This window comes from Dreissena polymorpha, chromosome 15 (genome assembly GCF_020536995.1).
Source record: "Dreissena polymorpha isolate Duluth1 chromosome 15, UMN_Dpol_1.0, whole genome shotgun sequence".
Lineage (NCBI taxonomy): Eukaryota > Metazoa > Mollusca > Bivalvia > Myida > Dreissenidae > Dreissena > Dreissena polymorpha.
Window position 1 is genome coordinate 4,733,655 of NC_068369.1, and position 144,179 is coordinate 4,877,833.

The 144,179-nt window shown below is 35.9% G+C and overlaps 11 protein-coding genes across 17 annotated transcripts; 5 read left to right on the top strand and 6 right to left on the bottom strand.

The window, feature by feature from the left end:
* Positions 1 to 4,964: 4,964 nt before the first annotated feature.
* LOC127860519 (cytochrome P450 2U1-like) lies at positions 4,965 to 14,232 on the top strand. The gene is made up of 6 exons (XM_052398633.1): positions 4,965 to 5,711; positions 6,033 to 6,318; positions 6,902 to 7,131; positions 7,359 to 7,578; positions 12,728 to 12,948; positions 13,197 to 14,232. The coding sequence occupies exons 1-6, from the start codon at positions 5,372 to 5,374 to the stop codon at positions 13,385 to 13,387; spliced, it is 1,488 nt and encodes a 495-aa protein (XP_052254593.1). The 5' UTR covers positions 4,965 to 5,371; the 3' UTR covers positions 13,388 to 14,232.
* A 9,788-nt stretch (positions 14,233 to 24,020) lies between these two features.
* LOC127861267 (M-phase inducer phosphatase 1-like) lies at positions 24,021 to 38,641 on the bottom strand. Its single transcript, XM_052399703.1, has 4 exons — positions 38,576 to 38,641; positions 25,646 to 25,781; positions 24,778 to 25,419; positions 24,021 to 24,591 (listed from the first exon to the last, which is right to left on the bottom strand). Exons 1-4 carry the CDS (start codon positions 38,593 to 38,595, stop codon positions 24,412 to 24,414), a joined length of 978 nt encoding a protein of 325 aa, XP_052255663.1. The 5' UTR covers positions 38,596 to 38,641; the 3' UTR covers positions 24,021 to 24,411.
* On the top strand, positions 38,626 to 39,286 carry LOC127860785 (M-phase inducer phosphatase 1-B-like). The gene is made up of 2 exons (XM_052399064.1): positions 38,626 to 38,964; positions 39,215 to 39,286. Exons 1-2 carry the CDS (start codon positions 38,626 to 38,628, stop codon positions 39,284 to 39,286), a joined length of 411 nt encoding a protein of 136 aa, XP_052255024.1.
* A 1,980-nt stretch (positions 39,287 to 41,266) lies between these two features.
* On the bottom strand, positions 41,267 to 43,323 carry LOC127860786 (M-phase inducer phosphatase 1-like). The gene is made up of 4 exons (XM_052399065.1): positions 43,319 to 43,323; positions 42,998 to 43,133; positions 42,120 to 42,761; positions 41,267 to 41,933 (listed from the first exon to the last, which is right to left on the bottom strand). The coding sequence occupies exons 1-4, from the start codon at positions 43,321 to 43,323 to the stop codon at positions 41,754 to 41,756; spliced, it is 963 nt and encodes a 320-aa protein (XP_052255025.1). The 3' UTR covers positions 41,267 to 41,753.
* Positions 43,324 to 45,383: 2,060 nt separating this feature from the next.
* On the top strand, positions 45,384 to 48,021 carry LOC127861268 (M-phase inducer phosphatase-like). Its single transcript, XM_052399705.1, has 3 exons — positions 45,384 to 46,138; positions 46,616 to 47,257; positions 47,498 to 48,021. Exons 1-3 carry the CDS (start codon positions 46,004 to 46,006, stop codon positions 47,675 to 47,677), a joined length of 957 nt encoding a protein of 318 aa, XP_052255665.1. The 5' UTR covers positions 45,384 to 46,003; the 3' UTR covers positions 47,678 to 48,021.
* Positions 48,004 to 59,269, bottom strand: LOC127861252 (tRNA modification GTPase GTPBP3, mitochondrial-like). 5 transcript variants are annotated; one of them, XM_052399681.1, is made up of 9 exons: positions 59,143 to 59,269; positions 58,024 to 58,479; positions 57,608 to 57,743; positions 56,883 to 57,036; positions 55,778 to 55,850; positions 53,900 to 54,043; positions 50,518 to 50,683; positions 49,494 to 49,952; positions 48,004 to 48,613 (listed from the first exon to the last, which is right to left on the bottom strand). In XM_052399681.1, the coding sequence occupies exons 2-9, from the start codon at positions 58,463 to 58,465 to the stop codon at positions 48,379 to 48,381; spliced, it is 1,809 nt and encodes a 602-aa protein (XP_052255641.1). In that variant the 5' UTR covers positions 58,466 to 58,479; positions 59,143 to 59,269; the 3' UTR covers positions 48,004 to 48,378. The 5 variants fall into 5 exon arrangements, with proteins under 5 accessions (XP_052255641.1, XP_052255639.1, XP_052255642.1 ...); XM_052399679.1 differs by lacking the exon at positions 59,143 to 59,269 and adding an exon at positions 58,862 to 58,900; XM_052399682.1 differs by lacking the exon at positions 59,143 to 59,269 and adding an exon at positions 58,823 to 58,892 and having other exon boundaries at positions 57,608 to 57,644.
* LOC127861260 (alanyl-tRNA editing protein Aarsd1-B-like) lies at positions 58,896 to 80,981 on the top strand. Its single transcript, XM_052399696.1, has 11 exons — positions 58,896 to 59,034; positions 61,599 to 61,727; positions 62,564 to 62,581; positions 63,461 to 63,660; positions 72,879 to 73,155; positions 73,914 to 74,047; positions 74,495 to 74,561; positions 74,950 to 75,041; positions 76,989 to 77,043; positions 78,478 to 78,572; positions 80,487 to 80,981. Exons 1-11 carry the CDS (start codon positions 58,996 to 58,998, stop codon positions 80,653 to 80,655), a joined length of 1,275 nt encoding a protein of 424 aa, XP_052255656.1. The 5' UTR covers positions 58,896 to 58,995; the 3' UTR covers positions 80,656 to 80,981.
* Positions 80,982 to 81,549: 568 nt separating this feature from the next.
* Positions 81,550 to 94,403, bottom strand: LOC127861251 (uncharacterized). 2 transcript variants are annotated; one of them, XM_052399677.1, is made up of 5 exons: positions 94,299 to 94,403; positions 91,190 to 91,289; positions 89,764 to 90,406; positions 85,866 to 86,046; positions 81,550 to 83,140 (listed from the first exon to the last, which is right to left on the bottom strand). In XM_052399677.1, coding segments are annotated over exons 1-5 (1,857 nt in total). In that variant the 5' UTR covers positions 94,301 to 94,403; the 3' UTR covers positions 81,550 to 82,209. The 2 variants fall into 2 exon arrangements, with proteins under 2 accessions (XP_052255637.1, XP_052255636.1); XM_052399676.1 differs by having other exon boundaries at positions 91,190 to 91,291; positions 94,269 to 94,403.
* Positions 94,404 to 94,560: 157 nt separating this feature from the next.
* On the top strand, positions 94,561 to 98,203 carry LOC127861266 (archaemetzincin-2-like). Of its 2 annotated transcripts, none has more exons than XM_052399701.1 (5): positions 94,561 to 94,703; positions 95,348 to 95,432; positions 95,716 to 95,811; positions 96,014 to 96,428; positions 97,161 to 98,203. In XM_052399701.1, the coding sequence occupies exons 1-5, from the start codon at positions 94,620 to 94,622 to the stop codon at positions 97,456 to 97,458; spliced, it is 978 nt and encodes a 325-aa protein (XP_052255661.1). In that variant the 5' UTR covers positions 94,561 to 94,619; the 3' UTR covers positions 97,459 to 98,203. The 2 variants fall into 2 exon arrangements, with proteins under 2 accessions (XP_052255661.1, XP_052255662.1); XM_052399702.1 differs by having other exon boundaries at positions 97,184 to 97,427.
* Positions 98,204 to 98,338: 135 nt separating this feature from the next.
* Positions 98,339 to 104,009, bottom strand: LOC127861261 (equistatin-like). Its single transcript, XM_052399697.1, has 9 exons — positions 103,717 to 104,009; positions 103,117 to 103,245; positions 102,241 to 102,370; positions 101,428 to 101,507; positions 99,859 to 100,029; positions 99,386 to 99,497; positions 99,194 to 99,273; positions 98,764 to 98,978; positions 98,339 to 98,488 (listed from the first exon to the last, which is right to left on the bottom strand). Exons 1-8 carry the CDS (start codon positions 103,889 to 103,891, stop codon positions 98,791 to 98,793), a joined length of 1,065 nt encoding a protein of 354 aa, XP_052255657.1. The 5' UTR covers positions 103,892 to 104,009; the 3' UTR covers positions 98,339 to 98,488; positions 98,764 to 98,790.
* A 3,821-nt stretch (positions 104,010 to 107,830) lies between these two features.
* LOC127861256 (uncharacterized) lies at positions 107,831 to 119,374 on the bottom strand. Its single transcript, XM_052399693.1, has 6 exons — positions 118,564 to 119,374; positions 116,152 to 116,422; positions 112,476 to 112,596; positions 111,998 to 112,158; positions 111,510 to 111,703; positions 107,831 to 108,779 (listed from the first exon to the last, which is right to left on the bottom strand). The coding sequence occupies exons 1-6, from the start codon at positions 119,200 to 119,202 to the stop codon at positions 108,543 to 108,545; spliced, it is 1,623 nt and encodes a 540-aa protein (XP_052255653.1). The 5' UTR covers positions 119,203 to 119,374; the 3' UTR covers positions 107,831 to 108,542.
* Positions 119,375 to 144,179: the final 24,805 nt, after the last annotated feature.

Below are 144,179 nucleotides of genomic sequence, written 5' to 3' on the forward strand. Positions count from 1 at the left end.
ATGAATTTGCACATTTGCTTGATTCAAAATAAAATGTATTAATAAGGGTTTCAGTTGTTAGTTTTAACCCATTTTTAGTTCGATTAAATTTAAAGTACTAACTACGTACATGTATGTGAAATGCTCTTGAGTTCGTTTCCTGGGCCTAGAACCAGTACTTGGGTGTCTCTTGGAGATTTCTTAAGAATGCTCCCACACTGGGGATCACACCAGTGACCTCCAGAGCATTATACAATTGAGGATGCATCAAGATGAAAAAATGGTACATGTATAAATTAATAAAGAATCAATAACAATCAGAAACTGTGCATTTTTTTCAGTATTGTGTGAAAGGATTTGAAGTAATTATGTGTTTTTGAAATATGATTTATGTGAATTTGAATAAATATATAAAATTTAGTGATTTTCTCAGACAAAACTGTTTATTACATACTAAAGTATTCAGAATGTATTATTGTAATATTCATTCAAATTTTTTAGTACAAAAAGCACTTTTCCCTGGCATTTGTATTTATAGTACTTACATATTTTATAATTCTGACAGCATTTATAAACTGTGTTCATGCAAGCATGAAACCGGTTTCATTTTTTGAGTATTTAAACAAGAGGGCCATGATGGCCCTGTATCGCTCCACTGCTGAAAAAAGGCTGAAACAAATTTCTCTGCATGTGCAAATACTTAAATATAGGCCCTATTTAAGCACATGTACACTTTTGTGACCTTCTGGGCTGGGTCAAATTTAACCCCAGGGGCATAATTTGAGAAAACTTTGTAGAGGACTACTATATCTCACTACATACAAAATGTGGTAGCCCTAGGTCCTAGAGTTAAGGACAAGAATATTTTTTAAGTTTTCACAAAATAAGCAAGATATAAGCGTATATAATGTTCAATTTTGTGACATGCGGTTCAGGATCAAATTTGACCCAAAAGGCATAATTTGAACAAACTTGGTAGAGGACTATAAGATGTTACTGCATACCAAATTTGGTAGCCATAGTCCAAATGGTTTTCGACAAGAAGATTTTTAAAGATTTCACAAAATAGGCACTTTAAAAGCGTTTATTCAATTTTGTGACCCCCCCCCGGGCAGGGTCAAAGTTGACCCCAGAGGCATTATTTGAACAAATTTGGTAGAGGTTTATAAGATGTCACTACATACCAAATTTGGTAGCCCTAGGCCCAATGGTTATGGACAACAAGATTTTTAAAGTTTTCACAAAATAGGCCCCATCTAAGTGTATGTTCAGTTTTGTGACCCCGGGCAGGGTCAAATTTGACCCAAGGGGCATAATTTGAACAAACTTGGTAGAGAACTATAACATGTCACTACATACCAAATTTGGTAGCCCTATGCCTTATGGTTAAGGACAAGAAGAGTTTTAAAATTTTCACAAATTAGGCACTATATAAGCATATAATTGATTTTGTGGCCCCCGGGGCAGGGTCAAATTTGACCCCTGGGGCATAATTTGAACAAACTAAGTAGAGGACTATACAATGTCTCTACATACCAAATTGTGGTGCCCTAGGCCTTATGGTTATGGACAAGATTTTTTTAAAGTTATCACAATAGGCATTATATAAGCATATGTTCAATTTTGTGACCCCCGGGGCAGGGTAAAATTTGACCCTAGGGATTAATTTTGAACAAATTTGGTAGAGGACTATTAGATGTCACTATATACCAAATTTGATAGCCCTAGGCCGGATTGTTATGGACAAGAATTTTTTTGAAGTTTTCACAAAATAGGCCTTATATAAGCATATGTTCAATTTTGTGACCCTCGGGGCAGGGTCAAACTTGACCCCAGGGGCATAATTTGAACAAACTTGGTAGAGGATTATAAGATGCCACTACATACCAAATTTGGTAGCCCTAGGCCCAATGGTTATGGACGAGAAGATTTGTAAAGTTTTCACAAAATATACCCTATATAAGCATATGTTCAATTTTGTGACCCCCGGGGCAGGGTCAAATTTGACCCCAGGGGTATAATTTGAACAAATTTGGTAGAGGACTATTAGATGTCTCTACATACCAAATTTGATAGCCCTAGGCCCAATGGTTATGGACGGGAGATTTTGAAAGTTTTCACAAAATAGGCCTTATTTAAGCAAATTTTCAATTTTGTGACCCCCAGGGCAGAGTCAAATTTGACCCCAGGGGCATAATTTGAACAAATTTGAAAGAGGTTCACCCCAGGAACATTCCTAAGAAATTGGACCAGTAGTTTAGGAGAAGATGTTTAAAGGAAAAGTTTATGCATGGATGCACGATGGACACATGAGCTTTGGCCAGTGGAGCTAAAAATCAAATTAAACATTTAGTTTTGATGTAAAATCAGTTTTTATATGCAAGTGTCTATTTCACTTATAAATTGAAACAGCATATTATTCATTATTGAAAAGATTATTCCAAGCTTGATGTCATATTTCAACTTTGCATAGTGTAGTTAATTGAACATTGTATTGAACTGTATGGGCAGCTATATTTTTTAATTTATGTATGTTGTATTATACAAAATGCATTATTTCTACCACAAGTAGACCATATAAGGCCTACTGCTACTAAATAGGCACTGGTATGAATTTGACACTGTGTTTGATGCTCATACAAAACTTTAAGTATTACAACACTTTAGTATATTAAATATTTTCAAGTTTTTGTTCAACATTTTTTGCAAAAGAAAAGAGTGTCTTAATGCATTTGAAAATATACTTAAAACAAACTAAAAATGCATTTTAACATACCTTTTTCCTGGTAAAGTGTATTTGGGATGATAAAAAATACACTTGAAGAGTATTAATGCTGGAAAAATGCAGACAAAAATACATTTGTTTCTGTTAGAAGTGTGTCTTGTCTGCATTTTTAAGTGTATTAAATACATCAAATGCAGATAAATACAATGCCAATACTGTTACATGTATTGTAATGGACATAAAATGCACTTGTTCTTGTAATTAAATGCTTTAGTGAATTGAAATAACCTTTTATAACGTTTTAACAATTAATAATACCTTTTTATATAAATTTTCTTTTGAAATGTGACACTTAATAGATTTTTGCACCACTAGTAAGAGATATAATTTGTGCTCATAATGCTTTATCATTACACTATATAATATCATTTGTTGTATGAAAATTGCCCGTAAAATTCATGTGAAAGCTCAAGAGATCAATAGCAGCGTGCTATACCCTGCTCCTTTTTACATGACTTGATGGTATTTAGTCCCCAATTCTACATGGCTAAGGGAAAATCAATGTGCAGATTTGACAAATAAGTCTTAACTGGGATCCAATAGGCAGACTTTCATATTACTTGTATTTAATTTAAATCATGATCTGAATTGCTCTTTGGCAAATCTTTGTTGGTCACAGTAGTCAACTGAATTTTGTTCACTTTGTAGTGATTATATTTTCTATATTTATCAGACAACATCTTTCTTCAAAAGTTTAACATGATTGCTTGGTTAATTTAGAAACAAGATCAATGCATCATAACATAAAATGAAAATATGTGTAATAGTAAAAATGGCAGCAAAAAAGCACTAGATTATCTGCCTTAAATCTGAGACGATGTGTTGATGTATTGGAATTTCTCATAAATAATGTGTTCCATAGTTGTATAATTGTATAGTCGCATGCATGAGTGGTGTCAATGTCACAATACCAAGTAAAGCCTATAATTTACTAAAACAATTTGAAGTTTGATGTGTGTTTTTTTCAAGATCTGTTATATATAATTATATATACATGTATGTATATATTGTTGAAAAGTTAACATGCAATAAGTTTACTGTAATTAAGTGACAAATAGTTTTACTGATTTGGTTGGATGCATATATGCAGTTATATCATGGTTTGTGCAGAGGACAGTAGCAAAAACAAGTGCTGTCTCCGTAGGATGACATACGCCCCCGATAAACGCTTTAATAGAAGTTATGAGCATTTTTCAAAACCTAAACGCCGACCCTAAGTTCAAGGTCAAAGGGGTCAAAATTTGTGTGTGTATGGGAAGGCCTTGTCCATATACACATGCATACCAAATATGAATGTTACATCTGAAGCGACATAGAAGTTATGAGCATTTTTTTGAAACCTAAATGCAAAGTGTGACGGATAGACAGATGGACAGTGCGATCACTATATGCCCTCCTATGGGGGCATAAAAATGTGTTTCACATTGTTTTGGTAAATTAGTAATGTAGTTAAATGAGCAGAATCATCAATTATAAAGTTATTGATTATAAAGTGTTGCTGGCATATTTGATGCATTCATCTAGCTATAAGAAGGTCCCTGTTTTATCCCCACTGGCACCGAGTGAGGGTTCTCAAAATCTGTAAACAATATGAATAACTTCATATAGGGTCAAGAGCCTTGTTGATATGGGGGCTAAACACCTGAAATCAAAGCGACCCAGGTTAAAGGCCGAGGCAAAATAAATAAAAAAGAGGCCGCATGAGCCTGCTATACTCTGAACAAGTATTGTTTCTTCTCAGAAAACTGGCTTAAGTGTTTTACTAAGCTTTAGACTTTGAGTTTCAGTGCACTCAATCTAAAATAAATTGGTCAAATTAAATAATAATTTGTAAAAAATAAACATTCTGCACAAATTCAATTATTTACTTTACCTGTGTGCATGAATCATTTCAGTCTTGATGGTTAGTGAACTATGTCAAAAGCACCATATCTATGAAACACTTGTATTTTGAATAGTGCAATGTTCCACAGAAATGATGCTGATGATAATTCTACACGATGATGAATTATTAGATATATTTCTAAATTCCATTTCCACCAACAATTCGGTTATTTCACTACCAGTTCACATGCTTCATACACAGTTGAAAATAACACTATTTCACTCAACAACCGTGACACATGTACTAAATTTTTCAACTTTTCGCAATTAAACATGTCTTCTACTGTTATTGTTGTTGTTGTTCTTTTGAAAGTAGTTCGAAAGATGGCGACCATTAACCCAGAGATTGATTTATGAAATAAATCGTCTGCTGATCCAGAGTGAGATAGTTTAAGCAAATCGCTTGCACGATGTTAACATTACGTTTACATGTATGTGAGAGCATGGAACGACAACTCTGGTGGGAGATTGAATTTAGCTTTATGAGAAAATTAAGTGAAATTACCAAGGGCATTTCATATAGTGAATGTCATATACTTGTGATAGTTTAAGTCTAACATTGAAATGGAATCAAATGATGTAACATCTAAACAAAGAGTACATATTAGTATATAAAGCTCGTCCATGTCTTTCGAAACAAACTGTGATTAAATAAACAAGTCCAAATTCAATTACGCAAGCTATAATCATAATCAGTGGACGGTATACATACAGTGCGTAGCTATGTTGGAAGGATTTTCCGTAACGTCTGTCGGACTGATTATCTTGGTATGCTTCCTGGTTCACCGGGTTCTGTTCAGCAGAAACGCCGGAAACCTGCCGCCGTCTCCCGGCATCTGCCTTCCCTTCATCGGGCATAGCTACCTTATGCGAGCGGATATGAGGCCGACATTGGCGCGACTCCGGAAGCAATGCGGCGATGTGTATTACATGAAGTGGGGGAGCGTACCGGTCGTGATCCTCAGCGGATATGACGTCATTGTGGACGCCTTCAAGAAGCAAGCCGATCCTTTCGCATCAAGACCGAAGTTGTTCGTTTTGGAAAAGGTCACCCGAGGAAAAGGTAAGCGTATTCATTGGCTTGCATTGTATACAACATGGCGTAAAAAACATAACAGTTTTACGATAAATAATACATTTTGGTCTGTTACAGAAATAAATACATAATTATATACATATATATATATATATATATATATATATATATATATATATATATATATATATATATATATATATATATATATATAGATATAGATATATACATATATATATTCAGGAGTATTTACAATGCCTACGTAACAGTTTTGTTAAAATCACACCCGAAAGCACACTAGGTATGAATTTCTTGCACTTGAGTCTGATTGGTTAACCGTTGATTCAGGCATAGTTATGGCTAGCGGGGAACCATGGCGTGAGCACAGAAGATTCACACTTGGCACACTGAAGGACTTTGGTATGGGCAAGACCAGGCTAGACGCTACCATACAGGAACAAGCTGCGTTGATGGTCGAGGAGATAGGAAAGCACAATAGTGAACCTTTCGATCCCAAAGATGTGATTAGTGCCCACGTCGCTAACGTGATTTGCTCGATGGTGTTCCGAAAACAGTTCAAACATGACGACCCGCGATTTAAAGGAATAATACAAAAGTTCGATGAAAATATAAAGTAAGTTTATTGTGAATTGTATACAAAATATTGAATTTCCAATAATCTATTTGTGAACGATTACATAAATAAGCGAATAAGTCATTAGACTCGGGTTCCAGCGTATTATATACTGTATGGGCCCGTGTTTCATCTTATCCCACCATCAAAGTACATTGTTGACATTAACCCCCAACTTGTGTCAGCTTTGCCGGGATTGATGTCCTTAGACATGGGTTGCGCCTTTTTTCATTTTTCTTTTCTATGGTTAACATGAACAAACAGAATGACTAAATAAATAGAATACCAAGAAAGTCTCGAAGAAAGAAGCGCTCGTTTGCTCGGCACGAAAACATGAACAACTGGTCAAATGTTCGTGATTAAGAACTTATAATAAGGCATCAGTAACCAAAGCTAACCCAGCCTCTCACTGGTAAGGCTACACACCTGAGCTCAGTCTAAACAAAAGTGATCCCGTTAACAAAACGAACATGTTACACTAAAATAGCGCAGAGTAATATTCTCTAAAGTAATGACCTGTTAATAAATGGCTTGTCGCAGTATCAAATCACCTTCTGGTCACGAAACAATAATTTCGCTTCAGCTCCGCGGGCGGCATCGCCAACTTCTTCCCGTGGGCAGCCCGCCTGCCCGGGGATCCCTTGGGGGTCGGACGTATGATCGCCAACTCGGACGCCGTGCACGCCTACTGCGCGGACATAGTACGGGAGCACGTGGAGACGTTCGACGAGAACTGCATTGACGACCTGGTCAGCGCCTACATCAGAGAGTTGAAGAAGCACGAGCAGACGAACGAGCAGACGACTATGAGCTGTGAGTATTATACTGTTTGTTAGGTCAGCTTTGAGTGACTTTCATTCTTTATGACGGTTCATGATTCATTTATGGCAACAAACTTGTGCGTATGGCAATTACGAAGAGAATTGCAACAGTATATATTTTATATACATACCTTGTTCTTAACAATGGCCGCAACTCCTAAATTGTCCAGTTAAATAGTTACTGGTATGTTACTGGGTGCGTTAATCTTTTTATTTCAGACGAGTATCTCGAGACACTAATCGGGGACTTGTTCATGGCCGGCTCGGAAACGACGACGACCGCGCTCCGATGGAGTCTCGTTTGCCTAACGGAATATCCAGAGATTCAAGAACGCTTGTATCGGGAAATTACAAGCAGCATCGGCATTTTCCGCCCTCCTTCCGTCATGGACCGGTCATCCTTAGTGCATGTGGAGGCCTTCTACATGGAGGTGTTAAGGTAAGGTGCATGTTGATTTTATCAATATGGATGCGTACAAATAGAAGCTATTTATTGTTCGGGTGTTCATTCTCTACTGATTGGTATTTATAGTCTACCCATGGGTGTTCGTACTGGACCCAAGTTTGTTTATACTTGACCTATGGCTGTTTATACCTTGCCCACGGGTGTTTATATTTTACCCATGGGTGTTTCTTCTTTACTCATATGTATTTATACTTGACCCATAAGTGTTTATACTTAGACTTTGGATGTTCATTATTTACCCATGATTATGTATACTCTTTTATTCTTGGCCAATGAGTGTTTATTCTTGTCTATTGACTCATGAGTGTTTATACATGACCTATGATTATTTATTCTTGACTCATGAGTGTTTAAACATGACCTATGAGTATTTATTCTTGACCCATGAGTGTTTATACATGACCTATGAGTATTTATTCTTAACCCATGAGTGTTTATACATGACCAATGGGTATTTATTCTTAACCCATGAGTGTTAATACATGACCTATGAGTATTTATTCTTAACCCATGAGTGTTTATACATGACCTATGATTATTTATTCTTGACCCATGAGTGTTTATACATTAACTATGAGTATTTATTCTTGACCCATTAGTGTTTATACATGAACTATGAGTATTTATTCTTTACCCATGAGTGTTTATACATGAACTATGAGTATTTATTCTTGACCCATGAGTGTTTATGCATGAATGATTATTGTTTCTTTACCCATGGGTATTTATTCTTGACCCATGAGTGTTTATACATGAAATATGAGTATTTATTATTGACCCATGGAGTGTTTAAACATGAACTATGAGTATATATTCATGACCCATTAGTGTTTATACATGAACTGTGATTAATGTTTCTTGAATCATGGGTATTTATTCTTGACCCATGAGTGTTTATACTTTACCCACGGGTATTTATTCTTGACCCACGGAGTGTTTATACTTTACCCATGGGTATTTATTCTTGACACATGAGTAGTATACACGATCTATGAGTGGTAACACTTGATACATGAGTGTTTATAATTGACCTTTGGTTGTTTATACTTTACCCATGGGTGTATAATCGTGAACAGTGGGTGTTTATTTTTTCCCATGGGTGTTTATACTTGACCCATGGGCGATTGTAATTGCTAATGTACATGTAGATGGAGTTTTATGTTTCTCCATGTTGCTCCATCATTATACGTATTTAGTTCACGCACGGACTCTAGATTACACGGATATGAAACGGGACCGTTACGCCAAATATCTTGTTGTGTCTAAGTCACGTGACCGTGTCGTATCTGTCGATCTTTTATCGAAGCGCCGATGTTATACATTTGATGTACCCACTCACGTATTTTGTTAAATTATAGTTTCATTTCTAGGCCGATTTTGACAAATTATATATCATTAGAAAGCTTACGTAATGTAGTTTTCAGATATATAAATATATATTAAGTTTTTCTTCTGATTTTGGCAGCCCGGCGAGTTATAACTTTAACTTTTGCAAATAACATACCGTTTTGGAGTTTTAGAATCTAGATTTACGGTTGACATGTTCGTACTTTATACCGATTTGTAGCGTTTATATTTGGAGTTCAGTTTTAAAAATAACATCTTGCTTAGGAGAATAGAATTCTGTATACGATAGAAAAAAAAATTGTTTAAAAACGAAAGTAATTAAGGAATGAAGGCGGGAAAATGTAGCGCGCGTTCCTAACGCACTGAACTGATGCTACGGTCTTGGCGATTATGCTTTTGTTTAGATACCGGCCATTGAATTTCCTTTGCCATGATTATTATATTTTTTATGAAATATATTGAGATATTTTGTTCTAGAGACTTATCCATAAAGCTAAGTATTAATGAAGCTTAATAAATTTACGATTTCAGCTCTTGATTATAACACAGAAAGGGTGTTAATTTTATGATGAAACAGCGTATACAAATGTATAGCGGACCCTCTTGATATTTTTCGGCTTTGCATACTTCAAATATAATGGGTGTCAAAACATTTATCGTTTGTTGTTTATTATCAAAAAGGTAATTATGTAAAATTATATGAATGGTTATTAACCATAAATTATCAATTAATTAAAATTATTTAAAGATTCTTGAAAATCACGGTCAACTGTCTATGCATGTATATTGAAATATCTTTATAAGTTAACAGAGTTATAAATATATAGAATTCTAAATTAAAACTCTGTATTATTTGTATTCTTCGGAAAGATTATTTAACCCCGTTGTGGTCAAATGAGAATGCTGTTTTTAATTAAGTTGTTCCGTACACTACCATACACTCTTTATAGGACTACGAAATGACGGAGTTTTTTTACCGGTACCCGCTAAATACGTTAAATGTTAAGTATTAGATTTTTTAAATGTTTAAAATGTTCATGTATAGGTATTAAGCACTTATAATTATTGTGATTTAGCTGGCTGACATCTATACAGTATTTAGTTTATGGCAATCTGTATGGGCAGATGACCATAAATGTTTACAATACGCTACATATCTTATAAACGCAAAATTGAGTATTTGGCGTTACATTACTCCAAGAAATGACCACTAATACCACGAGAAGACATGGAGGTATCATAAAAAGTGTAATCTGACCAGACATTGCCACCTGTGGTTAGGGACCAATATACAAGTATAGGTCCCTGCTGTGGCGTAAGACACCATAGTGTTATTTAGTATTGGTCGGCACAGTATCTGATCATAACGAGATAATTGGTTTGTGCTGAACACAGGGGCTATAAAACCACAGATCTATCAATAAACAAGATTATTGAGATATCTTTTTTTGAACACCGCGATAAAAATGCTCAAACTATGGACTCTAGATTACACGGATAAGAAACATGGCAACATTCTCAGAATCATAACTGCTATATGTGTAATCACCTAACAATTCGTCTAAAAATAATTTATATATTTGAGTTGAAGACGATGTACTGTTGTTTAAGTCTGAATAAACTATCTGTCTGCCTGTCTTAATCCAAGCCGTCATCGTCCCGGTGAAAAAAAATCTGATTTTCAATAGTTGGACATGATGCCCTGATGTCAAAATACGAAATGACCCGCGTAACACGGACCGATATTTTCAAGAATCTTTAATAAATTGATAATTTAAGGTAAATAACATTTCAAATAATTATACATAATTACCTTGTTGATAATAAACAGCAAACGATGAATGTTTTTGACACCCATTTTATTTCAAGTATGCATGCAAAGCCGAATAATATCGAGAGGGTCCGCTATATACGCTGTTTCATCATAAATTTTACACCCTTTCTGTGTTATAAACAAGAGCTGAAATCGTTAATTTATTAAGATTCATTTATAATAAGCTTTATTGATATGTTTCGTGAATAAAATACTACAATATATTCCATAAAAAATATAATAAGATGGCAAAAGAAATTCAATGGCCGGTTTCTAAACAAAAGCATAATCGCCAAGACCGTAGCATCAGTTCAGTGCGTTAGGAACGCGCGCTACATTTTCCCGCCTTCATTCCTTAATTACTTTCGTTTTTAAACAAATTTTTTTTCTATCGTATACAGAATTCTATTCTCCTAAGCAAGATGTAATTTTTAAAACTGAACTCCAAATATAAACGCTACAAATTGGTATTAAGTACGAACATGTCAACCGTAAATCTAGATTCTAAAACTCCAAAACGGAATGATATTTGCAAAAGTTAAAGTTATAACTCGCCGGGCTGTCGAAATCAGAAGAAAAACTTAATATATATTGATATATCTGTAACGTAACGTAAGCTTTCTAATGATATATAATTTGTCAAAATCGGCCGAGAAATGAAACTATAATTTAACAAAAGACGTGAGTGGGTACATCAAAATGTATAACCTCGGCGCTTCGCTGTACGCTAATCGTAAAAGATCGATGGCCACAACACGTTAAAACGCGCGGTGGTAAAACATAAAATGTGTATTTATTGTGTTTAACTCGCTATAAATCCATTAATAACAACGGGAATATAATAAAAGTTATATTTTTTTGAAAGAGGAATTAAGAAGCAACAAGACAACGTATAAACCAATAAAATCGGATGAATAGTTTTTGCATAAGATTGAATTTACTACAGTAAGGGTCAAATACTCGATTCATCTCCTGTTAATATACACTCCGTGGTTCACGTTGTCAGAAATGTAGGAATGCAAAAGAACGATATACACTATTGAATGATACAAGTATATTTTTATTGTTACTTAAGTATAGTTCATAATGAAGGGCTATAATACGGATTTAATTATCAGTCCAAGAAACCTGTCCGTGGAGGCGGCACTCTGACACTACCGCCGAAAGACTTGCCTTTGGCAAGGCCAATTTAAGATCAATTCATAGCAACGTTCATTTGTTGTCGCTTGTTTTCGATATTTTTACAGTGCTTTTACTCAGCCTTTTAGACACTTTACGACTTTTTGTCTATGCTGTTTTGACAAACAATATGTATAATTTTGTACAATACATGTTATAAACACCACAGCTTAAATATATAAATACTTATATAAATATTTTAATTTAAAGCGAGATTATACGATTTTTATATGTGTTGAATTGTAATATATTGAAACAAATATGTTATAATAACACACAATATGCAAGAAAAATGATACATTTAAGACGAGTTCCATAAAATTCAGCAAATAGTCAAATACAAATTAGCGCTCCGAGCCGATTGTGACGAAGATAATTCGTACATATTTTCCTACAATAACCGATGCATTCGTCTTTTTAGTAAGTGTTCGTGTGTCGTATGAATCGATATCGCTGCATGAATTTCAAATGAACCGTTAAACTAAATTTAGATTCACATCGTACATGCATGATATACATGCTGGCGAATTCGACTGTTCAGCCTTTTTCGATTTCAGAATTAAATATCTGACTTATTTAGCATTTTTCGACACATGTTATTTTTAACTTTTATTTTAGTTTATATTGAAAAATATGTATAATAAGTTTTTTTACACATTTTATATTAATTACTAAGTATTTGACAAGATCGTATATAGCCGCTTAAAGGGTTTATATGGCATTATTTGATAAAAGTTTCATTTTTTAAGTTTTTTCAATAGATTGAATACATTTGAATTTCAGATTCTGCAACTTAACAATCATCGCCGGAATGCACAGTACATCTGAAACTGTGACGCTCAGAGGTTACACTATACCACCAGACGCAGTTATTATTCCCGATATTGGATCCGTATTCAGGGATCCCGAAATATGGGGCGACCCGCTCGTGTTTCGACCCGACAGGTTCATTGACGAGCACGGAAAGCTAATCAAACGGGATGAATTTATTGCATTTTTCATTGGTAGGATTTGTGTAAGATTTTTTAAGATGCGTTTAATGTTAAAGTTTCAAAAGTTTGTTCAATATCGACCCACTCAAGTACGTGATATCACAGATCTATTCACTGACATGTATTGATATATCTTTGGGGACAGTGACGCAACGTTATGTTGTTTCTAAAATCCCTCAGCGAGTGCAATATTATTTGTATTTCGATAAAGTATACCTTTGCCAATGTTTATATAACTTTAAATCCACCGTTGCTTACAGGAAAACGCAGTTGTGTCGGGGAGTCTCTCGCACGGACCGAGCTTCTGTTGTTCCTTAGCAGCCTCGTGCAGAGGTTTCGTTTTGAAAGTCCGGCTGGGGAAGAAGTCTCCATGGCGACCACGGACGGGGTGTTCGGAATGGTGCATGCGCCGAAGCCTTACAGGATTGTAGCAGTACCTCGGGGCGGCTGACCGGCAGTGCACGTGATTCGCACATAATGACAATATAAAGATTTTGTATAATTCCTTTATACACATATTATGTAATTCAATTAAAATAATTTTAGTCAAATTTAGCAAAAAAAAATTAAAAAAGCGCAATCTTTAATACTTAAAAGTCTTTGGGTCGGCGCAAACATTTATGATTGGTAGGGTTAATTGAAAATAACTACCTTTTCTCTCTTTAGCTGATAGTTGTTATATTATATTCAATGTGAAACTTAATGTTATTGAGTCTCATAAAAGGGGTTCAATAAATACTTTAAAATTGTTTGAATTCGATAGTTTCGCAAATATCACGTATATAGTAATGCTTCCATGCACATGTGTCAGCGTTTTAGCTATTGTGAGGATTGATTAAGCATTGAAATAAAGACATTTTATGAGGCAAAGGCATCTACCGTCCATGTAAAGCCGCATCTGGCTTTTGTTGGTGTTTTTTGGTGTAGCTGTATAACACAGGTTTTTACCTTAACTTATTTTTTCCAAGAGCCCATAAAATATTGGAATCTCCGCCAGTAGGCCCGAATGAATAACTGGAAGTTTCGCACTGGTTAAAATACCTAAACTAAGCAAAATTGTATGTATTATGTATATATGTCTTCAAAGAAACATTTTAAATACGGAGAACTGTTCATCTAAATTTATTTTGATCATTTGCTCGATATTCTAATCAGCTCGACGATGCGGACTGGACCGCCAATCAGTTTTTTGTTGATATTAACATTATATTGCTATAATTTATCAAAAAGAACTTTATCATGACTATTCCTTATGTGTTTTGTGAGTTTATAATGAATAAATGCTAAAATATCTTGCTTCGTGTTCGAATTAGTGAACAATCTTGTGGCTGCAATGTTACCGAACTGCACCTTTATGAAAACGTAATCAAAATTGATGAGTGTGATTTGTTAAGCATATGGTAAGTTACCCAGAATTTGGTCATTTTTATTCCGGGCCGTTCTGGCGAGTGTAGTTGTTTAAAGGTTTAAATCGATATGCCGAAGTTCTGGAATCTATAGTTGTTAATGTATTGATCTAAATTGATATGAGTACTAGTATATAATGAATAAATTAGTAAGTAAAACAGAAGACAAGAAAAGCAACATATGATGTGTAGCAACATGTTTAAGTTATAGTTATATTACCACAAGATAATAGGACTCACGACACGTCATAATCAAGTCTCGTTACACAATATTAATAATAGCACTCCTGATAATAGAATACATGGTTATTTATTTTGCTAAATAATTAAACGCTTATTATAACGTGCATGCAATTCTAATAATCATAGCAAATGAGAAAATCAAATATATTTTAAAGAGTAGTGTTTATCTTTATAAATGCTTTATTCAACAAATTCCGTTATCACGGCCCTTTGCAGTTATTTTTCAATACATAAAGAAGGAAACACAATTTAATACATTCATTATGTACTAAAACTATCTTTTGTACGCCTGTTACATTTATGAGAGAGCATGACATGACAACTTTGTTATGAGATAGTCAACAACATAGATATTCATGAAATATACATAACGCCGATACAGAACAACTTTGGTGAACTGTGGCGCATAGATCAAGTCCTGTGTCGTTTGCTTCTTGGTACCGTGGTCTCTATTTTTCTGTATGCTGTCTACACAGATGATCTACCTCACTCACGGCTTTCTACTCCTGTCGACAATTTCATCTCCGGTGTGACCTTTATCACTTGACAATCGACGTCGACATCGTCTGCATCACACTTTCCTGAATTATGAACAGCGTTGCAAAGCAACATTTCATTGTTCAAGACGGCAGCTTTACACAGAAACTCAACTGACGACCCAGGCGACACCGATGTCGTCTGCTAGACACGTGTTGGTTTTCTCCCGCGGTCCAGGATTTAGACTTGACCCGGAAGTGACGAAGATCTGCCGAGTGATCTTTGTGCAGCATGGGATTATAGGAATCCGGATCAAATAAATTCTGAAAATCAAAACACAATGGAGTGGTAAGGCCTTTGTTTAATGTATCGTTTTCTTGGAAAACAAACCTCGCATTTGAGATATTTAAATTCACAAGAAATTTCACAGAAACATGAATAACGAACAAAAGCTACGACTTCATTTAAAGTATTATAAAATGAACGAGAAAAATAATTGGGCAGAGAAAATATAGATTTATATTTACATTGAACTTGTTGAAGAATGCCTTGTAACCGCCATGGAGCAGGTACACCTCGGGGAACAGTAGGGCGGGGTACTGGGCCTTGTGAAACTCACGGTGCTGACTGCGCACGAAACGGTATATCTTAGGTCCCCTTTCAGAGGAGAACTCGCAGTGGAATATGAGCACGTGACGTTTGTCTCTCTTGACGGGTTTCTGAAGAAGAGAAATGACGTCATCTTTAGTGAAGAGTTTGGCTGCCCCCTTTGATGTGACCGCCTTCAAACTCGTATGGCAAGCGCAGTCGACAATCGTGACGTCACTGAACACGTCATTGTAACCACAGGAGGGAATCCCGTATTTATATATATGCTATAATAGAATCTATATAAGCATATATAAAATAAATACAAAAAATACGGGATTCCCTTCTGTGATTGTAACGTCCGCTGACGACATCCGCCATAACTTCTGATGATATCGACCTCAAATCTAGGTGCTGACCAGGAATCGTTCATAATCCGTAATCACGGGACCCGTCTGCGATCTTTTCATCTAACTAAAATGTTTCCACTGTGTGCACATTGTCGTTAGAGATTCTTAAAAGAAGATATTGGACCTTTCTCGTGGCAATCTTGCTTTCGTTAACGCTTGGATTGGTGAACTGTTTACGTCCGTTTCAGCGGTGCGTTTGCCCGGAAACAACCTCTTCCTGACATCCTTGGCAGAGCCCATCGAGACATCTGGTCTGGCGGTCGTTGTCACTTGTGGCGCTACAGGCAGCCCAGATAAGGGAAAAAAACTGATTTTATTTTACTTGTTCGGCTAACCAGAGGTTGCTGGTAAGTTCACTGTGGTATTTGTTTTATGGCATTTAAAATAAAATGCCCAATTACAACACGACATAGTGTTCTGTTATTGTTTCTTTCCCTTACATAGTGAAACTGTTGGTAGAGATCTAAAAGCAAATAAGGAACATAAATGTATTTAATGATTTCATAAAAGTTTTTTTGTGGATGTTTTGCGAGTTGAATTAAGTGTTCGCTGACCTTAATAAAGTAGTCGGGAAAGGCACAGCCAATCAATGACAGGAAATTCGTCACATGACGGTTTTTAACCAATCGGAGCACAGCATCAGCCTCAATGTTGGAAAAATTATGGAGGAGAGTCACGCTTATTGTTTACTAAAAAACCCACCGCCACCATCCTCCTCCCCTGTCACTGGTTGGCTTTGTTTTTTCATACTCTTATTGCGGGCGCTACAGGCAGCCCAGATAAGGGAAAATAACTGATTTTATTTTACTTGTTCGGCTAACCAGAGGTTCCTGGTTAGTTCACTGTGGTATTTGTTTTATGGCATTTAAAATAAAATTCCCAATTACAACACGACATAGTGTTCTGTTATTGTTTATTCCCTTACATAGTGAACTGTTGGTAGAGATCTAAAAGCAAATAATGAACATAGTGATATCCATCTGAAGTTATATAAGGTCTATTTGTAAAAATTAGTTACCTAATGCAGAAAGTTGAGCAAAAATAAGCGATCGATTACTATGTGAACTCCAACGTGCTATATTTAAATGATAACAATTCGAAAAATAAGACAATTCACATATATGTGAAATGAAATTTTCGCAATTAATGATAATTAATACGGCCATATTTACGAACGCTACGACAACACTTGCCATTCGTAAATTTTGCACGGCAAGGTACGAAGGTTGCTGCGTAAGATTTAAACAAATAAAACACTTGTATTTTTTTCCAACGTTTTGTAAGTATTCTAACATACGAAATCGTTCGTAAAAACTTTTATGAAACGGGCCCAATGACCCTTTCCGAATTAGGCGTTTCTGTTGTGTCCTTGACCGCCATGCGATGTTAGTCGCTTCACGCCTTGCTGACAAGGGTCATCATGTCCTCGAGATCCCCGTGGGAGATCTTGTCACACGTGACGTCATCGAATAATCTCAGTCTGAAACAAAGAGATTACTATTATTATTATTATTATTATTATTATTATTATCATTATTAGTAGTATTATTATAATTGTTGTTGTTATTATTGTTGTTGTTATTATTATTATTATTATTATTATTATTATTATTATTATTATTATTATTATTATTATTATTATTATTATTATAATTGCATTATTATTATTATTATCATTATTGTTATTATTATTATGATTATTATTACTACTTTTATTACTTTTTCATTGATACTTTTAAGATACATAATACTGTTTTATTGTTATTTCAGTTACTTATTTTTTATATCCGGTGCATTCCTCATTTTCATTTTTTGTCCGAAAAGTCAGGCACTTTACGATATTTTCGTAGGTTCTTGTTGTATTACCAGAACTGTAGGTACAGTATGAATGATGGAAACTTGTTTAACGCTTCTGTATAAGTTAGGCACTTTTATTAATTAAGGATATTGTCAATGCAAATTATCGAGTTATGGAGAAATTACTGAGACGTTAATATTTCACAAGCTACAGTGTCTATGACCAGGAGATGGTCTCACAATGGTCAGACATTGTGGAAGAAATCAGCTTTATAACAGTTCTACTCAATTAACGGAGATAATAATCGGAAGAATAGGCCTTTTAAATTGGCTTTCACACCTGGGCAAGGCGACTCGATTTCAATTATATTGACTAAAATATCGGAAAAGTTACTCACGGATATTTAGAAACAATACCCCGATGAAGCTTTTCTTTGATATATAAATCGTAACAAAACGAACATGCATCAAGACTTTCATCAGACAAAGTATATGCAAGATAAGGAACTTTCCGTACACGTTAAACATGTCAATATTTATCTTGTATTGGACAGATCTAAAGATTAAAAGATAACCTTGTTCGAAAAAATGTTACCTACCTCAGTAGTAAAAAGGTCATCTCAGTAAAATCTAGGTTATGATTGTCCCATTTCGAATATACTGCATTCCCGAATATAATAATTCAGCTTTTAAACAACCATTTCTTTAATAACGCAAAATCTACAACAACAACACAAAAAAGTACATAAAACCGATAATAAACAACCGTTTACGGCCCAATGTCGTCATAATTAATTAAAGCGCTGAGGGTACTGCAGTTTTTCGCTCTCTGAATGTATTTATTATTGATTACAATCACAGGACATGAAGTTCGACTTTTAAACGTAGGCCAGTCGAACATACGAGAAATGCAAAAAACTAATTAAATTTACTTTTAATTGTCTGCAGTGGTGAGATTTTGCAAAAACATCAAGGACGAAAATGACATTGATTTACAATCCCCATTTTATACAGGATTCACACAAACTCCACTTACGGTTAAAAAGATTAAAACAGATATTCAACGTATATGTAAGTTGGCGCTAAGGAAAAATCGTTTCCAAAGAATGAACCACATAGTAATTATGCTAATACATGTATTGGTATCAACGAAGATTTAATTCTCAATCAAACCACATTATTATTTTATTTTTTTTTGTGTGTCGACTGATTCGCTTCATTTAATTTATTTCCATTTCATTTTTATTCATTTTTATGTACTGACATACACGTTTAACTCCTATACTCACAAATTTTGTTTACGAACGAACCATCTACTGTAATGTACAAGTCGTAAATTGGCGTATTTTGTCTATAGTTTCAATGGGTCGATACTTCTCATTATGTGCATTAAATCCCATTATAATTGTTCATTTTAACAAACTACATGTACTCAGTTGCACGTCTATATTTAGTTACAGCACCAGGTTTGTTGCAACACGCACGCTTTTCATGCGTGGAACTTGACAGACGACAGCATCAATTTCGCGCTCTTATTAAATGGGCCGTCCAACACACAGGTGGTTAGCGTGTGGCTATGATATTAATTAGTGAAAACATCATTTTGAATGATAAATAATCATATTATAACGAAAAATTAACTTTTCTGAAAAAAAAAATATTTCACTATCAAATATATATATATATGAAAAAAAAAATATTTCACTATCAAATATATATATATATTTGATAGTGAAATATTTTTTTTCAGAAAAGTTAATTTTTCGTTATAATATGATTATTTATCATTCAAAATGATGTTTTCACTAATTAATATCATAGCCACACGCTAACCACCTGTGGTCCAACAGATAAAGCGTCGTATTGACGCGAAACGATATTTTGGGAAACTACGAGGATTGCTTATATAGCTATAAAATACATCCGCTCAAAACATGAGCGTGGATGGTCGAGTGGTTTAGAGGGGAGGCTCTTAACTCCAGGACTCCAGGAATACAGGGGTCAGTGGTTCGAGCCCTGTTGAGGTTTACTTTTTTTCTTTTTTAAAATTGTATTCTTTTTTACAGGAGATTTTTAGTTCAAATGTTTTAATTTATCAGTATAAAGCATTTAAAGCATTTAATGACAAGCTTCAATACATGCCAAAATCTGTTGGACGGCCCCTTTAAAACACGAGTGTTACATGGCGTTTATGAATATAGAATGCTTACGACGGGACTTAAAGCAGCAAATATTAACATGTGGCTATAGAGAAACGCGTCAATTGCTTAAAGGTTATTATTTTCACAACTCACAAATCACTCGGCATAAGGATTCAATTGCTCACCATTTGCTTTAATTTTTTATAAGTAACATTATATTATATTATATTATATTATATTATATTATATTATATTATATTATATTATATTATATTATATTATATTATATTATATTATATTATATTATCATTGATACAGTTTATACTTGTGTCAATATGCATAACTCGTTTTAATTTCTTGTCCGAAAATATCAGGCACTTCAGGATATTTTCGTAGAGTCTTTTGTATAACCAAAACTGTAGGTACAGTGTTAATGATGGACACTTGTTCAACGGTGCTATATTATTTTCCACTCTGACCAATTAAGGATATAGTCCATGTAAATTATCGAATAATTTAACAATTATTGGGACGCTAATAAATCCAAGACATAGAGTCATAGACAATGTCGGACAGTGTGTAAGAAATCAGCTTTATAACAGTTCTACTCAATAAACGGTAATAATAAAAGGGCTGATAAATTGGCCCTCACACCTGGGCAAGGGTACGCGATTTCACTTTCTAGTATGTAGATTAACCCATTTATGCCTAGCGTCTAGAAAAAAGGCCTTGGCAAACAGCGAAGGCCCAGATCTACAGGGTCTGCGCTGTTTGCTTAAAGGAATTTCTGTAAGAAATATTCTAAATATACAAAATAAACATACTAGACATCCCTAATTTTGGAAATAAATTGTTCTAATGTAGAAGGATGGGAGAGTCCACTAGGCATAAATGGGTTAAAATCACGGAATTGTCACCCACGGGCCTATTAAAAAAAATACTGCTTTTAACCTTTTGCATGCTGAGAAATTTGTCGTCTGCTAAAATGTCGTCTGCTGAATTTCTAAAATTAGCATTTTCTTCGATTATTTTCAAAGAATACTATCAGAATAGCAAACAGTTTGGATCCTGATGAGACGCCACGTTCTGTGGCGTCTCATCTGGATCCAAACTGTTTGCAAAGGCCTTCAAAATTCGGTTCCAGCACTGAAAGAGTAAAATCCGATGTAGCTTTCCAGTTATCACAGATGTAAATCGTAAAAAAACGAACATGCATCTAGACTTACATCTGACAAAGTGTATGCAAGATAAGGAACTTTCCTTACACGTTAAACATGTCAATATTTATCTTGTATTGGACAGATCTAAAGATTAAAAGATAAAAAAAACGTGTTCGACAAATGTCACTCATGCCTTATTAAAAAAACATCTTGGACCCTAGCTTCGTCAAACAGAACCCTGGGCGAGCTCAGAACAAATTGTGAAACAAACCAGACAATTGAAGCCTTGTTTTTGCTAATATAGATCTCTAAGTGAGCATGTTTATTGATAGATCTTTGATTGTAATTTATAGAGCGCTTCTATCGGCTAAATTATTTTATGCTTACACCATTTTGTTTATTACACTCAATGACTTAAATGTTAAATATTATTGGTACTTCTAGAGTTTTTTGTCGAAAATGTAATCATAGCTATGTTTTGTACAGCTAATGTAAATTAGTATTTAAATTTAAACCCCAGCGATATGCAACAGTTACTGGTGGACATTAAAGCATTGCTGTAAGTTTGAGTTCCCAACAATTAGAAAACTGAGGACTTTTATTGGGCATCGAATTCTCTCACCGTATAATTGCCTTAATAAATGTAGGTCAAAGTGATCTTGTCACCTACGCTGAATATATTCAGGAGTAAATAGTTAAGTTGGGTTGCACATTTTGGTGCATACGGTATTGTTTGTCCATCTGTAAAAAAACCCATTAAATAAGTTAATATGTTTATAATACATCGCTGCTTCAGGGAATGGGTTCAGAGACCTAAAGTGTATCACCTCGACAAAAAAATAATACTCTATACTACCATTACATTCAGACAGAATTAAACAAGAAACCGTCGGAGACGGGTGATGCTCCCCAAAGTTGTTTTTTTTTGTCATAATCTTGCACTATATATTCAGATAAAAGGAAACGTCTTGAGGGCACAGTAGTTGGGGGGACAAGATTTTTTTTATAGAAAATTTCAAATGGCCATAACTCTGTGAAAAATCATCCGACCAGAACCCGCTGATAATATGCACATCTCCTCTTGGTAGTGAAGCTTCCCATAAAGTTTCATTGAATTCCGGTCATTAGTTGCTGAGAATTAGCCCGGACAAAAATTGTGCACGGACGGACGGACACACGGACGGAAAGACGAAGCGGCGACTATATGCGACTATATAAATTTTGGGGGAGCATAAAAACTAGTAGATCTACATAGAACATTATTGGAAAAGTGCTTAGTGTAAGAACTATTTGCTCTTGGTAATGTTTGTGCAGTGTCCAATATCATGGTGCAATTCTATTGTGCCGATCATAACGAAACAAGTATTACATGGTTTAAAATAAAACTTTATATCACGAAAGAACGCGTTTAAAAACATGAATACTACAGGAACCAGAAATATGTGTATAATAAAAATTGTATTAAAGGGGACTTTTCACGTTTAAGTAAATTGACAAAATAAAAAAAAATGTTCCAGATTCGCAAATTTTCGTTTTAGCTATGATATTTGTGATGAAACAGTAATACTGAACATTTACCATGCTCTAAAATAGCCAGTATATGCATCTGTTGACGATTTAAAAAACTGAAAAGTATAAAGCGTTGCAACGCGAAACGATTGAATAATTTGGAGAGTGCTGTTGTTGTCGTTATATTTTGTGAAACTACGAGGATTGCTTATATAAAGTATAAAATACATCCACATTGTATGAGCACGGATTGCCGAGTGGTCTAAGTGGCAGACTTTTACTCCAGGACTCCAGGGGACAATGATTCGAGCCCTGTTGAGGGTTACAATTTTCGTTTATTTGGTTTAAATTTTTCTTGATTTTTTACTGGAGCTTTTTAAAGATCCAATATTTACATTTATCAATATAAAGCATTTAATTACAAACATGCATGCCAAAATCTGTGAAAAGGCCCCGTTAAGTTATTGCATTTTCTTTAGCAAAGCATAGGCGTATAAAATTGATTGTAATGAAAAGTCATAAATCAATTCAGAACATTGATACGTTTGGTTTTTCAATAAATAAATACAATCATTGTGTGTTTCACGATTTTGAAGATCAAAATCCCTCTTTTGGGTCAAAACAATTATTCAGGGCAATAAGTCAATTACAGCGATAGCACTGGTTTGTTTTCAATTACCTTTATCTAACAGCAGCATTTTGAGCATAAGTTTTTGATTCTCTGTTTGCAGAATATAAATACTGGCCAAAGAAAACAACATTATCATCGCAAATTGTTTTCGATTTTGAGGTACAGTTTTCTTGTTGTTTAGGTAGACATCGGTCAGGATGCAAATGCAAATCTATTGAACACAGATAAGTGCGTATGCAAATAGAATGTGCGGCGTCGATATTGGAGCACGGAGCATCCATTTTCAAATCTCCTTTAGAATTATACATCAAAATCAGCATTGCTGTATTTCCGTGATCCATACGCACTCAATATTTTTGTTAAGAAATAAACCAAAATCTGCAATATAAATAAGATAAACGCGTAAACAATACTTCGAATGTTGCTTATAATGATCGTACATTAAATGTGAAAATGCTTTTGCAGCATATCAATGTCTGAGCATAATTTCTCCCATTTTTATATTTGCAATCTGTGATGATAATATTCGTAGCTTAAACCAGCCAACTTGGAAACCGGTATGACCAAGGACACAATATGCTATAGCTATTTTCTTTTCTTGGCATAACAAAATCTTGTATAAGTGTTCTTCTTTCTTTTTTTAGGTGTAAAAGGCAAAATATACACGTTATTATAAAATCATTTATAACTAACTAACACAATCTGCTGTGCGACGGCTGCTCGCATGTGAGAGCACGGGACGACAACTCTGCAACGAGGTTATCAACAACATAGATATTAATATATAAAAAAAAACACATACATAACGCCGTTACATAACAAAAGTGCATAGAACAAGGCCTGTGTTGGTTGTAACTTTGCTCCTTAATATCAAGGCCCCCGTTCTGTTGTTGTTGTTTTTTCGTGCTGTCTACACGGATGATCTGCCTGTCTGACTCCCGGCTTTCTATTCCTGTCGACTATGTCATCTCCGGTGTGACATTTATCACGTGACTATTGGCGTCGACATCGTCTGCATCATGGAAAATGCTTGTTGACTATGCAATTCAATGATGACATCACACATTCCTGAATGATGAACAGCGTTGCAAAGCAAACTTGTTCGCTCTTGGTTCAGGATGGCAGTTTGTCATAGAAACTCAGCTGACGACCCGGACGACTCCGATGTCGTCTGCTGGACTCGTCCTGCTTTTCTCCCGCGGTCCAAGATTTAGACTTGACCCGGAAGTGACGTAGATCTGCAGAGTGATCTTCGTGCAGCATGGGCTTGTAGGAATCCGGAACACACAAATTCTGAAGAGCAAACCAAATAAAGTGGTTAGGGCTATTTGTTTTCAATATGTTATTTTCTTGGCAAATAAACATCGCATTTGCGATTCCTAAATCACAAGAGATATACCAAGAAAATATATATGAACAGCTGCTAGTTCATAAAAGAAGAATATAAAAGGAAAAGAAAAATTGTACGTTGATATTAACCTTGAACTTGTTGAAGAATGCCTTGTATCCGCCATGGAGCAGGTACATCTCGGGGAACAGTAGGGCGGGGTACTGGTCCTTGTGAAGCTCGCGGTCCTGACTGCGCAGGAAACGGTACATGTTAGGTCCCCTCTCAGATGAGAACTCGCAGTGGAATATCAGCACGTGACGTTTGTCTCCACTGACGGGTCTATGAAGAAGAGCACTGACGTCATCTTTAGTGAAGAGATTAACCGCCCCTTTGATGTGACCGCCTTCAAACTCATACGGATAGCGGCAGTCGACAATCGTGACGTCACTGAACAAGTATTTGTAGCGTCCGCTAACAACATCAGCCATTACTTCGGGTGATATCGACCTCAAATCACGATGCTGACCAGGAATTGAGGGTAATGTATAATCACGTGACCCGTCTGCGACTTTGTCAGCTAACTCGAGAGTTTCCACTGCCTGCATAATGTCGTTAGAGAGAGTGTTAAGTGTATATATCGGGGCTGAATCGCTGCAATTTCTTGCTTTCTTGGACGCTTGGATTGGCGAACTGTTCACGTCCGTGTCAGCAGAACGTTTACCCGGAAACAAGCTTTTCCTGACGTCATTGGCAGAGCCCCGTCGAGAAAGACTTTTTCGAGGAAAATCTATCTGAAATTATATAATTCCAATGTAATAAGTTTCATGATATAGGTAGTTGAGCAAAAATAACGAACAAATGGCATTTTTTAAAATATTATTGTTTTAATAAAAGCAACTTGTTATGATGTACACGACAGCAATTAGAAAAATCAGTCCTTCAAGTTCATGCGAGATTAAATGGCGCACAGCGTTTGGGTTCAATAATTTTTAATTTATACAACATATAAATCCTTACCGATTCTGGCGTTTCTTTAATGTCCTTGAACGCCGTGCACTGTGAGTCAGTGCATGCCTTTCTGCCAGGGGTCATCATGTCCTCGAGATCCTCGTGGGAGATCTCGTCACACGTGACGTCATCGAACAATCTCAATCTGAAACAAAGAAATAATTATTATTGTCAGAATAATAATATAAAAAATATTAATATGAATATTCTTTTTATTATTTGAATGGTTATTATTATTTATAATCTTATTTGTATTGTTATATAGTTTTATATATACATCATATATTTAAAATACTTATTTATATACTCGTGCCAATATACATACCTCATTTTGATATTGTATCCGAAATCAAATCAGGCACTTAGCGATATTTATGTATATTCTAACTGTATTATCAAAGCTTGTTGGTACAATATGAATGATGGACACAAGTTCAACGCTAATATATGCGTTGTGTACTTTTGCTAATTAAGGATATTGTCCATGTAAATTATCGAGTAATTGAATTATTGTTGAGACGCTAATATATCACAAGCTGCAATGTCTGTGGATAGAAGATGTTCCTACAATGAGACATTATTTAAGAAATCAGTTTTATAACAGTTCTACTCAATTAACGGTGATAATGATCGGAAGAATAGGGAACGTTTAATTGGCCCTCACACCTGTGCAACGGGCGCGATTTCACTTACAGAGACTGAAACAGAGGAATTGTGACCTACGGGCATTAGAGAAACAATACTGCTTTAACCAAGATATAGCTTTCAATTGATATAAATCTTAACAAAATGAACATGAATCTAGATGTAAATCTGTAAAAAGGTCTCATTGTGAACTCTATGAACATTTTTGGTCGTGTCAATATTTATCTTGTATCAGGACAGATTTAAAGAATAAAAGATAAACATGTCACATTTATCTTAAGTAAGAAGCAAAAGCATATTTTCATATAGATTAAAAATTCACATACATACAAAATTCGGATGTAAATGTATCTTTTAATATCTTGAACTCCTACATAAATACTCTTGCAATTATTGTTTATTTAAAAAAAGATTAGGCTATTGTTAATAATAATTTTCATTATTTTTTTACTTATTTTGTACAGAAAAAAACAGCAGGACGAACTGATCGTATAACATATAGTGCGCACCATTTCAATGGTTCTATAGATGTTTGGTAAACTGATTTGAATATGTTATTGTCATTGAGCCGCGTTCTGAGAAAATGGGCATAATGCATGTGCGTAAAGTGTCGTCCCAGATTAGCCTGTGCAGTCCGCACAGGCTAATCAGGGACGACACTTTCCGCTTTTATGATATTTTTGCTTAAATTTTCTTCTTAGCAAAAATCCCTTTTTGGGCGGAAAGTGTCCATGATTAGCCTGTGCGGACTGCACATGCTAATCTGGGACAACACTAAACGCACATGCATTATGCCCAGTTTTCTCAAAACGCGACTCCATTGATCGTCCCTCTGCTTTAAACAAGTTCTTTGATTAAGATGCACAGATGCTTTCCGCAAATTTGTATGAAGATTATGAAGATCAAAGACCATAGCCGGTTTAGTACATGATTGACCGAAATATATCTTGAACGATCTTATATTTAAGTAATAGTAAGTAATAATTGTCCATGTTCACAGCTCGAGAAAGCTATGTCGCCATTCCGGAATATATATAATTTCGAACGTATTTATCAGTATGCAGTACTTCCGTTATTTGAGCATCATAGTGAATGCAGTGCATAAATTATTGAATAAACAATAGACAAAACAAAAATCAATATGTAAAGTGTAGAATCACGTGTTCGAAATGCGTTATATAATCACCAGAAAATGCGACACAAACGTGAAAATAAGGGAAGGTCTCGTACATTTTTTAAAATCTCCCTTCATGATAATGCTTTTTTAAATAGTTAAACATGTATGTAATTGCAATACTTATATTATATAAGAAAATCAACTAAATACTTTTCATAGTCGTGTTTACCTTTACGAATTCAAAAGTAAAATTACTGGTTTTTGTTGTTTGTGTATTTTTCTACTAGATACAAACCCGGGCTTTAATGATATACAGGTAATCTTAGCGTGTAACCTTTGAAAACGAGCTAGAGCGTTAATACTGGTCTATACTGTACAAATGCTTTAGAATAAATGTTCGTGATTTAAGATTTTACAAAACAAACAACATTTAAGTTAAACATGTGCTTCTGATTATTTGAGTTAAATTAAGAATTGTGTGTCAATATGTGTTGCGGTAAAAATATTGTGCCGTATATTATATATTATTTCGAAAAGAAAACTAGCATTTTCTTGGTTGTACGCGAATTCAAAATGTTGTTACTACGCTAATAGTGATTAAATAGTTTTAGTTGTATATCGGTTCAATCTTTTCGGGTCACGATTGCAAAAAAGGACACATCTCAAACGGTATCTAGTCACTTCAGCATCTGGTTACTTTGGCACCGTAAAAAGTGCCACTTCGACACTCGGGTTTGTCCAGTTAGTCACTTCGGCACTGGTATATTATAACTTATTTAATTGATGTTCAATGAGTTTTCAAAGTATATACACAAATCGCGTAGACAATTAAAGTAAGTTTGATGTATTTTTCTTCAGTTGGCCAAATCAAAGTTTAATAGCAATTCATTAAAAGGCCAATTAATTGATACATAAAAGAGTTTGGTATAATTAGATATTAGCACTTCGAAAAAGTGCGTGTTGTTTGTGTATAAACTAGATTTTATATGTGATGGGATTCTTTTTATTAGCGTACTATTTATTAATGTACTTTTGTTTGCGTTGATTTTTTGTTATTCCATAAAATTGTTTTACAATAGCTTTTTCCTTCTAACTTATGTGTGACTAGATATGATATGAATAAATGATCTTTCTTTTTTGCTATATCGAGTATTTATGACTCACTAGTGTTTGCATTCAAAAAGTAAAGACCCATCATATTGGTCTAGTATTTTATGACAATACAATGTTTAGCGTGTTTTGCTGCATTGTCTGCCTTTAAAAATATTGTTATGGGGCCCCCTTGGGATTAGGGTGTGAATAATAGTTGTATTATCAACAAAATTCGTTAATTACGGTCCACACGTCGCTCTATCAACGGCTGGCGGCATAATGATCTCGCTTAGTACCAAATTAGATGTAGCGGGTATTTTCTATCTATTGATCCTAAAATATAGACTTGTATAAATGTAAATTATGTGTGTCTGCTATAACGATCGACGTAATTTTGCCGACATGTTTTGAATTTTTATTTTCAAGACGATTTCACTTCTTTGTGTGTCTGTTTTTATTATAAAAAATATTGCCTAATGTTAATTATTCGTAAATGAAGCTTCTGCTAGATTTTCAAGATGAAAATAATATTCCTCTATACGTAATTTGTGATATTTTTTATGCATGATATGTATGATTCATCGAAAATGCTTTATTGATTTGAAATAAAAAATGTGAAATGTTTGTCGGTATGTAATATCATTTAATTTGCATATCTAAATTCTTAAAAGTGTGTTTTGCTGCATTGTCTGTCCTTTTGAAATATATCTGTTGGTAAGAATATTGCAATGTTCATGTCCATTGTTATCGATGTTTGCCATGTATGTTTTTTTTTTAACTTTGTTCAAAATAGAAAAGTAAACTGATCAAAATTCGATGAATTATACGTGTTTGGTTATGACCATTTTTATCGATGTTTGCCATTTATGTTGTTTTTTTTTTACTTTTTCAAAATATAACAATTAATCAGATTAAAATTCGGTGAATTATATTTGTTTGGTCATGTACATTTGTCGCAGTCAACAAACGTGCGAAATTACGCTCAATTAGCAGCTGGTTTTAATTTGTGTCTGCAGTTTTGACTTCGGATTAATAATTGATAATTAGGTCTGAATTATAGTGCTGGGACCGACAGAATCCCCTCGAATTAACGATTTCTTCGGTTTAACGAAGTTCGGATTAACCATGAAATTTTACATTAAACAAAGAAGAAATAAAATCGGTACCCCAAAAATACTTCGATTTAACGGTGATTTCGTATTTTATCGGTGTTCGAAATAACGGTGTTGAAGTGTACAAGTTACAAATGTCACACGTGAACATACAAGCAAAAGGGTTGGATAACAAGTTTTAACATTAGTAGAACCTTCCCTTTTGCTGAAGGTGTGATTAGAATGGTTATTTGAATTGTGTAACTAGATGAATGTAAGCATTGCAAGAAACCATTTCATACTTTATGTCTCCAAAATGTATTCTGTTGTTTAGTGATACAATTATCACTGTTGATTTAGGATGATGAATCTATGTATAAAAACAATGACAGAAATGGAGCTAGTGTATGGGGTTTGTTATCATGAATAATTAATTTGTTTAATGTTTTTTAAATTTACAGTGTTGACTATTTTAATTAGCGAAGAATTTTCAACGAATAAATTGTTATTAATTTTGATATTTTTTAACATTTTTTTAGTTAAATACAGCGATTTTTTAAAACTCAAATTAAGATACAGAAAACAATCCATTACGAATACATTAACTATTTAATATCTGTTTCTATTGTTTTCTGGAATATGCTTATTGAGCCACATATAACTCAAATGAAGATACAGAAAACTAACTTTAACGAATACATTTACTAATGAATATCTGTTTCTATTGTTTTCCGAAATATGCTTATTAAGCCACACAAAAACAGATTACCAGATTACGTAAATATTTGTAAAACATTCACATACGCCTTGATAACAGGAAAAAGAATTCGGCTTCAGCGGCTGTCAACCCCGGGAGATAATTTGTAGGTTTATGGTATTTATGAATTTGTGAGTGACACGTGTATAACATATGCCCCAGTCTCTGCGTGATACATCCGCTCATATGCAATGCTAGGGGAAATGATGCTGCTTCCGGTTCTGCTCGATCGACGCTCTACAATAACGTGAAATCTCTAATCCTGAACATAAGAAGAAAATCGGAATCGTGCGCAGTATATTTGTGTACCGCTTGTCCACGCATAGACGCTGACGTACTTCCGCTCAATGACTTATTAAAGCGGACTGGAGAAGACATGGACGCACGCATCATTGATTGTCATCAGGCGTTTGTATTTGGCAATGGGAACACAGCCCGCCATTACTACCATCGAGACGGCATTCATCTCAATGCAAAAGGCTCTAGTGCTCTTGTTACAGCCATAAATCAACAACTACCAATAACAAGGCACGGGTCCGGAAAAGGAAGTGTGAACGAACATCCCGAAATTGCTTCGTTTACTAACAGATCGCGATGGCAACAGGGAAACAAATGCACGGTATGTGGACTGCGAAATCACAGCGCCGAAGACTGCTACCGAAATCGATGGGGCGCCGGCGGCTACTCGTACTACCATGGGCGCCACAGGAAATACCGAGGACAGAGACGAGTCATGGCTCCAACGATGTTTCCAATATAGGAAATTTTAACAGACAATCGCATGATATACAACAAACAAGCAGTATGCTTTCTCCAAACAGGTTCCATACACTTACGTACATATGTATAGAATGTAATAATAATGTCTGCATATGTGATGCGAGCAATTCTCTTTTTAAAACATCCTTTTGTTCAAATTATTTGACACCTAGTAAAAACAATATTGATAAATCTAGTTCAAGTACAAATTGCAATACATGTACCATGTATTTCAAATATTGACAGGCGTATTGCTATTGACAAGTGTGACAATAATACTGCTCCTAATTTAGACTTCAATTTTTCTAATAGAGGGTTAAATGTTGTTTGTCTTAATATACGTCACATAATGCCTAAATTATATGAAATTAAATATGTACTTTCACATTCAAAAATACATATTTAAGGACTATGCGAAACATTTTTAATCAATGAAATACAAGATTCGGATATACAAATTCCAAATTTTAATTGTATTCGTCGTGACCGAGATAATCGTAAGGGTGGTGGCATAGTTGTTTACATAAAAGACAATATACCTTTCAAACATAGATTAGATTTAAAAACGTGCTCATTAGAATCGGTCTGGATTGAAATTATGTTCCCAAACGCTAAATTGTTTCTAATTAACTTTATTTATAGGCCATCGGATTCTACAATTGACTGGGTATCAGCCTATGATATCAGCTTTAAAAATGCTATTAACTGTATGAGTAAAGAACTTTATATTTTAGGTGATTTAAATATGAACTTTCAATCTGAAAAAGAAACATTCAAAAACTCCCGCTGGAATTCGTTTGTAATTTTAAATGGTCTTAAACAGTTAGTAATGGAACCAACAAGAATTACAAAGAAATCGTATACAATTATTGATCATTTATATACAAATAGACCCGATCGTATAAGCAATGTTGTTGTTTCATCGTATAGTGTTAGTGATCATTTTCCTGTATGTTTTACAAGACAAATGCATACAAAAATACCTAAGAACAAGCATATATCAAAAGAATATAGGCAATTCAAACATTTTAAGAAACACACTTTTCAAAACGATTTATTAATGTCAAATTTAGAAATGATTGACATGGTCTAAGATCCCAATACATGTCTCAATTATTTACTTGATACCATAACATCAACATTAAACATCCATGCACCTATTAAAACAAAAAGAATTAAGTCACAAATTTTACCTGGATGGTTTTCAGACGAAATTAAACATGCAATTAAAATGCAAGACTGGTTGAAAAAACATCACAAAATCGACGAGTACAAAAAAACAAAGGAACCATGTAACGTTTTTTATAAGAAAATATAAACAACAATTTTATAATAACTCAGTAAAGGAAAATGTGGCAACAAAACATATATGGAAAACAATTAATTCCCTTGCACATCCAACTCCTTCCCTCACTCTGCCATTAACACTTGACGTAAATAATACAACCATTGACAGCATTCCTGAGATCTTAGACACATTCAACACACGTTTTACTAACATCTCCGATTTGGTCACCAAAACTAAATTTGAACCACAGAATTATACAAAATTCCAAATATATCTCAATGATAAACTAAAAACACATTTATTTGAAATTGCACCAATAACAGTATTTCAGGTCCGTAAAATAATCGACTGTTTAAAAAACAATAAAGCACCTGGCCTTGACAATATCGGTTCTGATATACTCAAACATTGTGGTGATACCATTGTCGGCTCAATAACATCAATCATAAATAAGAGCATTCAAAGTGGATTTTTTCCGGACAGGCTTAAGAATGCATATATATTGCCTGTGCATAAAGAATCAGATAAAAATGACCTAAACAACTATAGACCCATTTCCATACTCCCTACTAATTCTAAGATATTTGAAAGACACATTTCAAATCAAATGAAGTCATTTCTTGAAAAACATCAATTGTTGCATACTTTCCAGTCTGGTTTCGTCAAAATCATTCTTGTCAGTCATCATTGATTTGACTTATAGATTCTTGGCTACAAAACATAGATTCTGGAAAAATTGTAGGGACAGCATACCTTGACCTTAGAAAAGCCTTTGATTTAGTAGATCATGATATTTTACTTAAAAAACTTTCTATGTATCATTTCTCTGAGAGTGTGTTTACCTTGATGCAGTCGTACCTATCTAACAGACAACAATGCGTCAAAGTCGGAACACAACAATCAGCTTTTCAAACTATAAAAGCCGGGGTACCTCAAGGATCTATTCTCGGCCCTCTTCTTTTCCTTATATATATTAATGACATGCCGTTTTTCCTTCAAAAGGGAGCGTTAGATCTTTATGCAGATGACTCTACCTTACATGTAGCTGATGTTGACATTAAAAGCATTCAAAGTACTTTGCAAAATGGTTTAGATATAATATCAAATTGGTGCTCTTTTAACAATATGTTAATACATCCAAACAAAACTAAATGCATGATATTATCCAGTGCTAATAAGTCTGCAAACACCTCATTACTTAAAATTAACAACATTGTTATTGATCAAGTTGAACATCATAATTTACTTGGTATAACTGTTGACAAACATCTCACTTGGAAACTGCATATAAATAACGTCTGTCGAAAGCTCAACTCAAAGCTAGCCTTATTAAAACGCATTAAACCTTATCTAAATTATGAAACAATGAAGTTGTTTTATAATTCATACATCTTACCACATATGGACTATTGTTGTACAATATGGTGCTCAGCCACAAGATCAAATTTAAAGAAGGTAATTTTGATACAGAAACGTGCTGCAAAAATAATAATGAATAAGCCGTTTTCCACTCCTTCAATTCAGATTTTCAATAAACTGGGCTGGTTGTCATTTGAAAATAGGTGTAAATTTCTTGTTGGGACTATAGTGTACAAAGTTTTAGATGGCCCAATGCCTCCTTATTTTGATGACGTTATTTTTGTATCAAATAACAAAACATACTTTCTTAGGTCCACCATCCACAACGATTTATCATATGTTGCATTTAAAACGAATTACGGAAAGCGTACTTTTTCCTTTTGTGCGAGAAATATATGGCACCTTATTCCAAATAATATAAGACAAGCACCTACAATTATTTCCTTTAAACGGCACCTTAAAAATCATTTGCTACAAACGCAAAACCTTTTTTGATATTGTGGGTTGTATGGATTAAAATACCGACTTTGGGTATTTTATTCTTCTTCTTTTTGCTTTGTGATTGTCTGTTGTTATGAAAGAATGAAATAACCATTATTATTATTATTATTATTATTATTGTTATTGTTATTATTATTATTATTATTATTATTATAATTTTTTTTTTTTTTTTTTTTTTTAATTATTATTATTGTAATTATATTACTATTATTTTATATTATTAATATTATTTGTATTAGTATTATTATTTTCATTATATGATGCTTTTGTAATTATTTTAAGGCTGATTGCAGTATGCTAGACATTGTTGAGTTATATTTACATATACTGTGTTTTTGAAGACCACATTGTAAAAAAGATATGATATTTCTTAATGTGTTATCTTCGTGAAATAAAGTTATTATTATTATTATTATTTGGCGGAATTGTCAAATACATGTAATGCTTTGAATTATTATGCCTCATATCAGACAAGAAAGCGAGTTTGCAATTGGCAAATTTGTAAAAGCCAATCGTATTCGTTTTTATGTTGTCCACTTTAAGAAGGTGTATAAATATGTATGTACCGTTGAACTATCTGTTAAAAATAATTCACGAGCTAACGTTTTATGTTATATCAAGCCTTTAAAACATTTTTCATAATGTGATAATTTGAATATAGTACTTGCAACTTGAAAATTAATTTCTAAGTATTTATCCCAATGGACATGTGTGTAGCGTGTTCCCGTGGCATCCACCGCCGGCAACATGGAATTGCCTGCGTTGCATGTAGCCGTCTTACGCAGGTCATGGCTTTGCCGTTTCTGCCAACAGAGCACATCCCTTCCATGTTTTTTTTCTCCACTTTTTCATAACAGAAAAAAAATCAGATTAAAATTCGGTGCATTATATTTGTCATATTTGGTTGATCATTTACATTTTTATCGATGTTTGCCAACATATTTGTTTTTACGTTTTTCAAAGTAGAAAAATACAAATGATTAAAATTCGATGTGTTTGACTTATTTTTATGTTCCAATATCAAGAATATATATTAATCACTTAGGTTGAAAATTGAAGTTTGCAAGAGGTTTGCAAACGTTTATATTTAGATTTAACTATTTCATTTCCATTTCCCATTTCCCATTAGTTTTCCATTTTTAGATTGAATAAAGCTTTAGAGGGTATTGAGATGACATAACAATACATGTTGAAATATATTAATTTACCGATAAATAAATTTTATCTGTAACAAACTAACGTACTTAAAAGAAACTAAGTGCCGAAGCGTCTAACTTTAAGTGCCGAAACATCCAACTTCAAGTGCCGAAATAACTACCGAAGTGCCGAAGGGACTAAAGTCCGAAGTGACCAGGTACCGAAGTGACTAGCATTCATCTCAAACATGTTTATCGGTGGTCTTTTCGTATGTTCCGATACAAAATAAACATTGACACGAACAGAATCATAGAAAAATTCCTTATCAAAGATTTTGTCAGATCAATATCTATACATGCATGTTCGTTTTACATGTTCATAACCAAACAGTTACCAAACGATTACGGGATTAACAAGAGCACCGCCTTGCGGGTGCAGACCGCTCATCTCTTTTCTTTTTAAAGGTGAAGGGACTCTCAATTTCAATCACGAAGGAGGGAGGGGTGGAGTGAAGAGTATAGTGTGGGGGTGTGGACATTTATTACATTATCTTCCAAAAATGCGGAAAAAAAAATGCAAAAAAAAATTATTATTTTTTTTTGGGGGGGGGGTGGGGGGGGGGTGGGTGGGGGAGAGGGGATTCTTGGGTGCGATGGTTGGACGGTATTTCAAAAATAAAATAATAAAAATAAATATTTCTGTTTTTAACCGTTTAAAAAAAATGGGGGGGGGGTGGGGTGGGGGGTATAGTGTGAGGGTGTGGTGGTCATTTGTGAGATGATCTTAAAAAAAATAAAAAAAATTGGGGGGATTCGGGGGGAGGGGGGGAGGGCACGGGGGATGGTTTGGGTGGAGTCTATTGTGGTTTGTCAGGTAAGAGTAGTTTTGTCAAAGTATCAATCAAATCTAATCATAAATAAAGAAGTTATGGCAATTTTAGCAAAATTTAGTAATTTGACCTTGAGAGTCAAGGTCATTCAAAGGTCAAGGTAAAATTCAACTTGCCAGGTACAGTAATCTCATGATAGCATGAAAGTATTTGAAGTTTAAAAGCAATAGTCTTGATACTTTAGAAGTAAAGTGGATCGAAACACAAAATTTAACCATATATTCAAAGTTACTAAGTCAAAGAAGGGCCATAATTCCGTAGAAACGACAACCATGCAACTTGTTCTTTTACTGTACCCTTATGATAGTTTGCGAGTGTTCCAAGTATGAAAGCAATATCTTTGATACTTTAGGGGTAAAGTGGACCAAAACACAAAACTTAACACAATTTTCAATTTTCTAAGTATAAAGGGCCCATAATTCCGTCCAAATGCCAGTCAGAGTTACATAACTTTGCCTGCGTAGTCCCCTTATGATAGTTAATAAGTGTTGCAAGTATGAAAGCAATAGCTTTGATACTGTAGGAATAAAGTGGACCTAAATACAAAACTTTACCAAATTTTCAATTTTTTAAGTATAAAAAGGGCACATAATTCTGTCAAAATGCCAGCCAGAGTTACATAACTTTGCCTGCACCGTCCCCTTATGATAGTTAGTAAGTGTTGCAAGTATGAAAGCAATAGCTTTGATACTTAAGGAATAAAATGGACCTAAACACAAAACTTAACCAACATTTTCAATTTCTAAGTATTAAAAGGGCACATAATTCTGTCAAAATGCACGCCAGAGTTATCTTACTTTGCCTGCCCAGTCCCCTCATGATAGTAAGTAAGTGTACAAAGTTTGAATGCAATAGCATTGATACTTTCTGAGAAAAGTGGACCTAAACGCAAAACTTAACCGGACGCCGACGCCAACGCCGACGCCGACACCAAGGTGATGACAGTAGCTCATATTTTTTTTCTCAAAAAAACAGATAAGCTAAAATGTATAATAACCTCCCTGGTTTGGTCGTATTTGTAATTACCATTATTTGCATACGTCAAAGGTTAATTCCGCCACGCCAGGTCAATAAATACGCACAACATCTATGAGTTAGCGGTCGATAGTCGCTAATTTGGTATAAATAATGATAATAATAATAATAATAATAATAATAATAATAATAATAATAATAATAATAATAATAATAATAATAATTATTATTATTATTATTATTATTATAATAATAATAATAATAATAATAATAATAATGTTCAATAAATACGCAAAATATCTATGAGTTAGCGGTCGATAGTCGCATAATTTGGTATACATAGCAATAATAATAATGTTCAAGGTCAAATATCTCTAAAAGCAACAGATGTATGGCGTCTTCTGATTGGCTAACACTCAAGGGTCGGTAAAAACTGTACTTCGACGTGCAATTTTGTTCGTTGAAGTACAAATAAATGTTCTTCGACGTACATATTGTACGTCGAAGTACATTTTTCTGTTTACTTAGTAGGTCTTGTTGACTTTCGACCCAAAAGGTACGCCATACCGCGAACACCAAACTCTGTAAGTACTATGAATAATTACACATGAGACGCGCTCAGGTAAAATGCCGGGTTTAATGCATGCGCGTGCAGTGTTGTCCCAGCTTAGCCTGTGCAGTCCGCTTGTATTGTATTGTATTCGTCTTAAAATGAAGTATCTTCTTTGCAAAAATCGAGTTTAATGCGTAAGTGCCGTCCCTGATTGCACAGGCTAATTTGGGACGACACTTTACGCACATGCATATAAGCCTATAGTCCCAGAGCGAGGATTATAAAGTTCTGCGTGATTGATAATGAATTCGATCAACCTTTTACTGAAAAAATTAAGACCGACGCAATATTCAGTATTAACATTTCATAAATCGTTCGATTTGCCAGTTATTCGAATCGTCAATTTCTTTAAAAAAAAATGTTATTGTTAGTAAAGAGCAAACGTAGAATCTACAGTTGCATAAATATCCACCGTATGTAATCAATATGTATGCACATGTAAAAAACTTTAAAAAAAATTCAGATCGATTTCACATCCAACCATTCGTTAAGAGGGATATCAGCTAAGCAAGTTAGGAAGAGCTTATTTCCGGGGAAACGTGCTGCAGATATCGACACGAACGATTCTTTTATACGTGCTTACAAGAAACCCAAGGAATCAAAATTCAATGTTAATCCAAACCAATCAGAAAATGGAATTGAAGGGGTTCTGGCAGCAGTTGAAACTCTCGAATTAGGTGACACAATCGCAAACGGATCACGTAATTACGTATTACCCACAATTCCTGGTCAGCATCTGGATCTGAGGTCGATATCAGCGGAAGTGATGGCCGATGTTGTTTGTGGACGCTACAATGACGTGTTAAGTGACGTCACGATTGTGGATTGTCGCTACCCGTATGAGTTTCAAGGCGGTCACATCAAAAGTGCGGTCAATCTCTTCACTAAAGATGACGTCAGTGCTCTTCTTCATAGACCCGTCAGTGGAGACAAACGTCACGTGCTCATCTTCCATTGCGAATTCTCATCTGAGAGAGGACCCAAGATGTACCGTTTCCTGCGCAGTCAGGACCGCGAGCTTTACAAGGATCAGTACCCCGCCCTACTGTTTCCCGAGGTGTACCTGCTCCATGGCGGATACAAGGCTTTCTACAACAAGTTCAAGGTAATCAGCATGGTAGCTGTGTCTTTAACATGTAAATTTCGTATCGCATATACATGTAAATGTCCTAATACGGATTGTTAAGGCGGATCCATTTTTGAATAAGTTTCAATGTTTGCATCACTTCACTTGTTTCCCGAGGTTATTAAACAAAACAAGGAATGTGTGTCGGTAACTACATATAGTTATTATGTATCAATCCGAGATTAAAAGCGTATAAAATTATGTTAACAGCATATTAAATTTATTTCAGAATTTGTGTGACCCGGATTCCTACAAGCCAATGCTGCACGAAGATCATTATATCTACGTCACTTCCGGGTAAAGTCAAAGTCTTGGACTGCGGGAGAAAAGCAAAACGTGTCTAGCAGACAACATCGGAGTCGTCTGGGTCGGCAGCTGAGTTTCTGTGACAATGTAACATCGTGAGAGGAAAGAACCTGTTGTTTTTAACAGCGTACATTTCTTCTCGAGAGACTGACGTTAGATACCCATAGAACGAAGCTGTGTGAATGACGTCACAACGTCTACACATGCGATGACGTCAGTACAGGCGCACTCCGAACGTGGAACAACGAAAACAACAAGGACCAAAGCATGGACAAAACCAAAGCTGTTGCAGTTTTATTATTAATGGAACCAGTGTTTTTATTTATGGAATTGATGGGTGATTTACTCGAGTTATTTCTATTAGAATAAAGGCTCTATTGACCCGCATTGTGAAATTATTAATCAAATAATAATATGTCTTTAAAAAGTATAATGTTGGAGCTATATATGATACATATACTTTATTGACGTCAATAAATAGTAGTAGTTTAAACAACTATGTGTTTGTAGTTATTTCACAAAATGGATTCCGTACATAGTCAGCCACAAAAGGCTATACAAAGTCATACATTAAATACTGCTGTAATAAATAAATAAAAGCAGTATGTGTTTCACCATTTTGAAGATCAAAATCACTCTTTTGGGTCAAAACAATAGTTCAGGGCCATAAGTCAGCTACAATGATAGCACTGTTTTTTTTTCAATTACCTTTATTTAACAGCAGCATTTTGAGCATAAGTTTTTAATCTCTGTTTGCAGAAAAGAAATACTGGCCAGTTAAAAAAAACTTTATCATCGCAAATCGTTTTCGATTTTGAGGTACAGTTTTCTTGTTGTTTTGGTAGACATCTGTCAGGATGCAAATGCTAATCTATTGAACACAGATAAATGCGTATGCGAATAGAATGTGCGGCGTCGAGATTGGAGCACGGAACATCTATTTTCAAATCTTCTTCAGAATTATACATCAAAATCAGCAATATTGCTGTATTTCCGTGATCCATACGCACTGAATATTTTTCTTAAGAAATAAACAAAAATCTGCAATATAGATAAGATAAACGCGTTAACAATACTTCGAATGTTGCTTATAATGATCGTACATTAAATGTGAAAATGCTTTTGCAGCATATCCATGTCTGAGCATACTTTCTCCCATTTTTAGTTGTGAGCATTAGCTCACAACTAATGTAGAGAGGCAGTTTTGCTAGTCAGTCTGCTTTAGCTACGCTAGAAACGATAACAGCAAGTCAGTCTGTTGTTTACTACGCTAGGAACGATAACCACTGCCTGTTTATACTTCACCACTGGTACACTGCAGCGGACAGCCTGTATGTAAACAATAGGTTTAAGAGCTTGTGCGACGATATAGGCCAGTCTAGTGTTTATAACAGCTTGTGCGACAACATTGGCCAGTTTATCATTGAAATCTGTACATATTGGCTGCTTTCATGGAAAACGGGGCTTAATGCTGCATTAAAAGTATGCCATGTGGGCAAAATTGTTGCTCCATAATTTAAAGAAAATAGATAAAGAATAAGATACATATTACACAACATGTACATGATTATAGCCTTTTTATTATTTAGCAAGGCAACCAACATTTTAAAGATGGTTGCCAGTGCAGCAACCAATTGTGAAAAAAGAGACATGTCTAAGTTATCTCTATAACATAAATATGAGGATAAACAGTGCACACACATGTCGACCTGTGCTTTAAGACACACTCTTTATAAATTTGAATGGGCTGTGTTCATTTCAAACTTGCAATATAAAAAGCTATTACATAATTTTGAAAACTGCGTCTAAGATTATGCAATATCGAACAACTTCAGTGTCTTCAGCGCTTTGACTATATTTGCAATCTGTGATGAAAATATTCGTAGCTTAAACCAGCCAACTTGGAAACCAATATGACCAAGGACACAATATGCTATAGCTATTTTATTTTCTTGGCAAAACTTTAAGAACCCAACAAAATCTTATTTAATTGTTCTTCTTTCTTTTTTAATGTGTCAAAGGCAACATATACACGTTATTACAAAAACATTTAAAACTAACTAACTCAATCTGTTGTGCGACGACTGCTCACATGTGAGAGCACGGGACGACAAATCTGCAACGAGGTTATCAACAACATAGGTATTAGTATATAGAAATACATACATAACAGAACAAACGTGCATAGAACAAGGCCTGTGTCGGTTGTAACTTTGCTCCTTAGTATCATGGTCCTCGTTCTGTTGTGTTTTTTTCCATGCTGTCTACACGGATGATCTGCCTGCCTGACTCACGGCTTTCCTGTCGACTATGTTATCTCCGGTGTGACATTTATCACGTGACTATTGGCGTCGACATCGTCTGCATCATGGGAAATGCATGTGGACGATGCCATTTAATGATGACGTCACATTTTTTTAAATGAAGAACAGCGATGCAGAGCAACGTTGTTCGCTCTTGGTTCAGGACGGCAGTTTTTCATAGAAACTCAGCTGCCGACCCAGACGACTCCGATGTCGTCTGCTGGACTCGTGCTGCTTTTCTCCCGCGGTCCAAGATTTAGACTTGACCCGGAAGTGACGTAGATCTGCAGAGTGATCTTCGTGCATCATGGGCTTGTAGGAATCCGGAACACACAAATTCTGAAGAGCAAACCAAATGAAGTGGTTAGGGCTATTTGTTTTCAATATGTTATTTCCTGGGCAAATAAACATTGCATTTGCGATTCCTAAATCACAAGAGATATACCAGAAATATATATATGAACAGCTGCTAGTTCATAAAAGAAGAAAATAAAAGAAGACAAAATATTGTACGTTGATATTTACCTTGAACTTGTTGAAGAATGCCTTGTATCCGCCATGGAGCAGGTACACCTCGGGAAACAGTAGGGCGGGGTACTGGTCCTTGTGAAGCTCGCGGTCCTGACTGCGCAGGAAACGGTACATCTTAGGTCCCCTCTCAGATGAGAACTCGCAGTGGAATATGAGCACGTGACGTTTGTCTCCACTGACAGGTCTATGAAGAAGAGCATTGACGTCATCTTTAGTGAAGAGATTAACCGCCCCTTTGATGTGACCGCCTTCAAACTCATACGGATAGCGGCAGTCGACAATCGTGACGTCACTGAACAAGTATTTGTAGCGTCCGCTAACAACATCAGCCATTACTTCGGGTGATATCGACCTCAAATCACGATGCTGACCAGGAATTGAGGGTAATGTATAATCACGTGACCCGTCTGCGACTTTGTCAGCTAACTCGAGAGTTTCCACTGCCTGCATAATGTCGTTAGAGAGAGTGTTAAGTGTATATATCGGGGCTGAATCGCTGCAATCTCTTGCTTTCTTGGACGCTTGGATTGGCGAACTGTTCACGTCCGTTTCAGCAGAACGTTTGCCCGGAAACAAGCTCTTCCTGGCGTCATTGGCAGAGCCCCTTCGAGAAAGACTTTTGCGAAGAAATTCCATCTGAAATCATATAAGCCCAATGTAAAAATAGTTTTATGATATAGGTAGTTGAGCAAAAATAAGGAACAAATGGCAATTAATTTAAGTTTTATAATATAATTATTTTAATAAACGCAACTTGTTATGTTTACACGACAGCAATTAGAAAAATCAGGCCTTTGCGTTCATGCGAGATTAAATGTCGCACAGCGTTTGGGTTTAATAATTTTTAGTTTATACGACATAATAATCCTTACCGAATCTAGCGTTTCTTTGATGTCCTTCAACGCCGTGCACTGTGAGTCAGTGCATGCCTTTCTGCCAGGGGTCATCATGTCCTCGAGATCCTCGTGTGAGATCTCGTCACACGTGACGTCATCGAACAATCTCAATCTGAAACAAAGAAATAATATATAAAAATATTAATATGAATATTCTTTTTAATATTTGTATGGTTATTATTATTCATAATCTTATTATTATCGTTATATTATTTTATATATAAATATTAATCATATATATCATATTTTTAAATATATTTTAAATACTTCTTTATATACTCGTTCCAATATACATACCTCATTTTGATATTGTATCCGAAATCAAATCAAGCACTTAACGATATTTATGTATATTCTAACTGTATTATCAAAGCTTGTTGGTACAATGCGAATGATGGACACAAGTTCAACGCTACTATATACGTTGTGTACTTTTGCTAATTAAGGATATTGTCCATGTAAATTATCGAGTAATTGAATTGTTGTTGAGACGCTAATATATCACAAGCTGCAATGTCTGTGGATAGGAGATGTTCCTACAATGAGACATTATTTAAGAAATCAGTTTTATAACAGTTCTACTCAATTAACGGTGATAATGATCGGAAGAATAGGGAACGTTTATTTGGCCCTCACACCTGTGCAAGGGGGGGGGGGGGGGGAGTTGGGCGCGATTTCACTTACAGAGACTGAAACAGAGGAATTGTCACCCACGGGCATTAGAGAAACAATACTGCTTTAACCAAGATATAGCTTTCCATTAATATAAATCTTAACAAAATGAACATGCATCTAGATGTAAATCTGTAGAAATGTCGTGTTTATTATTTATCCTGTATCAGGACAGATTTAAAGAATAAATGATAAACATGCCACCTTTATCTTAAATCAGAAGTAAAAGCATATTTTCATATAAATTAAAAATTCACATACGTACTCAATTCGGATGTAAATGTACCTTTATCTTGTAATATCTTGAAATTTAGCTTTACAAATACTCTTGAAATTATTGTTAATTTTAAAAATAGATTAGGCTATCGTTAATTTTCATAATTTTTTTTACTTATTTTGTACAGCAAAAACAACAGCACGAACTGATCGTATAACACTTAGTGCGCTTCAATGGTTCTATAGATGTTTGGTAAACTGATTTGGACTTAAAAACAAACAATATGTTTTGTATATATACTTGGGTGAAAATAAACGTTTTGTTCTGTTTTGTTCTGTTCTGTTCTGTTATTGTCATTGATTGTCTCTCGACTTTAAAGAAGTTCTTTGATTAAGATGCACAGATGCTTTCCGTAAATTTGTTTGAAAATTATGAAGATCAAAGACCATAGCCGGTTTAGTACATGATTGACCAAAATACATCAAGTAATATTAAGTATATGTAATAATTGTCCATGTTCACAGCTCGAGAAAGCTATGTCGCCATTCCGGAATATATATAATTTCGAATGTATTGAATAAATCAGTTTTCAGTACTTCCGTGATATGAGTATCATAGTGAATACAGTGCATAAATTATTGAATAAACAAAAGACACAACAAAAAGCAATATGTAAAGTCTAGAAACACGTGTTCGAAATGCGTAATATCATCACCAGAAAATGCGACACTTAAAATGTGAAAATAATGGAAGGTCTCGTTTTTTTTTTTTTAATCTCCCGTCATGATAATGCTTTTTTAAATGGTTAAACATGTATGCAGTTGTAATACTTATATTATATAAGAAAATCAACTAAATACTTTTCAAAGTCGTGTTTACCTTTACGAATTCAAAAGTAAAATTACTGGTTTTCGTTGTTTGTTTATTTTTCTACTAGATACAAATCCGGGCTTTAATGATATACCGGTAATCTTAGCATGTAACCTTTGAAAACGAGCTAGAGCGTTAATACTGGTCTATACTGTACAAATGCTTTAGAATAAATGTTCGTGATTTAAGATTTTACAAAACAAACAACATTTAAGTTAAACATGTGCTTCTGATTATTTGAGTTAAATTAAGAATTGTGTGGCAATATGTGTTGCGGTAAAAATATTGTGCCGTATATTGTATATTATTTCGAAAAGAAAACTAGCATTTTCTTGGTTGTACGCGAATTCAAAATGTTGTTACTACGATAATAGTGATTAAATAGTTTTAGTTGTATATCGGTTCAATCTTTTCGGGTCACGATTGCAAAAAAGGACACATCTCAAACATGTTTATCGGTGGTCTTTCGTATGTTCCGATACAAGATAAACATTGACACGAACAGAATCAAGGAAACATTCCTTATCAAAGATTTTGTCAGATCAATATCTATACATGCATGTTCGTTTTGTTTTGATTCATATCGCACATCGTACACGTTTTGATGCCTGCCGATTTTCTACAAAATATTATACATAGATCGGAATTCCCCAAGGTGAAAACTATACCAGCGTTTGCAGTCGGACCAATTGAAATTAACGTCAACGTTACACGTGTGGCAACCAATTAAAGACGCACTTCTTCCGATAATTATCTATGATAATTGAGTGCAACTGTTAAATAGCTGAGCTCATTTGCAGTGTCTCAAATAGCTCGTGAATAAAGAAACAACGTTACACAAATAATTAGTTAATAAGATTTAAATTAAAGTTCTCAAATGCGATAATTTCAAAATTTAGTAGTGTCGTATTTGGGCATATAGATATATAAATACGCTAAATATACGCATACAAAACAAAAACTGAGCGTCTGTCGAAGTAAAAACTAACGATTTTCACTCGGATTGATAGAGTGCAACACAAATCATCAAATATGAGTATCAGGTAAGTTCATCTTTTCAATTTAAAGTGTTGTACTTTGAACGATTAAACCAAATTATTGGCAAAACAATGCGATAATTTGTTGCAGGAGCAGCATTTGCTTCAAGTAGGTACAAAGTTACAGGAACAGCATTTAAAAGAGTTTGGTACAAATATTAATGTTGTTGAACTTTTCGTTTCAGAATGAGACTATTTGATGACGTCGCTATGACGTGCGTTCCGGAAGAGATTCCGAGCGAGGAACTTGTGCACGTGATCTCGCCATTTAGCAAGGGCAGCAACTCGGTATCTCCAAACGGTCAGCGGACACCAAACTCTGTAAGTACTATGAATAATTATACATGAGACGCGTTCGGGTAAAACCAGGTTTTATGCATGTGCGTAAAGTGTTGTCCCAGATATGCCTGTATAGTCCGCTGAATTGTATTTGTCTTAAAATGAAGTATCTTCAAAAATCGAGTTTAATGCGGTATGTGCCGTCCCTGATTGCGCAGGCTAATTCGGGACGACACTTTACGCACATGCATATAAGTCCATAGTTCCAGAGCGAGGATTATAAAGTTCTGCGTGATTGATAATGATTTCGATCAACCTTTTACTGAAAACATTAAGACCGACGAAATATTCAGTATTTACATTGCATAAATCGTTCGATTTGCCAGTTATTCGAATCGGCAATTTCTTAAAAATACTGTTGTTAGTAAGGAGCAAACGTAGAATTAACATTTGCATAAATATTCACTGTATGTTATCAATCTGCATGCACATGTAACAAACTTTAAATATTTTTTTCAGATCGATTTCACATCCAACCATTCGTTAAGAGGGATATCAGCTAAGCAAGTTAGGAAGAGCTTATTTCCGGGGAAACGTGCTGCAGATATCGACACGAACGATTCTTTTATACGTGCTTACAAGAAACCCAAGGAATCAAAATTCAATATCAATCCAAACCAACCAGAAAATGGAATTGAAGGGGTTCTGGCAGCAGTTGAAACTCTCGAATTAGGTGACACAATCGCAGACGGATCACGTGATTACGCATTACCCACAATTCCTGGTCAGCATCGGGATCTGAGGTCGATATCACCGGAAGTGATGGCCGATGTTGTTTGTGGACGCTACAATGATGTGTTAAGTGACGTCACGGTTGTCGATTGTCGTTACCCGTATGAGTTTGAAGGCGGTCACATCAAAAGTGCGGTCAATCTTTTCACTAAAGATGACGTAAATAAGCTTCTTCAGCAATCTGTCAACGGAGACAAACGTCACGTGCTTATTTTCCACTGCGAATTCTCCTCTGAAAGGGGACCTAACATGTACCGTTTCCTGCGCAGTCAGGACCGCGAGCTTCACAAGGACCAGTACCCCGCCCTTCTGTTCCCCGAGGTGTACCTGCTCCATGGCGGATACAAGGCTTTCTACAACAAGTTCAAGGTAGTCAGCATGGTAGCTGTGTCTTTAACATGTACATTTCGTATCACATATACATGTAAATGTCTTAATTTATTTAGGCGGATCCATTTTTGAATAAGTTTGGATATTTTACATGACTTCACTTGTTCCTCGAGGTTATTAAACAAAACACGGAATGTGTGTCGGTAACTACATCTAGTTATTACGGTTCAATCCGAGATTAAAAGCGTATGTGTTAACAGCATTTTAAATTTATTTCAGAATTTGTGTGACCCGGATTCCTACAAGCCCATGCTGCACGAAGATCATTCCGCGGATCTACGTCACTTCCGGGTAAAGTCTAAATCTTGGACCGCGGGAGAAAAGCAGCACGTGTCTAGCAGACGACATCGGAGTCGTCTGGGCCGGCAGCTGAGTTTTTGTGACCAAGTAACATCGTGAGAGGAAAGAACCTGCTGTATTTAACAGCGTGCATTTCTTCTCAAGAGACTGACGTTCTACCCATAGAACAAAGCTGTGTGAATGACTTCACAACGTAACCACATGCGATGACGTCAGTACAGGCGCACTCCGAACGCGGAACAATGAAAACATCAAGGACCAAAGCATGGACACGACCAAAGCTGTTGCAGTGTTATTATTTATGAAACTGATGGGTGATTTACTCGATTTATTTCTATAAGAATAAAGGCTCTAATGACCCGCATTGTGAAATTATTAATGAAATAAATATTTATGTCTGTAAAATGTATAATGTTGAAGCTATATACGATACAAATACTTTATTGACGTCAATAAATAGTAGCAACTAGATAGAAGTTATTGTAGTTATTTCACAAAAAGAATTTCGTACATAGTCAGCCACAAAAGGCTATACAAAATCATACATTTAATATTGCTGTAAACACTTTTAAGAAGGTACAAGCAAACAACACATTAAGTTCCTATTTCATGTAAATACATGGTATGACCAATATATACCACAGTGAAGTAAAATACTTTCATTTATCAAAAGTTCTTATGTAATTTAACATTATGATTACAAACACGTTATCAAATTTTTAAAACATGAAACACTTGGCACTTGGTTGACGAAAGTTTCAGCAGACGTTAAGTGTAAATTACAGGTTGATTATTTATAATTATTTTCCTATACAGAAATCCCTAAATATTACATCAAGGATTTCCTCCGTCGTAATTTTTCCCGTTAGTTTCCCAATTTCTCTAAGTACCCTCCGCAAAGCTTCCGAGGCGATCACGAAGTCGTCTGCTGGGGTCATCTGACCAAACTGCTCAAGGTCGGCCAGACACTTGGTGAGGTGTGACCTGTGTCGGGCCTGGGTCAAACTGGGGCTTCCGGCCAGTGGATCACCACACCTAACAAAAGTAGTGGAAGTTATTAAGCCTTCTTTTGGGAAAACTGGGTTTAATGCATATGCGTAAAGTGTCGTCCCAGATTAGCATGTGTAGTCTGCACAGTCTTATCAGGGACGACACTTTCCGCCTTAACTAAATTTCTTTTGTAGAAGGGACTGCCTTTAAGAACTACAAAAGCTAATCATTGACACCACTTTATGCCCATGCATTAAGCCCAGTCTACCCAGAATGAAAATTAATTATGTTCAAAGACCAACCTTGTGCAAGTGGCGTTCTTTTTTAATGTAATCTGTTTTTGAGAGAATTGGCCTCTTTGGAGCATTTGAAAGTAATTTTCCTCTGAAGCTTATGTAAAAGGTTGTAAATTTTACAGCAAAGATTTTCCTAGTGAAAACGTGATAAACAATCCACATTTTAAAATTACGTTTGACTATTAATTTCTAATAAACAACTTGATTTCAAACAACAGAAACACAAAAAGAGCATGTTTAACACAAAAAGCAACAGAAGCACAAAACAAAGCATGTATAATAAGGAGTTAACAGAAACACAAAATAGAGCACATATAATTAAGGATGCAACAATAACACAAAATAATACATGTATTAATAAGGAAGTAACAGAAACACAAAATAAAGCATGTATAATAATGGAAGCAACAGAAACACAAAATAGAGCATGTATAATAATGGAAGCAACAGAAACACAAAATAGAGCATGTATAATATAGGAAGCAATAGAAACACAAACTAGAGCATGTATAATATAGGAAGCAATAGAAACACAAAATTGAGCATGTATAACAAAGGAGGCAACAACCACACAAAACAAAGCATGTTTAATAAAGTAAGCAACAGAAAGAAAAATATATACTCCTTACATGATCTTAAGTTTTGATTCTAGGATTGCCAAGAACTCTTGCATGCCCTCTCCTGTTGTACAGGATACACAGCAAACTGATGGGAAATCTACTGGAGAGTTAGGCTCCAATTCTCTACCGGATTGTGCCTCCAAGCAACTTCCTACAGCACAGTTCAACACTTTGTTGTCAATCGATTTCAAATCTTCCAGAGTATTCCCTTGGACCAAGTCTAATTTGTTAAGCACTATAATAGTCTGACAATACTCCTCATCCACCAATTGAGGGGTTGAATCACTATCAGACAAGTCTGCATTCAATATCTGCAAACTTGAAGCCGAGGCTTGATAAAGCTGCAGTCCCAAACTATTTATTTGAGAAATAACAAATTCAGTGATGGATGATTTCCTGTTATTGTTTTTACAATTCTGCCATTGTTGAAGGTCAAGAACCACCACCTTGACATCTGCTTGTTCGGCCCTAAAATACCAGGTTGACCATACGGTTGACTTCTTATATAAAAAACTGGCGTCTTAAATTTGTCTTTGGAATCTGTTTCATTTTTAGCATTTACTAGTAGAGTATGAATATCACATTTTTATTAAATTTAATTATAAGTCTACAGTAATGGATAATAATTTAAGGGCATACATAAAAATATAATCCACCTGTATGATATGAAGACAATATTGACCTAAAGAACATTAATTTTATCTGAGAAAAATTATGGAACAGCGTTTTGCAAGAAAAACAAATGAGCCATACCCTTGGGAAACTGGGCTTAATGCATGAGCATAACGTGTTATCCAATATAAGCCTGTGCAGAACAGGCTAATCAGAGATGGCTATTTCCACTTTTATGGTATTCAGGTTTAAAAGTTAAAAAAGTAGTCTCCTTAAAGCAAAAATCTATTTTAAGCCTAAAGTGTCGTACCTCCAAAGGCTACGCTACACTATGCAAATGCATTTAGCCCAGTTTTGCAAGAGCGAGACTCATATGAGCATAATGAAGACCACATAAAGTACACTGTCTTATGCATGTCACCTTTTTCTTGCTCTGATCACCCCCTCCTTTTCAACCTTATCCGCTGTGTCGCGAAGACCAGCTGTGTCGCTTAGCAACACTGGGTATCCAGCAATATTCAAGTGGGTCTCTATGATGTCTCGCGTTGTCCCTGCAACATCTGTCACAATGGCAGCTGGCCTCTGACCTTCAATACATTAAAACACAAAATAGCTATTTCAATTAAACGTTTTGTTTAAGTATGTAGTCCATGTAAAATATAAAGCCTGTGTAAATTGTAAGTAATTATGCAAAACATTTAAACTAACACAGGAATGCACTTAATCAAATTGAACGCATTCGCATTAACTAATATGCCACATGAAAAACAATGCAGCAACTACTTACAGTAACACAGGCATTTGCTATCAACAAGAATATCAGTGAAACTGATGGATGCTCCCCGATGATGCGCTTTGTCAAACTATGTGTTAATAACCACCTTAAAAAAATCTATTATTAGCCTCGGTGACCTTCACCTTGACCCCAGTGACCTCATCAAAAGGTAGAGGTCTATGCAAGGTATCTACATGCCAAATATGAAAGAGATCAGTAAAGTATTGAAGGCGCTATGAGAAACTGTAAAAAAGTGTAATGGAAATCTATTATTAGCCTCTGTGACCTTCACCTTGAACCCAGTGACCTCAAACCACATCAAAAGGTAGAGGTCCATGCAAGGTACCTACATGCCAAATATGAAAGAGATCGGTAAAGTATTGAAGGCGATATGAAAAACTGTAACAAAAGTGTGACGTACGGAAGTACGGAAGGACAAACTGGCAACTATATGATCCGCCGCAATTTTATTTCGGGGAGCATAAAAATAGACTAACTTAATTATTTAATATTCAGGAAATAGTATTTCAAAATAACTTTTTTAACTATAAGAAATGCATTTCATGATTCTTTGCATATTAAAAGTTAACATATCTTAAGGTCAGTTGTTCAAACATGCATACCGGAATCTATAAATGAGCCGTGCTCTGTGAAAAGGGGGTTTAATGCATGTGTGTAGTGTCCTCCCTGATTAGCCTGTGCAGTCTGCACAGGCTAATCAGGGAAGACATGTCCATCTTAACTTGATTTTTTCTAAGAAGACTTTCTTGAAACGAAAAATATAAAAGCTTAAAGTGTCGTCCCTGATTAGCCGGTGCAAACGACACTTTACGCACATGCATTAAACCCCCTTTTCACAGAGCACGGCTCATCTGATAAATTTTTTATACAATAAATCAAATTCAAACAAGTTACTAGAATAATTCACACAAATTTAATTTTAACATTAGCATTAATTAACTTATTACCTGGTAGTTGCCTATAGATATACTCAGTTCAATACATCACATGGCACACGAATTGGCATGTGGAAAATTATATTTTCTGAGGGATACTCAGTTACTAGTATACACGCCGGGTATGCGGATACTTTGATAACAGATGGCACTTCGATACCAGATAACAACAAAAGCCACGCGCGAGAGTTGAGTTCTTCAGCTTTTTTTGCATTTATGTTCTGTTCATTTGGTTTTCAGACACGTAACATTGTTTGGTTGATTATTGTTATAGTACTTCGTATTGCGGAGCAAGAAAGTCGTGAAAAAACCACAACAACAGCGGATTATAAAAAAGAGATAAAATTTCATCGATAATCCTCATGAATTCGATGATCAGTACGTATTTCAACAAAATAAAAATACTTGGAAATAAATCAAGAACGCACCAACTAATCGAAATAAAAGACCAATGTGCCCATTAATGTTACAACATGTTGAATTTTAGTTGAATAACGTATTGGAGGAAATTCAAATGTTTTAAGAGTCGCATGCCAAATGTTCATGGACACTTCTTTTACCGATCATCTCGATTCCAGATAACTCGACACTTTTTACCAGATATTACACACTCTATTTAGTGAATCAGAAATGCAGAATTCGCTGTGGAATACAGCTATAGTAAGCAGGCATAAATAAAAATGTATGTACTGACGTAAATTAAAAACGAATTACCCAAACATGTTCTTATCCCTTTGGAATATGATAATAAAAGGGAAAGGGAAGTGCAAAGGGAAGTGCTTCAATATATAACGAGTTTTCCAATCTCTTTTAAATTTTGCGGCTACGCATTAGTATCGTCTTTATGATGCGATTCTAATGAGCACCGATGACAAAGGATTTTATGAGGTGTATTGGCCGCTTTAAGACCCCTTGCTCCCCTTATCTTGAGTCCTGCTATAAGAGCAATTGAACACAGTCGTGTTGATTCACATGGTCCGTTGTATTTTCAATTCTCTTAATCTCAATTTACCGCTTAAAAACAAGTTTATTATTTAGACAATTATTTTCGGTTGTCACTTGAATATATATTACTTCAGAAATAAGCATTTGAATCTTATTTAAAATGTGCACTTATAACATTAATTATATAAATTAATGGTAATAAGATTTTTGAAAACGAAGAACGCCATTGGTTATATTTTACATGCGTTTGTAATTACGTTATGCATAGATTCCCAATATGTCGGGCTTGACAATGCAAATAAATTCGTACTTCAAAATGTTTGGTAAGAATAGCTATAATATACATAAATGCATTTCAGGTAGAAGACAAAACTCGGTTATCAGAGTGCCCAATTTGTTGAAAGTCTCTGTTATCCGAAGTGCCCTATATCGGGAATCAAAGTTTTCGCAACTTCATGAATACCACCTATTAAAACATGCTCTATCTTCGCTTATATATCATTGAATACTATCAAAATTTCAGTATTTGAAGCACAGTGATTACTCTACATGCTGGAATATCAAACAATTTCTTGCAATATTTCTAAGTAGTTTTATTTTGAAGAAATGTTTACTGTCTGTCCAGTTTATGCTGTTTTCCGACCGAATTTTCTAAAAAAAAATTTTTGGGGGGGGGGAAATCTACCATTCATCCGTGATGTTTTTCTTTGCAATAGAAAAGGATACACCATTTATAAACTCGACCATGCGCCGTGTCTAAAAAACTAATCTTTATGATATAACTTTAAAAAAAAACTGATGAACTTACCTTTCGCGCGTGACTTTTGTTGTTATCTGTTATCAAAGTATCCTCATACCCAGCGTGGTATAGGGTAGAGGGGAATAATCATCAATATATGCAAAGGCTAATTTAGGTCAAGAATTTTAGGCACATGTCTATCCTGAAAATATCTAAATAAATTTATGCATTAATATCATTTTTCCGATTTTCCCCTGACTTGTGATGTGACTATATACAAAAAGGAATATTTTAACACCACTGTTTACACACCCACCTATAAGCGGGTAGAAGTATAACTGTGTTTTTACAGTAAAGCTTATGTTTGTTAATTATTTTGTGACCCTACTCAATGCATTCATAAGGCTGCTCTTCCCCACATTGGGCTCCCCCAGTATGACCACCTGTACCCCATCTCGGAGTCGCTCCCCTTGTCTGTTGTCATGGAGATGGCGGGAGATTTCAAGTCTCAGCTTTCCCACCCGAGATTTCACTGTCAAAGAAAATAGTAATTTTTTCTAAATGTCCATCAGAATCCCTGCGCTTAATAATTCTTAGAAATCAGGTTATGAGTAGCTGTTTTTGTTTGATGTTTGTTTCCATGCAACACATTCCTTTGTAATTATGTTTTGAACAACATTTGGATATATTCACCCATATTTCCTATGTCTGACATAAACTTTGTTATTTTGTTTTTACAACATTCAGAAATGTATAAAATTACCTCGATAAAAGAAACTATACAAATAATTTCTTTAGTTTTAAAACTTTTCTAGTTCTTTTTGTGATTTTGATATTTATAATGTTTTTGCCAAAATAACAAGGGCTGTTTGTCAAACATGCATGCTCCCCATATGGGCTGTCAGTTGTAGTGGCAGCCATTGTGTGAATACATTTTTTGTCACTGTGACCTTGACCTTTGACCTAGTGACATGAAAATCAATAGGGGTCATCTGCCAGTCATGATCAATGTACCTATGAAGTTTCATGATCCTAGGCCTAATTATTCTTGAGTTATCATCAGGAAACCATTTTACTGTTTCGAGTCACTGTGACCTTGACCTTTGACCTAGTGACCTGAAAATTAATAGGGGTCATTATCAATGTACCTATGAAGTTTCATGATCCTAGGCGTAAGCATTCTTGAGTTATCATCCTGAAACCATTTTACTGTTTCGAGTCACTGTGACCTTGACCTTTGACCTAGTGACCTGATAATCAATAGGGGTCATTTGCCAGTCATGATCAATGTACCTATGAAGTTTCATGATCCTAGGCGTAAGCATTCTTGAGTTATCATCCGGAAACCAGTTTACTACTTCGAGTCAATGTGACCTTGACCTTTGACCTAGTAACCTGAAAATTTATAGGGGTCATCTGCCAGTCAAGATCAATGTACCTATGAAGTTTCATGATCCTAGGCCTAAGCATTCTTGAGTTATCATCCGCAAACCATCTGGTGGACGGACCGACATGCTAAAAACAATATACCCCCTCTTCTTCGAAGGGGGGCATAAATATGTCAAAACTAAAGAACAGGGAGAAGCAAGTTTATAGAACATGCTGTAACGGAAACTTTACCGGTAGTCACACTTGTATGTGAAATAAATATTTCAATGACTAGATTGATATCTGATTCAATGTATATTTTATCACTCAATATTTTTCGTTTATAGATATCAATTATAACTACAAATGGTGCGGCCGCATCCTACACGTATCTCCTTGCCGCAGCTTTTGACCCAGGGGTCAGATCAAAATTCCAAATAGTGCTCTGTCGCACATATGCTCATTGCTACCATGTTTTTAAGTTTCAAGGTTCTAGTGATAATAATGTAGGAGGAGATAGTGGCGAGGACGGACAGACATCGGAGATAACCAAACCCCCCCACCCCCTCCAATTCGGAGCGTTGGGATAATAAAAAACTCAATCATGCACCATTTAATAAGTAAAATGACAGTAATGTTTTTATCATGATTAAAACCATTAAACATTTACTGTACACAAAAACATAATCAAAATGGAATAGAAAATTGATATAAACCAATACTGTTAAAATAAAACGGTTGGAATTCAGAACCTAACTATGAAAGGTGAACTGTGTTACGTAATATGCAATACACATATAATAAGATTAAATAGTCAAGACCAAATTCATCCCATGTAAGAAAATAAGGGGAAAAAATAAAACCCTACAACTATGACCATATGATGTGAACAAAGTACCAGATTCCACCACATGTTCTTCTATATCCTGATCTTCACTGAAGTCAATGAAAGCCTCTAGATCAGCAACACACTGCAGAAACGAAATAATAGACATTCAAGTAACAGTGTTAGTATTGTGGCAGTCATTGTTTCAACGAATAAGAGGCAATCTTTCACAAATATGAAGATTTATATTATAGTCATGTAGTAAATTCTTGATTTTGAATGTGCTTCCATTAAACACGATTTTTGAATTTCTTAAGGTTATATACAAGTCAATCTAAATTATTGTGTACCATACTACCATAAAAGTACCATTAATACTCTAAGTTTTCGGACACATAAAAATATTTATAAAAAAAATGTGTCTTAAAATTTAGATACAAATAATATTAAAAAAGTATGAGTGTCCGAAAATTTAGAGACTTATATGCTATATTTTGTTTGTCAATCATTATCTTGAAATAAAACTAATTGATGAATGTGCAATAATTGTATTGTGTTGTACTCTCTTTTGTCTGCTTTAAATAAAATACAACTTCACTTAATTGCAATTTCTTACCTGAAATGGTATATAAAAACGTTATAAAAAACCAACCATACTGCTTCCTGAATACGATATCATTTCAAATTTTGTTGGGTGAAACCATTATTTATTACATGGTAATCTACCCAATAACGCAATTGTTATGGTCCATTTGCCCTCAGAGCATTCTATGCCAGGTTTAATGACCCGAATCCAGTTATAAAACTACATGATCGAAAGGTCCCAGATAAGTGAAAACAGGGAAGAAATCCAGTAATAAAGTGCTGTAAAATATTCTGTCGGAAAACTTGGAGACATCAATTATGGACAAAAATATATTCATGACAAATAATTATTTTGGTTAATAAAGGGGGTGTCCAAAAACGTGTAGTGTCTGAAAACTTAGAGTAATTACGGTATACACATTTTGAAATCGTGTATTGCGTTTAAATATATCATGAAATTAATATATTGATGACTTTTCAGTTAAATATGTTCATAGAAATTGTATCTCACAACAACACATATGCTTAAAATTCAGTCATTTGGTGTGTATACATGACAACTAATGAACACAGAGTTATGCCCCTTAACAACCTTGATGATGTCAGCCCGCCATCCCTGGTAGAGCTGGCTCAAGTCCCCATCCATCTGTCTAAGGGCCTGCCTTCTCTGTACCTCAGTCTCTGCATGTATCAGGTCCCCAAGTCCTTCAACCTCTGTCATGTCCAACTTACCATTCATAAAGGCCCTGAAATAGAAATAAAAACATACATACAAGTAAGAAAACTAGGTTTAATGTAAATGGGTAGTGTATTCCCAGTTTAATGTAAATGGGTACAGTGTATTCCCAGTTTAATGTAAATGGGTACAGTGTATTCCCAGTTTAATGTAAATGGGTACAGTGTATTCCCAGTTTAATGTAAATGGGTACAGTGTATTCCCAATTTAATGTAAATGTGTACAGTGTATTCCCAGATCAGCCCTTGTAGTCTGCTAATCTTGTTTGTGCTTCTCCAGGATGGCATTAGCAATTAGATTGCTAACTGTGTGTTGAATTATTCACACAATGCATCATCTTGCATGACAATTGAATTATAGACACCATCAATGATAAGATTCTTAATCAATACACATTACCAGCCAAACATTCAGGAATTAATTCATTACATGGCTTGCGCACATGATGTCAAAGCACACAATGCAAGAGATCAACAAGTCAGAGAAATCAAACTTTGCATCAAATTTTGTTTGCAACGCTTTTTTCAGTACATGTATACAGGACATTTTTTACACTAAACTAGCCATACATCAGTACACACCTCTTAGTGAACTCGCCAGGGTGGGCCTCTCTACACCCTGGTATAGAATGAAGAGCACAGAGTAGGGCAGAGACAACAGCAGGGCCACCATGTAAATGGAACTCCACACAATCCTCACCTGTAAAACTGTGGGGCGCTTAAATGTACAAAAAAGCAAGTCACACTTGTGTTCAGGAACTGATTTAGTACATGTTTCTACATTTCACAGCATTAAACAAGGAAGATATCTTAGATGTACTTGAGATTTTAATTTGTATCATGGTTTACTACTGTGTTGCTTATAAATGTTGACATAGCTATGAACAAAATATAAAATATTAATATGCAAATACTTTAACTACTGTAGTTCATATTAATGAACTTTTTTATATATCTTTTAATGTTAATTAAGAAAAAATATACACATGTATTTACACCTGGAAAAAATATCACTAATCCTTTGTCAATCACAACACCATTGCCTGAATCTACAATTTTCCTCAGAACAGCCTGTCTTGGTATTGGCATGTGGTGAAACTGAGCCATATCTTTCAGCACCTGCCTACATGCCTGGCCAGATACTCTGATGACTGCTATTCCACATTTTCCTTTTCCAGATGATAGGCAAAATATTGTTGACTGATGAGAAGATGTACTGGTATTAATGTCAAGTTTGTTTTCATTCTTCACAAGACTTGAACTTTGTGTAAAGCTTTGGTTTGTTGTTGCAACCATAGGTTTTCTGGTCCTTGTATTGTGGATGTATGTTAAAATGTGTAACTTTTTGTGTTGTAGACATATAAGTCTTCTGATATTTCGCACATAACTTTCATTTGATAATAATTTCTCTATCAATTGTTTACAAGTTTTCTGCAACATCTTAAGAGAATGACCTGAAATTAATAATAGCACAGTTGTTTGATTTTAAAAGTATATTATGTATTGACAAAGACTTTTAAAACAATTAACAGGATAGTGCTCTCTTTTCACTATCGGAATAAACGAGGCCCGTTTCCGATCCATAACTAATCATCAAAAACATATTAAACTATTTTACAATAATTTATTCAATGACAATGACAATGTACAACATTGAACTTGAACATAATGTGCATTCATATTTTGTCATGTGTAAGACCTTAAACATCAAAACCATGCGCTTAATCTTTTTGAATTTAATTCAGTTTAATACATCACACCATCATGCGTTTGATGCATTGTGATGACATATCTTACCAATTACAGTCATCAATTGAAAATCATTTTAAAGATTACCGTGGGAACTTGTACATACAAGCACAATGGCAAAACTAAACAAAAGGGAAGTAACTCATTAGTCCGACGGTGCTACTTACAAATTCGTTGTGTTGTAATATCTTCTGACCTGCGGTCTACTTTCGCTTCCTAAGATGGCATTGGCGTGTCAGAGAAACAGTTATCTTAAGGAGGTTGTTTTTATTCCGTTCTATATCGCTTATAGATTAAGATGAAAAAAATAGTATACCTTAAAACTAAACATTTCGTCTTTCAAAGTTGTCGTAGTTGAAAGAACTCACCATAGTCTATTACTCATAGTTCGTGTCAGAAAGATTCCATAGTAAGGCTCGATCGGTCATTGTGACTGTCGGCTCGGGTACTACTGATATGAACCCCGGGTTCTCTTAAGTATACTTACATGTAACCCCGGTACGGTAAATATACTTAAACGTATCCGGTCGATATTAGAGCTCGATTGGTCATTGTCGGCTCGAGTACTACTTACATGTACCCCGGGTACTCTTATTAAAAGTATACATACATAAAACCCGGGTACGATACATATTATTCTTAAACGTACTTGGTCAATATTAGACTGTACCAGAGTTGTATTCCCGCCAAAATCCGATGTCGTGAAACACGGTACCGATAACTGTTAAACGATATTGTTTATCTTAAACAAACTTCTCTTTTTAAAAAACAACATCTGCGCAACTAGCTAAAGAAACTTCAGCATACAGTTTATATCGTATTGACAGACCTTTAATGTCGCTCCAGTCAAAAATCATAAAAAGCGACATTGAAAGTTATGGTAGCCAGAACTACTGCACAACATGCTTTTTGAGTATGAGCTTTGATAATATAGAGGCCATTTAAAAGAAATTTGACATAAATGTGAACATAATTAAAAAATTTGTAAAGCCGACAAAGACAAAAACAAATTCCTGGGTAAGTTTTAGTATATTTACAATACCCAGGGTACATGTAAGTATACTTAAAGAGTACCCAGGGTACATGTACAGGAATTCAACTAATTTTTTTTAATTAATTTTGTTTTTATTTATGTCAATATTTTGTAAAATAGCCTGATTATTATTAAAACTCCTACTATAAAATTCATGTTGGGGCAGGTTTTGTTCGAAGAGAATATTGTTTCATATTCCATAGCGCATTTTACGACATCTGATTTTTGGCGGGAATGAAACTCTGGTACAGTATAAATTGGCAAGGTACGTGTTAGTATATTTTACGTACCCAGGGTGCATTTAAGTATACTTAATAGTACCCAGGGTACATTAAAAAAGTATGTGAGCTGACAACGATCAATTGAGTCTAGGTGATACAATGGGAACATGCATAAAATCCAATTTAAACTTCAGCATCATCTATTTTGTTTCATTATCCCCACGCTGATATTGTATTGATCTCCGCTGTCTGTCCGTCTGTCCTGGCCACTATCTCCTCCTACATTATTAGTACCTTTTTTTCGTACCCATTTATTTTTCGTCCCGAATTTTTTTCGTACCCAATTTTTTTTTCGTACCCTATTTTAGTACCTTAATTTTTTTCGTACCTAAAATTTCTTATGACAATAGGGTCGATCTCAACTATGCATGGCCACATTACCAACCATGGGGCATCCCGCCACACAGACCACGCAAAATTTAGTTTTAACATAACTTCTTTATTTATCCACCAATTGACTTCAAATTAACACTGAACATCTCTTATGACAATGCGGTCTATCTCGACCATCCATGTCCACATTACCCACCCAGGGCCCTGCCAGATAGGCCACACCCACCTAAAATTGTCTTTTTGTCTGTCCGTCCATCTTGGCAAATATCTCCTCCTACACTGTTAGCACTAGAACCTTAAAACTTAAACACATGGTAGCTATGAGCATATGTGCGTCAGTGCACTATTTGGAATTTTGATCTGACCCGTGGGTCAAACATGCGGCGTGGGAATATGCGTCGGTCGCTGCCGCACCATTTCTAGTTACAGATTGCTATTACTTCATAGTAGGTATATAGTGTTAGATGCATAAAAAATGGTGAATATTGTGTGTATTAATATATTTAGTCTATTCAATCTGACCAATTGAGACAGGGGCCTATTTGTTTGTATACATGTAGGTCCCTGATTGAGATGATGCCTTTCCTGCCAAAACTCACTTTATGATGTAATTGTCTAATCAAGGTTTTAATCTTGGGTCTAAAGAGATTCAGTGTAAAATGCATGTAGGCTTGGTTTAAATTGTTGATGCATCAACAATGGAAGTTTTATTGTTATAGTATTTATGGAACATTTAGTAAAATGGTGTATCTATACAGATATGTACATTTAATAATATAAGTACATGTACTAATATCGCTAACATGTTTTTTTCAGTGCTTTACAGTAGCATTAAATCTTTAGCGCTACAATATGTAAAATGAAGGAAAACATTTCACCATTTGTTTGATGCTTTGGGCAGTAAGGCTCGTTAGACAATATTAATATTAACTTGAACCCTTCTAGTAATGTTAGCGAATTGTTTGTGAATTTCAATAATTGGTACCCCAAAATACAAAATAAATACAGTAAGGGATCATGCAAATACAGTTACATATACATTTTGTAAATAGATATTGAAATCTTGCACCGAAATGAAAATATGTAATTGAATTCTATTGGTTTTAAGTACTTAAATTAAGTTTGTATGGGCCAACAATTCAATCAATCAAGATACCTTAAGATTCAATCTTTTCAGTTGGACACAACAGTGAAAAGCTGTGTTGCTGCTGAAGCCAAACTTTTAAAGAATGGAAAGAAAGAGACAGTGAAGGGCTTTGAAGTTATACTTGAGGATACAATCTTGTTCCCTGAGGGTGGTGGTCAGGTACTGTCATAGCATGATATATAATTGTATTCCTCATGATGAGCACAAAACGCTAATGTTGAGGTTTTAGGGTATCCTTTTTTGGCTAGTAATCATATGTTGCTAGTTTTTTGTTGTCAACATTAAACAGTGTACATGCTATAGACCATACTTATTCTCGGATCCTTATAATGCAACTTTCAGACAATTTTTCCAAAATCATCTTGGAGAAGATAAAAAATGGATCAGGTGTATTTTTAAAACCGTAGAGCAAATTGAATTAAAATCTAAAAAAATATATATCCTCATGTTTGGCTTTATTACAATGATTTCTATTTTGAATTATAAGTCTGTTCTTTTTGAAATTTCAATTGTATTGAACACTCTTATGTCATACTGGTGAATGCCATAGGACCTAATGCACTTCTTGTTTGCAAGTTAAATCCATGCAACTCATGTGTACTAGTATACAGTTAAATCCATGCAACTCATGTGTACTAGTATACAGTTAAATCCATGCAACTCATGTGTACTAGTATACAGTTAAATCCATGCAACTCATGTGTACTAGTATACAGTTAAATCCATGCAACTCATGTGTACTAGTATACAGTTAAATCCATGCAACTCATGTGTACTAGTATACACACATTATTGATGGCCAATCTTATTCCAATCTTTAAATCATCTTTAAAACCTAGAAGGAAGTATTTATGTTATAAGAGTAAATTATCTTGGTAAAGATAATTACTCCTGCTATTCTTTAGTTTTATTTCTTTTAAATTGTGTTCACACTGCTCTTTCCTTTTGTAATTATATTCAACATGTAGCAACCTTAATCTTTTATCTTTTTTCAGCCAGATGATAGAGGAACTGTAAGTTTTTTATGCTACTTTATGGCTAAAGTTATCATGTCTGATGTCAGTATGAAGTATATCAATGTTACAGTGTCCCCAGATAAGTAAGTTGTGTTAAACATAGCTTTTACTCTTACATCAGGAGCTGAATGCAGCCCTATATCTTGTTACTGAGCATTTCTGATATTTTCCTTCGGTATTTTTTATGTCCCCTACTATAGTAGTGGGGGACATATTGTTTTTGCCCTGTCTGTTGGTTGGTCTGTTGGTTGGTTTGCGCCAACTTTAACATTTTGCAATAACTTTTGCTATATTGAATATAGCAACTTGATATTTGGTATGCATGTGTATCTCATGGAGCTGCACATTTTGAGTGGTGAAAGGTCAAGGTCAAGGTCATCCTTCAAGGTCAGAGGTCAAATATATGTGGCCAAAAGGGCTCATTTTATGAATACTTTTGCAATATTGAAGATAGCAACTTGATATTTGGCATGCATGTGTATCTAATGGAGCTGCTTATTTTGAGTGGTGAAAGGTCAAGGTCATCCTTCTAGGTCAAATATATGGGTCAAAATTGCTCATGTAACTTCTGCAATATTGAAGCTAGCAATTTTATATTTGACATGCATGTGTATCTCATGGAGCTGCACATTTTGAGTGGTGAAGGGTCAAGGTCATCCTTCAAGGTCAAACGTCATATAGGGGGACATTGTGTTTCACAAACACATCTTGTTTTTTCTAAGCATTATTCAACTTGGTGGTAAAGAACATGAATAAGCTTGTGTGAATAACATGGGCTGATCCAGCCAGTACTACCCTTTAGGCGTGTATTTAATAAGTATTTGCTTAAAATGCCTTAAAAGTAAATCAAGCCTTTGTTGTCCTTTATTTAAACAGATCAATGATGTTGGTGTGTTAAGAATCACCCGCAGGGGGGCAGAGGCGGTACATTTTGTTACCACGGAGATAGGCGCAGGTACTCAAGTGCACGTGGCAGTGGACTGGAGGAGGCGGTTTGATCACATGCAGCAGCACTCGGGCCAGCACTTGATCACTGCAGTAACAGAGAACATGTACGGCTGGCCCACAACAACATGGTATAATCACAACATGTACTTGAACTTTTTGCCCCCTTTCGAAGAAAAGGGGGTATATAGTTTTCGCACTGTCCGTCAGTCTGTCACACTTTTCGTGTCCGCTCTCTAATTCAAATAGTTTTCATCCGATCTTTACCAAACTTGGTCAGAAGTTGTATCTAGACAATAACTAGGTCAAGTTCGAATATGGGTCAAAAACTAGGTCACGGAGTCACTTAGTGCATTTCAATTACTTCTATCAAAGCGTTTATTGGGGGCATATGTCATCCTATGGACACAGCTCTTGTTGAATTCTTCATTTTTGTGGTCAAAAGTTTTATTCTGAAGGTAGCGCACCCATAATGGGAACCTATCCAAATATAATCTAATGTATTATTTTCTTAATCAGCATTGTTTCACTGAACTACATGCACATTTTTAGGTAGGCTTTCCATGCTTTAAAAAAAAAATACTGATTTTTTCAAAACCACCCCCACGCTCGGCTTTTGTCCAGTTTATTTGCACCCCTGGGGTATATGAAAGTTCCATAATTCATCCAGATTTCCAAATATGGGCATGCAGTTGGTGTGTGGAGATGCAGTAAGGTGTTTAAAGTTTAAACAAGATGAAATAAGTGTTCTTTTTCAGACATTTATTTTTTATAACGTGTTATCTATGGAAGAGCGCCATGAAATGTAAGTGGTTTCAGCCAAGTAGAAATTAGGGTTGGTTAAAAACAAAGTGTCATAAAATTCAAAATAGTATCATTTAAGTAATATTTTGAACTTAGTTTTTATAGATACACTATATACAGCAAAAATACCAAGAAATAGAGAGATTTACCGTTTACTTTTTGAAATAAAAATTAAAATGCAACATGCATGATTTGTATTTTCAGCAGTAAATCATCCAATTTAGCCAAAACGTTGTTTTAATTTTTAAAATTGAAGAATGTGCATAAAAATTGCAACATATTTAACAATAAACATAGTTTATATGCTATATTAAATCAAATTACGTTAGAAAAGAAATCAAACGCGCTGCAAAAAGTATGCGACGTTGGCAGGATTCGAACCTGCGCGGGAAGATCCCCAAAGATTTTCAGGCTATAGCCCTAACCACTCGGCCACGATTACTTCATATTAATAAAAGCTTAAATTAGATATACATAAGTAAACAGTTTAAAAGGCTCTGCGATCTTGGAAGAAATGGAGAAATCGTATTTTTCAGATGATATATGGATCAAAGTCAATTTTTATTGTTAAATTCTGTATTATTAAGGAATTACGTAAATATATATCAAAATTCGAAGTTTGAAAACAAATAAAATTCATCTCTCGGAAATAACCGATCATTGAAGATCGGCAATGATCGTAAAATAAATCGCGGGAAATCATTACGGGTGCTCTACCTTAAGCAGTATTTGATTTTGTATTATTTATTGGTGAAGCTTTTTTCTGTCACTGTCTCTGAATCTCCTTCTGAGAAAACGGGGCTTCATGTATGTACCTAAAGTGCTGTCCCAGAAAAGGGACCAAACTTTCCACCTACACTGAATTTTTGTTTAGAAGAGATCTCCTTTAAAAGGAAAATTCAATAAAAATGGAAAGTGTCATCCCTGATTAGCCTATGCAAACTGAACAAGCTAGTCTAGGATGACACTTTATGCACATGCAAACAGCCCCTTTTTACCAGAACAAGGCTCATATGTGCTTGATTTTTGAAGGCTCTTTTTTTGCCTTTATCAGGGAAGACACTTTGAGCACATGCATTTAGCCCATTTTTCCTAAGACGAAGCTGATATTTACTTGATTTTTTGTGGCTTAATTCCTTGTGTTCTTAATGTTTTGTTTGTGGCTGTACTTGGTGTTGTATACTTAATTGGTGACACTTTTAATGTGCATGTGGTATCAAATATAGACCAAGTTTTAATGAATGTTCATAAGATGTCATCCCAGATTAGCCATTGCAGTCTGCAATCAGTGACAACACTTGCCGCCAAGACCTGGTTTTTATTATGCCCCCGGTAGGGTGGCATATAGCAGTTGAACTGTTGGTCAGTCAGTATGTCAGTCTGTCCGTCCGTCCGAAAAACTTTAACATTGGCCATAACTTTTTGAATATTGAAGATAGCACCTTGATATTTGGCATGCATGTGTATCTCATGGAGTTGCACATTTTGAGTGGTACAATTTCAAGGTGAACATCATCCTTCAAGGTCTAGGGTCGAAAAAAAAATATCAAGGGAACAAATAAGCTTTAAATGGACATAGTTATCTGACCTGCCAACGTATATATTTTTGTTATATAAATCAAAGCGGCGCAGTAGGCGGCATTGTGTTTCTGACAAAGGCATTGTGGTAAAAGGTCAAGGTCATCCTTTACGGTCTACGTTAAAAAATACAGATTTAAGGGAAGTAATAAGCTTTCAAATGGGAGAAAATTATTCAATATTGAACATAGCCACTTTATATATTTGACATGTATGTGTATCTCATGGAGCTGCACATTTTGAGTGGTAAATCTACAGTCACGGTAGTGGCTTTTAATTATTTGCTACTAAAAATAGAGATTTGTTACAGACAATTATTTTCAAGGGAAGTAATTTATATTATTATTAATCTCATATTATATATTTCCTTACCAAGAATTGCAGTTCTTTTCACAGTTACTGTACAGATTTATTATTTTGATTCTTAATAACCCAAATGATTGATTTTTTTTTAAATGATATAATTATAATTTCTTTGATGTTCATTACATACGTGTGGACTTATGTCCATAGATACATAGATACATATGATCAACTCTGGCTATGATCTCTTTTAAACCACAGGCCTTGGTTGTCAGTGATGTCTGACATGGTCATGATTGACTGTGAGACCACCCCCCCCCCCCCGGTGATGATTTCCATACCTGCCAAATGATAAATAGAAATTTTATTTCAATGCGGGGCAGTAGGGGGCATTGTGTTTCTCTTGTTTACTTTAGAAGAGACCTCCTTTAAACAGAAAGTGTCATCCACGATGAGCCTGTGTAGACTGAACAGGCTCATCTGGGATGACATTTTAGGCATATGCTTTAAGCCCATTTTTCACAGGCTCATGTGCTTGTTTTTGAAGGAGTCTTTTCTTGTGGTCTAAATTGTGTTTCCTTGCAGTGTTTGGTGTTGTTTTCTTTATCATTGCGGCAACCAATATTATCTTTGGCTGGCCCACAACAACATGGTATGATCAGTACATGGTTACATAGGCCTCGTCCTGGGAAAACTGGGCTTATTGCATGTGCATGAAGTGTTGTCCCAGGTTAGCCTGTACAGGGACAAGACTTGCCACCTACACAATGGATTTGGGTTTAGAAGAGACATTCTTCAAACATAAAATTCCATGAAAGTGCAAAATGCCGTCCCTGATTAGCCCGTGTGGTCTTCACATGTTAATCTGGAAGCCACTTTGAGCACATGCATTTAGCCCATATTTCCCTGGACAAGGCTAATATGTACTTGATTTTTGAAGGCTTCATTTCTTGTGGTCTTAATTTTTAGCTCACCTGATTGCTCCGGTGAGCTTTTGTGACCGGTCTTTGTCCATCGTCTGTCCGTCCGTTAACATTTGTTCGTAAACACTCTAGAGGGCACATTTTTTTTCCAATCTTCATGAAACTTGGTCAGAAGCTCCCAATGATATCTCGGTCGAGTTCGAAACTGGGTCATGCCGGGTCAAAAACTAGGTCACTAGGTCAAAAAAAGAAAAACCTGTAGAAGTCATGCCCAATCTTTATGAAACTTTGTCAAAATGTTTGTCTTAAGCATATGTTGGTTGAGTTCAAAAGTGGTTCTGGCCCGTTGAAAAACATGGCCGCCAGTGGGCCTGGCAGTTTAACTTATTTGGCTATAGAGATACCTTGTAAACACTCTAGAGGCCAAATTTTTTGTTCGATCTTCATGAAACTTGGTCAGAACATTTGTCCCAATGATATCTCGATCGAGTTCAAAACTGGGTCAAAAACTAGGTCACTAGGTCACTAGGTAAAAAAAAAGAAAAACATTGTAAACACTGTAGAAGTCACATTTCATGCCCAATCTTCATATAACTTTGTCAAAATGTTTGTCTTAATGATATGTTGGTTGAGTTCAAAAGTGGTTCTGGTCCGTTGAAAAACATTGCCGTCAGTGGGCGGGGCAGTTTTCCTTATTTGCCTATAGAAAAACCTTGTAAACACTCTAGAGGCTACATTTCTTGTCCGATTCATGAAACTTGGTCAGAAGATTTGTACACATGATACCTCGATCGATTTCGAAACTGGGTCATGCTGAGTTAAAAACTAGGTCAGTAGGTCAAAAAGAAGACAAACCTTGTAAACACTGCAGAAGTCACATTTCATTCCCAATCTTCATGTAACTTTGTCAAAATGTTTGTCTTAATGATATGTTGGTTGAGTTCATAAGAGGTTTAGGTCGGTTGAAAAACATTGCCGCCAGTGGGCGGGGCAGTTTTCCTTATTTGGCTATAGAGAAACCTTGTAAACACTCTAGAGGCCACATTTTTTGTCCCATCTGTATGAAACTTGGTCAGAAGATTTGTCCCAATAATACATCGAGCGAGTTCGAAACTGAGTCATGCTGGGCCAAAAACTAGGTCACTAGGTAAAACAAAAGAAAAACCTTGTAAACACTGTAGAAGTCACATTTCTTGTCCAATCTTCATGTTTCTTTGTCAAAATGTTTGTCTAATGATATGTTGGTTGAGTTCAAAAGTGGTTCCAGTCCGTTGAAAAACATGGCCGCCAGTGGGCGGGGCAGGTTTCCATATTTGGCTATAGAGAAACCTTGTGAACACTCTAGAAGTCAAAATTCTTGCCCGATCATCATGAAACTTGGTCAAAACATTGGTTTTATTCATTTCTCAGATGAGTTTGAAAATGGTCCAGAATGATGAAAAAACATGGCCACCAGTGGGCGGGGCAGTTTTCTCTATATGTATAAAGTGAAAACATGTGAACACTCTAAAAGTCACAATTTTGGCCCATTTTTTTTTCAATTTGGCTTATCTAATATGCTCTAGAGTACTGAATTTTCAACTAAGCAATGAACAAAGCCTTGTAAAAAAGGTGAGCGAACTAGGACCATCGTGGCCCTCTTGTTATATGCATGTGGTATCAAATATAGACCAAGTTAATAAATATGAAAATATATTATTAAGAACGACCATACCTTTTTAGCTCACCTGAGCTGCGCTAATGGTGAGCTTTTGTGATCGCCTTTTGTCCGTCGTGCGTCGTGTGTTGTGCGTCGTGCCTCTTCAACATTTGACTTGTGAACAATCCAGAGGCCACATTTATTGTCTGATCTTCGTGAAACTTGGTCAGAACATTTGTCCCATTGATACCTCGACGAGTTCGAAACTGGGTCATACTGGGTCAAAAACTAGGTCACTGGGTCAAAAAAAAGAAAAACCTTGTGAACACTGTTGAAGTCACATTTGATGCCCAATCTTCATGTAACTGTGTCAAAATGTTTGTCTTAATGATATGTTGGTTGAGTTTAAAAATGGTTCCGGTCCGTTGAAAAATATGGCTGCCAGGGGGCGGGGCAGTATTCCTTATATGGCTATATAGAAACCTTGTGAACACTCTAGAAGTCACAATTTTAGCCCAATCATCATGAAACTTGGTCAAAACATTGGTTTCATTGATATCTCGGACGAGTTCGAAAATGGTCGAGATCGATGAAAAAACATGGCCGCCAGGGGGTGGGGCAGTTTTCTCAATATGTATATAGTGAAAACATGTTAACACCCTAGAAGTCACATTTTTGGTCCAATCTTCATGAAATTTGGTCAGAATATTTGTTTTCTGGATACGAGAGTTGAGTTAAAAAATGGTTCAGATCGGTAAAAAACATGGCCGCAAGGGGGGGGGGGGGGGTCATTTTCCTTATATTTATATTGTAAAAAAAGCTTGTGAACACTCTAGAAGTCACATTTTTGGCCTAATCATCATGAAATTTTGTCTAAATATCGATTTTATAGATATCTTGGACGAGTTCAAAAATGGTCTTGATGGGTGGAAAAACATTGGCCGCCAGTGTGTGGGGCAGTTTTCTCTATATGTATATAGTGAAAACATGTGATCAGTCTGTTAAAGAAAGATAACCTGTACATACTTTCTAATACCAATAGTTAACTCCCTTGTTAAAATCATGTTAACACTCTAGAGGCCATATTTATTGTCCAATGTTCATGAAATTTGTTGGTCTCAATGATATCTTGGATGAGTTCGAAAATGGTAACGTTTGCTTGAAAAACATGGCTGTGAAGGGGCGGGACATTTCCTTATATGGCTATATATGGCTATAGTAAAATCTTGTTAACACTCTAGAGGCCTAATTTATTGTCCTATCTTCATGAAACTTGGTCAGAAGATTCATCCAAATAATATCTTGGAAGAGTTCAAAAATGATGCTGGTTGGTTGAAAAACATGGCCGCCAGGGGGTGGGGCATTTTTCCTAATACGGCTATAGTAAAACCTTGTTAACACTCTAGGTCCAAAATTTATTTTCCGATCTTAATGAAACTAGGTCAGAAGATTTGTCCCAATGATATCTTGGATTTGTTCGAAAATAGTTTCGGTTGCTTAAAAAACATGGCCACCATGGGGCGGGGCATTTTTCCTTATATGGCTATATATGGCTTTAGTAAAACCTTGTTAACACTCTAGAGGCCACATTTATTGTCCAATCTTCATGAAATTTGGTCAGAAGAATGGTCTCAATGATGTCTTGAATGAGTTCGAAAATGGTTACCTTTGCTTGAAAAAATGGCTGCCAAGGGGCGGGGCATTTTTCCTTATATGGCTATAAATGGCTATAGTAAAATCTTGTTTACACTCTAGAGGCCACATTTATTGTCCGATCTTCATGAAACTTGGTCAGAAGATTCATCCTAATAATATCTTGGACAAGTTAAACAATGATGCAGGTTGGTTGAAAAACATGGCCGCCAGGGTGCGGGGCATTTTTCCTTATATGGCTATAGTAAAATCTTGTTAACACTCTAGAGGCCACATTTATTTTCCGATCTTCATGAAACTTGGTTAGAAGATTTGTCTCAATGATATCTTGGATGTGTTCGAAAATAGTTTCGGTTGCATTAAAAACATGGCCACCAGGGGGCGGGGCATTTTTCCTTATATGGCTATATATGGCTTTAGTAAAACCTTGTTAACACTCTAGAGGCCACTTTTATGTCCAATCTTCATGAAATTTGGTCAGAAAATTGGTCTCAATGATGTCTTGGATGAGTTCGAAAATGGTTACGTTTGCTCGAAAAATTTTTCCTTATATGGCTATAAATGGCTATAGTAAAATCTTGCTAACACTCTAGAGGCCACATTTATTGTCCGATCTTCATGAAACTTGGTCAGAAGATTCATCCTAATAATATCTTGGACGAGTTCAAAAATGATGCGGGTTGGTTAAAAAACATGGCTGCCAGGGGGCGGGGCATTTTTCCTTATATGGCTATAGTAAAACCTTGTTCTGTTGAAAAATGTCGCTGCCAGGGTGTTCACTAGTCATGAAAGTTGGTAAGAACATTTTGTTCTTATGACATCTTGGGCTGCACAGAACAGGTCAGTTCCTTTGAATCTCAGGTTAGCGACTTTGGGCCTTTCAGGCCCTCTTGTTTCAAAGATAGTACCGGTATTTATGATGGAATGCTTTTAACTTTACCACATTTAAACAAAATTATATGCTTATTTCTGCACAAAGGATGTATTTAAATTTAAAACCTTTTTATAACAGTATAAATCTTTCTAACATAAATTTGCAATGACTAAAAATAAACATCTACTTTTTTATTCTTATGGTAAAATCATACATATAAAAAACTTGAGTGAGTTTTAAGGACTTGTGTTTCTATTATATTTATCTTGTTATTTTTTATCCCCTGCCCAAGGCATATGGATATAGAATAGGGCTTGTCCGTCCGTCTGTAACAAAACATTTTAGGGATATATCTCAGAACATATATAAGATACCAAAAGGAAACTTCATAGGTGTATAGATATCAATGAGGAGAAGTGCCATGCTTAAGAACCATAACCCTACACTCTTAAATAAAAGTTATTGCCATTTGTTAGTATGATGAACTTTTTCAGGGCTATATCTCAGATATACTGCAAGATCTCAACAGGAATCTTCATGAGTGTATTGATATCAATGAGGAGAAGTGCCATGCTGAAGAATCTTTACCCTTCACTTTCTTAAATAAGAGTTATTGTCCTTTTTTGTTTTTATGTCCCCCACTATAGTAGTGGGGGACATATTGTTTTTGCCCTGTCTGTTGGTTGTTTGGTCTGTTGGTTGGTCTGTTTGCGCCAACTTTAACATTTTGCAATAACTTTTGCAATATTGAATATAGCAACTTGATATTTGGCATGCATGTGTATCTCATGGAGCTGCACATTTTGAGTGGTGAAAGGTCAAGGTCATCCTTCAAGGTCAGAGGTCAAATATATGTGGCCCAAATCGCTTATTTTATGAATACTGTTGCAATATTGAAGATAGCAACTTGATATTTAGAATGCATGTGTATCTCATGGAGCTGCACATTTTGAGTGGTGAAAGGTCAAGGTCATCCTTCAAGGTCAAATATATGGGTCAGAATTGCTCATGTAATGTCACTTCTGCAATATTGAAGCTAGCAATTTTATATTTGAAATGCTTGTGAATCTCATGGAGCTGCACATTTTGAGTGGTGAAGGGTCAATGTCAAGGTCATCCTTCAAGGTCAAACGTCATATAGGGGGACATTGTGTTTCACAAACATATCTTGTTGTATCATGGAACTTTTCAGGACTATATCTCTGATATAATAAACAACATTTCAACATGAAACTTCATGGATGTGTAGAAATCAATGTAAAGAAGTGCCATGCATGCACAAGAACCATAACTCTGCACTTTCTTAACTAAGAGTTATAGCCCTTTGTTGTTTTTGTATGATGGAACATTTCTCAGATATGATACAAGATTTCAAAATGAAACTTCATGGGTGTTAAAATATCAATAAGGAGAATTGCAATTCATGAAAACATTAACCCTACACTTAATTATTGCCTTTTAATTATTACCTTACACTTAATGATTATATCAAGGGATTTGCACTGATCCATAAACAAAGTTTATCCTACAGCTTTTATTAAAAATTGAAATATTGCAATTTTTGCTTTTATTTAGGAACCTTGGCGATAGAACATGCTTCATAGAGCTCGACACGCCATCCATGACAGAAGACCAGATGACAACATTGGAGAACGAGTTAAACAGCACTATCAGAGCTGGAAGAAAGGTGTTCCCAACGCTCTATCACGATAAGAGTGACCCTGACCTTGCAGCGGCACGTTGCCGTGGGTTACCTGACGATCATGAGGGGCCAGTAAGGGTGCTCACCATTGAGGGGATAGACTCTTGCCTATGCTGTGGTACACATGTGCAAAATGTCTCAGATATACAGGTATGCTTTAGGAAGGTGTGGGCTTGTAGTTTTAGTGGATGGACCATTGTCTTTACTTTTGTACACATGTATGGAATGTCTCAGATATGCATGTATGCTTGAGGAAGCTATGGAATTGTTTTTTAGATGCTTTAGATTTTAAAGCGTTGCTCTGAAAAAATGGGGCTAAATGCATGTGCGTAAAGTTTCCTTCCAGATAAGCCTGTGCAGTCCTCACAGGCTAATCAAGGATAACACTTTCAGTTTTGACTGGAGTTTCGTTGAAACAAAAATTGCATAAAAATGTTGAGAGTTGTTCCAGATAAGCCTGTGCAGACTGCTCAGGCTAATCTGGGACAACACTTTTTGCTCATGCATTTTCCCGGTTTTTCTATAGTGAGGCTAATTTGTTTGTTTCTTTTTGCTGTTATATACCGGTATTCTTTAGATTCTCCATGTAGTTATGTACCTTTTTATGAAAGCCTCAGGTTAAGATTCAGTTCGTTCTTATGATGCTATATATTGCAATCTCAAGGATTACTATTACAAGGAAATTGTAGAAATGTCAAACAAATAGTTTGAATTATTTAACTTCAATCTGTTTCACTCAATATTTAGACAGTTTGTTATGAATGCTGTTTGTTGCAGCTTGCCTTCATAGTGAGTTGTATGTAGTGAGAGTTTAGTGTAAAACTGTTGTATCCCCTGAACATTTCTTGATGAGATACCATAGTTTTACACTTTAACCCTCAAAATACTGAACAAATAGTGTATTTCAGGTGGTTAAACTGTTGTCAGTTGAGAAGGGAAAGCGCAAGAACTCGGTGAATCTCCACTTTGTCTGTGGAGACCGAGTGCTAGAGTACTTGGGCAGGACTCTGCAAGTGGAAAAGTCTCTCACAGTATTGTTGAAGTAAACTTTTAACTATTATTACTTGTGACAGTCACTGTGGCAGCATTTATTTACATGCATTAATGCATTTCATTTTATTTTATAAATCATGCTGGTAACTTGCTATTTAAAAGGCATGGTGTAAAAAAAAAAAAATTGAGTACAGAAAATCAAACTGTCAAATATGACTGTAACACTATCGTGAAGAAATCTGAAGTACAAATGTAATTATTTTGCTAACTGCTAAAAATTGTTGGAGCATATGTCTTGGTTGTACCCTAGTAAATCTTCTAAACCAGTGATGGTATTGTTAATGAATTGTATGTATGTATATTAAAATGGACTCCTCACTCTGAATATTTGGAGTTCTAGTCATCACCGTGATTATGATGTTGATTATTATCATGCAACTTTTTACTGCTGGTATGTAGTTGATGATGATGGTAATATATTTGTTACATTTTCCAGGGGTCCATTAGAGCAGCATTTTGAACTAGCAGACAAAGCTGTGAAAGGGTACAAAGCCTCAAACAAAGTAATCTATAAACATTGTTTTTCTATGTGTAAGACAGTTTTCATACATTGCTTACCCTTACTCAAATCAACCCTTATTATCGCCATTTATGTTACCCTTACCATCTGTTTGCCTTATTGGATTGTTTAAAAACTGAGCTGTCAATAATTTGACAAAACACACTGCACTTTCACTGGTATTAACATGAATGAAAGCAACAGGCACGTTATAAACTTTTTAAAAATTGGGCAACAGTATTTCCTACAGTTGACAAAGTGAACTATTGTCATCAAATGATGTAATAGGTTTATAATATCAAAACCTTAATGCCAAAAGGATGTAGACTGCATGTATGGTACATATCATATGCTTTTCTTTTAATTTATAAATGGCAGTGGTATATTTTTAGACAATCCAGACATTATTGCGAGATGTGGCCAGTTTAGAAGCAGCCAAGTTCAAAGCTCAAAAAGAGAAACCAAAAGTATTCATCTACCACAGGTATACTGCACATTCAAATAACATTTCGATGGTATACTTGCTAGTTATTTTATGTCCGAAGGTACGGAAAATGTATGCTTATAAAGCACTTTTGTCCCCTATCGGTGAAACCGGAGGGAACTTTTGGTTTGCGCTCTGTGTGTCACACTTTTCTGAATCCTGACCTAACTTCAAAAGTTCTTCATATTTTTGCATGAAACTTGAAACATGGACAGATGGCAATATGGAGATTATGCACGTCATTTCATTGTGTTCCTACGTCAAGAATTCTGGTTGCTATGGCAATAAATAGACTAGAAATATTGCTGAAAATGGTGGATCCTGCAATAACTTTAAAGTTCTTCATATTTTTTCATGAAACTTGAAACATGGATAGATGGCAATATGGATATTATGCACGTCATTACATTTTGTTCCTACATCAAGAATTCTGGTTTCTATGGCAACAAATAGACTAGAAATATTGCTGTAAATGGCAGAGTTTCACCGGTAGGGGACCATATTGCTAGGACAATAGTCATGTTTACTTTGAAATTTCTCATACAATTTTCAAAATAATAGGTAATTTGTTATGTTTTAGCTCACATGAGCACAACATGCTCATAAGAGGAGCTTTTGGGACACCTAGATGTAGGTCCTCTATTTGTGAGTTTGTGGCATCAAAAAATGAGTCCCTTCATAAACATTTTCTTGCAATGACAATTCCTTAACCACTGGGCAGATTTTGATTACACTTCACAGGACTGTTCATTGGGTTGTCCTCTAGGAAAATTGTTCTAATTTTCCAGTTTTGATGAATGATTAAGTCAAGCGGTCCAAAGGGTTCTCAAAACAAGTGTTTTTAAAATAATGATCCATGGGTCAAAACTAGCCATATCCAGAGGACTGGGGCCTTGTCACCAAGTATACATAGACATATATAGGAAAAACCTTTACAAAGTGTGTCTTAAACGGCAAATCCATAGACTTTTGTGTTTGGTTTGTAGCATCATCTAGAGTTCATCTATTAAGTGTTTTTTTTTCAAATCATACCCCTGGCGTCAAAACTGACCTACCAGTACCCCCAGTAATCACTTTTTAAAATATACAAAAAGCAAACAAACTCAAATGTGTGAAATAAGAAAGCCATGAGCTTTGTGCATGTAGCATCAGATGGTGGTCCACTACAACAGCATTCACATTTGTCCCCCATCCCAGGGATCAAAAGTGACACTCAATGTGTCACATTTTTAATGTAGGTCACATTTGTAATATATATATTATTAGCATAATAACTTCAAACATATTCTTCACTCAAAAACAAGGTGTAATACTTGAATTATATTCTTCACTAAAAAACAATGTGTAATACTTGAATTAGCCACACCTTAATGGTGCTGTGAAATATATTGTATAGACTTATAAAGTAAAATAACTTTTAAAATCATATTATGAAGCCGCAAGGCCATCAGCTTTGACATTGAGAATTGGGATACAGTTATGTCCGTTGTCAATTTGTGCATGTGTGTGCGTCAATCGCTCAGTTTTTTAATGCAAACAACATCCCATCCTTTGTTGCTGGGCAGAATTTAACGTAACTTAACAGGAATGATTCTTGGGGACTCTCTTTATAAGTTTTATGAATCATTTTGGTCGTCAGGAAATGCAGGTCACCTGAGCTCAAAATAAGATTTTCTAAATGCATATTTTCCTTTGAAACCGATAGACTTGTCTCAAGTTTTATTACACTGAGCTATAGTTTCTCAGGTGAGCATTCAAGGATCCTCTGGATACTCTTGATTGTTAAATCGGTGAGTCATGGAATGGTATGTTTGCTTTGCCAGGTCAATCTTAAAATTGTTGTAAAGAAATTGCAATCTTGATATTTTAACTAATTGGCAATATGGCAGAAGACTGCTATTAAACTGCCACACAAAGTTCCAGGATTTGCCGTTGTTTGTTTTGCAGGAAAGATGGTGACCTGGATTTCATGAACACACTTATAAAGGAGCTGAATGATGAGGTAGGCCGTAGGGGTAAATTATTATTCATTAATCATACATATTTTTAAAGAATTTATATTTGTTGGCTTCAAATGTCATGGTCTTTAAAAAAGAGACTTTCCTGGACAGGTACATTCGTAGATTTTGTCATAAGGAAAAAAGATGAATTTATGTCTGACATTTTCTGATGTGTTTGTGTTAAATTCTTTGATTGATCACCGCACAAAATCAACAAAAATCAATGTCTCACAAATATGCATGATTTTACAGTATTGGACAAAATTGTTATAAAGCTGTCATTTTATCCAAAACAAGTAAAAATATGATGTGTGCTCTCCATTATACTGCAACAATATATGTCTCCTATATGCGTCTCGAAAGACAGACAGATCGAGCTTATCACTTTTTATGCCCCCCTTCGAAGAAGAGGGGGTATATTGCTTTGCTCATGTCAGTCGGTCTGTCGGTTCGTCCACCAGGTGGTTGTCAGACGATAACTCAAGAACGCTTGGGCCTAGGATCATGAAACTTCATAGGTACATTGATCATGACTCACAGATGACCCCTATTGATTTTGAGGTCACTAGGTCAAAGGTCAAGGTCACAGTGACTAGAAATAGTAAAATGGTTTTTGAATGAAAACTCAAGAACGCATACGCCTAGGATCATGAAACTTCATGGGTAGATTGATCATGGCTTGCAGATGACCCCTATTGATTTTGAGGTCACTAGGTCAAAGGTCAAGGTCACAGTGACCCGAAATAGTAAAATGGTTTCCGGATGATAATTCAAGAACGCATACGCCTAGGATCATGAAACTTCATGGGTAGATTGATCATGACACGCAGATGACCCCTATTGATTTTTAGGTCACTAGGTCAAAGGTCAAGGTGACCCAAAATAGTAAAATGGTTTTCGGATGATAACTCAAGAACGCATATGCCTAGGATCATGAAACTTCATAGGTAGATTGATCATGACTTGCAGATGACCCCTATTGATTTTGAGGTCACCAGGTCAAAGGTCAAGGTGACCCAAAATAGTAAAATGATTTTCGGATGATAACTCAAGAACGCTTTTGCCTAGGATCATGACACTTCGTAGGTACATTGATCGTGACCCGCAGATGACCCCTACTGATTTTGAGGTCACAAGGTCAAAGGTCAAGGTCACGGTGACCCGAAATAGTAAAATGATTTTCGGATGATAACTCAAGAACGCTTTTGCCTAGGATCATGACACTTCATAGGTAGATTGATTGTGACCCGCAGATGACCCCTATTGATTTTCAGGTCACTAGGTCAAAGGTCAAGGTCACAGTGACAAAAATCTTATTCACACAATGGCTGCCACTACAACAGCCAGCCCATATGGGGGGCATGCATGTTTTACAAACAGCCCTTGTTTGTTCAACGTGATGCACACTTAAAAAAATCATGCATTTTATTTAACAGAGTATCGTCACCATAGTTACCGCTGGTGAGGATAAAGGTCCAGGACTTGTGATGTTATCGGGTCCTGAAGGAATCATCAAGGAACTGGGGCCAAAGTGAGTTGCAGGGGCTTATGATAGATAAGTAGGAGTGGGGGCATTCTGGGAAAACTGGGCTGGATGCATGCATGTAAAGTATTGTGCAAGATAAGCCTGTTAATTCTGCACAGGCTGATAAGAGATCACAAACTTTCCGCCTAGACTTGACTTTTGTTAAGAAAAATGGCATTAAAGCAAAGGGTTGTCCCTGATTAGCCTGTCCAGACAGCACATGAGTTAAGCCCAGTTTCCCCAGAACGCAACTCAGTAGGATATGCACAAGTCAATGCATACAGTGAAGAGCTTCATATATTTCACATCATTGATGTACTTGCATAAACTGATAGGAAATGCTGTTGCTTTTCTCCTAACATTTTATCCATAGCATATCTCAAAAATCTTTTAATCTGCTATTTAAGTCAGTCCAACAGTTTTGATTCAATTTTAAAGGATAAAATATTTTAGCTAAGTTTGAAAATCAACTACATTGATCTAGCAACTGTTGAGTTATGGTCAAAGTGATTTAGAACAATCTTCATTTAAACAAAAAAATGCCATAAAATGAAAAGTTTTCTCCTTGATTGGCATGTGCTGACTACACATTGAAGGTGAATATAAATGGGATTTTATACCATTTCAATGGCATTTCAATCATATGTACAGCATTTTTGGAAAAGTGGGTTTAATGTATGTGTGTAAAGTGTCGTAACAGATTATTGTTCTTGTATATGGCACTTCTTCCCATTGATTTCTACACACCCATGAAGTTAAACATTGACATGCTGTATCATTTCATCTTTAAGAATTTTTTATCAAATTTTCACCAAAATTACAACTATATCTCAAGATTGCTTGTCAACTAGACATCACATAACAGGTTAAAAAATAGCTCTTGTTTCACTAGTTATTTCCATGCAAGCTGGAGCTCAAGCGATATCAACATGAAACCTCATAGGTGCGTAGATATGCCTGAGAAAAAGTGCCATGCACAAGAACCATAACCCTACACTTTCTTGAATAAGAGTTATTGCCCTTTGTTTTCGTATGATGTAACTTTTCAGGGCTAAATCTTAAATACTATAAAAGACTACTAAATACTATAACATTCAACTTCATGGGTGTATTTATATGAATGAGATGAAGTGCCATGCTTAAGAACCATAACCCTTCACTTTCTTAATTATTAGTTATTGCCCTTTGTTGTTTTTGTATGATTGAACTTTTCAAGGCTATATCTCAGAGAGACACAGCATTTCAATGTTTAACTTCATGGGTGTATAGAAATCAATGGGAAGAAGTGTCATGCACAAGAACAATAATCTGTTACGACACTTTACACACATACATTAAACCCACTTTTCCAAAAATGCTGTTCATATGATTGAAATGCCAATGAAATGTAATAAAATCCCATTTATATTCACCTTCAATGTGTAGTCAGCACATGCCGATCAAGGACAAAACTTTTCATTTTATGGCATTTTTTTGTTTAAATGAAGTCTCTTCTTTAAGAAAATCCATTTAAGCAAGGAAAGTGTTGTCTGTGATTAGCCTGTGCAGATTCTTTACGCACATTCATTAAGTGCAGTTTTCCAAAAATGCAGATCATATAAAGACAGTCTCACTTTCTTCCTTGTATGACGGAATGAGACTAGTATGACTCAAATATCATTAACTCTTTCAGTGCTGGAACCGAATTTTGAAGGCCTTTGCAAACAGTGTGGATCCAGATGAGACGCCACAGAACGTGGCATCTCATCAGGATCCAAACTGTTTGCTATTCTGAAAGTATTCTTTGAAAACAAATGAAGAAAATGCTAATTTTAGAAATTCAGCAGACAACATTTTAGCAGACGACAAATTTCCCAGCATGCAAAGGGTTAATAAGGCATAAAATTCCATCAGACAATATTCCCATGCCATGTTCCCCAGGGTGATGGAGCTGCTAGAAGGCAAGGGCGGGTACAGCCAGAGTCGGTTCCAGGGCAAGGCAAGCAAGCTGCAGAACAGAGGAAAGGCGGCCCAGCTGGTACAAGACATCCTCCAGGCTACAAACCAGACTACCACAGAGGCTACAAACCAGACTGCCACTGAGCAATGATGTCATGGATACATGTACCTAAGGATAATTACTTGTTTTCGGTTTTGGGAGGAACTGTTCTGAAATTTGTTTTGTGATATTTTATATATATTATTTCCTAATACCGTTTTTGGTGGATTGGAGAATCTTATAATATAATGTTTCCTTATGGTATACTTTATTTGATGTTATTGTTGTTTTAACAATTATGATTGATGATCCTTATATTTCATTCCACCTTTATTCAGAAGGAAGCAATTAAAGTTTATAATTCACTTAAAAATACTTTTCATATGTAATTTACATACATGTGAGTTTTGCTTAATGAATAAAAAAATCTGCATAAATATCTTTCAATACTCTTGAAAAATCACTACCATGTTGTTTCACTATAACTGAGTGTCCCTCCTGTATGTTTAAATCTAAATAGTTTGAATATGTATTAACTGCTAATCTAGGATGGTCTTGATTTCAGGTCAGCTCGCTTTGTTCACAAATGTTTCTTACAACACTGCAATAGACCTTTCCCAAAACTAGGTGACCTTAGGCTTCCTTTGAATTATTTTCTTGATAACTCAAACATAATGAGCCACTGTTCCTATTCAACTTCTGGGGACATTTTCCTCGGCCATTGATTTTAAAGCATGTGACTATTAACCATGTAGAATAATAATTATAATTTTAATAACATAACTTCTGATTAAAATGGTAAAATTATTTGACTTATTCAATTCAATAACTTTTTTAACTAATAGTCAATTTAAGATAATAATTACTGCTAAGAATATCGGTAGTGTACTTAAAGAATATAAGTGATAAAAGATGAACAAAAAAAATTTTTGCATTCAAAGTACAGCAAATGTTATATTTTAAGTGAGGTTTTTAATCAACAGTCGCAAATTATTGATGAAATAATTATAAATCCATTTATATTTCTTAACAAAATGCTTTGTACACTGATTGCCTGTCCACATAATCCAGTATCACACAATCCCAGTATCACACAATACCAACACCACACAATCCCATATATCGAACAATTCCAAAAATCACACAATTTAAAGTGGGTATATACGATTTTTTATATGTGTGTTAATTGTAATATATTGATAAAATATGTTACAATTACACAAAATAGGCAAGAAAAATGATATATTAAAGCCGAATTTCATAAAATGCAGCAAAGACAAATTAGCGGCCCAAGCATTGTGACGTACATATTTTCCTACAATAACCGAAGCATTCGTCTTTGTATTAGGATTGGAGTTAGTGTTTGTGTGTCGTATGAATAGATATTGTTGCAGGAATTTATATAAACCGTTAAACTAAGTTAAGATTCACATCGTACATGTATGATTTACATGCTGGCGAATTCGGCTGTACAGCCGTTTTCAATTTCAGAATTAAATATCTGGCTTATTTCGCATTTTTCGACACATGTTCTTCTTAACTTTTATTTTAATATTGAAATATATATATAATAAGTTTTTTTTTACACATTTTATATGAATTCATAAATATTTGACAAAATCGTATATACCCGCTTTAATACAAACAATTCAAATATAACATATACTAAATACAATGTTTCTCATATAGAGACTCCACAGTTTCCAGCAGATTGACTAAAGTTGCTGGGTTGTATGGCAACAGTTTTGCAGAATAAAGACGCTCAAGTTTTAGATTAATACGAATGAGCATACTAAGTGTTAGATCTAATACAGTATCTGAGGGGTAAGTCACCTCGCTGAGGCTGATTTCGTCTTGCTGGGAACTGAAATTATCATGTGCTCCTGCTCTTTCATCATTAAATTCATCTACACATGGGACATGATGTGCAATAGCTGACACTTTATGACATTTGTTTACATTCGTGGCTAAGGTTACTGAATTCTTACAATTTTGTGGACAACTGAGACTTGTCTCAATATTAGTCACACTTTCTCCAATATTTGATACTTTCTTTAAATCAGTAATATTGAGCTTATCTTCATAAAGAATAGATCCATTTGATCTCTGAACTGGTAAATTATTAATATCATATTCCTCCGTATCCTGGTCTTTATCGCTATCACTTTCATCATCATCATTATACGCACTGAGCATGGCCAGCCCACCTGAAGAGCATTTCATATCACAGCGCAAGTCCTCATTAGAATCTGTCTCCACAGGTCTACCAAATAGATTTGTAACAATATTCTCAGCCTGATCATTTGAACACATCTCATTCTGTTTACCACTTATCTCTTTTTCTGGTTCACACTCCGTTTCGGTAAAGTCTTTACATAACAAAAGTACATTTGAATTTCCTGAAATTTTTTCCAATAAATAAGCACATTCTATAAAATCCTGCCATGTGTGTATCAAGTGTCTCAGGTATAACATCATATACTCCCTGCAGCGTGTCTCTGGTGAGGTCAGAAGGTCAAGGACAGTCACATGGTCATAGCCCACACTGGTCACAAACTGTAGAAACTGAAAGTGGTGTTGACCTTTGACCTTTGGGCTGAAAATGCAGGTGTGGCAATTGTCAGTTTTTAACAATGATTATTTACCATGTATTACACACAATTTAAATCCCAAAAATTTTAACTTAAAAAGTTAATGCACATTTTACATTGATACAACACTCTTCTAAGTGTTTATATATATATAATTTGCCAAACCAATTGTGCTATTCTATATATCAATAATAGATCCCTTGCTCGGAATTTAAATCTAGAGCCTGTTTAACATCGTTAAATGTAAAACATGGCTAAGTATGGTACTTTTATTGTTTATGTAATATGATGGCAAAGGAAACAAAGTAACTTTTAAAAGTTAAAGTTAAAGATATATGACATAAAAATGAAGACAAAGTGATGCACATAGTTGCTAAACTTAACATTAACTTGTTATTCTATTACTTAACAATTTTTGTATGTGTTTATGTATATGCAATGGCCAGTGGCCGTATAGCAAATAAACTATCTATGGTATCTACCATTAGTAAGCAAACTTATAACTACAATGCACATTTCAATAATTTTACATTTATTTCGGAGTTATCTCTTTATAAAATGTATATATGCATTGTTAATGTTAGAAATAATTTCAATACCATTTTCCAATATGTTATGTTAAGAAGGATGTACACCCCAGTCAGATTTGTGATATACAATACTGATTGTGGTTGAAATAAAAGACGAAATATACAGACATTGCCATAAAAACTTAAAGTGCTAACAATGTTTTAATATAGCAATATACCGATAACTTACCCGTCCCCTAGTGGCCATGTTTTTCAACAGACCAGATCTATTTTGGATACTCATCCAAGATATCTTAAAAACAAATGTTCTGACAAATGTTCTGACCATGTTTCATAATGATTAAACAATAAATGTGACTATAAGAGTTTTAACAAGATTTTAATATAGCCATATAAGGAAAAATGCCCCCCGGCCATGTTTTTCAAACAACCAAACCCATTTTCGAAGCTGTCCAAAATATCATCTTCAAATATATCAAAATATTTTGACCAAGTTTCATGATGATTGGACAATAAATAAGGCCTCAAGAGTGTTATCAATGTTTTACCATAGCCATATATTAGGAGAAATGCCCTGCCCCCTGGGGGCCATTTTTCAACAGTCCAAGATATCATTACTCCTTATAATTAGAACAAATGTTCTGACCAAGTTTTCATAAAAATGGACTATAAATGTGACGATTAAAATGTTAACAATTTTTTTCTATAGCCATATAAGGAAAAATGCCCTGCCCCTGGCGGCCATGTTTTTCAAGCAACCAGAACTATTTACGAACATGCCCAAGATATCACTGGGACATATCCAGGGGCGTCGGATGCAAATTGACATTGGGGCGGCGGAGGGTATGGGTATGGGAGGGGTAGCCCCCTCCCATTTGTGGCGGTCCTGATTTTTTTTTAATTTTAGCATCAAATGGCACATTTTGGTGCGTTTTTATGCCTGATACCTTACATGTACCTTATACACGTCTATTGAAGGCATACTCTGAATGACAAAAGTTGTGACAGACAGACGATGGAGAACTGATCTCTATATGTCACAGTTTGTACTTTGTAGCAGGCGACACAACAATAGGGATCATATTTTGAAAGAACGTTCTTTGGGATTTTTTTCCCGAAATTCCGTTTTGGAAATTTGAAATTCGTTGGTTGGTTTGAAGTAGACATATTGAAATGACACAAAAAGTGGTAAAAAACATTAAATAACTTTTTTTAGAAATATCGATTTACTTTATTATTACAATTAATTCAGGTATCTTGAGGTATCTTTAATTTTGTGATAATTAAGGACTATTGGATATTGGCACATTTGTTCATGTCATACTTTCCCTTATATTAATAAAAAGAAGCAAAGGCTAAGATCATACCGACAATTTAAGATTCCCAGGTTTAAATACTCAAGAATAAGGGATTATCGCTATAAAAGAGACCGATCAAATTACAACAAAATTCACACGTATGTAACCGCGGGCCGGTGATGACAATCAACAATACACGTGTCATAACCATGATAGCATGATCATCTTTTGCTTCGTGGTAAAGATATTTTCAAATATACGGGTATTGAAATGAAAAAAAAGGTCTTTGCAGAAATTTCATTTTTTGCCGAAAATATTGGGGCGGCCGCTGCCTTCCCTGCCGCCCCAGCTCTGACGCCTCTGAAATCTTTTTACTTTAAATAGTTTCATGATGTGGCCTCTTTATTAAAGCCATTAATGTATTAAAGGCAAAATGCCCTGTCACCTGGAGGCCATGTTTTTTAACCAACCGGAACCATTTAAAACTCATCCAAGATATCATTGGCACAAATCTTCTGACCAAATTTCATGAAGATTGGAAATAAATGTGGCTTCTAGAGTATCAACAAGGCAAATGTTGACGCTGCATGGTGGACAAAAGCCGATCACAAAAGCTCACCATGAGCACTGTGCGCTCAGGTGAGCTTAAAATAAAGTCTTAGAATTGAGTAGTTAAACAGCAATATTGTAATATGCACTTTTGTTATCTGTATATTTTAAATAATGTATACATGTGCACATGTTTTAACTTTACATGAAACATTTGCTTGAAATTGAGTTTAAACTAATAACGCACTTAGAATATAGACTCAAGTTTAACTATTCTCTGAAGAACATCTTGCAAAAAAGACCGCTTAAAATTATCAAATGAATTACATGTACATTTAGTTATAATGGGTTACCTTGGAAACAATTTTATCAACAGAATCAGCATATCCATCCACATATCATCTTGCTCCCCAAATATTTCTGGTAACCATTGCCATGAATATGGCAGAGAATTATCTGAACTCCATGCAATCGTGGATACAATTGCTTCAAAATCCAGAATTAATTTGACACCTTCATTGCTGTCAGGTGACCCTGGAATAAATTACCAGTCAAAATTATTGTAAAATTAGTTCAAACTAGAGCTTTGTCACAGACGTGATGAATACCCGCACATGCCGCATTGACACATAATATTTTGCATGTCGTCTTCACAAAAAACAGCGGACACCATGCTCAATTTTTAAAACGCACAAAGTGACCCCTTGACCTAGTTTTTGACCCAGAAAGGCCCATGTTCTTGGCCTTAAGATCATCTCCATAAAACTTCTGACCAAGTTTGGTGAAGATGTAAACTACTTGAATTAGAGAGCGGACACCATGCTGAATGTTAAACAAGAAATGTGTTTGTCGGAAACACTATGTCCCCTTCTGCGCCGCTTTGAAATTTATTTATTTTTACCTTTGACCTTGAAAGATGACCTTGATCTTGAACTTCCACCACTCAAAATGTGCAGCTTCATGAGAACGCCGCTTTGAAAAAAATATTTTTGTTTTGGCCTTTGACTTTCAAGGATGACCTTGACCTTGAACTTCTACCACTCAAAATGTACAGCGTCATGAGATTGCCGCTTTGAAAAAAATAAATATTTTTGACCTTGAAGGATGACCTTGAAGGATGACCTTGACCTTGAACTTCCACCACTCAAAATGTGCAGCTTCATGAGAACGCCGCTTTGAATTTTTTTAATTTTTTTTTTTTTGACCTTTGACCTTGAAGGATGACCTTGACCTTGAAGGATGACCTTGACCTTGAACTTCCACCACTCAAAATGTGCAGCTTCATGAGAACACCGCTTTGAATTATTATTTTTTTACCTTTAACCTTGAAGGATGACATTGACCTTGAAGGATGATCTTGAACTTCCTACACTCAAAATGTGCAGCTTCATGAGAACGCCACTTTAAAATGTGTTGTTGTTTTTTACCTTTGACCTTGAAGGATGACCTTGATTTTGAAGGATGACCTTGACCTTTCACCACTCAAAATGTGCGGCTCCATGAGATACACATGCATGATGCCAAATATCAAGTTGGAATCTTCAATATTGCCAAAGTATTCATAGAATGAGCGATTTTGGCCACATGTAATTGACCTCTTACCTTGAAGGATGACCTTGACCTTTCACCACTCAAAATGTGCGGATCCATGAGATACACATGCATGCCAAATATCAAGCTGGTATCTTCAATATTGCCAAAGTATTCATAAAATGAGCAATTTTGGCCACATATATTTGACCTCTGACCTTGACTTTTCACCACTCAAAATGTGTGGCTCCATTGAGATACACATGCATGCCAAATTTGAAGTTGCTATCTTCAATATTGCAAAAGTATTCATAAAATGAGCGATTTTGGCCACATATATTTGACCTCTGACTTTGAAGGATGACCTTGACCTTTCACCACTCAAAATGTGCAGCTCCATGAGATACACATGCATGCCAAATATTAGGTTGCTATCTTGAATATTGAAAAAGTTATTGCAAATGTTAAAGTTGGAGCAAACAGACCAACAGACAGACAGGGCAAAAACAATATGTCCCCCACTATAATGGGTGGGGGACATAAAAAATACACTAAGTGACCCCGTGACCTAGTTTGAAGCCCGGAATGGTCCATACACAAACTTGTCCTAGAGATCATTTAGATAAAACTTGTGACCAAGTTTGGTGAGGATTGGATGAAAACTACTTGAATTAGAGAGGGGACAACATGGTGAGGTTTAAAATGCACTGAGATACCCCCTGACCTAGTTTTTGACCCGGCATGACCCATATTCAAACTTGACCTAGACATCATCTAGATACAACTTCTGACCAAGTTTGGTGAAGATTGGATGAAAACTACTTGAATTAGAGAGCGGACAACATTGTGATGTTTAAAACGCCCTAAGTGACCCCGTGACCTTGTTTTTGACCCGGCATGACACATATTCAAACTTGCTCTAGACATTATAAAGATACAACTTCTGACCAATTTTGGTGAAGATTGGATAAAAACTACTTGAATTAGAGAGCGGACAACACAGTGAGGTTTAAAACACACTAAGTGACCCCGTGACCTAGTTTTTGACCCGGCATGGCCCATGTTCGAACTTGACCTACACATCATCTAGTTACAACTTCTGACCAAGTGTGGTGAAGTTCGGATTTAAACTACTTGAAATAGAGAGCAGACACCATGCTCAATGTGTAAAACGTACTAAGTGACCTCATGACCTAGTTTTTGACCCGGGAAGGCCAATGTTCAAACTTGGCCTTAAGATCATCTAGATACAACTTCTGACCAAGTTTGGTGAAGATCGGATGAAAACTACTTGAATTAGAGAGCGGACAACATGCTGAATGTTTAAAACGCACTAAGTGACCCCGTGACCTAGTTTTTGACCGGGCAAGGCCCATGTTCGAACTTGGCCTTAAGATCATCTAGATACAGCTTCTGACCAAGTTTGGTGAAGATCGGATGAAAACTACTTGAATTAGAGAGTGGACAACATTGTGATGTTTAAAACGCCCTAAGTCACCCTGTGACCTTGTTTTTGACCCGGTATGACCCATATTCAAACTTGCTCTAGACATTATAAAGATACAACTTCTGACCAATTTTGGTGAAGATTGGATAAAAACTACTTGAATTAGAGAGCGGACAACATGGTGAGGTTTAAAACACACTAAGTGACCCCGTGACCTAGTTTTTGACCCGGCATGGCCCATGTTCGAACTTGAGCTACACATCATCTAGTTACAACTTTTGACCCAGTGTGGTGAAGATCTGATTTAAACTACTTGAAATAGAGAGCGGACACCATGCTCAATGTGTAAAACGTACTTAGTGACCCCCATGACCTTGTTTTTGACCCGAAAAGGCCCATGTTCGAACTTGGCCTAGACATCATCTACATTGTAGATACAACTTCTGACTAAGTTTGGTCAAGATCGGATGAAAACTACTTGAATTAGAGAGCAGACAACATGCTGAATGTTTAAAACACACTAAGTGACCCCGTGACCTAGTTTTTTACCCGGCAAGGCCCATGTTTGAGCTTAGCCTGAAGATCATCTAGATACAACTTCTGACTAAGTTTGGAGAAGATCGGATGAAAACTACTTGAAATAGAGAGCGGACAACATGCTGAATGTTTAAAACGCACTAAGTGACCCCGTGACCGAGTTTTTGACCCGACAAGGCCCATGTTCGAACTTGGCCTAGACATCACGTAGATACAACTTCTGACCAAGTTTGGTGAAGATCGGATGAAAACTACTTGAAATAGAGAGCGGACACTTAATACGGACCAAACGACAGACCGACAGACAAGCTAACTACTATATACCCCCCTAAACTTCGTTTGTGGGCGTCTAATAAAAATTCATCTGATATATGAGTACCGTAAAATACACATGAAATCGAACAAGTGATTTTATATAAATAAATATATTCACACCAATACACATAGGTCTCATTGTAATAACATATGAGGAATTCTAAAATCTTTAACAGAAAAACAAATACTCAAAGCTTATAAATGATATTAAAATCAACAATTTTGAAGAACTGATTTGTTTATTTTTTTAGGAGTAGTTATATGGAAAATTTTCAATAATGTTTAGTTTTTATAACTTTTTTTAATTAAGGAATGTATTGCTTTAAAGTTTACTTAGTGAACTATCCTTGATTTTTAACATGAATGATTAATTAAACATTAAATAGCAATGTAATATAAAGTCTTTAGTAAAATCTTCCTACCATCAATTAGATTCATACTGTACGCCAAGGATGTACACATAAACATCCATTCTCTGATGCAAGTTGGGTCATAACCTTTGTAATCTGCATTTTCACGTCCATCAATGACTCCAACAAAGTATGTGACTCCATGCTGACTTAAGACCTCATGCATGTCAAACCTCTTTGATGCAAACACTAGCCTCTCAGCCATTTCATATGCTACACTGTTGATAAGCTTATTCTTACTTGCAAACATAAATATATTTGTAAGAAATTTCTGAAGCATTCTCTTTACAAAATTTAAGAATCGCGATGAAAATAAAATTTCATCAAGAAGAACTTGATATTTTTCATGTAAAATCACGTTCAATGATATGGCAGCATCATTTTCCTGGCAGTCGTATAGCGGGACAAGTTTAAGAACTTTATGACAAAGATATAGAACTTCATAAATACAGCTGTTTGTGAAGTACAAGGAAGAAGCATCCATAATTGCTATGTCATGAAGTTTTTGCGACACTGCATCTTTAAATACAGTCACAGCATCTCGCCAGTTAATTTTGGACTTCTTTAAGAGCTGTCTCAACATTTCTAAGCCTCTACACAGCCCCACTGGTGAATTTGCTTTCACTATAACACTTTTAATTAACTGCAATGAGTCCTGTAAAATATATAACATTATAAAAATGTATGTGCATGTATATAATTTTAACATATATTATATAAGAGATTCCATTAATATTATATATTATATAATATTAATGGAATCTCACATAAACAAACAGTCTTTTTGTTGTTTTTGTCTTATATCTAATACCTATAAAAGCTTTCAACAATGTTTTGTGTTCTCTGTTGTGATACATGACCAATAACGATCCTCAATTGATACACTCACTGCTACATAATAAACATTAGTAATTTCTGTTTAAGTGACTGTGATATGTACATGTACTAATATATCGCTGATGTTAATAATTAGTAAATTCAAAACAAGGAAAAATCTATACATAATGTGTTCACTATCTTTTTATCTGTATAGTGAATAGAAAAGATAGCTTTTTATCTGTATAGTGAATAGAAAAGATAGCAAAAGATGTGTTTTGTCAGAAACACAATGCCCCCTATTGCGCCGCTTTGAAATAAAATTTCAATATATCATTTGGCAGGTTTAGAAATGATCTCCCTTTTAAAGCTTATTACTTCCCTTGGATTGTATGTTTTGAATTTTGACCTTGAAGGATGACCTTGACCTTTCACCACTCAAAATGTGCAGCTTCATGAGATACACATGCATGCCAAATATCAAGTTGCTATATTCAATATTGCAAAAGGTATGGCCAATGTTAAAAGTTTTCGAACAGACACAGACAAACGGACTGACAGTTCAACTGCTATATGCCACCGTACCGGGGAGGGGAGGGGGCATAAAAACACAAGCAGCTACCTGGTACTCAATATCTGCATGCTTAGCTTGTGCAACCAGTAATTTTTGGGCCATGTAAATTTCAAACTTGTCACTGCTGTTGTTTAGTAATAGGCTAAGCATCTGGAAAAAAAATTGTACACGAGTCACAATCTAATTTGATAATGGACATATGCACTTATACATATGTGAAGGTACATCCCATCTGAAAACTGAAGCAGTTTTTCTACTGAATTATCAATAGTAGCCAGTCTTCACGCTAAATATTTTAGCCAAATAGCCCTTCGGGCTAATACGATGGAATTTTGAATAGCCCGAAGACATGTTCAATAGCCCGAGGAGGTCAATTTAAATCTTATGACTTTTTTGGCCAGGAACACCAAAATAGTTATTAACAATCAGAAAATCTACTTCCATTAGTAAAAACTAGGGATGGCAACGAATACCGATTTCGGTATTCGAATATTCGGTCACCCTTCCGAACGAATATTCGGATATTCGGTCAACATCTGTTGAAAAAAGGTCAACTTTGTTTACCGTACCATTACTCCATGAATTCTACTTTCGTTTTTACCGGAAGTTCACCGGAAGCTACTAAATATTGACACAGCGTTGCCGTCGCTAATTCGAAGCTGATTTCGTTGATTACTTTTTATTGTTAAAATTGAATGACAAAAACTGTTTTTAAACTATTAATATTGTACATCAACAATAGAACGAGAAACATAAAATTACATGACGACAAAATAATTACATGACAAAACAGTTAGATCTACATATAATTAAAGCTGAACTTAAACGAATTATGTACATAGCCACAACACACTTTGAACCTGTTTAACGGACTAAACAGTCAGTCTTTTCAAGTTGCCACGTTTAAAAGACACTGGGATCGGCGACTTCTTATCGGATGATGACGTGAAATACTTCCAAGCAGCGGAAGGCTCAGATGGCATTTTGCTTGGACAGATATTTACTTTATGCGTGTAGCAATTATAATATTTTCAATTAAATGAGGACGAAATACCAAAAACATTTCTTTAAGTATAATACCTGATTGAATATTGAGTAATTAATTAATGTTTGGACCATACGATACGCAAATACTCATTAGAGGTTGAGTAAATTATTTTCTAAAAGCTTTTTTGAGTGGACAACGTGATTATAACCATACGATCTGTTTTGTTTTTCACACCAAGTCGGCTCTTTCTTAACTCGTTAAATCTTTGATCATTTTAAATGTAATTCGAGTTATTAGATCAAGACGGGTCGGTGTTTTAATTGTCATACGGTCTTATTTGTTTTTTACACAAAGTTGGTTTTTTCTTTACTCATTTAATCTTTGATAATTTTAAATGTAATTCGAGTCATTGGATCAAGTGCAGGTCGGTGTTTTGATTGCCCACGCGATTTGCACCTATCATAATTTTGACACAAAGTGTCTGGCTTTAAGCGGGATTTATGACCGGTATACTGTCATCACCATAGCGACGCATTATCGCGCCTACCGAAATAAACATTATGACACGAGGAACAACTTTTTTGACAATGTTTGAAGCAAATTTTACGAATACAAAGTCTTTGAAATTACTCGATTTTTTTTTTTCTTTCGAATATTCGATTCGGAAAACAGTATCCGAATATTCGGTCCGGGACCGAATATTCGGATATTCGGATATTCGTTGACATCCCTAGTAAAAACAGATGCATGTGATTACAGTAATAAAGGGTATAATGTTTCCTTTTGAAATGCATTTTATACAAAATGCACCAGATAATTATGCTGTTTATTGTAACTTTATTATTACACATGTTCTCATTCAATGATTCCATTAATCAGTTTGACCGGTGTTTTGTTTTATTTTAAAGCGAATTATTATCATGTTTAAAAAATATCCGAAAAACTTCAAAAATACATCAGCCTATTAAAATAACAGATTATTATCGTATTATTACTAGGACAATCGCCGGTGAATTTCTGAATTGTCGGCATGTGACTTCAGAACAAAAGGCCACTGGGTGTGTTAATTGCCCAATCTACAAGTGACAATGTCTGCTTCTTTAATTTACTCCCGATGTTTTGATAAGCATGTGTCAACCGTGAAAAGTATTGTATATTTGTAAACAGATTATAAGTAGCAAAATAGGTCACGTAGCAGAACGAGATTACAGAATAAACGAAAGTACTACAATTATTAATAATACATTAAAAAAACTTATTCTAATGCGCAAAAATAATTGATTAAAACACATGGAAACCTACCTGTAATAAGTATCAATTTGTTTTAACCCAATGCGTACAATATCCCTTACAGACTCTTTAATTTTTATTGAAAAAATTACTTGTCCATTTTTCATGAATTATAAATACATTTTCGGAAAACGCTTCTCAAATTAAATACGCTTCTAGATTGGTCATTATTTTAAAACATTACGAAGTGCCCGATGCGCGAACATCCCGGAACGTGATCTACACATGTTCAGTTTGAATAACCTCATCTTGGTTGGGCGTCAATTGCATCATTACTTTAAATAGCAACATACCCGGATGCTTACACGACAGTTTAGAAAAATGGCGGCCGCATGCTTTAAAACGTCATTTTAGGCATTTAAATAGCAAATTTAAACGTGCTTCTTAAAAACGCGTATAAATCAGGTTATTGATATGACGCTCAAATATTTAATCGACCGATCGGGCTATTTTATTAGCATTTAGGATCGACCGACCGGCCCAAGAATCGACTCGGGCTTCGGGCTTATAGGCTAATTCGAAGACTGATAGTAGCATTGCATAAAAGTTTTATAATCCCCTAATATAATGTTCACACATCATTTGACAATTATGTGGCTCCTTTTCTCTGGCTTAGAAAAACTCCGACTGTGCTTATAATCATAACTGCTCCTATTAAAATAATACCATGTTACGTTTTTAGAATTTTCCATAACATTTAATTGAAATGCGATCTATTAGTTCAATCCGAAATGTTTTCTGGTCGAATACTGGTATATGGACATCAACAAACGATATCTATGAAATTAAACAAAATATTTCCAGAGATTTGTATCTATAATTTTAAGAAGACATACACCTATTATTTACCAGATATAATTTTCCTTTGTAATTGTAAATATCTTGTTATACGTTTAAAATCGTGTTGTTTTAATTCATATAACAATCAGTTATCGCGAATACATGTTGTGTTTCCAGAAAAGACTATACCGAACCGTGTGTTTACTAAAATGCCGATGGTATTGACACTTTCATTAGTTGTTTGTGTTTTCGGTTAGTATATTTGTAAAATTAGTGTTCAAACATCTTTCAGAACATGTTTTCATTGCATAATTGAAATATCTTACATTTAGTTGAAATGATGTGTTAACATTAAAAAAGTTAGTTAAGTCGGTGTTAAAATCCACTCGTTGTCACTCTGGAAGAGACATACCGGTAGATATGGCAAGCGGTGCGAATCCCAGTGCCAACAAATGTTTGTTTGATGACCACCTGTTACAGGCTATTGGTATCAAGAAGGACACGGTAAGATACACAGCTTTATTGGATTGAGTTAGTTAACTATTTTAACATATACCTCATGTTTTATAATCAATAACACGTATTGTTTCTTACGACTGTCTGGGGACTGTGAATACAATTTATGTACATTTGAAAAAACTGGGCATAATGTATGTGCGTAAAGTGTCGTCCCTGATTAGCCTGTGCGGTCCACACAGGCTAATCAGGGACGACACTTTTCGCCTAAATTAGATTTTTGCTAAGAAGAGACATTTAAACGAAAAATGTCATAAAAGCGGAAAGTGTCGTCCCTGATTTGCCTGTGCGAACTGCACAGACTAATCTGGGATGACACTTTACGCAAAAGCATTATGTCCAGTTTTCTAAGAACGCGGCTTAATTTACAGTCAGTACATTTAAGCCTCGCTCTGGGAAAACGGGACTAAATGCATATGCGTAAAGTTAGTATCGTTCGAGACAGGGACCTATACAAACTATAGATCTCTGTTCGAGATAAGCCTCTGCAGTCCGCGCAGGCTAATATGAATATACACTTTCTGCATTGACTGTGTTTTCTTTCGAAGAGACTTTCATCACACGAACAATTATTTTACATTTATGGTCCACGATTAGCCGTGCGAACTAATTGCTTGCTTGTTTCATTTCAGTCAGCGGGCAGAGATGACTGCAGTTATATCGACATGTTCGCCGGAAAGCAGGGACAAGCAACATACATTAAAATGTTTGTCCCAGGTGCGTATTCACTTAAGTTGAACTACAGTTTCCCTAAACCTGAATTCTATTAAAATAGTTAACATAATGGTACACCTTCTACCCAGTAGATCACCTACCGGTATTTTCATATTGATTTTGTACATAAGGTTCGTTGAACTTTAGTATTAAGACTTCGGAAACCAGATCGTACCATACCATAAGTAAGATATGCATTTGTAACAAAGTTGATGTTCGGATCAAACTGTAATTAAACGTTTTAATAAATGTTATGTATGCAGTGCTCACTGATAGTCCTTTTTAGAGGAAGGTCTGTTTGAACCAATGGAGAAACCAAAATCTGGAGACTGGCTCAAAGAACATACAGAACGTGGGCAGACTTTCAAACAATTCATTACTGGTAAAAAGGAATGCAGTGATCTGTATTCATTGCATAAATGCACATAGAGATATTACATATATTCTACTAGGTAACGCAAACATAAGTTGCATATACCAATAAGCTTTTAAGAGTTTATCTGCGCGACAACATACTTTCAACATACATAAGTTACTATATTGCTTGCAATTGTTTATTGATTTTAATGTTTTGCATGGATAAGGTTCCTACAGAAGCCCCGACAGTGTTCACAAGACCGTCTACTTGTTACCCATGGTATTCAAGGAGGATCCAGTTCCGCCGGAAGTGATCGCCCCCCTGGAGCGCTTCGCCGCAATATTCTTTGGTATGCCAGCGAGCGTCATGGCACCGGAAAGTTTTCTTGGTCGCGCGTCAGATCGCGTGAACGCCGGGGTGTATCAGGTACATGCAGGGGAGCTCCTTGGAGCCATGGGAAAGAACTTGAAGCGGGACGCGTTCTGCTGTGCCGGGATAACCATGGCGGATTTATACCCTCGGGAAAGCTGGAACTTTGTATTCGGCCTCGCAAGCAGTGCTGGCAATACCGGTGTATATTCTCTTGCTCGTTATCTGTCAAACTTTGGTGATCATCAATATACGCGGATAGACCTAACTAGGTAGGTTAATTGTTAGTTTTTATTGTTGGAAATATGAACATTATGACTACCGGTAAACGTTATAAAGCAGAAACACTGCCATTCATCAGTAAAAGCTGAGCTCTACTCAAAATCACATCGGTCATCTATAAAATATTAAATAACGTTTCCGCTACAAATTTATGCAATTATTTTAATAATGGCGTTGTTAATTTTTAAAAAAAGACAAGTTAAAATGCGTTGGATGTTCGTCACGCATCAGAACGACACATAGTGGTTAATTTACCATTACACCACGATAACGTTAAAACCACCGGGACTTCTTTTTGCTTTGCTTATTGTCCCCTACCGGTGAAACCAGAGGGGACTCATGGTTTTCGCTCTGTGTGTCAGTCAGTCGCTCAGTCAGTCAGTCTGTCACACTTCTGGATTTTGCGATAACTTTAAAAGTTATACATATTTTTTTCATGAAACTTGAAATATGGATAGATGGCAATATGGAGATTATGCACGTCATTTCATTTTGTTCCTATGTCAAGAATTCTGGTTGCTATGGCAACAAATATACTAGAAATATTGCTGACAATTTTGGAGTTTTACCGGTCGGGGACCATATTGCTTGACCATACATAGTCTTGTTGGATATGTTAACAATAATTTAGTCGTTTGCTGTCCATCAAACAAACACACAGGAGATATATTTTATATTACACTTATGATGTGAACAGCTATCTGATATGTCTCCGTTTTCAGAGACCCTTTGTCTGTGATTCTAGTTCGAGCATGCAAGACAATGTGCCACGAGATTGGTCACATGTTCGGCATTCGCCACTGCGTGCATTTCAAGTGTCTAATGAACGGCAGCAACCACCTGGCTGAATCGGACGGACGACCGAACTTCTTGTGCCCGGTCTGCTTGCGGAAGTTGCAGCATGCCTGCAGGTTCGACGTCGTGAAGCGCTACCGAGACATGCGCGAGTTTTGGTCAGAGCAAAGGGTGCCTACACTGACGGACTGGCTGGATAGAAGACTGTCCACGTTAACTTGTTGACGTACATGTAGATTTTCGCCAGTAATCACCGATATAAAGCGGGCGCAGGAGTCGCATGACTACGTGTAACCCATTTATGCCTAGTGGACTCTCCCATCCTTCTAAATTGGATCAATTGATTTCCAAAATTAGGGATATCTAGTATAATTATTTCTATATTTTGAATATTTCTTACATAAATTTCTTTAAGCAAACAGCGCAGACCCTGATGAGACGTCTCATCTGGGTCCACGCTGTTTGCCAAGGCCTTTTTCTAGACGCTAGGCATAAATGGGTTAATGTCAGTGTCATAGTGCAACACTTTTCTGTCAAAATTTGTCTAGGTGAACTCTCTTATGAATACGACATAACAAATGTTATTTCTATAACACGGTATTTCGCGCACAAAATCTACATGGATCCCTTCAAAGACAAATGTTTGTTTTTTTATGTCTAAGGTTAGAATATATTAAAATATGGCATGTACTATCTCTAACTTCCTGTTCAGTTATCTGTGTTCAAAACATTTTCTCGTGCACAAGCCCAAATATATGGTTTTATTTAAAGTCAACGTCGTACAAATATTTGCTACCTTTTGTTGATATCGACTTTGTATCTATTTAAAGCAGTATATATCAAGTATGTTATTTTGTAACTAGATACGAAATTGCTCGTAAAATTGTGTTAAATATTCATTTACTTTAAATGCCTACTTTTGTATATTTTACACGTGTTTATAAATTATGATGTTTTCGTCACCCCTCAATTCGACTTCGGCCTTGTATTAAATTGGAAAATTTCTCATACAGAAACAGATATAAACTTATAACAACACAATTATAATGTATTGAATGGGTCAACTCCCAAACCAGAAATACAAAATACAACCCGCACTTGCCTATGATCTTCATAAAGTTTATTATAAAATCTCAACATATAAAACATAGTAGAAAATGAAAAACGAAAATAAAACGTTGGGATACAAAGTGTAGGTCATTGCAGATCAACATTTGCCATGAATTCTGTATCCGTGGCCGCGTGCTTATAAACACTGCAATGGACAAGCAAAGAGTATATTAAACTTGATTAATAAATCTTATGTATGTATAAGCAATTAAGTTGTATTTGTGTTCCGTGTTCAATGGATTAGTTACATAATAGAGATTTAAGTTGTGTTAATCAAACAAGCATTCTGTCCTCACTTAGAATACATTTTAAAACAATTTATCAAGATGAACCGACAATTTATGTCAGACCGTTCGCGGCGTCTCCTTTTTAAGCAGTTCAACTGAAGTTGTTAATGATGCACGGCATTGAAATACCTACCATATGTCAAAAGTTTGAGACATCATTTCAGCACTTCAGATCGTTTATGTCGCCAATGGAAACGGATTGGTCCCCTAGGCGGTATCCGGCATCGTCTGTGCAATAACAGCTGGAGCCGATGCACTGGTACGACTGGTAGTTGCCGTTAGCCCGACACGTGTGGATGCGGCCCAGAATTCCCATCGCCTCGTATGTGTCCTTGTCACGTGCGCACTCTGCCATTGTCACGTGTTTATGAATAGGCAGTGGTTTGGCGATTTTAATATTAAGTAATTTCGTCCAAATGAATATTTATACATGGAAATGTTATGAATTATATGCTATTTTGGAACGTACAATAAATGCGCGTAGCTAGAATATAATATCTATGGATAAAATGTGTGGTGTTAATTGTTTAAAATAATTATTGTTATATGTTTGAAATTCTTACGGCATGTCATGTGGACCTTCTCGGAAATTGGTGCAGAGTAACCCTCGATCTTTGTGCCATCCTTTCGTACACAGTAACACCTAAAACAGTAGGCACTGACTTAGGAAGTTGAATATCAGTTTGATCGACACCGCACGACAAGGCCTAATAAACGACATCCAGATGAGTTATGTTATACGGAATCAAACGTACCCAGATCCCTTACACTGTCGTGGCGCGTATTTTCCGTCAGCGTCACACTCGGGTACAAACACTCCTAGAAGATTGCTGGTCTGAGCGGTAGCTAGCTCGTGAGCGCATGCACCTGAAAGTAACACGTGTGTTTAAGAATTGTGTTTTTTTCTATTTTTATATACAATGGTCTCTCATCGGTCTAAGTCGTCTTCTGCTCAGGTACCACTCTGTCGTTTTCGGCTCCGGTACCTCTCTTTGTCGTTGTTGGCACAGGAACTACTTAAAAGGACCTCGGGTACTCTTGAGCATACTCACCGTTGGCAACATCAGTGGTCTAAAGTGCTAAATGCAGTCTTAAATTTAGGAAGGTTTGTAGTTTTTTTTCCATAAATGCTCATGACCACTCACCTAAATACATATCTTGGACGTGAAACAACAAAAACAAACATGTAGTCGTAGCGTATACAATGTTCGAAGGCTTATCTTCCTACCAGAGGAGTACAGAAATCCTCCAATGTTTCCAACCAGGTTTCCGGTCGGCGCCGCGGTGGTCGCCTGTACCGCAGGCGGCTGGGTTGTCTGGTAATTGCCGTTGGGGGCGCAGTAGAACATTTTGCCAATCAGTCCGCTCTTCATGTAGTTGTCAAGGTCGACGGCGCATTCTACAACGTCCGAATATCAAAGCATAATAAACTGAACACCTTTGTTTATAACATTTATCAAATCTCTTGTTTTGATGTTATTAATACAATTTTTGCAGAGCCCGCTTGCGGAGAGCTCGATATAGAAGTCACGTTGGTCGAGTGTATTTGCGCGAGTGTTCTTGTTCGGACTGTAACTTTGAAAGTCACCGTATAATCCACTGTGAACGTGTCATTCTTCATGGAAGTTTTTTTAGTAACTTTCCACAAATGACAACCATATATGTGTAATGAAAGAAAACATGTTTTCGTACCTCAAAAGACAAGGCCATATTTATAGGTCTAAAGTGAAACCTTAAAAAATGCCTTTACGGACTGTAAGTTTATCGTTTATAATGTATCATGCTAATTACAAATAATTTGGCCCACATGGCCACAACGAGGTGACGTAGTGTCGCGTATGGCATCCGTTTCCTTAACTCAAACGGCAAGGTAACACTTCGAGGTAAAATGTCAATTTTTGCCATAAAATAGATTGTCTGTTTTGTTATTTTGTCATTCATCGTTCAATTTTACAATTACTTACCACCAATGATCACTGTTATCACTTAGAGAGGGAATGTAACTGATAGCAACCGTCTTCATACCTTAAAGTCGAGGTCACGCGTTGCGTGCGAAGGTCAAATTTGGCCATAGAGAAGCTTATCTCCATCGTTCAACCAGACATAATTTACCACAAATGCCCATCATGTGGACACTGAGCGTTTAACAACGCCCCCCTCCCCCTACCTCAATGTCAAGTTTAAAGCTCGTGTCCAATATGTAACTAACATGTCAAAGACCTATATAGAGATATTATAGGTCTTTGAACATGTCAAACGTGCATTTTGGAATTTTACTGTTTGTAGGGACTGTAACGTCCCCATCATAAAAAAATAATTTGCCAAACTGTTCACCATGTCCAGAGGATGATTGTCGCCTCATTAGGCAAAGGTCTAGGTCACGCTTATGGCAAGTCAGACATGTACATGTCACAGCCTGTTAAGTAATTAAAAGCATTTTAAATAGACTCGACATATTAGCGACAGTCATGTAGAATTCAACTAGTTGATCTTACATATAACCTTTAACAAATACACAGGCGTTTATGCTATTCTGCAACATATCATAGTTCATTTCGGTATATTAATTGTGTGATCCCCGTACCCTCCTTATAAAACCTGCGTGATGTGTGTCCAGAGTACAGTAGTATTGTTACTTGCATGTGTGCAAAAAACAGTGAAAACAAATGCACATTTGTTACAGTTAAAGCTCTTGCAAGTTAACATCTGTGTTTTTTCGAGACTTTTTTATACCATACTAACAAATTTGAATGGAACTAAAGAATCATAAGAAATAAAATAAAACGTAAGGTCTTACGGCAGTTCATGTTGGCCAGGTTTCCGATGGTGTCCTGGAAGTCCTGTAGTTGGTTCCCCTGTCTGTCTGAGCACGTGCACCTGCATACACGGAGCACACAGGTACACGATAGTGTTGCACGAAACATTGTCTACTGGGCGTGAACAGTTCTACTTTAACACGGGGTTGAATTTAATTGTGGTTGAACATTTGTACGAATAGTTCAATTGTTAGAAAGCAGTTATACGAATAGTTTCTTTGGAAGAACAAATGCAAGAATAGTTGATTTTTGTTAAGGGAATACTTGTACAAATTGTTGAATTGTGTGATAATTGTTTTACAGTTGCATTTTGGACGAACACTTGCTTGAAAAAAAAACGAATTGTGAATGAACAGTTGTATGAAATAGTTGCATAGCGGCCATTAGCGGGTGAGCAGTTGCACAAAGGAATGCATTGTGGATGAACCATTCTTGTGATAGTTATGTGATTGGTGGAAAGTTATACGAAAATGTGCTTGTGACCGAAGAGTTTAATCATCTGCGTTATTGGTGAACGGATCTAGGAATGCTGACATTTTAATTACACTGTTGATTGAAAAATTGAAGTGAACAGTCTTAAGAACAGCTGCATGGTGGTAGAAAATATATCTCATCGATTTTGGCTCATGCAAACTGCTTTTAACAGTATTTACTCATTGTGTTGTGTTTAAACAATCAAACGGTACCCCATGCTTGAGGAACTTGAAAAGGTCTGACAAAACTTAACCTTACGGTCAAGTTCTTCCTGATTATTTAGCACCTCTACGTAATATTTTTATGAACGTATGACGTACACAGATCCGATGCACTGAACGGCGCTGTAATAGCCATTGACGTCACACGAGGGCGAGGAGACGCCAATCAGCGGCAGACCGTTAGCCTGCGCCCTGCGTATCTCCTCCTTGCGGACCGCACATGGGGCGTCTGGTGATAGTAAAGAACAAGAAAATCATTAGTATCATTTTTTTATAAGATGTTTCTTATGCAAAGTCGATATAGCTTGTGGTATTGTAAAATAAGAGAACCGGTAGTTTCATTTTCATTTATAACTTAATATTTTTCTTAAACAAGTTAGATATTAAACGCATGTTGTAGATGTAGGTAACAGACTAAGTAATCGTCTGTTCGCAAGGCCGACTCTTATGCTTAGCATTTATAGTTGTTGTGTGTGTGTTTTTGCATACATTTTATAGCGCTAAGAGCAGAGATTACGCCATTGGTTATTGTTAAGGAAGGTATAACACATGTATATGTGTTCGACTTAATCATTTATATGTGTCTTGTTCTGTGAAAGTTGGCCATAATGCATGTGCGTAAAGTGTCGCCCCAGATTAGCCTGTGCAGTCTGCACAGGCTAATCAGGGACGACACTTTCCGCTTTAATGGTATTTTTCGTTTAAAGGAAGTCCCTTTTTACCGAAAATCTAGTTTAAGCGGAAAGTGTCGTCCCTGATTAGCCTGTGCGGACTGCACAGGCTAATCTGGGACGACACTTTACGCACATGCATTATGCCCAGTTTTCTCAGAACAAGACACATATGAGCCTCTGGGACAATATTTTTTGCATATGCATTAAGCCCCGTTTTCTTAGAGCGAGGCTCTTATGTATACTGAACACGACGGTTAAACCATGATACAGTTCAGAAAAATGTAACCACTATTTCGCTTACCAGTCACTGTGTCGGCGGCCTCCTCCTTCACGCATGTCTGAGTGTCTCGGTCACACTGGAGCCCCGCGCCACACTCGGTAGTAGCAGGCACCCCGAGGAGCAGGGTGGACAGGCAGTTGTCTCCTTCCGCTACAGTAGACGAACGTGTTCAATGTTCGTGAATATCATACAGAATCAAATCTTTTACAAAGGTCTCTATATGTGTATTTATTTGTTCCTGAAGTGGCGCATATTATATGTTGATAAGAACAAGAGACAAAACTGATGTCGGTACATGCAATATAAAAATACAGTTTTCTTCTCAATTTTAAAGGACACAAAAATTAACAAACATATTTTGCGCAGCGGAAGCAAATAATAGTTTTGAACATCATGCAAGTTATTCACATACATATACAGTACTGCATGTGTTTGTATATCGTGCATACATTATAAAGTTCTTATTTGCCTTCGCAGATTGAACAAAACATATAAGATGCTCATTTTCTAAGGGAATTAGTTATACAGACAAACATGTATTATGTCTTATTTGACTATAGTGTAACTATGCTTATTTATAAAATAAAACGTGTCACAAAACCCAAGCGTCTGAGAACATACCGAGCTGCGTCATACAGATGTCACAACAGCCGCACCATCCGCCACCCTGGTTCACGCGACCCTCGCAGTTCTGAACAGAAGCGCATCGCACTGTGTGACAAGCGTTTTGCGGGCACAGAATCATCGCCCGCGCGCCGGCAGCTGCCAGCATCGAGATCACTAGAAGCTTTATCATATTTATATCTTTTACGAGTGGTGTAGCTTAATTTTATAAACAGTGTTAAGAGTAAAGCAAGCCAGCCAATTTGTTGATGTGGCATGAGTTAATACAAGGTTTATATAGGGGAATATGCCATGTCGTTATCACCGATGATTTGTGTAAGTGGCAGTCTTTGATAATGTGACCTCAATTGACAAGTTTTAAATAAACAACGGTTCACCACTTTGAACCGTTATCTTTATGTGGCGACTGTTCAAATTAATAGTTTCGTTGTTAGGCAAGTTTAAGTAATTAACATCAGTTGAGCCACGCGACATGCGAGCAAATACTACTTTTTTTATGGATGTGTTGCAAACATCTGTATTTTTGTTAATTCAATACTTCTTTTGTTTGCATTTTAACTTTGGAGGTTTCTCTTGCTACATTTCCTTTTTCATTCTTGCAGTTGTGTGCGTAATAATGATCATCTATCATTACATCGTCTATCTGTCTGCTTGACTGCATGTCAATCCGTATGTCTGTGTGTGTTTATCTGTGCTTGTGGTAGTCTGTGCGTTGTCTTTCTGTCTGTCTGTTTGTCCGTCTGTCCGTATGTCTGTCTGCGTATATTTATGCGTGTACGACTGCGTGTCTGTCTGTCTGTCTAAGTTGGTCTCGAACTTGAACATAAACGGACTGAATTTAAATTCTTGTCAATGCTTGCACTCGTACCAACGTTGAATCTTGGATTCTGTCGTGATGTTGCTTACACTGTATTTGGGTTCATGACAGTGTTGGAGAGTCTAACGCCAATGGAATGTAATCTTCATCAGGGCGGACTCACAAACAGGTACGTCATCAAACTTTCAAAATATGTTGCTCGAAACATCACTTCTTCCATGATAACATCGTGATTACATTGATAGGACGGGGTTTGTTTACAGTTGGACAATTTGCCGAAGTGGCAAAACGTCATGCACACTTTCCCGATATGTAAGCAAATGAATGAATAGTACTTATAAATTCAGATAGAGAAATAAGTTTCACTCGACATTAATGGCATTATCCTTTTTAAATATTATCTCGTGTAATTTCAATACAAAATGCGAGATTATAATTCACTTTATGCACTGGTACATGCGATTTATATATTTCGATTATTAATCATATACAAATAATATATGCACATGCGCATATGTGAATATGTTTTATCATTACGATGAAATCATCTGAAGTCAGAAATATGACTAATGAATCCATGTGAACATTAACAATAAACACAACCCATCCCAGATGTTTTTTAATCACAAAAAGGGCGTTTGGTGAAACACATAAAACTCGTTTTAGCCAATACGTGTACATACATTTATTACTTACCTTCCAATAAATATTGACAGAATCACGTTGATATTTGTCTGAATATGAATTTGAAAATAACTTGTTTAAATTATGGAGTAGTTGCGCGTTTAAAATACTAATAAATATGTCACGGTCTGAACTTTGTCACGTGAGGGGAGAAGTTGTGTGGCGGCCCGGTTAGCTCAGTCGGGAGAGCCCTCGCCCTGTTAGCGAAGTGTCCAGCTTCGTGTCCCGGACTGGCCGCACAATTTTCTCACCCTGTAACATTTGGCGCCCAACGGGTCATCCGTGACGTTACCTGGGTATATTCCTACGGAGGCCCATGGTTATTTATATATATCATCCCGAATCCCTGTATTCGATGATGAATACATATTCAAGTGGGGTGTACGTCACGGTCTGACCTTGGTCACGTTAGGAGAGAAACTGTGTGACTGCCCGGTTAGCTCAGTCGGGAGAGCACTCGCCCTGTTAGCGAGGTGTCCTGGGTACGAGTCCCGGACTGACCGCACAAATTTTCCACCCTGTGACAAATATGTAAAAACACTGCTATGATATGTAAGAGATCGTTTAGGCACATCTTTTGAGGCATTTGCCATCGGGCTAAATCTGCCGAAGATGTGACAATACGAAGGCACTCCAGAGCCGTGTAGTAACATATAACTATGGAAGATTTCCTGCTTACCTTAAATAGGTATCAAGCTTGTAACTTAAACTTTTGTCATATTAAATGTTATCGGATTACGTACTGATTTCTAAGATATTGTTTTTTTTAGTTTTCAAAAGTATCTCCTTCAAAACAATAAGTTCGGATATAATTGGGACGATTCTACTTTTCAAGTGGACTAAAATATGTAAGAAATAAATCATAACCTATTGTTCTTTAAATTTTGTTCATTTAACCTGATATCAACAATATGTTTACACTTTATTGATTTGTAGGACTCGACACTAAATTGAAAACGACACAATGTTGTTCGAAAAAAAGTATTGGTTTACGACGGATAAATAAAATTAATGTAAAACGAAGTTAACGCCGATTCTAATACTATCTGACAAGACTCGAAGTACGTACTGCGAAATGTAGATATAAAATGTGAACTCCGACAACTCGTTCTCCAACCTCCGCGCAGATATTTTACTGGAACCATCATATCAGGTCATAATATACTAAATAGTTTCCCTATATAATTCAATGTACAAGCGGCAACTGAAAGTGAAAATAAATGCAACATTTTGCACATAGAGACCCCGATAACCTACCTTTTTAAATGTCATTCTAAAAGGAATCGACTTATGCAATAAACAAGAGCTGTCTCCATAGGATGACATATGCCCCCGAAGAACGCTTTGATAGTTATGTAAGACAGCTAAATATCAGAACAAATTTTCGAAACCTAAATGCCGACCCTAACTTCAAGGTCATGGCCACAGGGGTCAAGATTTGTGTGTGTCTGGAAGTCTTTTCCATATACACATGCCTACCAAATGTGAAGGTTATACTTCAAGAGACATAGAGTTATATTAGCATTTTTCAAAACCTAAACGCATATTTCAAAACCAAGGCCCAAGGGTTAAGGCGAAAGGGGTCAAAATTTGTGAGCGTATGGAAAGGTCTTTTCCCATGCATACCAAATATGAAGGTTACATCTGAAGCGACATAGAAGTTATGGGCATTTTTCGAAACCTAAACGCAGATTTCGAAACCTAAACGAGGACCCTAAGTTCAAGGTCAATGTTAAAAGGGTCAAAATTTGTGTGCACATGGAAAGGCCTTGTCCATATACACGTGCATACCAAATATGAAGGTTACATCTGAAGCGACATAGAAGTTATGGGCATTTTTCGAAACCTCAACGCAAATTTCAAAACCTAAACGAGGACCCTAAGTTCAAGGTCAAGGTCAAAGGGATCAAAATTTGTGTGCGTATGTAAAGGCCTTTTCCATATACACATGCACACCAAATATGAAGGTTACATCTGAAGCGACATAGAAGGTATAAGCATTTTTCGAAGCCTTAACGCAAAGTGTGACGGACAGACAGACAGACAGACTGACGGACGGAAATGCGATCACTATATGCCCACCTTCGGGGGCATACAAAGATATGTCATGTTCAAACCATGAACAAACTTGACATAAATCAAAATCGACTGTTTTCGCAACTTTTTGTTTCGGTCATTTTTAGTGGCATGTAACTTTTTTCAGTGCAACGCTTTTTTCAGTCTCTAAGTTTATCATTCATATTTCAGGGAATCAGTAGTGAACACCTATTAATGCCCTACCACTATCTCCAAAAGATAATGTCCGAACAATAGTTTGAAGTGAAAAACATGCCTTCGAGTCAACTATGATATTATTTTTTTTAGAAAGTACGGACTACATGAAACGATTATTTAGTATACTGTAACCTAGATCGATCAAAATTCAAATTGTATGCGAGAGAATTAAACGACAACTCTGCCTAGAGATTGCTCGTTTACAGATCCAGGTGGTCTCCCTTAGTTCGTTGATCTCGTTATATAAGAATATATCATGTTCATGAATGCGTTGACTTACAACATGTGCATTTTTTTTGGATCGTCTCGTATGCAGGAAGAAAACAAACATGAAAAAACAACAATAACATTTATTGGGAAATGCGGATACAGGTTACTGTCAACAATGATAAGATATTTGATGCAAATACATGGATATGTAAGATTAATAATATACATATTTACTAAGTCATACATAAATGTCAAGAAACGTCTAAACATGTTTATTTATACATTTAAAAATATTGCAAGAAGTATGTATGTATGTAAATGTAATTATACAATATGGTTAAAGAGTTTCTTTAAAAAAAACACTCCGCGTCTCATTATGATTAAGGTCTATGATTTATGACTCATTCATAACAATGCACTGAAATCAATTCATGTTACTTCGGTCAAGCGTACAGTAGATCTATGATTATTTTTTACGGAACAGTTTAACCTTGATACAAGTGTAGTTGCTTCTTTTTCAAGTGCTTTGTTGATTTATTTGGTACTCAGCTTCATAGAATATACTCGTACATGGATTTCAAATCAAGGATTAGATCAGGTATTTGGCCCAAAGTGTCATTGACATGAATCCTTTTGAATCCGTCTGAATCATTCATGTCGATCGACCAAGACACCAAATACACTGACAATATTGTTTTCATGCGGAAAACAAACATGCACATATGAATTATACAGTAGCAAACTTTCACACAAAGTTTCGTATAATTGGATTTGTATGGTTCAAAATGATTGCGTTGTAAGAGCCATTGTGCAAACGTCTTAAACCAGTTTTAGCCATCTAATATCTGTTGATGGACATGGCAAGGAGGGAGGCGACCATTAGAAGGAGGCTTCCGGCGCTCATTCCCGCACTTCCGCCTGTGCCTGAGTCGGCGAAGAAGCTGAGGGACGGGTCGTAGAACACTTTTTTGGTAAATTTGGGAAACCGGAGTCGAAAGATTTGCTTGGATCCCTGGGTCATAAGCATCGGATAGGTAGCCGTCATGTTTTCGTAGTTCTCGTTGTCTTTCTTTAACTGTAAATGACCATCGTATAAAATTATATTAACACGATGCTAGACACGGATAGACAATACAGAAGTCGCAAACACAAAAGTATGATTAATATTGTCGGAGTAAGAACATGTCTTCCATGTAAATCTCACAACAACAAATGTAAACTATCTATTAGTTTCCAATTATTTTTCTTCCCATAGCTACCATTATTTTGGTGTGACGGTAAACCCAAAATAAAGAGAATATCTCTCATATGGTCATTTATCCACATAATGAGTTTCAGCAGCCTAGCTTAAATACTATTTGAGTTGGGTCCGGATTTTAGTGTTTTTTTTTCTAATTTTTGTAACCAAAGCAATGATAATGTTCTTTTGATCAAACACGTATATTCTCCATTTATCCGGATGCCAAAGTTCATCAACCTAGCTAAAGTACTGTTTGAGTGATCGCCATGTATAAGTGAGATAAAAAAACACGTTTTTTCTTATATATGTTTACCTAAACATCTGCTACATAGCAGCATTAAGCAATTTAAATCCATATAATGTGAATAATAAATCAGGCCGGAGAAGAGGCTATTCATTCTCGTCACACCCGTACTTCCGGTACATTTAGCGAGTCCGTTAGCAAGGCCGTCGACTTGACATTGAAATATGTGCGACATGAGGGTGTTAACAGAAAGCGGACACAAATACATTTTGTGGTAAATGAAGCAAACAGCCAGCGACTTAACACTTTGCCTAATCGCGCGGTTTTGGTGAAATCCGAATGTATTTTTTGCAACACATATTTTGTCACCACATTCTTTTCAAAGGAATGTAACGCCTATGACTTTGAAAGCAATTATCGACCGTCTACATCAAGTTTGTGAGTTTACCGCCTATTCGCAGTGGTTAAATCGTTTTTAAATTATGAAAACTCTGAAAACGCACTCTAATATTTATCGGTTGATATGTAAGAAGTTCACACACTGTGTTTGATGATATTATGATTGAAAAAGGTTGGTTCGGTACAGATAGAGTTATGATCGGTGTGGTCCATATGTTCGTAAAGATGAATATGTGCTTGAATTACATTAAAACTCCATTTAATTTGGAAACGCCCAAGAGAGCATTCATGCGAATTCCCGGTTTTTATATTAACTTACTTTCACTTATACTAAAAAATAAGTACGCAAGTAACACGAGGGCTGCTTCTTCATTAAAAAAAAATAGAGCTTTTGTTTTGAAACGGAGAAATAACTAATATTGTTTAATGGGCCAGCATATTATCGCACCATACATTACGTTTTTATGAAAATTAACTATGTACAGCAATATATATTTTTTTACAAACACACTAGATCGAATCGGTGATAAAATATTCGCAAATATCACCCACCTAAGGTCAACAGCTGCGCTTTTCATTCGTCACTTTTAAAAAGTTTTTATAACTTATTATCACGTTTTGGTAATCACGGAGCGTTAGAGTCAGTGGGTAAATTAACAAAATAAAAAAAAAGTTTCGGATTTGCACATTTTCGGTGTAGTTATTATATTTGTGAGGAAACAGTAATACCGAACAATTACTATTTAAAAACTGAAAATTATAACGCGTTGCAACGCGAAACGATTGAATAATTTGGAGAGTTCTGTTGTTGTCGTTATATTGTGTGACGCAACGAGGATTGCTTATAAACAGTATAAAATATATCACTTATTAAGTTATTATATGAGCACGGATGGCCGAGTGGTCTAAGCGTTATACTTTTACTCCAGTGGTCAGTAGATCTTGCCCAGTTGAGGGTTACGTTTGTTTTCTTTCTTTAATTGTTTTCTTGTTTTTTACTAGAGCTTTTTAGATCCACTGTTTACATTTATCAATATAAAGCATTTAATAATTAAATTAATGACAAACTCCAATACATGCCAAAATCTGTGAAAAGGTCCCTTTAATATGTTTGGTGTCAAAACATTATTTAGACCATGTGGACAAGAAAATGTTAAAATTATCGCAAACTCACAATGACCTTTAAGTTGAAAAACGACTTGTCCTATAATTTAAAAAATCTTAAAGTTTCGGGTCAGGTACTACCTAGAAGCACACCGGGTACGAAAATTAACATAAAGGGCTTTATTCCGGTGTACTTTTTAGTATACTTAAGAGGACTCTTGGTACTTTTAAGTAGTACCTGATCCGACAATAACCAATCGAGCATTACTTATTCAGAGGTAAAAACCATAAAGAGTGATCGAATACTGGCATACATTTACACAACCTACACTCCTATTCTACCGACCTTCTTAGTGATCGAATACTGGCATACATTTACACAACCTACGCTCCTATTAAACCGACCTTCTTAGTGATCGACTACTGGCATACATTTACACAACCTACACTCCTATTCTACCGACCTTCTTAGTGATCGACTACTGGCATACATTTACACAACCTACGCTCCTATTAAACCGACCTTCTTAGTGATCGACTACTGGCATACATTTACACAACCTACGCTCCTATTAAACCAACCTTCTTAGTGATCGAATACTGGCATACATTTACACAACCTACACTCCTATTCTACCGACCTTCTTAGTGATCGACTACTGGCATACATTTACACAACCTACACTCCTATTCTACCGACCTTCTTAGTGATCGACTACTGGCATACATTTACACAACCTACACTCCTATTCTACCGACCTTCTTAGTGATCGACTACTGACATACATTTACACAACCTACACTCCTATTAAACCGACCTTCTTAGAGAGGAGCACAACTCCCGACCCTACGTCATACTGGTCGGGCTTCTTGCCATCGGAAGTGGACTTGGTGGCACCCCTGGCCCCTTTGATGACGATGTCGAAGTCCAGGTACTCCCCGACCTCGTTCGGCTGGCACGTCCCGTTGCAGAACGTCCACCCGCTAACGGTTACACTGAACTTGAGGTCACCTGGGAACCAGATGTTACAAATGTTTGGGGCACTGGTTACAAAATCGATGTAAACACAAATAATTTAATTGTATAACGTCAGTGAAATGTTATGGCGTTTTGGAGTATGTAAACTTAATAAACCTCACATGAAAAAGACTTGGGAACATATGACTAGCAGTTTGGGGCGTTGGTGCAAAAAAATAAACATTAAATTCGACCTCAATTCTGGAAAAGGTGCAGTGTTTTTCATTTTTCTTTCGACACACATTTTATATGGTCGTGTTATATTATTATCATGTATCTATGTTTTACCTCTCTTGACAACAGTATCTTCGCCATCTTGACTTATGTTGCCGCCCTGTTTGAAAATGTACATGTCAACCATGACCTTGGCCCCATTGTTGATTTCCGCCGAAAAGTTGAGCTTCTTCGTGGAGATATTAGTTTCGGGATACTCGGAGTCGATCGGCGCACTGATGATTAGAATGGTTTATTTAAAATAGCGTAAATCATGTAAAAGGTAAAATATTACATCGGGTGTACTCAGGAAATTTCTTTTAATCATTTATAAATTATAACTTTTTTTGCATATTATGACATTAATGTATATCTTATTATCTAATTAAGGAAATACTGTCCGTGCATATTGTATAATGTTTGATCTGAGTAAAGCTGGATCACGAGGCAATTTTGCTAAACATGATATGATCAACGGTAGTAAAAAAATACAACACTTCGAAATCCGCTTCATTTTCACGTCTTACAGCACCATGTATTGCCAAAGGCCTACCCGAAGGTGAAGGTCTGGCTTGCGAAGTTGTTGTATCCATGGTTATTATCCTTTATGTCACTTCCGTCGAAAGTCTTCTCCTTGAGGTTGTCGAACTCCACCGTCATGGTCTTTTTGCCATCTGAACATACATGGCACACATGACAGTAAATGAAACCAAAAATTATAACATGTAAATTTGCACCTATACATTTTGTTACGTTTATTTGCAATAAATTGGAATATTCGCATCGGAAATTTGGATCCGAATATTCTGCCGAATTAATTTTTATTCTAGTATTCGAATATTCATCGCCATCCCGTATATTTAAAAAGTTCGCTGATTTACACTCGGCAAAGTATTCTACGGAATGTGATAAGTGTCGTATTGAATGTCAATAGTTGACCTTTGAAGTCGACACACGACAATGTTAGCAATCAAAGCGCTGAAGCCATTGAAGTTGTTCGCTATTGCATAATCTTAGAAGCAACTCAGTTTTCAAAATTATGTTATAGCTTTTTATATCGCAAGTTTGATATGAACACAACCCATTCAAATTTATAAAGAGTGTAACTTAGACAAAATAACAACAATATGTCTCTTTTTTCGCAATTGGTTGCTTCACTGGCAACCATCTTTAGAATTTTGGTTGCCTTGCTAAAGAATAGCAAGCCTAGAATCCTGTAATTGTGTTATGTGTATCAAATACTATATCTATTTGCTTTAAATTATTGAGCAACAATTTTGCCGACATTACAGGCTTTTAATGCATCATGTTGTGAGCCGGAATTGAATCGTTTCCTATGCCTAATTGATCCACAGTCGCCAATTTGTATTCTATGTTTAATTGGATTGAGTTGTTCAAGCTTTGAAAAAGATAGTTGCCCTGCTTTTTAGCCCAACTGTAACCAGCATTTGAAATTGAGTTTCCTGGGTTTAAATCTACTGGTCCCAGGCTAACAGGCAACCACTAAACCAGTTAGTTATTCATGATGTAAGATCTGACAGTGTATTGAACTCATTCAATTTGCAAGTCTGAAGATATTAAAGGGACCTTTTCACGTTTTGGTAAATTAACAAAATAAAACGACTTAATTTGGAGAGTTCTGTTGTTGTTGTTGTTGTTAAAAAAATTCATACTACAATGATTGCTTATACATATAAAGTATAAAATACATCTCTCAGGATGGCCGAGTGGTCTAAACGATGGACTTTTATTCCAGGGGTCAGTGGTTCGAGCCCAGTTGATGGTAACTCTTTTGTTTCTTTAATTTTATTCTTGTATTTTTAATGGAGCTTTTAAGATCCAATGTTCACATTTATCAATATTAAACATTTAATGACAAACTGTGAAAAGGTTCCTTAAAGATGTTTACTAAAAATGCCAGTGTAAAAATTTAGAACTCATTGGTTGTTTATTTGATTTAAAAGTGATTTTGTATATTTACCTTGTCGGCGAGGTTACTTTGAAGTTATTATCACTTTTATATATTTTTTTTCAAATCATTAATAAGATAATTTAAGCTTCATTTTGGGACAACAGGGCTTAATGCATATGTATTGTCATCCCAGTACCAGAGACTCTCTTTAAACGAAAAACACTTTAAAATCAGAAAGTGTCGTCCTTGATTAGCTTGTGCGCATTGCACATGTTAATCAGTGTGCACAGGCTAGTCTTATTTGATATGCATTAAGCCCCGTTTTCCCTGAAAGCAGCCAATATGTACAGATTTCAATGATAAACTAGCCAATGACGTCGCACAAGCTGTTAAACACTAGACTGGCCAATGTCGTCGCACAAGCTGTTAAATACTATTGACTACATACACACTCACTGTCTGCAGTGTTCTGGTAGTGGTGAAGTATAAACAGGCAGGTGCGGTGGTTATCGTTCCTAGGGTAGTTAAGAGCAGACTGACTTGCAAAACTTCCTCTACATTAGTTAGCTAGCGCGAACAACTAAAAATCGTTCTCAATTGTCGAATGTCGTAAAGTGTTTGATTTTAAATTTGATTGTGAATTAGAAAATTAAGTGGGATTCAGAGTGGATTTATTCGTCCTTAATCAGTTTTACCATTTAATTTGCCCTTGGGAAGGTCAGACATTATAACAATATGACATTTAACAATGGCTTTCAAAAAACATAAGGCCGTACAGGCGCTGCAGATCCTTTAATTGCATTCAACTTTACGCGTTAAAAATACAAATAATAAGGTTATTTCATTGATGATTTTTAAGTGTGCACCAAAATACGCGATTTTTTTAATTTTAATGTAAATAAATGTTCATACAGTCAAGAATGTTTTTTTAATACTGAAACATGAAACGACACAGCTTTCTGTTCCGCTTGCCCAAATTGTTTCCTGAATCAATGTATCCACTCGATGCACAAACAATAAAGTTAACATAAAACAACACAGCTTTCTGTTCCGCTTGCCCTTATTGTTTCCTGAATCAATTTATCCACTCAATGCACAAACAATAAAGTCAACAATCAAGTGTTGTTTGAAAATCAGATCCGGTTTTTGTTTTTACCAGACATCGACATTGGACTACGCTTCTAAACATAATTTTAAGTACCGTTCAATGTTTGTAAAAATAGGCGGTTTCATACACCGCTTTCAGTATAATACCGGTATATACTGATATGTTCAATCTTTGTGAAATTAACTCTCCACAACTATTTACATTAAATGCATCATTTCTAACACAATGTAATTTTTCTATATACTTTACATTTAAACTGTAGTAATATTTATTTGATCATGCATTATGTATTGAAAAGTCGTGGGGTTTACTTAAGTGCTTACCGCACATCATTTACTATCATAAATTCTGTTTTAATGTTGAATGTACATGATATTATCATTTAACTATTGTCTCTGACGTACCGCCACTAACGAAAAAACTAGTGATTGGGTTCGATGAAAACGACGACAATTTACAGAAAATAACACGAAACATCACGCATATTAAGCCATCGCCCTTTAATGACTCATCGACCCACCTGTCACCTGTTGACTGGTTTCCAATATGTGAATAGCATATTGACGGTGGACCAAACACATGTCGAAATCAATAACTCATACATGTGACTCAGAACGCGGAGTATAGTTGTATGCATGGTGTATATAATTATTTGTGACTTGGATAAACAGAATAAATAAAGCCAATGTAGCAACTACTACTGATATATATCACATTTTTGTTGTTGAATAGATAATCTATTAACAAGGCCCGTCGTATATGCAGCTTTAGTAAAACGGATTCAAATTCCCACATCCACACACTAGTCATACTCGTAGTAAAAAGCATAATTCACATTACAATATCTAAGTGTGGAAGATCAATGATGAAACCTATTCCATACAAACATGATTTGTAAATATGTCCGGATTGGAAATTAAACACACATATCAGTCACGTTCTGGGGAAACTGGGCTTAAAGCATATGCGTAAAGTGCCCTCGAAGATTAGCCTTGCAGTCCGCACAGTCAGGGATGACACTTTATGCCTTAACTGAATTTTCGCTAAGTACAGACTTCCTTTAAACTAAAAATACTATAAAGGCGGAAAGTTTCGTCCCTGACTAGCATATGCAGACTGCACATGCCAATCTGTGATGGCACTTCATGCACATGCATTAAACCCTGTTTTCCCAGGAAGCGACTCATTTGAATTTACACGAACACCTACCGCTGTTGGTGAAGGCTATTTTCCCGGACTTCCCTAGCACCTTAACGGACACCCCGCTATCCGAGATATCCTTGTCTTCTGAAGGGGCGGAGGTGGGCGTGGTGGTGGAATTCTCATCCGTCAGCTTCACAATGGGATCATAAAGGGCGCTCTTTGTGAACGGCTCAAACCGGAAGACAAATGTCTGCTTGGTTCCCTTCATCTCCACCTTTGGGAAGCCAGCCGGCATCTGCTTGGTCTCGTTGTAATCGCTGCTGTTCGTGTATATGACCTAAAATTGTCGTTGAAGAAAACAGTTTTAGGAGATTTAGCATAGTTATTATACCAATCATGTATATGGTGATGACCATGACGATATTTAGAATGTTGATGGTTGTTGTGGTTATGGTTATTATAATGACGGTGATGACTGTTATTATATTTATTAAGATGACCATGAAGAAGAAGAAGAAGATTTCATTCACCTAGCTAAGGTACTTTTTAGTTATGGCGCAATCCAGATTTGAGTTTTTAATCAATTCTGTAACCAAATGAATTTGCATGTTGTTGTTTTCTGACAGCCTCCAACGATACCGGAACAAACTAGTCAAATGTAACATCAAATTAAACGAGGACATAAAAATGCTCTATTTATACCAGAACACTGTTTATAAAAAATATGCATGTCCTGTAATGGGGGCAATATTAACCAGATCGATCTAGCTTATATACCCAGAGCGTTAGCATTGTGATGCAGAAGAGACATTATTTTATTTTACAGAACACACTGTGGTAATAGTTACTATTTCAAAAAGCGTATAATTAACAATGCTTTTCCTTGCATTTATATTATGAGCGATATTTACAGCTTAGTAAACTTTTTTTTAACTTTTTAGATTGTATGACAATTAAAAATCACGAGTATTGGTAAACAAATGTCATTTTTAACACATTAGACATGTAAACGATGAAAAAACGCTCGCGTTTAACAAACATTATGATTCAGATCGGTTCATATTTATAGTCAAGCGTTACCAGTTTTTGAGAATACTAAACCTTAGTCGAAAACTATTTATAACTAATATCGTATTTCATGGTAACGTAGTAGAAGATACATGTAAGAAGGGAACATGTATTTGTCTTCCGCATGGTAGTGACGTGATTTTTCTTTATGTTTTGTTGTTGTTGTTGTTGCTTTGTTGTATTTCAAAGTTGCCATAACAATGTTTCAACTGAATTATATCCATTCCACGGATGCTTTGTGTGTATATACATACTTGCTATAATGTCAACTCATTGGAAATACATTCATCTTCAATCTTTAATATAGTTGTATACAACAAACGGCAATCTCGTCCGCTATACGCCATGTGTCTTACCTGACGCAGCTATAATGTCAACTCTCTTTGGAAATATATTCATCTTCAATCTATAATATAGAGGTATATAACAAGCGACAATCTCGTCCGCTATACGCCAAGTGTCTTACCTGACGCAACGACAGAGATAAAATCAGCACAGCGCCCATAAAACTAAATTTATGGTGCAACAAAAACTGGCTGGACTTAGAAAATGGTCTATAATGTGTTTACAAATAGAGGGTGGACATAATTAGTGCCGTACGAGGCCATGAATCATACATGTCTTCCCAACCTGTTGGCTGCTTTATTGTGCGTGCATTTGCCTCTATATAGGAATTTGTTTATGATGTCAAACTTTTTTTATTTGATCTGTATATAGTATGCCTTTTATGGTGGCATATTCCTGAATAAAATAACCAGACAAGTTCATGAATAATTGACTAAATTTCATGCGATATTGCAAAAACATTTATGAAAGTACCTACAATTTTCGATAAGGCTTTTTTATTGTTAGAACTTTGGTCTTCGTATAACGTAGATAATTTTGTCAAAGTGCACATGTCTACACGTCCAGAGGTATAATTCTGTATAAGATAATCAGATACTTTTCAATTTAAAAATGACAACATTTTATAAATACTACCACACCTTTTAATGACAGCAGCTATAATTTTAGCGATTTTTTTTTAAAACTAAATTTTAGTCTTCAAATGAAATAAATGAAATCGCATTAGTGCCTCGATCTGAATAAAATATTATACAGAAAAATGTATAATAATTGTGATTTTCCATTAAAAACCTTATTTTCTCCCCAAAAATGAAATAAGTATAGCTGACAGATAATTATGAACGATGTTTTAATGAACGACAGTGGAATATTACTGCAAACGATAACCTGATACTTTTCACGAAAAATCAGAAAACAATATGAAAACACTTTTCCTGAAAATGTATTTCATGTTCGCATACGATTAATGTCAATCAACTTTTGCGCGCTAAAACATGTACAACGTGAAATCTTATATATTCTGCAAATGGTCTTTGACAAAAATGTTACATTAATCGTACAAACCTCGGTGGGAACCATAACTGTCGCTCCACCCAGCTCGTAGGTATTGTTTCCGCCTGCAGAAGAATTCAAAACGCTGCCTTTGCCTTTAATCTCGACGTAAAAATCCAGATATGCGCCTTTGTAGGACGTCTGACCCTGCGTACAGCTCACATTACCCACGCCACAGAAAGGCCAAGACTCTATCTTCACGTTGAACTTCATGTCTCCCGTTCTCACCGTCATGTTTTTGCCGTCAACAGTTATGTTTCCGTTCGACGAAAATATGTAGACGTAAGATGTCAGTTTGGCCGTTCCGTCAATTGTCTGCCCCTGGCCAACGCGAATGTTTGCCGTGAAACTAAACTGAGTCACGTTGACGTCTGTGCCCTTGTACGTCGTTTCTGTTTGTTGAGAGAAGTTGAAATTCATGGTGGCAAAAGTGTTAAAGGAATGACTGGGGGTCGCATTATTTGCACTATCTAGTTCCTTTATTTCGTCCATTGTGATGGTGACCCCCTCGGACTCATTTCCCGTCGCCTTGTACACCTTGATTTTGCCCGACTGGCCGAGTACCTTGGTGGTTATGCCTCCGACGGTGACGTTCTTGTCGGCCTCAACAGCAACGACCAGGAACGAAGAAAACAACACCAGCTTCCACATGTTAAATCAAGACGTTTATATAAATATCTACTTTAAGATTTCCCAATAACGATGATCGAGCGGTTGTCAAACTTAAAATTTGATTTTCCAGTGAAAAAAAACAACAACCCGTCTTACCACTGACGTAAATGAACACTAGATACTGTTATGCGCTCGAATAAAGTAAATCAAACATGTCGTGCGTGTTGGGTTTTATATGATTCAGTTTCCAATAGCACGTGATATCCTTTATGGTAATTTAAACACCCGAAGTAAAACTACGCCTTTATGACACGCCAATAACAATAAACACATCTCATGATCAATCTAAAAATAGAATGACCGAGGTGAGTAAGAAAATGTGAGTTGATTTACGCATTTGGGGCGTCTCTACCATTAAATAGTGGGCTTGGATGAATGTAAACAACCCAAGGGCATTGCCTGTTAAAACTAGAGCAAAATGACGTAGTAACTAAAAGGTAGGAAGTATGTCGCGTTCAATACTCGTTCAATACCAATAGACACATCGCATGATCTGGAAAATATAATCAAAGCTCGGAAGGCTCTGCAGTTATTCACTATTGTGCAAACAGGCGGTATTGTACTTCAGTAATCTGGAAAACCCAACTTCGGTCTTCAACATTAAAGAGCAACCAGAATGAATTGGAGTTGAACATATAATATTATATGTAATATACATGTATAGTGAAACAAAACGCACATTGGCTGTGCCAAGTACATCCTTATGTCGTCCGTTCCATCATCAAAATCATATCAGTCGTCCTCATCGTCATCGACGATGATTTTGCTGTTGATGGTGATCATTGTTTTAAGCATGTTTAGCCTGTTGGCATACCGGTAACATAACACACATTGTATGTTACGCTAAAAAACGTCTACGTAAAAATTAGCGCTAAATGTTTATTCATTTTGAGAAATAATTTCCTGATGTGTGTGGAACATTAATTCCTTTTCCAAATAGGTCAAGTTTTGGTTCAATACCGTGTTTGGTATTTATATTTTAAGAAACCAAAGAACTGGTTGAAGTTCATTCGTTTGGACAACGGAGACAAAAAGTTTACCAACATTGCATTGAATGAGGGTCAAAGTTAATACCACCCCCACACACACACCGAAAGAATCAACAACAAAAACGTTCAAATATATACGAGAAAGGTCTTATGTGTTTTACGCTTCCCCGATAATAATGATCAAGATGTTGTCAATCTTAATATTATTATACAGTGCAAACAAAACCGTCTCCACAATGTTAAATACGTTAGTGAACACTAGCTATTCAAATGCGTTCGAAAGAGGTGGATTACATGTCGAATTGCGTGTCGGGTTATATATTTGTCAGTTTTCAATATCACGTAATATCGTTAATATGTAAATTTTGTCCTAGGTGATGATGAAAAAGTCAAAGACCGGACGGACTGATATATCGTGAAGGAAAGAACGCACACAATATTGGGTATTGAAATAGGGCGTTTGTTATAAATTGCGACACAGTAAGTAAATATAAAATAAATTCTTTCCCGAAACACACGCACTACAACTTTATGACGCGTTCAATTACAATAAATATACCACATGATCTGGAATATTGAATAACGGAAGTGCATCAGTTACGTGAGTGAAGGTATGCATTTGGACCTTCCTATCATAAAATAGTGGGCATGGGCGAATGTAAACAACCAATCGACATTAGTCGTTGAAACTAGAGCAATGACGAAGTAAGTAACATGTATGTCAAGCTGCACGTTGCTATATACCCGTAATAAACGATATAAGGCGTTGTTGCGGATGGTGTTTATGGTGATAATGACGATGACGATGATCTTGCTATTGATTATGCGGAGGAGGAAAAAGACGACGACGATTTTTTCAGCAAGTTTGATTTTTTACATACCGGTTTACAAATAAACATTGAGTGTTAGAGAGCTAGAAAAGAAGAAATACAGTACTGTTACATTTAACATTGAAAGAACTCACACCAATTTAGTCAATCACATTTCTTCCTGTTTACATTTGATACTTTCATGTTTTATGCGTTTGTATCGCTCCCTCTTCCAAAAAGGTCAGGTTTAAGGTTCAAGACCCTTTTTAGTTTTGATTTTTAATTAAGCAAATAAATGTCGGGAAAAGTTTGACAAAAATCATTGGATATTGAGAAGTCTCAAAGATTATGTTACACCACTATCGCCTAAAAGAATAGTTAATTTAAAACGACATAATTCAGACAATTGTTAAAGGGAATATTATACGACTGTGGTGTTTCGATGGGTTGTATCGCACGAGTTGATTGAGTTTCGTTGTATTTTACGAGTCCGTAGGGCGGGTGGAATAATTGTCTGCACAAGTGCGATTCAATCCATTCTGGTCTAATAACTTAGAATTTTTATTCGCATAGTATGCCTTAATTACAATATAATGCACTGTAATTTTTTTCACGGTAATTTTGCATCTCAGACTTCGACCACTATTTACTGATTTGAATGTAGCAAACAAATTAAACTCTGTGACATATGGTGCGTGTGCAATTAATTTAACAATAGATGGTTTTAAAACTGGTATTGCCCCTCCTTTACTTTGAACACAGAGCTTCACCAATTTGTGACTAATTATACTCTCTGACGCCGCACACCGTAATATGTTTCAAGCGGATGCTAAAAAAGTTGCCCTTGGGCCGTGGGAAGTTTTGACGAAAGAGGCATTATGAAACAAACCTTTGTAGAGAATATGGTCCATTATGCGATAACAATATCAAATATAAAACCTGCGAACCTTGTGGTTTAGGTGAAATTAGTTTGCTAATACATGTTGTGTGTAATATAATACAATTTATTACTTATATCAGTGGAAGAAACTTCCCGTTCGGGAAACTAGGGGAATCCCTATATTGGTTTCCTGATCGGGAAACTCATGGACAAAATTTGCAATTTTATTCCCGATCGGGAAATAAAACAGCAATGTTATGGTGGGTTCAGAAAATGGACTTGGGGAAAACTTTTAGATACAACAAATCTGTTTTCAACACTACCTTTCTGTAGAGTAAATACATATCTAAATTTTTACCGTGCAAATTTTTTAAGGCCCTGGTTTTCTTTCAATATAGTTGCACAAATTGAATAATCAACGAAAAAATGGTAACATCAGTGTTTTCCCGAATAAGAAACTAAAATTCCTAATCGGGAAACTATCCGAATTGACAGTTTTAGAGGTTTCCTGATTGGGAAACATAGTTTCCTAATCAGGAAAAAGTGCATACGTATCCAGTTAATGTATACATGCATTATTTCTAGACATTAACACAAACATGGCGTCAAAAGTTGAAGGTGGACGTTTTCCTAAACAATGTGGAACTAGTTATATGCATTCATACTGGAAAATTTAGCCTAATTAGAATATTGTCCAAAGAACTAAGATCAGAAAAGTACGAAAGCCCATAAGTACCACTGGAAAAATATATTTCGAAGTCTTATTAACGCAAATAAAGGCGTAACTACGATAACAAACATGTAATAACGCAAATAAACGCATTATAACGCTAATAAACGCGTAATAACGCTAAAAAAGGCGTAATAACGCCAAACTGAAAGGCGTACAAATGCTTAAAAGGTGTAATAACGCTACAAAAGGCGTAACAACGCTATAAAAGGCGTAAAAACACCAAACTAAAACGCGTACTAACGCTATTTAAAACCGGTGCTATAACGCTAAACTAAAAGGCGTACAGACGCTAAAACAGGTGCTAAAACGCAAACTAAAAGGCGAACAAACGCTAAAAAGGCGTAATAACGCCAAACTTAGAGGCGTACAACGCTAAAAAAGGCGCAGTAACGCGAAAAAAAGGCGTACATACGCTAAAAAGGCGTAATAACGCCTATTTCAAAGGCGTACAAACGCTTTAAAAAGTCGTAATAACGCCTTTTGTTCTATATAAAGTGATGGCATCTTTGAAGACTTTAAATCAAACCAAAACATTATGGATACAGTTGAGTTTATTGTGTTTGTAAAAACAATTTATGTCTTTCTAGAAATCGTCCCTATAAGCCAGAATAGACAACCGACATTTGTATGGAATCTTGCTAGTACAATCCCCTATGAATGGGTTGATTTTATGCCTATAACTTTAAAGTACGACGATGCTGTAAGTGGAACCATCCACATAGGAAGGCGACTGTTCGTCAAATGAAGTCAAATGATATGTACGCGTTTAATTTTTGTTTATACTTATGACTGAGATTTTCAAGTTTGAAAAGTGTTGCGTTAGAAAAATTCCCAAGTGTACGTTTAAGACAGCTAATTAGATTAGGATAAAATCGTCTATAACAATATGTGAGACTAAATATTGTGACGTGAAAAAAACACTTTATTTTCTGTGAGGTATCTTTCTTTTTTGCCTACTGTTAATTAATTCAAATGCTTTTTGACGATGCGAACAGCATCGTCCAAGGTTTGATAATCATCCTAAAAAAATTCATAATGGCGGCCTATGTAAAAGACCGAGCCAGTCCGATTGAGATAACTCGATTTTTCAGTTACTTCCCTTTTGCATACGCCACTGCGTAGGAGCATTGATAACATTCTCATAGCAGAGTTGTCGTTCGTGTTTCAACATTCAACAATGGCCGCCTTAATGAGAGTCTCGATTCAAAACTCTCTTACTGCATACATTGGCTTGTTTCGCTATTTAGATGCTGTCATTTAGGATATATGAATTATTTATTCACTAAATCTCCGCTTATGACAACAATAGTTGGAATTCGAAGGATATGTACTCGATGTGAATAAAGGACCTGTGCAAAACTGGCATACTGATTACTGGTAATTTTAGTTATCAATATAAGTCACATTGTGCTTTATAAATTGTATGCGAGCATTTTGCGACTTATTGAATGACTATGATACCCGATATCAACATTTCATCGGGGATTTGCAGATCACCAAGCTGTCCTGAGATTCAACATTGATTTCAAACTCTTTACTGGTTAGTACTCTTTCTTATTGTTAGTACTTTTTATCATTTTAAAGTTAAATGAACTGTGTCACAGTAAAAGAGACATTAAGGCGATTGTGGCCAGTTTGGATCTAGATCAGTCAGCAGTCGCTTGAAAGCTGTTTGCTTAAAAGCGTTTTTCTGACAATAACAAATAATTTAATTGGATACTGATTTGACTGCGCTTTTCCTGTGACCTGGCTCAAATAACAGAATTGTCATTAATCAAATTATTTATTTCGAACATTAATCAATTGTTTTTCTTGTCCCTCGGGATCAATGACTCCAGCACTTTCCTGTTGAGAATTGAATACTGCTAAAGGCGATGCTAGGGGGCGTGAGAGATGTTGCACCTTCCAGTATCGCTCGATTGTTCATTGTCGGCTCGGGTACTACGTACATGTACCCCGGGTACTCTTAAGTATACTTACATGTATCCCGGGTACGGTAAATATAGTAAAATGTACCCGGGAAATTTAACCCTAAATCAGTCGTTGTAGACTATTTTTTTGTAATAATTATATATACACATTTATGTCAATTTTCTGTAGAATGGCCTCTATATTATCGGAACACATACTCAAAAAGCATGTTGATGCAGTGTTTTTTGAAGAGAATTGTGTTTAAGATAATCGATTGCGCGTTTTACGACATCGGATTTTGGGCGCGAATACGATTCGGGTACAGTCTAATATGGACCGAGTACAATTACGTTTATTTACCGTACCTGGGGTACATGTAAGTATACTTAGAGTACCCAGGGTACATGTAAGTATACTTAAGAGTACCCGGGGTACATGTAAGTAGTACCAGAGCCGACAATGACCAATCAAGCTCCATTATCCCTCATGAACCGACTCAAAAAACCGAGTCGGCAATATTTGACTTAATTTTTGGTTTGGTTGCTCTCGAGGGATCGAAAATTTCAGAATCTTCCTAAAAGCCCTACGGGTTTGATCCCCAGAAGCGACATTGAAAACTAGCATACTTTGTTATCTAAAAGGTTGCTAAACCTGATATACAATGATAATGTGAATTTTCTCTCACATGATGTTCATCAGTCATATTATATAAAAACTTACAGCAGTAGTAAACAACGGGACAATAATTAATGAACGCATCTTTCATTTGTCTTTGACACTTTGATTTTGACATGGCCTAGATTCAAATATGTGACTGGACATTACCAGCACTCTTGTAACAGAGCTAAAGTTTAAATGTACCATTGAAGATCGCCTAAATCCAGATTTGCTTTTATAGACATGTGGAAAGTGTTAAGGATGTGACAAGTAAGCAAAAATTGGTCATTACCCAGAGGCCACAACTGATCTATGACTGTATTAAAACAAGAAAAATCAGTGCCTGATTTAGATTTCATTAGATAGTTCAATAAAAACTAATTTCATAAGTCTGGTAACAGTTTAACGGTAATGCTACCAATGTGTCACACCAGGACATTGAATTTGAAATCTAGGACATGCATGGTCATTTTTATCATGAAATCAGGACACAAAATTGTATTTTAAGTCCTTAATTGACCTGGCTATAGTTCTCAGATTATTATAAGCTCAATCAGTATATTTATATCATTATTTATGCTTTGTGTATTGTAAACATATACACAATCATGCTGTTACATGATAGCAATAAATAATATCAAAGCTACCCATACTATAAAGGTCATTGACAAAGCCTATGGTCAAAATGTGAACACATTGAGTTTAATCGCCCACTCGTGCCAGCAAAAACAACACGTTGACAGGTTGTCATTTTTGACAGACATTTTATGATATCAAACTATTAACAATTATGTGGCTGAGAAAAATATCGCCATTGCTTTTTATGCTCCCGGTAGGGTGGCCTATATCAGTTGAACTGTCAGTCAGTCAGTCAGTGTGTCAGTCTGTCCGTCCGTCCGAAAACTTTAATGGCCATAACTTTTTTAATATTAAACATAGCAACTTGATATTTGGCATACATGTGCATCTTATGGAGCTGCACATTTTCAGTTGTGAAAGGTGAAGGTGAAGGTCATTTTTCAAGGTCAAATGTCAAATATAAAGCGTCTGTCTGTCTGTCCGAAAACTTTAATATTGGCCATAACTTTTTCAATATTGGAGTGCATGCGTATCTCATAGAGCTGCACATATTGATTGGTGAAAGGTCAAGGTCATCCTTCAAGGTCAAGGTCAAAGGTCAAATTTTGCAATATTGAAGATAGCAACTCCATATTCGGCATGCATGTGTATGTCATGGAGCTGCACATTTTGAGTGGTGAAAGGTCAAGGTCATTATTTAAAGTCAAGGGTAAAATATATGGGTTCAAAGCTGCGCAGCAGGGGGCATTGTGTTTCACAAACACAGCTCTTGTTTAATATATTTTCTGCACATTTCTTCAAAAAACTTACATCAATTCACGATTTTCTTCGTTAATTCAATCATTCCTGACAGACTCGTGTACATATTTCGCTTACATTTTGACGCGCGTAGGTAGGACCGCATTACCGCTTCCGAAATGTGTATTCATACTATTGCCTTCGAGGAACTTATCTGATGTTTGACGGAAAGGGCCAAAAATGTGCGAGTGTGGGTCAAGTTCCCCACAGGTACTACTTTCCCGTTCCCCCAATTTTTTTCCGTACCTAAAATTTTTCGTACCCAATTTTTTTTCGTACCCATTTTTTTTTCATCCCCAATTTTTTGTTCGTACCCAAATTTTTTTCGGTCCCAATTTTTTGGTTCCCAAATATTTTTTCGTACCCAAATTTGTTTTTATACCCAAATTTTTTTCGCAAAATTTTTGTACCAATTTTTTTTTTCGTACCAACATACACAATTGTGGTGATTGTGGTGATGTAGATAAACTTAACTTGATGCTTTTATATCCATTCTTTCAAAAGCATCGTCACACCAGTACTGTCAGTACTTTGATAATTACATGAAACCTTTGCAATGTATAAATATATGTTATATAATAGCTATATTCCTGGATGAGTGATTTAGAAATATTAATAGTGTTTCTAAAATTCGGCGTAGCTCTTTTACATCGCGTTTGACGTAGATGACTTGCGATAATTCATGCAGCAGGGTCATTGAACACTAGTTTGGCGTAGATGACTTGCGATAATTCATGCAGCAGGGTCATTGAACACTAGTTTGACGTAGATGACTTGCGATAATTCATGCAGCAGGGTCATTGAACACTAGTTTGACGTAGATGACTTGCGATAATTCATGCAGCAGGGTCATTGAACACTAGTTTGACGTAGATGATTTGCGATAATTCATGCAGCAGGGTCATTGAACACTAGTTTGACGTAGATGACTTGCGATAATTCATGCAGCAGGGTCATTGAACACTAGTTTGACGTAGATGACTTGCGATAATTCATGCAGCAGGGTCATTGAACACTAGTTTGGCGTAGATGATTTGCGATAATTCATGCAGCAGGGTCATTGAACACTAGTTTGGCGTAGATGACTTGCGATAATTCATGCAGCAGGGTCATTGAACACTAGTTTGGCGTAGATGATTTGCGATAATTCATGCAGCAGGGTCATTGAACACTAGTTTGGCGTAGATGATTTGCGATAATTCATGCAGCAGGGTCATTGAACACTAGTTTGGCGTAGATGACTTGCGATAATTCATGCAGCAGGGTCATTGAACACTAATCGCATGTTTGACGTAGATGACTTGCGATAATTCATGCAGCAGGGTCATTGAACACTAATCGCATGTTTGACGTAGATGACTTGCGATAATTCATGCAGCAGGGTCATTCAACACTAATCGCATGTTTGACGTAGATGACTTGCGATAATTCATGCAGCAGGGTCATTCAACACTAATCGCATGTTTGACGTAGATGACTTGCGATAATTCATGCAGCAGGGTCATTCAACACTAATCGCATGTTTGACGTAGATGACTTGCGATAATTCATGCAGCAGGGTCATTCAACACTAATCGCATGTTTGACGTAGATGACTTGCGATAATTCATGCAGCAGGGTCATTGAACACTAGTTTGACGTAGATGACTTGCGATAATTCATGCAGCAGGGTCATTGAACACTAGTTTGACGTAGATGACTTGCGATAATTCATGCAGCAGGGTCATTGAACACTAATCGCATGTTTGACGTAGATGACTTGCGATAATTCATGCAACAGGGTCATTGAACACTAATCGAATTAGGAAAATATGTGGTGATTAATATTCATATAAGACACGTATAAACGAGATAGCAGTTACTCAGTTGTTGTTTTATACGCGACAAAAGGCTTTAATGCTATTGGATTGTTCTTGTTTTGCAAAAAGGGTCCTTAAATATGGTCATGTTAAATGCATCAAGATACTAAAGTGCATACATTTACATGCTGAAAACGTGTTTGTTAAGTATCATCCCTCAAGCAAAACTACTATAGAGTTACGTTTTACACAGTTTTACAGTCCTTTTTTGCTAAATATGTGCCATAACTGTGCACACGTACAAATCAACCAATATTTCTAGACGAACAAGTGAACACGCAAGTTAATATATGTTTAATCAATTTCGTCGCTCAAGCAGCATAACGTATCGTATTACGAGCGACACACGTACAAATTGTATTTTAACTGAAAATGTGTCATCTCTGGTTATGTTGAACAAGAAATACATTTGAAAAAAGATATTTTGTGTATATCTTGATTTCACAAAATAAAGTTTAAACTGTACATTTCTAAATTATTAAATTGATGACACAGATTTAATTGTCTTTTTTTCAGTTGTTAATTGCATTCATCACATACAAATAAACTTGTATATTTCATTTCGCTTTATAAATGAAAACAATCTAGCTCTAGCCACGATACTTAAATTTCATTTCGGTTTATAAATGAAAACATCTAGCCACGATACTTAAGATTGAAAATTGAAATCAAGCTGTCTTACAAACTGCAAACGTGCAAATGTACGCAATCCTGAAATGGATATTGCCTATGAACGGGTTGATCTTAAACGCAACACTCGATATAACTACGATGCAAACGCGTAATCACATTGATAGAAGCTCGATAACGAAAACGCGAAATTACGATAGTACGATGACAATAAGGCGATACAACTTCGTGTTGTTTGTACGCCTTTAAGTTTGCGTTATTATGCTTTTTTCAGCGTTTGTACGCCTTTTAGGTTGACGTTATTACACCTTTTTAGCTTTTAAATGCCTTTTACTTTGCGTATCACGCCCTTTTCAGCGTATGTACCTTTAAGTTTGGCGTTATTACCACCTTTTTAGCGTTTGCACGCCTTCAAGTTTGCATTATTACGCACTTTTTAGCATTTGTATGCCTTTATTTCGTATAATTATGCCTTTATTTTGCGTTATTGCACTTTTTTAGCGTTATAATGTTTGTTTTTCGATATTACGTGTTTATTTGCGTAGAGACGCCCTTTTTCGCGTTAATAGGTCTTCGCACTCTTTTATTATGCCCCCTTCGAAGAAGAGGGGGTATATTGTTTTGCACATGTCGGTCCGTCCGTCCGTATGTCTGTATGTCCGACTGTCCACCAGATGGTTTCCGGATGATAACTCAAGAACGCTTAGGCCTAGGATCATGAAACTTAATAGGTACATTGATCATGACTCGCAGATGACCCCTATTGGTTTTTAGGTCACTAGGTCAAAGGTCAGGGTCACGGTGACCCGAAATAGTAAAATGGTTTCCGGATGATAACTAAAGAACGCTTATGCCTAGGATTATGAAACTTCATAGGTACATTGATCATGACTCGCAGATGACCCCTATTGATTTTCAGATCACTGGGTCAAAGGTCAAGGTTACGGTGACCCGAAATAGTAAAATGGTTTATGGATGATAACTCAAGAACGTATATGCTTAGGATCATGAAACTTCATAGGTACATTGATCATGACTCGCAGAAGACCCCTATGGATTTTTAGGTCACTAGGTCAAAGATCAAGTTCACGGTGACTCAACTTAGAAAAATGGTTTCCAGATGATAACTCAAAAACGCTTACGCCTAGGATCATGAAACTTCATAGGTACATTGATCATGACTCGCAGATGACCCCTATTAACTTTCAAGGCACTAGGTCAAAGGTCAATGTCACGGTGACTTGACACAGTCAAATAGTTTCCGGATGATAACTCAAGAAAGCTTAAGCCAAGGATCATGAAACTTCATAGGTACATTGATCATGACTCGCAGATGACCCCTATTGATTTTCAGTTCACTAGATCAAAGGTCAAGGTCACAGTGCCAAAAAACGTATTAACACAATGGCTGCCACTACAACTGACAGCTCTTTTGGGGGGCATGCATGTTTTACAAACAGCCCTTGTCATTTATTGACATGTGCAGCAAGTATCAAATGTGTTATCTCATTCTGATAATCTTTTTTGAAGGGAAATTCACTAGACTGGTAAATCATCCATTAAGGTATAAACACTTTTGCAGCAGGTTTGATTCCATTCTATGACCAGGGTCAACTATTTTTATGCCCCCCTTCGAAGAAGAGAGGGTATATTGTTTTGCACATGTCGGTCCGTCCGTCCACCAGATGGTTTTCGAATGATAACTCAAGAACGCGTATGCCTAGGATCATGAAACTTCATAGGTACATAGATCATGACTTGTAGATGACCCCTATTGATTTTGAGGTCACTAGATCAAAGGTCAAGGTCACAGTGACTCGAATTAGTAAAATGGTTTTCGGATGATAACTCAATAACGCTTACGCCTAGGATCATGAAACTTCATAGGTATATTGATCATGACTCGCAGATAACCCCTTTTGATTTTCAGGTCACTAGGTCAAAGGTAACGGTGACTTGAACTAGAAAAATGGTTTCCGAATGATAACTCAAGAACGCTTACGCCTGAAGTATGAAACTTCATAGGTACATTGATCATGACTGGCAGATGACCTCAATTGATTTTCAGGTCACTAGGTCAAATGTCAAGGTCACAGTGACCCGAAATGTTAAAATGGTTTCCGGATGATTACTCAAGAACGCTTACGCCTAGGATCATGAAACTTCATAGGTACATTGATCATGACTCACAGATGACCTCTATTGATTTTCAGGTCACTAAGTCAAAGGTCAAGGTCACGGTGACTTGACACAGTCAAATGGTTTCCGGATGATAACTCAAGAAAGCTTAAGCCAAGAATCATGAAACTCCATAGGTACATTGATCATGACTCGCAGATGACCCCTATTGATTTTCAGTTCACTAGGTCAAAGGTCAAGGTCACAGTGCCAAAAAAACGTATTAACACAATGGCTGCCACTACAACTGACAGCTCTTTTGGGGGGCATGCATGTTTTACAAACAGCCCTTGTCATTTATTGACATGTGCAGCAAGTATTAAATGTGTTATCTCAATCTGATAATATTTTTTGAAGGGATATTCACTAGACTGGTAAATCCTCCATTAAGGTATAAACACTTTTGCAGCAGGTTTGATTCCATTCTATGACCAGGGTCAACTATTATTATGCCCCCCTTCGAAGAAGAGGGTGTATATTGTTTTGCACATGTCGGTCCGTCCGTCCACCAGATGGTTTTCGGATGATAACTCAAGAACGCGTATGCCTATGATCATGGAACGTCATAGGTACATAGATCATGACTTGTAGATGACCCCTATTGATTTTGAGGTCACTAGGTCAATGGTCAAGGTCACAGTGACTCGAATTAGTAAAATGGTTTTCGGATGATAACTCAAGAACGCTTACGCCTAGAATCATGAAACTTCATAGGTACATTGATCATGACTCGCCGATAACCCCTATTGATTTTCAGGTCACTAGGTCAAAGGTTATGGTGACTTGAAATAGAAAAATGGTTTCCAAATGATAACTCAAGAACGCTTACGCCTGAATCATGAAACTTCATAGGTACATTGATCATAACTGGCAGATGACCTCAATTGATTTTCAGGTCACTAGGTCAAATGTCAAGGTCACAGTGACCCAACATTTTGAAATGGTTTCCGGATGATTACTCATGAATGCTTACGCCTAGGATCATGAAACTTCATAGGTCTATTGATCATGACTGGCAGATGACCCCTATTAATTTTCAGGTCACTAGGTCATAGGTCAAGGTCACAGTGACTCGAAACAGTAAAATTGTTTCCTGATGAAAACTCAAGAATAATTAGGCCTAGGATCATGAAATTTAATAGGTACATTGATCATGACTGGAAGATGATCCCTATTGACTTTCAGGTCACCAGGTCAAAGGTCAAGGTCACAGTGACAAAAAACATATTCACACAACGGCTGTCACTACAACTGACAGCCCATATGGTGGGCATGCATGTTTTACAAACAGCCCTTGTTTAAATTTTAAGTGGTACTAATAGGCTTTCGTATAAAAGAGCAATTGTCAGTGCTAGATAAAGTCAACAAGAATGAACAGCAATTCAGTAAATTCTGATAGTTTCCCGATCAGGAAATTTGGTTTCTTATTTGGGAAACCACTGATTTTAACATTTTTACGTAGATGATACAAACTTCCAACCGCATTGAAAGAAAATCAGGGACTAAACAAACCATTTGCACGGTAAAAATGTAGATTGTATGTATTTCCTATACAGATAGGCTGTGTTAAAAACAGAATTTTTGTATATTAAAGTTTTTACCCAGCCCATTTTCTGAACCCTCTATAAACTTGCTGTTTTATTTCCCGATCGGGAATAAAAATGCAAATTTTGTCCATGAAATTTCCGATCAGGAAACCAAAATGGGGATTCCCCTAGTTTCCCGAACGGGAAGTTTCTTCCACTGAATATTGAGGTCATGGAATGTCCAAGTTAAAAAGGGGACATAACTTTGGTAATATTCAATGCAATTGAAAAAATCTCTTATGCAAAACTCCATGAGTAACACAGCATTTAATGTTTGATTGTTGTACGACAGAGCGATCGACAAACATGTGTAAAGCAAAATACCGTTCACATGGGTGAGGAAAGAATTTTAACGTATATTTGGAGACGCCTTTATACAGTGAGAAATTGTTTAATGAATCCAATGGTGTGCAACAACACGAAACGTACCCGGATGTCATCAATAATGCAGCAAATATTGCTTTTCTAAATTTATGCATTTTGTGCTCGCGATGTCTTGTAATGGCAATATGTTGATCTTCGAACTTTGAGCTTTTCTGACGGCTATATGGCATGCACAAATTTGTCAAGCATAGAATAATTCAACGTATTCAGCTCATATTTTTGTATAACTTCCTGTTATTAGCATAACCTGAAGGTTTTATAAAACACCTCTTATGATTTCGGACTGGTCATAGCAGACAGTTATTTTGTTACCAATATGGTTGTTGACGACAACACCGGGCCGTATTTCAATACTGATCGAAAAACCAAAGTCTCATAACGCTATTGACCAACACAGACTGCTATAAATCATACCATATGATATCCGCAACTAGTCCGGTGAATGCGTTACATAAGTATAACGGTTACACGTATCCTGTGCTAATATAATACTAATTAGAAACGATTGTTTAAAAGTAAAACTAATATTTATCAATACGCAATTAGAAACTATATATTTTAAGAAAAGAAGATACAGTTTGCGTTACGTTTAATTCATTTTGTTATGAGACAACATTATGCCCTGGATTCACCTTAATTTGTACGCATATTTTCAAATTAAACGTAGCACAAACTGTATCTTCTTTTCTTGTAAAAATTATATAGTTTCTAATTGCGCATTGATAAATATTAGTTTGTTATTTAGGCTATTGAACATTCATTCAAAGTCAAACATAGTAGATTTTAATATTCTTTCAGACAACGTTTTAACCGAAACGAAACGCGCATGTTCTTTTGCGAAAAATTAATCCCACTATATAACGACTAAAACAATTAACACTTACTGGAATACTTGATTGACAATGCGCATCATAGAAAACAAATAGAACTTGCAAAAAACATATCTAATGCGAAATTAATAACATTTTGTAATTAAATAACTATTGGTATATAAACTCGAAAAATGAAAAGGGCTCGAGTTTTAAAAAAACTCTACATATATAACAGGGGATATAATAAACTTGCACAAGTACACACACAAAATACTCAGTGCCATTAGATCCTTAAGTTTTCTTACGGTTGTTAATCACGCAGGCCACCCTTTTTTTATATGCATTTATAAACGAGCATTTGTTACTTCCGAGGTGGCGCTAAGGGCCGGATGTTTTGAAAATACACGGATAATCTACAGATTTAGTATGTTTAACATGTGTGTGTGTCTGTTTTTTTGTCATACGACTTCGCATTTTCTAAAAATGGGCCATGTAGTGCGAATCAGCGGCAATAAATCATCCACACATGTACAGAAACATACAACCACATCAATACATACAAACACTATGCAAAATAATGTTATTTGCATCTCCCACAAAAACTTAAAAGGTAATCACAAATTAACCCATTTATGCCTAGCGTCTAGAAAAAAGGCCTTGGCAAACAGCGAAGAACTAGATGAAACACCGCATGATGCGGCGTCTCATCTGGGTCTGCGCTGTTTGCTTAAGGAATTTCTGTGCGAAATATTCTAAATATAGAAATAACTATACTAGATATACCTAATTTTGGAAATAAACTGATCCAATTTAGAAGGATGGGAGAGTTCACTCGGCATAAATTGGTTAACACTCAATGATTTATATCGCAATATGATCATGTTGTAAAGCATGAAATGGAACGTTTGAAGCTGCCCTCTTGTATCTATAAAATTCGTCTTCTAGCTCGCTTTTATACATTTTGCGTCCAGTCCCAAAGGACAAGTACACATTTCCGTCCAGTTTTGGGACATAACCAAGCGTTGCAGACACACCGAGATGCTTTGTGCTCGTGTTGGTTCACGGATACGTGCCATCAAGCCATGTGAGTTTACATACTGTAAGATACGCGCATTTGTTATTTGCATAAATATTGAAAACTTATATCAATTACATTTGTACATGAATTATCTTAATAATAACTACTTCCTATTTTTTTAATTGGATTGAAATGGATATATTTGAGTAAATCGCAGGTCATTATTACATGATATCTTATATACACTTTATGTCAGTACGATGACCAATCTGACATTAGCTCGAATCCAAGCGTATCAAAATTATTAATAAGTTCGCCGCCCAGCCCGCGGTCTCGCCGTCAAACGCATATTATGGACAATGTTCATGAAACAAAGGGATTGACCGGCATAAACTGGGTTTACGAAAATGTTTGTAAGTTTACACGTGACATAAACTAATTACTGCTATCATACATTATAATATTATATTAATCAAGTCAAAGATAGAAGCAATACCATAGAGCCGATATCATAATACATGTAGTTGATACAAGAGTAGTTCAATCCCTTGTGGTCTGATAAAAGCTTCGCCTTTAAAGGGATTTTTTCACGTTTTGGTAAATTGACAAAATTTGCTTATATAATGTATAAAATACAGCAAACATAGTATATGCACGGATGGCCGAATGGTATAAACGGTAGACATTTACTCAGTGGTTCGAGCCCAGTTGAGGGTTACGTTTTTTTCTTTATTTATTTTATTCTTGTTTTTACTACAGCTTTTTAGATCCAATGTTTACATTTATCACTATATTAAAAGCATTTAATGATAAACCTCAATACACGCCAAGATATGTGAAAAGGCCCCTTTAAAACGATGTAACCTAATCAATTCAAAATTATCAATTTTCGGATAAAGCCATTAAATATTAACTCAGCCCATATTTACAGAAATCTGGATGGAGAGTACGTTGGTTCTTTTTTCCTAGTTCCTTATTCCTTATTCGAATAAGGAATAAGGAACTGTTCCTTATTCATTATTCACGCGTAAAAAAATGTGTTACAGGGTTTTAAAGAAAAATAATGCAAACATTTCTGAACTAAATCAAAACAAAATAACTCGAATATAGTTACTTTATGTATTACGTTACATATTCATGTTTCTTCTTCGCGCTTGTGCATAGGAAAGACCAAGATCCGTCGTCCATGGAAACTCTGGGTGATTGGCACTGGTCATTAACAGCAGTGAGCTAGGCCCATAAATCTGTGATTATCTGTGAGACTCAAGAGCACATGCCACTGAATGATAACACATGTTACATTCCTGTGGTCAGTGGTGTATCCACTGAATGATAACACCTGTTACATTCCTGTGGTCAGTGGTGTATCCACTGAATGATAACACCTGTTACATTCCTGTGGTCAGTGGTGTATTCACTGAATGATAACACCTGTTACATTCCTGTGGTCAGTGGTGTATCCACTGAATGATAACACCTGTTCACATTCCTGTGGTCAGTGGTGTATTCACTGAATGATAACACCTGTTACATTCCTGTGGTCAGTGGTGTATTTCTGGGAGAAAAGGTTCATAACATTGAACTTCACTAATAAACTCTCAAGGAGCTAAAATTTTCCAAGAAGACATCATGTAGAACTAATATTTTTCATTTTGTATGTAATAAAATCATACAACTATTCTTCAAAGATAACAAAATCGATTTAAATTGATATGTCACATTTACAACTTCAATAATGCTATATAAGACAGCGTCTTGTTATATCCACGCAGGGCCCTCAATCTGTCAATTCCACGGCCGAAATTCGGCCGCATTTCCCCCCCCCCCTGAAAGTATACTTTTTCCCCCTTTTTGGGGGAAAAATTTCCCCTAAAAAAAAATAAAATTATATTTTATTTTATTTTTTATAGATAGATGTCTCATGATCATTATATCTCAATTCTATTTTAATTTAATCTTTTCAAACATACTAAATTATGAAATAAGCAATGAATATAGTGCAAACATGTACAAATGTAATAATTAGAGAGTAACTAAAAAATCCCCCAAAAAGGGAAACGCCGCGAAAATTCCCCCTGCCATGGGTAGCGACCCGCTTCCCCTAAAATGGATTGACGGCCCTGCCACGTAAATAGTATTCTTGCAGAGCTTCTTTCGTTATAGTAAAGCTAATGTAATGTATTTATATAATAACACATACTAAAATTATACAGCTATAAAATTACCTCTAGGAACTGATGAAACAGTATTACCGACACATGTGGTTCTAACGATTTATGATGGGGCATTTCAGTTACCTTGAATATTCTGTTACTCTGTCTAAGAGAAACTTTGATCATTATGATGTAAAAGCGAAAACGCAGAAAACAAGAGCATCGCCTTGCGGGTGCAGACCGCTCATCTATTTTTCTTTTTAAAGGTGTAGGGACCTATCTCAATTTCAATCACAAAGGAGGGAGGGATGGAGTGGAGAGGGTGTATAGTGTGGGGTGTGGTCATTTATTACATTATCTCTCAAAAATGCAAAAAAAAAAATGCAAAAAAAAAAATTATATTTTTTTTTTTTTGGGGGGGGGGGATTCTTTGGGGGGATGGTTGGACGGTATTTCAAAAATAAAATAATAAAAATAAATATTTGTGTTTTTTAACCATGTTTGAAAAAAAACAAGAGATGTGTTTGTCAGAAACACAATGCCCCCTATTGCGCCGCTTTGAAAATTTTTATTGTTTGTTTTTTTACCTTTGACCTTGTAGGATGACATTGACCTTGAACCTCCACCACTCAAAATGTGCAGCTTTATAAGAATGGCCGCTTTGAAATAAAAAAAAATACCTTTGACCTTGAAGGATGACCTTGACCTTGAAGGATGGCATTGACCTTGAATTTCCACCACTCAAAATGTGCAGCTTCATGAGAACGCCGCTTTGTAATTTTTTTTTTTTTACCTTTGACCTTGAAGGATGACCTTGACCTTAAAGAATGACCTTGACCTTGAACTTCCACCACTCAAAATGTGCAGCTTCATAAGAACGCCGCTTTAAATTTTTATTTAAAAAAATTACCTTTGACCTTGAAGGATGACCTTGACCTTGAAGGATTACCTTGACCTTGAACTTCCACCACTCAAAATGTGAAGCTTCATGAGAACGCCGCTATGAATGTTTTTATTTTTGTTTTACCTTGAAGGATGACGTTGACCTTGAACTTCCACAACTTAAAATGTGCAGCTTCATGATAACGCCGCTTTGATTTTTTTATTTTGTGTGACCTTTGACCTTGAAGGATGACCTTGACCTTACACCACTCAAAATGTGCAGCTTCATGATAGCGCCGCTTTGAATTTTGTTTACCTTTGACCTTGAAGGACGACCTTGACCTTGAAGAATGACCTTGACCTTGAACTTCCACCACTCAAAATGTGCAGCTTCATGATAATGGCGCTTTTAAATTTTTTATTTGTTTTTTGACCTTTGACCTTGAAGGATGACCTTGACCTTGAAGGATGACCCTGAACTTCCACCACTCAAAATGTGCAGCTTCATGAGAACGCCGGTTAAAATTTATTTTATTTTTTGACCTTGAAGGATGACCTTGAAGAATGACCTTGACCTTGAACTTCCACCACTCAAAATGTGCAGCTTTATGAGATACGCATGCATGCCAAATATCAAGTTGCTATTTCCAAAATTAAAAAAGTTATGGCCAATGTTAAAGTTTTTGGACGGACAGACGCCATATATTTGACATATGACCTTGAAGGATGACTTTCACCTTCACCTTTCACCACTCAAAATGTTCAGCTCCATGAGATACACATGCATGCCAAATATCAAGTTGCTATTTTCAATATTGAAAAAGTTATGGCCAATGTTAAAGTTTTCGAAAGGACAGACACCATAAATTTGACATTTGACCTTGAAGGATTACCTTAACCTTGACCTTTCACAACTCAAAATGTGCAGCTCCATGAGATACACATGCATGCCAAATATCAAGTTGCTATCTTAAAAAGTGAAAAAGTTATGGCCAATGTTAAAGTTTTTTTCGGACGGACAGACAGACTGACTGACACTGACGGACAGTTCAACTGCTATATGCCACCCTACCGGGGGGGGGGGGGGGGCATAAAAATCATTTTTGGGGGGTGGGGGGTATAGTGTGAGGGTGTGGTGGTCATTTATTAGATGATCTTTAATAATAAAAAATGGGGGGATTGAGGGGGATCCGGGGGGCGTGGGGATGGTTTGGACGGAGTCAATTGTGGTATGTCAGGTAAGATTTGTTTTGTCAAAGTATCAATCGAATCTAATCATCAATAAAGAAGTTATGGCAATTTTAGCAAAATTTAATAATTTGACCTTGAGAGTCAAGGTCATTCAAAGGTCAAGGTAAAATTCAACTTGCCAGGTACAGTACCCTCATGATAGCATGAAAGTATTTAAAGTTTAAAAGCAATAGCCTTGATACTTTAGAAGTAAAGCGGATCTAAACACAAAATGTAACCTTATATTCAAAGTTACGAAGTCAAAAAAGGGCCATAATTCCGTAAAAATGACAACCAGAGTAATGCAACTTGTCCTTTACTGTACCCTTATGATTGTTTGCGAGTGTTCCAAGTATGAAAGCAATATCTATGATACTTTAGGGGTAAAGTGGACCAAAACACAAAACTTAACCAAATATTTTTCAAGTATAAAGGGCCCATAATTCCGTCAAAATGCCAGTCAGAGTTACATAACTTTGCCTGCACAGTCCCCTTACGATAGTTAGTAAGTGTTGCAAGTATGAAAGCAATGGCTTTGATACTTTAGGAAAAAAGTGGACCTAAACACAAAACTTAACCAAATTTTCTATTTTCTAAGTATAAAAAGGGCATATAATTCTGTCAAAATGCCAGTCAGAGTTACATAACTTTGCCTGCACAGTCCCCTTATGATAGTTAGTAAGTGTTGCAAGAATGAAAGCAATGGCTTTGATACTTTAGGAAAAAAGTTGACCTAAACACAAAACTTAACCAAATGTTCAATTTTCTAAGTATAAAAAGGGCACATAATTCCGTCAAAATGGCGGTCAGAGTTACATAACTTTGTCTGCACAGTCCCCTTACGATAGTTAGTAAGTGTTGCAAGTATGAAAGCAATGGCTTTGATACTTTAGGAAAAAAGTTGACCTAAACACAAAACTTAAACAAATTTTCAATTTTCTAAGTATAAAAAGGGCACATAATTCTGTCAAAATGCCAGTCAGAGTTACATACCTTTGCCTGCACAGTCCCCTTATGATAGTCAGTAAGTGTTGCAAGTATGAAAGCAATTTTGAGCAGCTTTGATACTTAAGGAATAAAATGGACATGACACAAAACTTAACCAAAATTTTCAATTTTCTAAGTATAAAAGGGCACATAATTCTGTCAAAATGCAAGCCAGAATTATCTAACTTTGCCTGCCCAGTCCCCTTATGATAGTAAGTAAGTGTACCAAGTTTGAATGCAATAGCATTGATACTTTATGAGAAAAATGTACCTAAACGCAAAACTTAACCGGACGCCTACGCCGACACCGACGCCGACGCCAAGGTGATGACAATAGCTCATTTTTGTTTTTTAAAAAAAAGATGAGCTAAAAATGCATTTGTTATATTTTTACCAAATAAAAAGGTATCTGTAATCATAATCATTATCATATTCATATTTTCTTTAGCAAAACAGATTGAATAGGAAAAAATATAAATTCACACCATGTTTATTGTAAATAAAATTACTGAATTGCATCAATCTTTTATTGGCATCAAATGTTAGTTAGGTAATGTAAAACTCCATTGGTAAAGTTGTTTTTTTGTCCAATCCCTTCTTTTTTAATTATAGTGTTGTTATTCCCATTTATGTCCCATGTAAGCTTGCCCATGTGGATTAGGATATCTCGCTCTGACAAAATCTAGCACACATTCAGGCATAATGTCTCTCTTCATGTAAAAAATATTTTGTAGATTTGCAGAGTTTGGTTTCTTTCTTCTATATTCCTCGATAAGCCAGCCTCCTAAATTATCGATAACTCCCCAGAACTTTTTATCAACATCCTTCCTAATCGGTTGGTTGTATTCTGAAGGGCCTTGACCTTGTCCACATAGATGGCGATTGGCAATCACAACACATGGGTTCATGTAGCACTTGCGGCATTTTCCGTGGGCCTGACCAGCCACTGGACCACCATCACCACCATCACCGCCCGATTCACCATCGTCACCATTATCTTCATCACCACCGGGGCCACTTTTTCTGGAAGAATCTGTTGGTTTCTGAACACTGCGTGTTGCTTCCGACACATGTTGCGCCTTCTGTTTTCGACAGACTATTGAAAATAAAAATAAAACAAGTTTTTACTTTTTTATTGAATGTTTCTGAACATTAGCATAATTTATGTACTGGTTAGCTTATAGTTCATTCCGTTACTAGTATAATCATAAAATTTTAAACCAGTTATAAAACAATTATTTGTCGCGTAGTGAGAAAACTGGGCATAATGCTTGTGCGTAAAGTGTCGTCCCAGATGTGCGGACTTCACAGGCTAATCAGGGACGACATTTTTCGCTTTTATGACATTTTTCGTTTAAATGAAGTCTCTCCTCAACAAAAATCCAATTTAGGCGGAAAGTGTCGTCCCTGATCCGGGACGACACGTTACACACATGTATTATGCCCAGTTTTCTCAGAACGCGGCTCGTATGTTCGTTTACAGGTAATAGTAAATTATAACTATAATTAATTTAGAAAGTAAGTAAATTAAGTATGACCTCTTGCAGATATGCAATGTCTGATATAACAACAAAAATGTAAAATATAAGATATGAGAAATAAACGAAACTTTTGTTGATTTAATTTCAATGTATTCCCAGTCATTATGATTGAATAAAGCATTGATTGTTTCCTCTAATTCTGGTGTAAGAAAGAGTGTTACTTTTCTTGCAGCCATATTTTACACGGTTTTGATGCATATCGGTGGCCTCTCTGTCAAAATGCTGCCTCTCTGTTCATTCTCGGCTGCCTCTCTGTTATATACAAGCAAATGGATATATGCATATACACCATGTTTTAGAACATGTTGCAGTGTTTGACTTTGGTTTAACCTTTTATTTAGAAACCACAATTCTGAAGAAACTGATTCAACTAGCCAATCAAAACTCACTTGCACATTTACCCACCAGATTTGAATTCAAATTTTGACAATTTATCTGCTCAGTTTTTAATTCAGCTAAATTTGATTTATTCAAACTATTGATAAGAGTTTTAAAACTTTGCAAACAGTTATTGTGTTTAATTGGGTTATGCTTAAAATCTAGATCATTTAGAATATTATAAATTCAATGTAAAATCATGAGTTTGAAGGGTATTACAAACATTAGTGACTCAAAGACAAACAAGAAAGTGGAATTTCGATAATGACTGATAATGACTGATGCGCGACACCATTGTCGTAAGAATTCGTACTATACGGATCATGTCGCTCTCGGAATGTACTGACACAAAGTCGTAAACATTCAACATATCACCGAAACACAGGAGAGTTGTACACAAAAGCACGAAACAATTGGATGTGAGGATATGTACCGTGATTTCAAAAGGCAAAACATTAATGTGAATATACATTCCCATGACAGAAATCAGTCAGTGAATAAATCAATTCGAAATAAGAATAATGTACAAAATTGCAATGAACGCTGGCATGCAGCAAAATCCATAATGCCAGGTATGAAAAGATTTCTTCAGGGGCAAAGAAGAACATGGGCGTCACCTGGCACCCTGAATTAAGTGATAAGGGGGCTAGACTTCGGAATCACATTTTCTACTCCCTTGATAACTGTAGGGGTTGTCCAGCTAGATTACGCAGTCTTATAGACAAAAGTGTTAACCACTTCCAAAATAACTATGAACACTGTCAAGAAGATTCTCAGTGCAAAATAGTAGGTTTTGTGCCTGATTATGCCATCATCAGAAGCCCAGTTGCAGTTTGACTTTTAACCAATTTGCTAAAGTCATTGTACTTGTACAAACATGCTGAGGACTATGTTCTGTCTGAAGACACATTTTATGTTGAAAGCTTTAACAATACTTGTTTAATATACATGTACTTAGACAAACGAATCCACTACAATAAAACCAGTTACCAAACACGGATTGACTTATCGACTCTAAGTTGGAGTGAACATGTTGACCGCCCATATACATCTCGGAACAATGGTCAACAAATACAACACAACAGGAGGATTCTCGGGAAGAAAGTTTACAATACAAAATCATATAATTTTGTGGCCGATATATGGGATTTATTGGTGAATGTTTTAGATAAAAATGAAAACATAAATGGACAAAATGTTGCGCAAGACAACATTGAGGACTTGGATCATTTTGAGGATGAAGAAGACAATGTTTGATTTTTTTAAAGCATTGTCATCTTCAAAATGTATTACGTTACATGTTCATATTTCTTCCTCGCGCTTGCATAGGATTTCTTGTTTTAACCGAACCGATATTTTCTAATTCGAATACTAACTTCACATTAACAAATCCTAAAGCATATACTTATATTTTACATGTATATGATATAAAAGTGCAAACTTGTACATTTAAACATGTTTGTTTTTATTTATAATTCAGTTCCTTATTCGCGGCTGAATAAGAAAAAGGGAACCAGTTCCTTATTCCTTATTCAAGCCGAATAAAGAACTGGCATTTTCTTACTTAAACATCAAATACATTGATCCAAAGTTAACCACATATAAATGAACATATTATTTATATATTTGTTTTATATGCAAAATACTAATTGCAATACATTTCTACTATGTTTTAAGGAATGATAATCCAATTCCTTATTCAGTTTGAATAAGGAATAATGAACTGGTTCCTTATTCCTTATTCAAATCGAATTAGGAACTGGAATGTTCTTTCTATAAATTATAAATCAAAATAAACCAACGAGACGAATAACTCAACGAAAATTATTGTAAATGTATATCTGGTGTAAAAAATATTAATTGCAGTACATTTCTACTTTGTTTCACTTAATGATAATATAGTTCATTATTCGCTTTTTCAATCCGAATAAGGGACTAGGTTATCATTAAATGAAACTTAGT

Coding starts and splice junctions, on each gene's coding strand:
- LOC127860519 (XM_052398633.1), top strand. CDS start 5,372: ATGTTGGAAGGATTTTCCGTAACGTCTGTCGGACTGATTATCTTGGTA. Junction 7,579..12,727: donor TTCTACATGGAGGTGTTAAG/GTAAGGTGCATG, acceptor TTTGAATTTCAG/ATTCTGCAACTTAACAATCA. Junction 12,949..13,196: donor ATTTATTGCATTTTTCATTG/GTAGGATTTGTG, acceptor CGTTGCTTACAG/GAAAACGCAGTTGTGTCGGG.
- LOC127861252 (XM_052399678.1), bottom strand. Junction 57,744..58,023: donor ATTAGTGATATTTTTTCCAG/GTGTAAATACAT, acceptor TGTACATTTAAG/CGCCCCACAGTTTTACAGGT. Junction 55,851..56,882: donor GGCGGGCTGACATCATCAAG/GTTGTTAAGGGG, acceptor TCGTTTCTGCAG/TGTGTTGCTGATCTAGAGGC.
- LOC127861261 (XM_052399697.1), bottom strand. CDS start 103,891: ATGATAAAGCTTCTAGTGATCTCGATGCTGGCAGCTGCCGGCGCGCGG. Junction 100,030..101,427: donor CCTGGCCAACATGAACTGCC/GTAAGACCTTAC, acceptor CGGACGTTGTAG/AATGCGCCGTCGACCTTGAC. Junction 99,498..99,858: donor AGGATTTCTGTACTCCTCTG/GTAGGAAGATAA, acceptor TGTTACTTTCAG/GTGCATGCGCTCACGAGCTA.
- LOC127861251 (XM_052399677.1), bottom strand. Junction 90,407..91,189: donor ATGCAGATATTGAGTACCAG/GTAGCTGCTTGT, acceptor TATATTTTACAG/GACTCATTGCAGTTAATTAA. Junction 86,047..89,763: donor CAGTATGAATCTAATTGATG/GTAGGAAGATTT, acceptor AATTTATTCCAG/GGTCACCTGACAGCAATGAA.
- LOC127861256 (XM_052399693.1), bottom strand. CDS start 119,202: ATGTGGAAGCTGGTGTTGTTTTCTTCGTTCCTGGTCGTTGCTGTTGAG. Junction 112,597..116,151: donor AATAGCCTTCACCAACAGCG/GTAGGTGTTCGT, acceptor ATGTATGTTCAG/ATGGCAAAAAGACCATGACG. Junction 111,704..111,997: donor AGATACTGTTGTCAAGAGAG/GTAAAACATAGA, acceptor TCTGGTTCCCAG/GTGACCTCAAGTTCAGTGTA.
- LOC127861268 (XM_052399705.1), top strand. CDS start 46,004: ATGAGACTATTTGATGACGTCGCTATGACGTGCGTTCCGGAAGAGATT. Junction 46,139..46,615: donor GTCAGCGGACACCAAACTCT/GTAAGTACTATG, acceptor TATTTTTTTCAG/ATCGATTTCACATCCAACCA. Junction 47,258..47,497: donor CTTTCTACAACAAGTTCAAG/GTAGTCAGCATG, acceptor AATTTATTTCAG/AATTTGTGTGACCCGGATTC.
- LOC127861267 (XM_052399703.1), bottom strand. CDS start 38,595: ATGCTGACCAGGAATTGTGG. Junction 25,782..38,575: donor ATGCTGACCAGGAATTGTGG/GTAATACGTAAT, acceptor TCTTTGTTTCAG/ATTGAGATTGTTCGATGACG. Junction 25,420..25,645: donor TTAAAGAAACGCCAGAATCG/GTAAGGATTTAT, acceptor ATATAATTTCAG/ATAGATTTTCCTCGAAAAAG.
- LOC127860785 (XM_052399064.1), top strand. CDS start 38,626: ATGGCCGATGTTGTTTGTGGACGCTACAATGACGTGTTAAGTGACGTC. Junction 38,965..39,214: donor CTTTCTACAACAAGTTCAAG/GTAATCAGCATG, acceptor AATTTATTTCAG/AATTTGTGTGACCCGGATTC.
- LOC127861266 (XM_052399701.1), top strand. CDS start 94,620: ATGGCAAGCGGTGCGAATCCCAGTGCCAACAAATGTTTGTTTGATGAC. Junction 95,433..95,715: donor CATTAAAATGTTTGTCCCAG/GTGCGTATTCAC, acceptor AGTCCTTTTTAG/AGGAAGGTCTGTTTGAACCA. Junction 96,429..97,160: donor ACGCGGATAGACCTAACTAG/GTAGGTTAATTG, acceptor CTCCGTTTTCAG/AGACCCTTTGTCTGTGATTC.
- LOC127861260 (XM_052399696.1), top strand. CDS start 58,996: ATGGCATTGGCGTGTCAGAGAAACAGTTATCTTAAGGAG. Junction 74,048..74,494: donor TCTCTCACAGTATTGTTGAA/GTAAACTTTTAA, acceptor TACATTTTCCAG/GGGTCCATTAGAGCAGCATT. Junction 77,044..78,477: donor TAAAGGAGCTGAATGATGAG/GTAGGCCGTAGG, acceptor TTTATTTAACAG/AGTATCGTCACCATAGTTAC.
- LOC127860786 (XM_052399065.1), bottom strand. Junction 42,762..42,997: donor TCAAAGAAACGCTAGATTCG/GTAAGGATTATT, acceptor ATATGATTTCAG/ATGGAATTTCTTCGCAAAAG. Junction 41,934..42,119: donor CATTCTTCAACAAGTTCAAG/GTAAATATCAAC, acceptor TTTGCTCTTCAG/AATTTGTGTGTTCCGGATTC.